This window comes from Aulostomus chinensis, chromosome 21 (assembly GCF_037954235.1).
Source record: "Aulostomus chinensis isolate RoL2024-O1b breed Wild chromosome 21, RoL_Achi_v1.0, whole genome shotgun sequence".
Classification (NCBI taxonomy): Eukaryota; Metazoa; Chordata; class Actinopteri; order Syngnathiformes; family Aulostomidae; genus Aulostomus; species Aulostomus chinensis.
Genome location: NC_141340.1, coordinates 22159538 through 22303716, shown reverse-complemented (window position 1 = coordinate 22303716; position 144179 = coordinate 22159538). Strand labels below are relative to the sequence as shown.

General features: G+C 43.1%; 2 protein-coding genes across 2 annotated transcripts; one reads left to right on the top strand and one right to left on the bottom strand.

Annotated features, from left to right (window-relative positions):
- The first annotated feature begins 24379 nt into the window (after positions 1-24379).
- Positions 24380-29640, top strand: LOC147242054 (uncharacterized). Its single transcript, XM_086191394.1, has 4 exons — positions 24380-25166; positions 27749-28033; positions 29150-29258; positions 29553-29640. Exons 1-4 carry the CDS (start codon positions 24383-24385, stop codon positions 29638-29640), a joined length of 1266 nt encoding a protein of 421 aa, XP_086047520.1. The 5' UTR covers positions 24380-24382.
- Positions 29641-35920: 6280 nt separating this feature from the next.
- On the bottom strand, positions 35921-120568 carry vstm2a (V-set and transmembrane domain containing 2A). Its single transcript, XM_086191997.1, has 5 exons — positions 119933-120568; positions 118795-118961; positions 63666-63716; positions 59806-60142; positions 35921-39101 (listed from the first exon to the last, which is right to left on the bottom strand). Exons 1-5 carry the CDS (start codon positions 120009-120011, stop codon positions 39025-39027), a joined length of 711 nt encoding a protein of 236 aa, XP_086048123.1. The 5' UTR covers positions 120012-120568; the 3' UTR covers positions 35921-39024.
- Positions 120569-144179: the final 23611 nt, after the last annotated feature.

Below are 144179 nucleotides of genomic sequence, written 5' to 3'. Positions count from 1 at the left end.
AAAACATTGACATTAATATACACATACATCAAGAACTCCAAGGGAGCCATTTTCCTATTTCACATGGGCAATTGTTTTGCCAATACTTTTACGGTTTTCAACTCAGTAAAAGAGATTCCATTGCAATTTGCACTCCTTCACCTGTTTGTATCAGGAACCTCCTTAACCTGGCATTCAAATAAATTGCTTTGGAATACATTTACATTTAATGCACATTTGTATTGTTTTTGCTCTTTCAAATAGGAAGTGCTGGACCACATAATAGCACCACCACAGCATCCTCATCAGTGACAAATAGTCTTAGTTTCTTACAGCTGCCATGTTTTCTGTGTGTGTGTGTGTGTGTGTGTGTGTGGGGGGGGGTCTCCTACTTGTACCATGAGTTGTTCATGTACATATCAAAAGGCAGGGCTAATATTTAAAGCCTCACTAAACCACAGCCGCTGATCTGGAAGGACGGCTAGTGAGTAAATTAGTTTTACTGTGTTTATGGCTGAACTGTTCATTTAATGATAATTACAGCAAATGAGGATTTTAGGATCGTACTGTGATACCCAGCAAGGGTGATGAAGAAGCATGCACTCCTACATACAGTACTCCGTGTTACGCCAACATCCAGTTTGTAGTCTCACTCCTGGAGCTGCTGACACTCCTGCCTGCTCTCATCCATCATCACTCAACATGTCAGACACACAGCAAAACATCTCAATGGTCCCATGTAGTTTCTATATAAACAGAAGGTGACCTAAAGCATTATTTCACCAATAAAGTCTAATTTGCATTTCAAGTACTCTCAGTTTGGAGTCTTGATCTCACAAAGACAACCACTGTTGACTTAATCTGATATAATTCAGTCTGAGGCAGCAGTGCAGGGGTACCTGAGAGCACCCTAATCTCTTCATTAATCTGGAGGGCTTCCTCGTTGCAGGTAGAAATTGCAGGTACTGCCCAGAGTCGAGGAACTAATGGCCAAATATGGGTCTTCTGTGTTCTTGAAGCTCGACCTTCCCCATGGATACCTGCCGTTCCTGCTGCACCCACACAGTTTGTGACTCACATCAGGGTTTTCTATCACATCCTCATCTCTGCCCCCTGCTGCTTCCAGGTGATATTGTCCAGGGTCTTAGCTGGTGTCTCCCTGGTGGTTATCTGTCTCGACAAAACAGAGGTGCATGGTGTGACACCGGGGGAAAAAAAGAAGCAATCAGGCTCCCATCCTGTATAAATATCATACAGGATGTGAGATTTACAAATGTAACCAAGGGGAAGCTGGTGAAATACCGCATACTGATCTAATAAAACATAAAGTAACAAATCACTTGAAAACAGGGCAGGCAGTAAACTGATGCAGACAGGTGAAACAAGACCGAGCCGACAAACACAAGCAGAACAGCGCCCAGAGCAGGAATGCAACCAAAACTCACAAAACAGGGTCAAGACAGGAAAATCTTTGGTTACTGATTCAAAAACAAATATGTGTCAGCAGTCCACACAGGAATGTCACAAACTGGGCAAAGGTGCAGGTGGACACAGCTATTCCAGGATTAGCCTTCACTCTAATCAGCTGATGGTGCTGCGGATCCTTATTTTAACACAGCTACACTTTTTTCCCCCTCTCTACTTGGCTGTATATCCCTTCAGGCATAAACTTGGCAAAAACGACATTGAGTGTGTAGAGGAAAGACCAATCTGTTTAAATGTGATTAAAACAAATCGCTCATGATACCAGAGGCAATGAGAGGCAGTGGCGCAACTTTGTTTTGCGTTTTTTTTTCTTTTCCATCAGACATTATAGAAATCCATCTGTATAAACAGTAAAACTCTAAAGAGACTGACTGGGTAGAGAAAGTTAAGTGGTAACAATGATAATAATCATTCAAAAGTCATTAATAAACACAAACAAGCAAAATATGTATATGAACATATACAAGCCTTCTAAAAATGAGTAGTTAATTTGCATACCCTAAAATTGAGGCAATTAATCACACAAGCTACCTTTCGCTGATTCCTCGCTGCTGCTGCTTCATGTCTACATGTGCAGTAACCTGATAAACATCACTCATTTTTGTCACTCTTTCTACTGTAAATTGTGTAGTTATGTCAGGTTGTTTAATATGTGTCTCAGTAATATTCACTTGTGGTTAAGTTTACGTTTAGGTAAAATTACTTACTTACTCTTAATGACAACTCAAAAATGCCTTAATAGTTTACAGTCAAAATATATGGTCTTAAAACACATTTAATGGGTTGACAAGGGTTTAAAGAAGCTGTGAAGGAATTATTGTGATGTTTTAGTATTAACGCAGTTTAAGAGTGAACATGTCTTCTTCCCCCACATGGAAGAGGGGAACTGAAAATGGCATAGAGCGGAGACACAAACACGTGAGTGGTGAAAATGTGTGTGTTAACTGGGTTTCCTCATGAGCTCCGGTATTAAAGTGAGTGATGATTTTGAGTTGAAACAAATCCAGAATCTGATTGTTTATGTGTTATTGTTCAGTGTATAAGTTAATAAGATAATTCAGTATATCTGTGTCCACATCCTTGGAAGAAACCATGTTAATTCCTGTTAGTCTGTTAACTAATTTAAGGTTAAAGGGTTTTAATACTTTACTCTCTGCCAGATAAAGTGTTTTCCTCTTATTGAGCCCATGGTGAAAGGGTTAAAATGTTTCCGCTCCTCACAAGTCTGAGGAGATTTGCACACCATGAGGTACGGCATAGAGCGGCTTGGTGGAGCAGTGATCATCCCTGTGGCCTCCCAGCAAGAAGGTTGTGGGTGGAGGGGTCTTTCTGTGTGGAGTCTCCATGTTCTCCCTGTTCCTGCGTGGGTTCTCTCCTGTACTCCAGCTTCCTCCCACAGTCCAAAGACATCAAGAGGGGACGAGGTTAATCCAGACTCTAAATTGACCGTAGGCATGGCTGTGAGATCCAGGGCTAACCCCGCCTCTCGCCTGAAGGCAGCTGGCTCCAGCCCCCCCCCCCCCCAACCCTTAATAGGATTAGCGGTAGAAAATGGATGGAGGTTCAGCCTCCTACAGTCAAAGTCTTCTAGGGCCTAGTTGTTGCAGCACGTCTGGAAGGCAGTGATTTCCAGTTGGGACTCCTTTTGTGAAGAGCAAGCAAAGTTGGATATTGTCTTCACCCTTCAGTAAAACTGAGTGTTCAACTCCGTCTTATCACTCCTGAAGGAGATTTGATCGGCAGCAAGCATCGAAACATCCAGATACAACAAGTTCACAATAGACAACATCAGAAACAGCGCATACTGAGGGAGGAGATCAAGCCCCATGGGAGGCGGGTGGTTAGCGGAGGATTTGTTGAACCTTCCAGGTAACAGGCTTATTATAAATATCCGGCAGCAGGGCTTGCTGCTCCCTGATCGTCTTACCTGCCACTTTACCAGCTTTGCTAGCTTGTTTATTCTGGACATTTGTGGGAAAATAAAACCAAACTATGAGGCAACATGTAAGGGCAGATGAAAGATTTAAAAATAAAGTCATGAAGTCGCAGTTGGATCATTTTACCACCAGCATCAGTGTTGGGAGTAGAACTTAGTGTATAACGGATGATGGTTGCCAAGTATTTCTAATGAGAGACAATCATGTCTTTAGTCTGAGGCACTTTTTTCAGTCAGTGAGAATCTTGACACCAAGCTGTGAAATCATCCACGACAGGACAGAGCTCCAGTGTGGCAAGATTTCAGAATCTTCTGATGACTTTATCGTTCACAAATTTCACAATCCACCCCGTGCGCTCCTTGGGTCATGAACGCATCAAGTAAAGAGCAACGGTGACAGGCTGCGGCCCTGCGGGGAACCTGAGGAAGAAAATCAACTGGAGAATGAGACAGAGTTTGCCCCTGATGCACTTTGACTTGTCTGTCAAGAAATCCGTTATCCAAACACAGCAGATGCAGAGTAGTGTGAGTCCTGGACCGAGCAGGGCTCCTCTCAGGCAGGCGGGTCCCTAAGGTGGACTGACCCCCCTGTTCTCTGCTTCTTCCCTGGAAACTGGAACGAACAATAGTTGCCATTATTGATACACACAGTGAGTTCAATTTAATCACAGTTGAACTTCATCAAATTAGAGTTAGTACTGGTATGGACCCTCAGGTGTTCTGGATGTTGCACATACAAACAGAAGGTTGGGGGTATTCGGAGCTATTCGCTGATCACACTCACCAACAGGGTTTGGATTGTGAAGGTATTCAACTCTATCTGCCTCTCTCTCACTAAGACTTGCAGTATTCCTATTTTTGTAGCGCTAGCAGCTGAGGTTGAGCATCAAAGAAGGAAATATTCTTGTTTTAATTGGTGATGCTGTGGAATTGACAGGAGAGCTGCACTGGAAACAACAGCAGCAAGACACGACATTAATATTAATACATTTAATGAAATGTTCACTTATTTTTATCCCTGATAACTCCAATATATTAGCCTGTGTCAACATTTCCCAAGAGAATCACCGATCTCTCCAGCACCTGACTATGCTGTTACATGAGCAGCTTTTATTGAACTTTTCTGCTCTGCCAACAATCACCATTCATCCAGTGTTGGTGCAGTTCTCAGTCAGATGGGGATGGTTGCTCACCAGAGCCTCGACTGCCCGGGACATCCGCTGGGTGCTAGGCTGTGCTCTATACCTATGAGCAATTGGAGGAGACGCTCTGGTGGAACCTCCAGGTCCTTCAATTTAACTAAACTGCATTTTCAAAATGCGGGTCTTTAAACTGAAGGCAAGAGTCGACAGCCCTGCCATGAATCCCTCCTCCATGTGGATTATAATGTTCCGTTTCAATTGAATCTGTTTTAGGGAGGGCATGATTTATTTTAGGCATCATTTTGAAGGCTGTACTCTGTCTTCCTGTCTTTGTCTGTTTCTCACCTTTTCCTCGCGCTCACCCATGTCTTGTCTGGCTATCAGTCTTTGTCAGGCTGTCTCTCATCTGTTTCCTGTTTTACGTGACTTGTTTGAGTTTGAATTTTGATTTGCTTCTCTGCTGTGTCATTGTTGTCACTAACCCTGAGTTCTCTTTGTACAGGTTTCAAGTGTTCTTTGAGCTGTGTTTGCTTTTATTAGTTTACTTTTTATGGTGGGAGGATGTCGTCTCTGCTTTTTGCAGATGATGTGGTTCTCTTAGCTCCATCAGGCCATGACCTCCAGCTCTTGCTGGGACAGTTCGCAGCCGAATGTGAACCGGCTGGGATGAGAATCAGCACCTCCAGGTCTGAGGCCGTGGTCCTCAGCTGGAAAAGGGTTATTTGCCCTCATCAGGTCAGGGGGAAGGTCCTGCCTCAGGTGGTGGAGTTTAAGTATCTCGGGGTCTTGTTCAAGAGTGAGGGTAGGATGGAGCGAGAGATTGACAGGCAGATTGCATCTACAGTGATGCAGGTGCTAAACCAGTCCGTTGTGGTGAAGAGGGATATGAGCCAAAAGGCGAGGCTCTCGCCAATCTACGTTCCAACCCTCACATATGGTCATGAGCTTTGGGTAATGACCGAAAGAACAAGATTGTGAATACAAGTGGCCGAAATGAGTTTCCTCCACAGGGTGGCTGGGCTCTCCCTTACAGACAGGGTTAGAAGCTCAGTTCAGGAGGGACTCAGAGTAGAGCCGCTGCTCCTCCATGTCGAGAGGAGTCAGTTGAGGTGGTTCGGGCATCTGGTGAGGACGCCTCCCTCGGGAGGTTTTCCAGGCATGTCCACCTGAGAGGAGGCCGACCCAGGACACACTGGAGGGATTATATCTCTATAGTAGATTATAGTAGTAGATCTCGGCTGGCCTGGGAACGCCTCAGGATTCCCGCGGAAGAGCTGGTGGAAGTGGCTGGGGAGAGGACAGTCTGGGCTTTCTTGCTGAGGCTGCTACCCGGACCAACCGGACAAGTGGAGGAGGACGACAACAAAGACGACAAATTAAACATGACTATTATTCAAAGGCCTGCCTGAATCTTCTGTGTGTGGTGATGATTGTCCACCATAACTGGGCCACTGAATTGATAGCTCATGCACATGTTCCTCCAGCCTGGTAACCTGTTTAAGGACGCACTTCCTGGCTAGAAAAAACAAAACTAAAATATAATTAGAATTTCAAAGTTTTAAACTTGGAAATCTGCAAGATAAAAAAAAAAAGTCAAATATTCTGAGTTTAAAACTCAAACACTTTACTGGTATTTTGTCATGTGCATGGTTGTGCAGGGCGCGCTCCTCTGGCATGACCACCACCCCTTTCTCTATTTACCCCATGCAGGGGGCGCGGCCCTCCAGTGCCTGATAGAGTGGCCATCTGTCCAGATTTAGGATACAGCCCAGTTTTAAAGCAGTGAGCAGGTCTTTACTGGTTACTGCTGATTAACTGCTGTCCAGTAAAGCACATTGACTGGTTTTAATGGTGACAGCAGTGGGCCAAAAGCTTTATGTTGTCAGTATGTTCCTATGTCCCATTATCTCTGAAGCAGTATCTCAGGAACACCTTGAGAACAGTTCTTCAAAGGCCTAAACAAGGTACACTGGTGTTCAGTGATGAATTGAAAACATCCTGGTGGTCAAAGGTCAAGGTCACGTTGCTGAGGCATACAAATGTCTGCTTTGAAAACATACAGGGGCAATTAGTAGTCCATACATGACTGTCTCTACCTTCCACTTCTCTCAGATGGCACCATGCACCTTAATTTAGTGTCTTGTCGATATGTGTGTAGGGGGAAGTGTCCACAGACGAGGGAGAAAGGAAGCAGTAAACACGACTGGAGATGCAACGCTTCAGTCCCTGCAACACACACCTCCTCAAGTGAGGCAGTCAGGGACCAGATGCCGACAGGCAATCAGTCTCACGGGCTCTATGTAATTAGTTAATTAGAAGTCCAAGCCCACCCACGCACCCTCGACCAGGACATTCATAGACCACAATATCATATTAATGTAGTTTAGAACAGTTACAATATAATTCAGGGTATCAAACAATATCTCCGTCATGACATGAATGACAGTTGACAGGTAAAAAGATGACATCACTTTATTCTCACAGTTATATTTAGCTGGGGATTATAGATTAACTTCATTCATCAATAATATTAACAGGAAAATATGTAATTTAGAAAATATAATAGTAGTAATGGTATAGTCTAATAGTATAACAGTATAATAGTGAGATAATGTCTAATATCAACTTCAATACAGTTTACACTCCACAGCTTGGAATAATAGATTTTCTTCTGTGTTTTTCCACAGACAGATGAGGAACAGTTGTTTTCAGCTGCAAATAGCAGTATCACTTCTTGCTCTGAGCCTAAGAGCAGGTTTTGCCCTCATGTGTGTCATGCCCCCATTAATACAAAACATAATATCAAGAAAACTATCATTCCTCCTCCTCATGCCTCCCAGAGAGTATCTCAGAAAGAGAGCATAGCAACTAGAGTGCTGGTGAATTCTGAAGATTTGTTCACCAGAGGAGGAGCCGTCTGCATCTGACATGAAGAATAATAGCAATATCTAATGAATTATAGGAGAACTGATGTCTGACTTGAAGGGCTCATTCAAAAACATCCTTCTGAATAGGAGCTAGCTCCAGGTACGGATAGCTTGATATTATTTCTATACAATTTACATACTTGCTAAGATAGTGGATCCACCAGGGTGACCTGTAGGGGCCTAGACCAGCTCCATACCCTCCTTAGGATCTATAGATTTCTACAAAATGTAGTTTGTATAGAGCTGGACATTTGGAAATAAATACAGGCTTTGATAAATAAGATGTCAAATCCTCCTACCAGATGATGCTGTCAATCAGGGTAATGCTGATGAACTGAAGAATGTAATTGTATGTGGGTGAATGTGTAATTGTGATTCATTGTGATTCATGGAAAGTCTACAAAAAATAAATCAAGGTTTTTCTTAGCTCATCCTTTGCTCCACTCCAAACCCCGGAACCTCAGTAATTTCCCTGTCAGAAACACGATGGAGGACTGTCTGTTCTCACAAGTCCTGGTGTAGTCCAACCATCCACGATTGCTCAAAATGACCTTCGCCTCCGATAGAAGCTACCACTGTCGAAATTGTGCAGTAAAATAATATCTCTAAGAATATACAGTTCTTTCATTTACACACACACACACACACACACACACACACACACACACACACACACACACACACACACACACACACACACACACACACAGGAAATATGATGCCTGTGTGTGTGATCATGCTCTCCTGCTCATGAGGGTTACATGTTGTGTTGTGTTTGTGGTTTATCATATTCGTAAAACTTACCAGGCAAATGTAGCCAAGCAGCAGGGAGCAGCAGACTGCCAGCACAAATGACCATAATTACCATTTTGCTGTTCGTTTTAAAAGACTCTTAAGCATGGAAATTTTGAGAACAGCACATCTACTTCAATTTAAGTAGCTTTAGTGGATTCCTGCTGCTCCTGTAGATGATCTGCAGGCTGTTAGTTCAGCAGCGACCCCTGTGCAGCATGTATGATTAGGCATCATGTGTATCTATGAGATACAGCAGCATTGTAACTCCACTGATGATGTCAGGCGTAGACAGGAATGGTGCGTTGGGACTTTTTGAGTTGGACCCGTGAGAAACAAGTTGTTTTCTCATGCCACCTAAGGAGCAGCATGCAGAGATGCAGGTGCAGGCGATCTTTATAGAGGGAGCAGGAGATTATGCTCTTTAAAACACTTCAATAGTGCCCATTGTCTCCAAAAGGTTTCATCGATGATTTGCTGCTAAATGTCAGTGCTGTGATTCTCAGCTTTCAGTGGGATCAGTGAAGATGTTGAGTCTGACTGCCATTATAATTCACCCAGGATGGAGGAATCTTCCTTGACAGTTCCGGGATGGAGGCCTCACCTCTCTGTTTCTTTTTATTTATTAAGAAACATTTCATAAATGAACATCTCATCTTTTTACATCCATGTGCAATAGTTACACCTGAGCTGCCCAAGGGCTCATTTACGCATATACACTGATCTACAGCCCCAGCTCATCCTTCCACTATACCCTTTTATTGTACTGTACTGTACTATACAATACTAAACTATGTTATCGTATACAATACAATTCAATACTGTAATATACTATTATAGACTAGGCTACACATACTTCATTTAAAAAACAGTCACATACATCATTATCGTGTTGTGACCATTGGGCTCCGTGATATTTTGGTTACAGGAGTATTTTTTTAATTGCTGCTGTCACAGACATGGGATAGAATACAATAGTAGAAAAGAATAGAAAGGCTTTATTGTCATTGTAACAATCACAATACAAATATAATTGGAGAGCTTCTTTTGATCAGTGCATAAAAAACAATGAATAACCAATAAAACAAAAAGCTAATAAATCATTAACGAGCTCTCTTTCATGCCTTGTTTACATGTACGCATCAGCAGCTATTGAGGCAACTGCACTTAAAAAGAACGTCCTTCTTCATACGTCGGGCAGTATTGCACTTTATTTAAGAGGTGAGAGTTCTGAAAACTCAGGGAAAAAAGCTGCTTTGGAGTCTGTTTGTTTTAGATTTCAGAAATCTGTACTGACAGCTGGATGGCAGGAGGTTAAACAGGTGCTGACCGGGGAGACGGGTCACTGGCGCTTCTCCATGGCCTGCTGAGACGCTGAGAGCTGCCGATGTCTTCGAGGGAGGGGATTTTTGGGGAGATTTAATTACCCACTGCAGGACTCTGTTTTCTTCCTCAGAGCAGCTGGCATACCGCGCTGTAATACATTACAATGATGGAGTCAAGGTGGAGAACTAGAAGGCCACCAGTAGCTGCTCTTCCAGATTGGGCATCTGTAGCTCTCTCAAAGTGTCTCTGGGGAGCCTCCCAGGAACCTGAAAGACACCTTCTGGACACGGTCCCCATGGATGAGGGGTGGGCGGGGGCCCTCTGCACCTCCTGAAGTCGGCAACCATCTCTTCTGTTTTACTGCTGATGAACAGAAGGTTCTGGATCTGCTTCCTGTATGCCGAGGGGCCTGCTCTGGTGATCAGACCAACCACAGTGGTATTATCGGTGAACTGGATGATGGTGTTGATGCAATGGATGGGAGCACAGTTGTGGTGACAGCACATACAGGGGAGGTCTCAGCATGCAGACGTCAGGATGGAGGAGATACAACACCCTCATCCACACACACAACCATGTGCACAAATACATCCACACTACACTGCACACAATTCACTGGAACAGAGAGATATGTAAACACATACCGAGGTGCTGACTGGGTGACTTACCATCTTACGTCGTCTACTTAGTATCATCTTGGCCTTGGTTGAATCCTGGCCGATGGCTCGCTGGAGTCTTATTCTTTTCTTGGGTGTACTGTTTCGCCGCTTGAAGCCTTGCCTGTCTGTCCTCCCTCACTTTTAGTTTAAGCAAAAACCACTGAAATTATGTCACAGATTCAACATGTTTCAGGGGGTTGAGTGACTGGAGGTTGCTGCTTTGGTCCTCAACCCCCCCCCCCCCCCCGACTGTGCTGAAGTGTCTGGAGCTGCTCCTTCTCTGGACGAGCTGCTCCTCCTCGGGACGAGCTGCTCCTCCTCGGGACGAGCTGCTCCTCCTCATCGGATCCAACAAGGACTTTGCACGTTCTGCTGCCCTTTGCTTCACTGAAACCTGGATCAGTGAAGCCGTACCTGACAGCGGATTACATCTACCGGGCTTCTCCCTTTATTGCGCGGACCGCGCAAAGGAGCTCTCGGGGAAAACAAAGGGCGGTGGAATATGCTTTTACATAAATGAAGGTTGGTGCACATCCATCACAGTCCTGTCTGAACATTGCAGCCCAAATCTGGAAGCTCTGATCATTAACTGTAAGCCATTTTATTTGCCGCGGGAGTTTTCCTCCTTCATCATGGTCGGAGTTTACATCCCCCCCCCCCCCCAAGCCAACGTGAGTGAAGCGCTGCAAACTCTCGCTGAACAATTAAACGGCTTTGAAACAATACACCTGGACTCGCTCTTTATTGTTATGGGGGACTTTAACAGAGCGAAACTTAACCAGGAACTTCCAAAGTACAAACAGCACATCAGCTGTCCCAGCAACACCCTGGACCACTGCTACACCGTCATGAAAGGAGCATACCACTCTGTTCCCCAGGCAGCTTTGGGACACTCTGATCACTGCCTGGTACATCTCATCCCCACTTACAGGCAGAAACTAAATCTGCAAAGCCTGTGGTGAAAACTGTGAGGAAATGGACCAATGAGGCAAAGCAGGAGCTGAAGGCCTGCTTTGACTGCACAGACTGGAGTGTTTTTGAAGCAGCCAATGACAACCTGGATGACCTGACAGAGACTGTGACAGCCTACATCAGTTTCTGATGAACCAAAACATTTCGGACTTTTAATAACTGCATGCCATGGTTCACCGCCAGACTGCGTCAGCTCCGACTGGCCAAGGAGGAGGGCTATAGGAGTGGGGACAGGGTCCTGTACAGGCAGGCCAGAAACACACTGAACAAGGAGATCAGAGTGGCTAAGAGGAGCTACTCCGAGAAGCTGAAAAACCAGTTTTCAGCAAACGACCCTGCTTCAGTGTGGAGGGGCCTGCGAGACATCACGAACTACAGGAGACCTTCCCCCCGCGTCGAGGTAAACAAAGACCTGGCAGACAACCTCAACACTTTTTACTGCAGATTTGAGAGGAACAACTTCGCACCTCTCACCCACTCCTGCCCAGAAACTGAGACTCAAGAAAGCACCAGGCCCAGACGGAGTGTCACCATCCTGTCTGAAAGCCTGTGCTGACCAGCTGGCTCCAGTCTTCACCAGGATCTTCAACAGCTCCCAGGAGAAGTGTGAAGTCCCTGCCATCTTCAAACACTCCACCATCATCCCGGTCCCAAAGAACCCCTCCATCACTGGACTGAACGACTACAGACCGGTGGCCCTGACGTCTGTGGTCATGAAGTCCTTTGAAAGACTGGTGTTGAGCCATCTAAGGACTGTTACAGGACCCCTGCTGGATCCCCTGCAGTTTGCCTACCGGGCAAACAGGTCGGTGGATGTTGCTGTCAATCTGGGACTGCACTACATCCTGCAGCATCTTGACAGCCCAGGGAGCTACGCAAGGATCCTGTTTGTGGACTTTTGCTCGGCATTCAACACGATCATCCCTGAACTCCTCTCCTCCAAACTCTCCCACCTCAACGTGCCTCCGTCCATCTGTCAGTGGATCACCAGCTTCCTGACAGACAGGAGTCAGCAGGTGAGGCTGGGAGATTTCACCTCAACAACCCGGACTGTCAGCACTGGTGCCCCCCAGGGGTGTGTCCTGTCCCCCCTGCTCTTCTCCCTCTATACTAACGACTGCACCTCCAAGCACCCAGCTGTGAAACTCTTGAAGTAAGCAGACATTACAATGGTCATCGGCCTGATCCAGGACGGAGACGAGTCTGCATACTGGCAGGAGGTTGAGCAGCTGGTGTTCTGGTGCAGTCAGAACAACTTGTAGCGGAACACGCTCAAGACTGTGGAGATGACAGTGGACTTCAGAAGACAGCCCTGGCCACTGCTCCCCCTCACCATCAGCAACAGCCCTGTGTCAGCCGTCGAGTCCTTCAAGTTCCTGAGAACTACAATCTCTCAGAACCTGAAGTTTGGCCTTGGTGTCTCGCAGTCTCTCTGTGTTTCCACAGATCCACCGGAGCTCCATCTCTCTCCTCCAACTGCCGCCTGCATCGCCCCCCCCACCCCCCCTTTCTTATCCCATCCAGTCATCCAGTCCCCCATCAAGCTGGCTTGCTCTCCCTGCCTCCCCTTCCAGAAGCTTCCTTCTTCAACTGTTATTAACATTTCCATGTTTCCCACATTTTGTATTATAAACTGTTTTCTTGTCTGTAACAACATCTACTGCGCGTCTGTCCACCCTGGGTGAGGGATCCCTCCTCTGTTGCTCACCTTGAGGTTTCTCAGATTTTCTATGGAGTTTTTCCTCAGTCGATGTGAGGGTCTAAGGGCAGAGGATGTTGTTATGATGCCATGTAAAGCCCTTTGAGACAAATTGTTTATGAAAATGGGCGATACAAATAAAATTGCCTTGCCTTGCCTTGCCTTGCCTTGCCTTGCCTGAAGTGGGAGACAAACATCCACTGCATCCTGAAGAAGGCTCAGCAGAGGATGTACTTCCTGCGACAGCTGAAGAGACACGGTCTGCCTCAGGAGCTCCAGTTCTACACCGTTGTCAGAGTCTGTCCTGTGCACCTCCATCACTGTGTGGTTCACAGGAGCCACACAGCAGGACAAGAACAGACAGCAGCGCACAGTTAAGATTGCCGAAAGACTCACTGAAGCCTCCCTGCCCTCCATTCAGGAACTGTACTCCTCCAGAGTCAGAAAGAGGGCAGGCTTCTCACCCTGGACACAAACTGTTCTCACTCGTCCCCTCTGGCAGGCGCTACAGAGCCCTGTGCACAAAAACCACAAGACTGAAAAACAGCTTCTTTCCCACTGCCATTACTCTCTTAAACAGTTGATCTGTTAACCTGCTGCACTGTTGAGTGGTCACACACTCATGTTCAACTGGATACCCACTTAAGTCTGCACTACATTGTGTACCTTGCACCAATTTTGTTTTTGCACTGGCCATATTTTGTACATATCTTCTTTATATAGGTGTATATACTATTATTTATGTTTATTTTATGTTTCTTCTGCAAATTTCATGAGTGACACCAACGGCCGGAGTCAAATTCCCTGTATGTTGTGAACACACTTGGCCAATAAAACTGATTCTGACTCTGATTGAGCATGATCCTGAGCCCCAAATGCTTCTAATGAGAAGGTCTGCACTTTGCATGGCAGCCTCCTCCATATTGTGAAGCGAATTTCTACTACAGAGGAAGAGAAAATCAAACTCTGATTCATTTTCTTAATCCAGATTGGAGCATTAAAGCTAGAGTGGCACATATTTTCTTAAAAGTCACGACATCCTTTAAATTCAAGCTCCTGTCAGATGGAGCTGGAAAGAATATTTGAATCTATCCATTTCCCGCTTATTCCTGTTAAGGGTCACAGGGGGGCTGGAGCCTATCGCAGCGACTTTCGGTCGAGAGGCGGGGTTCACCCTGGACAGGTCACCAGTCCATTGCAGGGTCAACACACATGGACAAACAACCATTCACACTCACAGTCATACCTACGGTCAATTTAGAGTATCAATCAGCCTAGTCCCCAATTAAATGTCTTTGAACGGTGGGAAGAAGCCGGAGTACCAGAGAGAACCCACGCATGCACAGGGAGAATATGCAAACTCCACACAGAAAGATCCCGTTTCCGAGCCGGGACTCAAGCCCAGAGAACCTTCTTACTGTGAGGCAATAGTTCTAACCACTGCACCTTTGAATATTCTTTTAATATATATATATATATATATATATATACAAAATTCTGTACACCTTTATATATCTCTCACACCAGTACCAGTACCTGTACCAGTACCAGTACCAGTACCGGTACCAGTACAGACCAAAACCTGAAGTACCTCCCACTGGGGCTTTCCCCAGACTGTCTGTGTCTTGCAGTGTTATGTAACACTCTTGCAGTCCGTTAAGTGCACTTGGCAGCTAGCCATCTTGCCGTGTGGTTTCTTCTTATCAGGATCAATGGCCATTGGCTGGCAAACATGCGTCATGGTGCATTAGCAGCTGGCAGCTGAGTGGCGGGTGAACATATGGCAGAAGTGTAATCTCGCGAGTGTAGCTGCAGTGCTACAGTGAGCCAGAAGCTTAAGGTCTGGCAATAACTTGTAAGATAGACTTTTTATTTTACTTTATATATTATATGATATTAATATATTCAAATTATTGTTACTATTTATATAAAAATATGGGCAATTCTTTGATAGCCTTGTTGCCATAGGAGTTCACACAATCCTCATTAAGCTCATTGTGATGAGTTCAGCACAGTCAATCATGTTAAGTCACACCCATCCACTCACACTAATTACAAGTTCAAATACTTGTCCATGTACTTGCTTTTATGCAACTGTGACTTTCATTATTCAACCAAAAAGTTCACATTTAGATTGCTGGTTATGTGGATGTGCAGTATTTCACAGCTTTTCGGAACATTAGCGGTCATGGTATGGATCAGGATAAATGGCCTGCCTGCAGCTCACACCGACAGGAGCTTGAGCGGTATTCTTTCATCCACAGGTTTCAGCCCATCCTCCATCCAGGCGTATGACTTTCATTACAATACTAGTCAATGGGAGTCACACAGCGACGATGAAAGGCTCTTGCAAAGTCACCTCTCCTGTCTTTGAAATGGTCAAAAAGGATGAAGAAAGGCAGCAGTGGCAGGCTGTACTCCAGGCGACATGCACGCGATCACCAAGTCAGAGGAAGCACTTCAAGTAGCCATTTACTGTGCTGTGCATAATGACAGCTCCAATTATATCTTAGCTGGCCATGTGTGCAGAGGCAGCTGAGCAAAACAGCGGAAAAATGAGCCCTGCTCCCGCTGATGTAATGAAGTAATACAAACAAATTAAGAGATCCTTCACTAGCCCTCATATGCATTTGCTAGATAAGTTCTTAAAAGGCTGCCTTTCATCTGTGCTGTATTTAATGGTGACTTAGCCCTCATTTCCACTTCATGTTGTTGTCTGTTCCAATCCACACTGCTCATAGGGGCTTTAAATGCTTTTAAGGGCAGGTGAGAATATAAGGGTGCCCAGAGCCACGCCCAGCTCCTGCCATTTCCACTGCCACTAAAATACTCAGTGCTGTAAGAGCTATTTTTTTGTAGCTTCAGCTCAATGAGATGTAAAAATAGGGATCACTGTTATGATGATAACTGTTAAGCATTCATGCTGTTGTCAAATCCCTGCAGAGTGGTCACAAGTATTCAGAAAATTATTTTCAAAATTATTATTTTTTTCAAAAGCAGCATTTAACTCTTTAACTCCTCCCTCTGAGTGATAAACACAGTGTATCTCATGTCATTACTTAACTGTGCAATACTCTTTGTCATAACTACTGTGCTTTGTAAATAGTTTATGCTTACTCTTACTCTTACACTTTATCTTATTTCTTAAAGTCTGCATTTTTCTAATTATTATAACTTGTAATTTCTTACTTTATAGTACTTCGAGAGCTTTAAAAACTGTAACAACAGAATTTCCCCCTGAGATTAATAAAGTATTCTGATTCAGTGACCGGTGATGTTTGATGATGATGTTTCAGTGTGTTTAGTTTGTTAAGCTTTTTCAATCCTGTCATGAATCACAGTGAATTTAGATCTAATTTCTAAAGGCTGATATAAATAGTTACAGCAGTTTAAGACTAATGAATCTGCAGTATCTCCAGTCTGGATCCAGGAGGACTGAGGGGGGCCTGAGAGGCTCCAGTGTGTGTTGTGTTCTCAGCAGTGAATCCCTGAGACCAGAACACTTCAGATGGAACCTGCTAGCAAACACCCAGAGCTGAAAGACAAATGAGCAGCAACATGTCCTCCACCAGGAGCTCACGAGCAGGTGGTCTGGCACGAGGGAATCTTATCACAACAGTAGTAATGATAGAACTGAAGTCCTCCTCACTGGTTCTCAATCTTCTCTCACCAGCACTCCCAGTTTTACCAGCCCCACTGATAACTCCTCCGTTTCCCCTACCTCTCAGGCTAAGTGCTTGGGTGTCGTTCTCCACAGCTCTCTATCATTCCAGACCACAGTAATAATGTTACCTGGTCAGGGTTTGGGTTAGGGTCCAACCATCCCTCTCTTCCAGCAGTGCTGCCATCCTAGTCCACACTCTTGTCACATCCTGCCTCAATGACTGTAACTTCCTCCTTGTCGGTCTCCCCCTCACGTCCATTCATAAATTGCGACTGGTCCAGAGCTCATAGTATTGTCTTCAGAACTCCATCAATCACACTCCTGTTCTTCAACAACTCCACTGGCTTCCTGTCAAATTTTGCATCGACTTTAAAATCCTGCTCCACGTCTTGAAGGCCATTCACCCCCCCCCCCCACACACACACACACACACACAGACACCTCTCTGACCTCCTCCACTCCCTCCCGGACACTCAGGTCAGCCTCCTCCATCAGCCTCACTGTGCTCTATCCCCGTCTGTCCACCATGGGATCCAGAGCCTTCAGCCGCTCTGCCCCCCGCCTCTGGAACTCCCTTCCCCCAACATCAGGAACATTAACTCATCATCCATCTTCAAATATCATCTAAAAACCCACCTTGTCAAACTTGCCTGCTCACTGTAATTTGCCATCTTCCATTTCTGATTTCTTATATTATTGCATCTATTTTTGTTGTGTCTTTTTAACCATTGTTTATGTGTATTGTGAGGTGACCTTGAGTGCCCTGAAAGGCATCTTAAATAAAATGTATTATTATTATTAAAAAATTGTGATGGAGGAAAAGATGATCCAGTTGGAGATCAGCGTGAAATAACCCTGGAAGAGATCATCATGAAGCTGGAAGTGGTGCTCCGCTGGAGCCGTGTTGCCCTTCACGGACCCATGCATCTTGTACATGGGTCAGGACTGAGTGTGTACTGAGTGTGTACTGTGTCAGTACTGAGTGTGTACTCAGACCTCAAGAGTTCACAAGACTGACACATACAATTGAAAACAAGTTTAGATTCATGCTCATATTCTAGCAGGTGTGTTTCATGTCTCCTTCTGATTGGCAGCTTGTTTGTTTTTTCTCCCTCCAAGTCACACATGTATTTGTATGGTCACCCGCTCCAGGCTGCACACGCCCCTGGAGTGACTCTGTCCCTCAGCGGACCTCCTGCTGATGACAAATTAGAGAAGAGTGGGTTTGTTAGGAGGAGATTTTAAAAAACCCACATACAACTGCTTGTGTCAAAGGATGAACTCATGACATGAAGCCAAGGGGGTAAAAGCCTGTTTGGAACGTGACCACCAAAACCAGCCACCTTCTCTTCTTGGTGCAGCAGGTATACAAGCATCTCTCAAGCATTTGTAAACCCAGAATGGCTAAAATCCTCCAAATGTTGAAAGCAGATCAGATGCATGTTATTCCTCTGCCCCTGATACTTCATCTCTCCTCGCCTTTGATCTAAACTCCTTATTGACACATTTTTATTTACCTTTGTCATCTTCGTTTTCCTCTCGTTTTCTTGTTTCTTTTTCCCTCCCTTCTTTCCCTACCGGTCCTACACCTGAGAATGTGGATGTTCATCCTGACAATCCAACCAGATGAACCCTATCAGCTCATTAATCCAGCTGCTGTTTGTTCTGTCTCGTCCGATCCTCTGTTCAGCTGGACCGGTCTAGCATGGTTCTGCCTGACTTCCTCCTCCACTCGGTTCCTGTGGTCCTGCTGTTGCTTTGGGCAGCAAAGATCCTGCCTGCCCTCCTCAAAACACTTTTCTTCTCCGTCTATTTTCCGTGACCCTATTGACAATATAACAAAAAAAACAAAACAAAACCTTGTCTGGTGATGATGCTGATAGTTCAGCCTTTTTAGCCCCTTTAGCTGAGACAGCGGACGTGCTCAGGCCCAATCTGGTGCACCTCTTACGGGAAGATGGGCTGATGGCACCTGCACAGGTGGTGGGGTGGCCGGGTAACGAATAACATTCAATCACATTACTGTGATTGAAGAGTTTCTTTGTACAATTGTACTTTTTAAAAGTACTTTCTACTAAAATCTGTTACTTTACTTTGACTTAATTAGGGTTTTTTTGTTTTGTTTTTTTTACGTATACTACTTTACCACATTTTAAATCACATCTTTTTGAGTACAAAAAAAAATAAAAGGTCAGTCTTGAAAAAAAAGGAAAAATGTCCCAGCTGAGAAACAACTGCAGTGAATTATGGGTAGGAGTACAAACGGGTGGTAAATCACATGACAGATGGAGACGGACAGTGGTGCAGACCCAGCTGAAGGCCAAACGTTGAATTCTGCTGAAGCCGAAGTGGAAGGAAATGAGGTGAAACCATATTTAAGGGAAAGGCAACAGCTTTATTATCTGTATTGTCAGCCGTGTTTGGTCAAACCAGCAGCTTCTAGCAGCTCCGCATCAGACCTGCTCCACCAGGTGGTGGTGGCTTAATGATACTTGTGCTGTTTGCATTTTCAAGCTCAAATTAGCCAAAAAAAAGGTTCCCTGCTGGTAAATTACAGTGTTGATCAGCTTTATGCCAATGCAACCTGATGGTGATCAGAAACAGACGGGATTGATCCCTTAACCCTGCATCTAATTACAATCAACCTTTATTGAGGATTGAATTGGTCTCTCTTGGTGAGTTGAAGCCTGAATTCACACATCAGCGGCTTCAACGCAGCATTGTTCCATCTCTGTGTTACAGTATCACACATTTTTAATATGCTCACAATATTTGGTCTTGTTTTATGCAGTTTGCTGTTCAGTAAAGAGAACATTGTCAACAACCAGTAAGTATGAATCTTTAGACGAGAAAAGAACAGGCGCCCCAGTACTACAGAAGTAACTGAGTAGCTTTTACTTTAAGTACATTCTAAACAAGCTTCTTTTTACTTTTACTTGAGTAAATGTTTACACTGGTAAATTTTCTTGTGAAGTTTAATCAAAGCAATAGTACTTTTACTTGAGTAGAATACTTACACGTACTCTTCCACCTCTGATGGATATGAGATACTTTAGCCATTGGTTGGCATCTCAGGTGTGGCGTGGCTCAGAGGTAGAGTGGCTGTCTTGCAACCAAAGTGTCGCTGGTTCAAACTCCCTCAATTTTGCGAAACGATTTATTTACCTTTCCTTCAGGGGCTTTTTTCTTGAAAAAACAAAAAAAGTGTCTATTTGCTCAACTGAAGATGGAAACTTCTTTGTCAAATAAGCTCTGGCTCAGCAAATCTTGAAGTCATATGAGTCACTGGCCCTCTCCACCCCTGCCATCTACACAGAAACACTCTCTTCATCCCATGCCACATGTCCAGTGCTTAATTTGTAAATCATAAGGTACCAGAATGCAAAGTACATATGACACCCCAGGGGTGACGAGATGGACACAGGTCCTGGAACGCACAGAAAAACAACATGTAAAACCATTGCTTACTTTGTAAATCATAAGGTGCCAGAACGCTAAGTACATATGACGGCTCAGGGGTGAGAGAGGGCCACAGGTCCCGGAAGGTATACAGAAAACAACATACAAATGCCCACTTGCCATGATGTGGGACTTACAAGCCTCCATTTCAAATAATATCCATAGTATCAATGTTATGACGATAATTCACAGTTATTTAGCCTCCTCTGCGCAGCACAGGTGAGTGCCCTCATCACTACAGGTGGGACTTAGAGTCTCCAGTCAGCAATTTGTTTCTCAACAGGTCTAACTTGTAAAACAAACAAAAAAGAGCTCACAATAAATCACACAAATCTTCCATTATTATTATGACGGTATTTAAAGATTGGCACGGCGGCCTATTAGACGGTATGCTCACCATTTAGTTGTCCAAGACACCCCACATCACGTTAGACCCGGCTTGACTAGCTGGAGGTGAACCAGGCTCGCTGTGGCGGCGCTAGCCTCCTGCTGCAGCCGGTTTTGATCGTCAACATGACCGCTGCAGCTGCCCTCGTCGCCGCTTGTGGAGGCTTTTCTGCCTCGTTTTAAGCGTCATGCCACTCTTCCTTCTTTTTGAAAAAACAGCAAATTTAACTGTCTTTTTGACATGTTGGCGTTGAAATAGTAACTGTTTATTTTCTCTCTGCTTGCTCCTCAGAGGCGGCGAATTTCGAAAGGTTATTTGTTTGTGTCAGGGGCGTGGGTTGTTGGCATCAGTGCATCAACAGATCTCCGACTCTTTCAAATGACGTTGAATCTTAATAAACAACATGAAATTCTAAGGATTTGGTCTGTAAATTTATCAATTGTGAGAAAATTAGCTTTTGATCATGTTCTGTTCATATGTCACCATTATATCAGGAGTTGATTATGTATAAGTACATGACGTGATTGTTTGTATTAAGTTGTGCAGGCTGCGAGTTGCCCCCGAACTGTCAAGGCTGAATGACGAAAACAACAGGACAAGACGACCTGACTGTTCAGGAGGCTGGAGTACTAATCAAGAAGTGTGATATGCATGAGTGTAAAATTACGTATGCAAAAAAGGTGTGGCTTCAAGCATATATTCACTGTTTGTCAATATCTTATTCAGACTCTCTGCTGCTCTCTCAAGGTGCATGTAGTGGGGTCTCCAGATATATCTGTGTCTGCTTTGTTGTGTGAAATAAAGTGTTGATTTGTCAAAAGCAGACGACTCCGGTTGATCTCTTCTCATCAACGGACCCGGTGAAGTCGGCTAACTTCAACAATTTGGGGGCTCGTCCGGGATGAGAGTGAGGTCTTATTTGGGCTGTTTTGACTGAGCACAAAGGACACCACGAACTCTGGTCGACCAACAGAAAACGGTAAGCAGAAACCTGTTACAACAAATTCTGCACATTTGAGAATTTTACCAAATTAAGAGTTAACAGTGTCCTAGTGTTAAGTTCCAAATTATGGAGTCTATGGTGAAGAATGAAAAGAGTGAATAAGAGTTGATATTGTCCTTGGTTTGGCAACCCCACTATTCTCTGACGAGGGAATAGGGCCTTGGGTCAGAGTCCTATAAGGTGCTGGGTTGGAGTCCCGGGGAATTCAGGACCCCCGAATTCTATATTGTGTGGTCACAGTGGACCAGAAAAAGTTTAAGTCTCTCCGAGGGAAAGAGTGATTTTAAGAGTTGATATTGTCCTTGGTTTGGCAACCCCACTATTCTCTGATGAGGGACTCGGGCCTTGGGTCAAAGTCCTATAAGGTGCTGGGTTGTAGTCCCGGGGAATTCAGGACCCCCGAATTCTATTACATATTCTATATTGTGTGGTCACAGTGGACCAGGAAATTTTAAGTCTCTCCGAGGGAAAGAGTGATTTGTGTGTCTCAAACATAACGTCTCTGTTTCACAGAAACCTTGCGGTGTTAACGAAGTGAACAGAACCTCACAAGACAATATTGTTTGACTGGGTCAGTTGCTCGGGTGAACTCCATACAAACTGACTGGCACATCTCACTGTTAGGCAGGGACAGATGGACGGAGAAGTTGATAGAGAGATTGTTGATGTTTGGGGCCCAAGGACTCAATGGAGGCCGCTGGGGCAGCAAATGAAAAAATATTTTGGTTGTAATTGGGAACGTGGGTTCAGATAAAGACAAAGAAAAGGCAAGAAGTGAGGCAAGGAGAAGGATAGAGGAAGTGTTGAAAGAAAACAGAGCAGGGAAAGAGGATCGGATGGCACTTGGTAAGTTATTGTGGGAAAAAGAGAGAGAGAACAGGGAAAAGAGAGATGAGGCTAAAAAGAAGGGTGATCAGGCAGGGCGATTGGAAAGGAAGAAGTGGAGGAAAGAAGAGAAAAGACATGAGGAAGAGAGAAGGGGTTGGTATGGTCTGGCTGTGTTTTGTCAGGGAGTGGAACATGCAAATCGAGAAACCCTCCCCACCAAAGAGGACCCGCAGCACCAGCAGGCCCCACCACCATATCAAAAAGGTGTCAACCAACTGCTCCACCTGCAGGACTATATCCTGCGTTACAGGTTACCTCTGGCAGGTTCATCGTGGAGACCGAGAAAACATCCACTGCCCCGTCCGCACCTAGAGCAGCAAGTACTCTGCTCCAAACCCGACCAACCCTGCCTGAAAAGGGAGAAGAGGACGCCAGAAGTGTAAGTTCTCGAGGCACAAATTCGGGTCACGCATAATATGGGCTTCTGTTCACAGAAGAAGGAGAAGCGAGTGAGGCGTTTGATGACCGAGTGCGGCGGGAGAAGATGAATGACCCACGAACGCCATTCTTCTGGACCCGTGAGGCGATGGCAAAACCCCCTGGGAAAGGAAAACGAGTTGAAGTAATGGGCTCACTCTCAGGATATTGGGAGAAGGAGGAAAATGGTGAGGAGAAGAAGGACTTCATAACACTCGACGAGATAGAGCTCAGGAGTGAGGCATCAGGACCCGCTATCATAAAATCCAAAACACGGCCACCACATAGTACATCTAACATGACACTGCGCAGCCACAAACAATACCCCTTGCTGCAAATGGGAGAGGGCAGAGGTGACAAATACAAACCTCTTGCGTTAGGTGATGTGCAATCAATCGTTGATAAAATGCCTCCACCAGCAGAGGGAGGCGGACTCTGGTTGACTAAATTAGATATGTTAACTGCCGGACAGAAACTAGCACTTGGTGATTTCAGAGCTGTAGCATCCCGCTGCATGTCCCGACATGACTTGAAAGACATTGAACTAGATGCTGACACTAATGAAGACCCTGATGACATACCACTAACAATAGTAATAGACCTCTTAGGGCAAGCTATTAGGAGTAAATTTCCGCTCCCAAACACAGCCGTCATTCCTAAACTAACCTGGACTTCGCCCCAGCATCCTTGAGAATATATAACTCAGTCCAAAGATGAGTGGACCAGACACACCGGGTGCCACCCCGGTAAGACTGGGGTTCAACAGGAATGGTTTCGCAAAGCTGTGTTGGATGGAGTGCCTGAATCGGTAAGAGAAAGCATGATGAGTAACCCTAATTTACCAGGAAGTGATTCTAACATATGGGAAAAGCATCTTGTACACCACCTGCAGAGAGCCAAAGATGAGATGAACAAAGAAGAAAATTAAGTAAGAGATCTTCAAACACAATTACTGAAGCTGCAGCTGGGAGAGGCGAGACAAAAGGTAAATGACAAAAAGAAAAAAGAAACTATGATGCATAAACAAATGATGTCTAGCAGTTTGCAGAAACTGGCTGGGGAACTGTGTCCCGGCTCCCCCCCTGAACCAGAGACACCAGATCACATCCCAGTACCCCTGTGGACCCCCCAACCGAGACCGCATGGTCCACCAAGGGGACCAGCTGCCCAATGGCGAGCTCAGAACTCGTGGGGAGGATACAGGGGAGGAGCTCCAGGTGGAAGGGGCTGGGCGAGAGGTGGAGGAGGCCGTGGGAGACTGCCTCGGGGACAGCAGGCGGGAGGTGAGTGCTACATGTGTGGACAACTTGGACACTGGGCAAGAGAATGTCACATGCAGGGACCTGCACCACGTGGGCATGGCGGACCACCCAGAGGAATGAGGACCCCAGATCCTCAGGCTGCACCAGTCCAGGATGGACAATATCCCCTGATAGGAGGGGACAAGTGGGAGGAGCCCGGCACCTATCAACAACAGTGACACACCCCACAGAGAAACCCAGATGACATAGGTAAGGCAGATCCTATGTTGTCTCTAAGGGTGTTGGATGACGACCTGTCATTTTTGGTTGACACGGGAGCCACACTCTCAACTCTAAACTCTGAACCACCACAAGAGACTATCTCCTCGAGAAACAGTGAACATCATGGGCTTCTCTGGGATTGGACAGAAACTGCCGGTCACAATACCACTGAAAATCCAATTCGGTAAACAGACTCTTTTGCATCCATTTGTTGTCTCTCCTGGTGTACCTGTTAACCTGTTGGGGCGAGATCTTCTCATCAAACTAGGAGCCTCCATCCTGTGCAGTCCGGATGGACTCACTGTGACTCTACCAGATGGAACATGCCTCCGATGTAATTCTAACACCCACGGAGCAGGACAGTACCTTCTTAAGCCACTGGAGGACGAGCTGGTGGACATCTATTGGGGTATGTTACAGCCTGAAACCCCCCTATGTAATAGCCTCCTGTCTGCCTACCTGCAGTGGAAACCCTGGATCTCCCTACTCAAGCCCTACGTCCCTCCGCCCGACCCACCTCATGTCACCCTCTTGTACGACCGAATGAGTAATGAGTGGTATCAGGAAGAATTTGAAGCACACCTGGAAGGTAAACAATGGCAAATCACATCACAAAATATTTATGTTGGTCCAGAGGGTGTAGCCGCGGCCACAGTCCTCTCCAAGGAACAGATGGTATGGTATCGTATGCAGGACGAAGCAGTTCCACATGTTTCCCTCGCACTACATCCTAACCATCAAGCTAAAGATCTTGGCCCGATGGTCAAAAGAGCCACAGCAGCCACCGATTGGATAACGATTCAGATACCTGCTGTCTCGTTCTCACCCACCTGCAAAACCTACTGCATTAACCTAAAAGTAACAGACACAGTTGCACTACAACATGATCACGTTCCCAGAAACCATGGTAGGGAAAAGATGGACCACCCCTTAGTGGAAGAGATGCTAACTACCCTCCCTGAGGAATTATGGTCCCAAGATTTCAGATTTCAGATAACTTTATTTATCCCCGAGGGGCAATTAAGATCACAACTCAAAGCCTGATACAACTATCACAAGCCGTCACAATTATTACAGATTGAAAGTAATAATGGTACACTTCAGAAACTTAAACAACAGCACATATACATTTGTTGTGTATGTACGCTAAACTTGAGCAGTCCGTTGACCCAATGGAGGCAAGTGAGAGTGAGGCGTCGCAGCAAGAGCCGCGCCAGCCAAGCCCGGGCGGGGCAGGCTGCAGCCAAAAGGCGCTGCCACCCCAAGGGAGGTGGAGAGGGCAGAGGCGGGGGTCAGGAACACACGGGGGAGGGGGGGGATAGTACGTGCCATTTGCGTCACCAAGGCAGAAGGAGTTCTCCTGGAGGATAAACAGTGGGCAGATGACCTTCAGTAGCCGATAAGGAAGCTGTGTTTGGGTTTGGGCAGAGGAGCACACATTCCAATCCGTCTTCTCTTTCAGTCCAATCCAAATTGTAAGTTAAAAATTTTCTGGTCTTCAACATCACTCTCCCCTTCGCAAAGCGGCCAACTGCTCCGAGATGGTTTCCATCCTGCGTTTCAGTTCAAGAGTCTGTTGTTTCAGTTCAAGAGTCTGTTGTTGCCCCGCTTTGCCAGCCTCAATAATTGCGTTGTAAATGACGGTCAGTTGTGGAGGTCCAGATCTGGTGGCAGCCGTCGTCTTGCCAATTTTGCGGTATGTGAGGGCACCTCCAAGTCCGAGGAGGAGAAGCCCCACAACCATGAACCCAAATAGGTAGAGATCCTCGATGTCCTCCACGGAGAGAGGCGTCAAGCACGCGGTACGCCATCTCCCCCAGGAATCGAGAACGTAGCCCGCAGGGTCAGTTCCATGCGGACAGGCAGGTTCCTCCGGTCCTGATTTCCTTGTCGAAAATATGGTGTCAATAGCGTTGAGAGACCAGCTGATCAATTCCATGATTAGTTTTTAGGTAGAGAGCTCACAGCTGCGTTGGATAGGAGTTGAGACAAAGAATGATAGTCAGACAGAAAAGAAGAGGAGGAGAGAAGAGGAGTGCGACTGCTCTCGCCGAGTCCCAACCTGGTCGGAGGGCCCACGGATGTCGGGCTCACTGATTGTCAACCTGTTACATTTTCTGTGGTAGACACCACTCCCTTACGGATCAGACAATATCCCCACAAACGAGAAGCAGAAGCAGGTATAGCTGACACAATTGCAGGTCTCATCAAATCCGGGGTATTAGAGTCATCCACCTCCGCGTGGAACACTCCCATACTCCCGGTCAAAAAACAAGAGACAGGTAAATATTGCATGGCACATGATCTAAGAGCTATAAATGTTATTCTGACCACAGCCACCATTCCTGTGCCCAACCCCTATGTGGCACTCACTAATTTGGGACCGCACCAACCTAGGTTCACATGCATTGATTTGGCTAACGCTTTTTTCTGCTTACCACTAGCAGATGAATGCAGAGACATTTTCTCCTTTACCTACAGAGGACAACAGTGGCGATACACCAGGGTACCACAAGGATTTGCGCTGTCACCAGGACTATTCAATCAGGTACTAAAACAAGCCCTGGATGGTTGTCCACTTCCTCCAGACACCACTCTAATCCAGTATGTAGATGATCTTCTCATTGCAGCACCGACACCAGCAGCGTGCCTGGCCGCAACAAAGGCTGTCCTCATCCGATTGGCTGGACGCGGTTTTAAGGTCAGTAAAAACAAACTCCAAGCGGTCAGGACGCAAGTTGCCTTTTGGGGCAGAGTACTCTCGCGAAAAGGAGCTGGCATGTCGCCTGCACATAGATCTACCTTACTGCATCACCCGAAGCCCATGACTGTAAAGGAAATGTTATCGTTTCTCGGTCTGACTGGGTACAGTCGCAATTACATTCCTGAATATACGGGCACGACACAGGCTCTCCGTAACTTGATTAAAGAGCATGGCATGCGTAACCTCAATGCTAAACTAAATTGGACCAAAGACACCAAGTCAGTCTTCATACAACTCAAACAGAAAACTAGCACAGGTTGCAGACCTGGCCCGACATGACTACCAGTCTCCATTTTTCCTAGACGTTTCTGAAACAGAAGGAGTGGTTAACGGTGTTCTGTTTCAGAAAAAAGGGGGAGAAAGGAGCATACTCATGTACATCAGCATAATGCTAGACTCGATGGAAAAACGACACCCAAAATGCACACAACATGCAGCAGGGGTAGCAAAACTGATTCAAAAAACAGCACACATAGTGATGTGGTACTCCCTAAGGGTACTCACATCACATAGCATGATAGCATATGTCAACTCCCAGACATTCACCCTGACATCACTAAGGCAAAAGAGACTCTGTAAAATACTGGAAGCACCAAACATCACATTCACCCATGAAGGAATCAACATGGCGGATTGGATGGGAACCGGACCACCGCATGAGTGTGAACACGAAGCACAAAAGGATGAAAAGGTATGACCAGATCGGAAAGCTCAACCATTAACAGATGCTGAAGAGATGTTCACAGACGGATGTTGCTACAAAGATGAAAAAGGTGGACTGAAAGCAGGATACGCGGTGGCGAAGAAGGAAGGACCCAACTGGGTGACAATAGAGGCCCGGCAACTAGAAGGACAGCAATCCGCACAAAAAGCAGAGGTAATGGCTCTCATTGCAGCTCTCAAACTAGGAGAAGGAAAACGAATAAACATCTATACGGACTCTGCCTATGCCGCCGGAGCAGCACATGTGGAACTGGGACAATGGATCAGAGCAGGATACCTCACGGCAGGTAACAAACCCATTAAACACGAGCGGGAAATGAGAGAATTAGCAGAAGCTCTGCAACTTCCCCAGGAGGTGGCTATCATAAAGTGCAAAGGTCATGACAATGCCATTACAGAAGTAGCAACAGGGAACCGAGAAGCAGATGCGGCAGCAAAAAGAGCGACAGGTTATCTGCCCCAACTACAAATGGTGAGTATGGAAGAAGAACTACAAATCTCTCCACAGGTCACACTGATTGACATAAGCCGATGTCAAAAGGGGGCCTCACCACAGGAAAAGACAACATGGAAACAGAGAGGAGGACTTGAAATGGTAGGGCTCTGGCGAGGGCCTGATGGACGGCTAATACTGCCCCCTGGAATCAGAGAGCGGGCACTGGAAGAACCACATGGAATCGGTCATGTGGGAGCGGCTCAGATGAGTCAAATTCTGAGAGAATGGTGGCATCCGTTTTTATTAGACATGATAAAGAATTGGGTAAAAAGCTGTTCCATATGTTCCCTGTACAACTCTAAGCCAACCATTAAATCCGAGACAGGTATGTTTCCTCTGGAGACATGGCCAGGCAGGGAGATTGTGATAGACTACACGGACATGGGGACGACAGTCAGTGGGTACAGGTATGTGTTGATGTGTGTGGATGTGTTTTCAGGATGGCCAGAGGCGTGGCCAACAAAGAAGGAGGATAGCAAGTCAGTGGTGAAGTTTTTGATTAATCAATACATTCCTCGGCACGGGTTCCCACAGAAAATTAGATCAGATAATGGGACACATTTCAAAAACCAACATCTACAACAGGTGGAAGCAATGTTGGGGTTGAAGCACGCGTTTGGCACCGTGTATCACCCTCAATCACAAGGTAAGGTGGAAAGAATGAATCAAACCATCAAACAAAGATTGGCTAAAATCTGTGCACAGACAAAATTAAATTGGTTGGATGCTCTACCGTTGGCTCTAATGACAGTTCGATGCTTTGTTAATCAGGGAACAGGTTTCACCCCATTTGAACTCTCCACAGGAAGGCACTTCCCAGGACCAGGAGCAGGCCTGCCACCAGTGGAGCTGAAATTCGAAAGAGGGCACAAAGCATATTTTACTGAACTCCAAGCTCTCATTTCAGATTTCTCCAAACAAGTCCAGGACAAAAGACAGGCGAAGGTCGAGGGCATCCTCCCCACTGCTGACTGGGTCCTGCTGAAGGTCATCAAGTGGAAGTGGGCTGAACCCAGGTGGACCGGTCCATTCCAGGTGACTGAGAGGACGTCCCATGCGGTGCGGCTCAGAGGGAAAGGAGACACGTGGTTTTTAAAACGTTTTCATATTTTCTTTTAATACAAGAGGTACCGGATCTGCCCAAATAATTACCGAGGTACCGGATCTGCCCAAAAAAGTACCAGAACACAGGGAGGCCAAAATTCAGAGGTGCCGGATCTTGTTCCGGCAGGATCCGGCTCAAATTAACCCCTGCACATGTCCAATGCCAACTTAAGAACAATAACAGCTTGTTAATTTTGTGCTGGCAGGCATTTCTTCTTCTTCTCTGTTTTCACAGACACGCCCATGCAGGACATCGCTCGTGCTGCCATCTTCTGTCAGTCTCATGCAGCCTAATTTGTTGGCTTCAGCCTGTTTGATGGAAACACCTGGCGAATATTTTCACATTATTTGACACATTCACAGTTCACTTCATACACTTGGGTAGTGGCTGGACAGCAGTCTGGGACGTACTCTCCTCTCTCCTACCCAGTGTCAGATGAAATTAGCTCCAGTTCCCTGCAGCCCTGCCCAGGAGGGGGTGAGCACTGAATGGGTTATACACTTTGGCCTCAGTGCAATGGAATGAAATAAGTTGCCTCATTAAAATTTGGATGAGGAAAATCAAAACTCAACAAAAACATCTGCTTTGGTTTTTGTGGAAACTTTTTTTATTGGCTGATATTTGCTGATGTGATGTTACCACTTCAGTACCTTTTTTTCTTGAGTGCTTTCCCCAGCAAACATCAGATTCAGATTCAGATGACTTTATTTATCCCCGAGGGGCAATTAAAATACGGTACAACTGAGCAGCATGACATTAAAAAACAAAACAAAGAAAAAAAAAAGAAAAAGAAAGAAAACATGGTTAATCAATTGTTTGTTTCAGGCTTCAGGTTCAGGTCTGAGTTTCTGTTCTATTTCTGTCTTTCAGACGATCAGTCGATAGACTGTGTTAACACAAGGAAGACAAATGAAAATAAGCTCAGGACTTGATCATGTTATTCCTGCAATGTGTCAGTGTGCTGCCACGAAACAAACCTGAGAATATTTCACACGGCACACATAAGGTTAGGATATCTTCTCAGCAGAATGTCTGTATTTCTTTGTATAAATAGTTTGAAATGTTCATTCACATTAATGTTAATGCATTACAGGCATGTAAATATGCAGATATCAATGATCAGTAGACTAAAGCCCAGTGTGAGTGAAGGTTCTGTCCTCCTCCTTCACATTTGTGAGAGATGTCAGTGCCAGAAGGCACCTGAAAGTCATCTGGCAGCTGCTGGTCCTCCCGGAAGTTGGCTTCTTTCATTCAGGCCTTGACTGTAACCTGTAAGAATCTGAAGGAGAAAAGAGGATTTTGCTACAAGGGTTTTCCATATTGCATGCCACTTAGTTCTGGAGCTGCAGCACAACATTGCTTCTGCATGCTGGATTCAAGGACTTGCTCTAATATACTGCAGACACCAACCCTCACACACACTCACAGACACACACGCACAAACACACACTTCTTCCAGGAGCAGCTATAATTAATAGCTGCTGAGTACTCGTGGAGTTAATGTAACTAACTACCTCCCCTGGAGCTCTACAGCTGGTGAGAGTCAGAGACAGTTGCACATGGCAGCGGAGGCCCAGAGCCTCTTGACCATTGTTCAGTGTACATGAAGGCATTAAAACTGACAGTTGCACCCTGTGCTCGTGTTCAAAATAATTTTATTTCATGAGGCTTAAAACTGCTACTCTCCCTAATAGATCAGGAATGTGAAATATGAAATGTGATTAGGCGGCACGGTGGTGCAGTGGTCAGCACTGTGGCCCCCCCAGCAAGAAGGCTGTGGGTGGAGCCCTGGCTGGAGCACAGGGTCTTTCTGGGTGAGTCTGCATGTTCTCCCTGTGCCTGCGTGGGTTCTCTCTGGTACTCCAGCTTCCTCCCACAGTCCAAAGACATCAAGAGGGACCAGGTTAATCCAGACTCTAAATTGACCGTAGGCGTGGCTGGAAGAGCCAATGGTTGTCTGTCTATATGTGTTGGCCCTGCCATGGACTGGTGACCTGTCCAGGGGGAAGGCTGCCTCCCACCTGAAGGTAGCTGGCATAGCCCCCCCCCCCCCCCCCCATGACCCTTAACAGGATAAGCAGTAGAAAATGGATGGATGGATGGAAATGGGATTAATAAATATTAGCGCTAGCTTGTCCAGATCAAATGCAGATAGCAGCTTTTAATGGAGGCTGTTTTGGACTCCTGCATGTATTGACCCATTCGGTTGGTACATTTGTGGGGATGATCTGCAGGATAATGTAGTTGTCTTTCAGCAGCTGTTATTCATTGTGAATTGGAACTAATTTATTTGTTTACATGCAAGCAAAGTGCTGGAGAGAACAGTTCTCGGCTGTCCCCGCTTCTATAGTTTAATGAGGCAGGCTTCATATTCTGTCAACACACATTCAACACTCAATTCTCTAGGGCTTTTTCTTTTTTTTAATCAACACACCCACTCGCTTATCGCAATGCAGTACATTTCCATAACTGCCTTCCCACGGCTCCTCTCACATGGGTTAACGCAGAGCTCCACACGCACTGATATGACGCGGCTCGTGTTGCTCTGCTCAGTCATCTTAAGGCTGCTGCACTATATTTTTGGCTGATATGCCAATATAATTTTCTCCAAAGCCTTTGAGATTCTTAAATCCAACAGTATTGAGGGATTCCTGCATCGACGCGTCCACTCGAGCATTTTCATTCCTTTGGGCATTTTGTGGAACAAAACAATCAAGCAGGGTTAGAAAGTCACCCAGTACATTACAGTGACGGATTTGTGAAAGGCCAATAAAGGCCCTTACATCAACGCCAGTTTCAATTGATTACTTTTAATGAGCACAAATAAATAATGCAGGTTCTCACACATACTCGGCTGCACACAAGCACACTGGCAACGCTGGAAACCTCAGGTTCAGTGTCCTTCCTCTGCTTTCCTTTTCTTAAAATATCTTTGAGCAGATTTGCTTGATCGCACATTTCCATCCACCAGATTCAAATACTACATATAATTCTTGATTTATTACTTTCAAGTGAGGCTTCGCCGTCAGCATTTGGACGCATGTGTTTGGATATACTGCAGTACTACACTGTGTTCTGAGTAGGTGAAATCTTGGTTCTTCTCAAGGAATGGTGCTATATAATCTTAAAAAAAAAACTAATTCTGTGGTCAACCCATCTGACTTCTTTTAATAATTATTCTTGGAATTTTCCATTTTGGATTGCATTCATTTCAGCTTTTCCTGTGTGATCCTTAGTTTGATGCTACTTTGCAGTCAGTTCCTTCATGATTCATTACCAAATCTTCTTCTCTGTGTGTATCTTCTTGTCGTCTGTCCTCTCTTCCTCCCTTTGTCTCCTGAGCCAGCGACCTCTTCACCTGCTATCTACATCTTTACGTCGTCTCTTTGTCTTCTGTTTGTTTCTAATGCCTTGGTTTCTTTTTGCCTTTGTCCTATGTTTGGTTCTGATAAATCTCCCTCAGTATATCCTGACGGATTAGTTTTTCATGTTTTCTGAGCTGTCCTGTTTTTTTGACTGAAATAAATCTCAGTTTGTTTGTTCTTGTTCCTGCCGACCTTCTGCTTAGCTCCAGTTCCAGCCGGCCTGCTATCAGACAGCACTGCCATATGTGAGACACACAGCGTAAAAGTGAATATCTTATCTTGTTGAGGTTGTTGTTTAGGTTCATCCAGTTGCTCCTGCTACATACACTACACGCTTGCACTATACAGATGTTGAATTGCAGTGGGGGGACCAGTGTGCAGAGTCAAGTGACCTGTTGCAGTGAATTATAGTCTGCGTCCTCCCTCCTTAACCCTCCCTCGCCTGCAGTATTTGTATGTCAAGATTTGGAACTTCAAACCTCTGACGAGACAAAATCGTTAGCTAACATCAGCAAACACTAAAGTCAAAATAGGAACAAGGAAGCTGTGCTGATCTCAGTGGAGATATTGTACAGTTGCTCAAACGCCATTAATGAACAGGAAGTTGCATACAGGGTAACCTGTATTTTGCTCAGGGCAAAAACCTCCACTGACTTGGCAGCTCTACATGCTGCCTGACACTGAAGGTGCATCAGCAGGCTAAACTGCTGAGGCCAGGGCTGATGCTTGCTGCGTGATGACCAGATGGGAGGGGCTGGAGGCAGATGCTCTGTGCGCTGGATAATAACATCTTTAATATGAAAAAAGTTGAAGATTCAGATGTTATCTTCATGGGTGGGTCACAAGTTACCCCCAAATAAAGGCTACATATGCGAAACTATGTGATAAAAAAGCTGCAAGTATGTCGCCCCATTTCTTTCCTGTGTGCCTTGAATGTCCTAAAATGGCTGATGGCAGTGACGGGTCCGAAGTACCTTCTTGTTGGTAGCCCCTCTGATTCCCCACCAGCTGGTCCATAGAGGCGAGATATCGCTCAGATCAGCTCTCTATCAGGCTCTGCTGTGTGGACCCTGCTCCATCAGCTGCTCCCTGCTGGCGCAACATTACACGCATGCAGTTGCTGCACATCCATGCAGCGACTCTATAAATATGAAAGGGTAAAAGAGCAGAACATTCCCTTCTAGCTTGTTGAGAGACACTGCAGCTTTAGTAAAACTGAAAGAGTAAAAAGTACATCGAGTATGAGAAAACAGACAGTGGAAGAGCCAAACACATAAACGTATTTAGTCCGTTCTGTTCATCTGGCTCAGAGGAAGAGGTTCCACTTCAGAAATATAAAGGCTCAGTCTAAGTTGATGAAAATATGATGTTTTTTGTGCCAGATGATGGATTTGATGACTTCTCAAGTTTTGCAAATAATCCGCTTCGAATTCGACACACTGGAAGTTTGAAGAATTTGGAAAGAAGAGTTACTCTGAAGTCAAATTCAGAATGAAGCAAACCTGAACAAGCTTGCTGCTATGAACAAGGGTTGTCATCCACATCACTGCCTCAAGGGTTAATTTATCAGGTGCTTCAGTGAGTGACAGCATTTCTTTTTTTTCTCCTTTCCTCTATTTTGCTGTGCGGCCCTCGTTTCCCCCCACCAGGCCTCTGCCTCCCCATCCAGGGGTTATGACTACATCATCCCTGTTATGCCATGGTAAATGTCATCCTGGAGGTGTGAGACAGACGGCGAGAGCATGTTGGAGAACATCAGGCAGCGTTACTGGTAAACTTCAGTTATCTAACGGTATTAATTTTTCCTAGATGGAGGAACATGAAACCGTTTCCTGGCCATCTGTGACTCATTTACTCTGCATCAACATGATATTTTGAATATTCATATTTGGGAAGATTTAGTCACTAATTCCACCTACTTCCTCTTTTTGTGTTGCAGTGGGAGTGATTAGAGTGCCAGTGGCGGCCTGGTGGTTTGTTTGCTCTTTGCCTCAACATCAATATTTGTGTCTTTCCTTGCAGAAGTAACAAATGTGGGATGAGGGTTAATTAAGGCCCCAGAACGAAGGAGCCGGGGCCAAAGGCTCGTGGCATTGAAGAAGGAGAGATTAGAAGAATCTGAGCAGCCATAAAAAACATAGCAACAAAAGTGCTGCAGTATATCACGCAGATTCTGGAAATCAAATGAATGAATCAAGTAATTTACTTATAACTGTTTATGGTCATAAATGGGACATTTTTGTAGCTTTGTTCTTGGGGTTGATGATCTCCTATGTAGACCAGGGTCCTTCACCCAGGGAGATGTTCTGTGATACAGACCTTTTCTGATTCTTCTAAAATTTTGGTTCAGCCTTTATTGTCACTCTGCTGTTGGATACATATTCATATAAAACCAAAAAACACCCATCATTTCAACTGATCGGCTCGTTTTAACCACTTCCACCTCCACCATCAAACTGTATGGATAACTGCTGCTCTGTACATTGTTGAATGTATTGATTTCTTTATCGATTTGTTATCTCTTGAACTTAGACGGGCAGTGCCCCTTAACAACTTTAACAACCTTAACAACCCCTGTGACTTTGCAGCTTTGAGGGGTTTAACAAAAAAGTGATCAATGGTTTTTGTGCTAATTTAACAGCAGTTAAAACAGACCGGTCAAAAATTTGACTGGGAACACAAAATGAAGGGCTGGGGGGTGAACACGACAAGAGGGTTAACCATGTGGTGGTGCTCCCGCCCTGCATTGAGGCCCCTGCAGCAACCTCAGTGTTTTGGTATCCATAGAAGACATGTAACATGTGAATGCAGGTATTAGGCTGCATGTGGACCTGCAGGAGCCTCCACTCTGCTTGCTTCACATTCTGAATTCACTGATGATAACCTGAGCAGTCACAGCTGTCATTCACTCCTTTTTTTCTCTCTATTTTGCTACTTTTTATATCTTGTTTTTCAAATAAATGAAAGGAGGATGAGATTTGGCAGGGCCTTCTTCAACAGCAGAGAGGAAGCTTCCTGTTTCTGTGCTTATGATAAAGGCTGACTGCCCACATCAAGAGACATGCAGGATGAACAATTTACAATCTCACCCCCACCCCAACCCCATCCACCCCCATTTATCTAAGCAGTATGTGTGTGTGTGTGTGTGTGTGTGTGTGTGTGTTTCTTGTGTGTGTTGAAAGTTGATTTTTATGAAGTCAGGTCAGTCACACTGGATTCTCAATGTATCGTGTTTTTTAATGAATTAATTTCTGCATAAAGTTTTTTTAAATCACAAATGTAAAAAACATAATAGGGTCTTCGCCTGAAGTACCTTCAGGCTCAGGCCCTAAAAGGAGCTTTATAAATAAATCCAGGATTACATGGATGAATCTTCGTATGTCTTACGTTCTTATGAAACATTTTGATTTGGCTGTTCTCACATGAAGAGCGATCAACCAATAACAAAGTAATATTCCCACGAGCCGAGACGGCGAGCCAGTCCTTTGACATCATCAGCACTCGGCAGCAAGCGTGTGAACCAAACAGATGGAATCTCTCAGTGTTTGAATTTCACCTGTGAAAATGGTTTATTTAAATATTATTCTGATATTGTCATTATAATACAAAATGTTGCAATGTTCCAGTACAGAAGCCCCACACAGTAGTAAATAAAACAGAATTAATTCATCAGAATTTTTTAACAGCTCAACAGACAGGACCGCATCAAGATGAAATACATTAGAAGAAACAAACACATCCAGGGAGGTGAGTGTCATGACATTTCAAACAGAACAGAAACATATAGCTGCTGTTGTTTTCCCTGGCTGAAGGAACTGCCTCTCCAGTCCTGATTAGGAACCCTTCTCATCTTTGGTAATGGAGACCTTTCACTTGAAAGCAATTTAGCCTCCATCTCTCGACTCTCATTTTGTTTGTGTTGTTTTTTACCAAGCATCCACTTTCCATCACTCCTTCACAATATCAAACCATTCACCGCATGATTCTCTCCTGCTTTTATTTAGTATGTTGGGAGGACTCACTGTCAGGCAAGTCCCTTAAGGGTGAAAGCTTTAAAAAGATGTTTCTAATATATAGAGATTTTTTTTATTAATTTTTTCAAATACATTTATACCCAAGTTCATTTTGAAGAGATGAAAACCCACTTTGGACTTGTTAACACTTGAATATGAGTACATAACACCATTGTTACATGTACAGAACATCACTGGCCTCTGCCTTTTCAAATGATGTGAAAAAAAATGTTAACATGCTTATTTAATTTACAAGTTGTACAGGTGTGTAACATTTTACAATCTAGTCAATATCCAAATCCCAATGTTCTGCAAACTACATCCGGAATCATATTACATTATATTTCTCATTTAAAAACAAAAGAAAAGAAAAAAACCTGCAAGCTCCGGTCACATGTTTAGAAGTCGACAGTGATGTTAGATTAACTGTCCACATAGAACCTGAAGCTATTTGGAATTCGAGGGATTAGACAGGGCCGCCCTAAGTTGCCCACACTTCACGTACTCCACGTACTATGAGTCGACGTCTCTGATGTTATCCCGAAGCACGACACGCTCAATCAGCCCTTGAATCACAGTGCTGCATCAACAATTTCATAAACCTCCGCAATTTTTTGGGGGAGCAGTTCAACTACACAGGAGACAGTCTGCCTGGAACGCACAGCTGAATAAAAGCTTGGAGGGAGGTCTTGCTTTTGCAAACACAGAGCGCGCATCTGCATGTTTGGACCACAGAAACATGAGGAACCACATGTTTCACTGAACTCATGAAAATTTTGGTGATCAAGTGAGCTAAAGAGAGCATGCGCCGTGGCATCGCTGTTTGACAAAACTACCGCGGCCTGGTAGTACTGAGCTCAGGGTGGATGTTCAGCTTCACAGAGCGTTTCATGAGCTTGAGACATGAATGACTGAAGTGGAACATCTGCTGTCTGATGCACGAGAGCAACGTTTGCTGTGACGGAATGAATGTGGAGGTTGTGGCGCGCTAAAGAGGGTCGTTCCACTAGAAAGCAGAAAACACCAACCGTATGTTTGTGTATTGTCAGATTGTCGAAGCGTTGAGTTCATAAATGCTCTGCGTGGATGAAAAACTCTCTGTTGCAAAATAAAGCACAACATATGAATGCACGATTTCAACGAAATGAACTCCCAAACATTTATGTGGCAATGACGATAAGCAAGCCTTCACTCTATCACCATTCAGCCGTGTGGACATCCGTCTGGAAACATGCAAATGTGTGTTGGCATCATCGTAATTCAAACTGTCCTGATCCACGACGAGTAAATAGTCCTTCCTCTGTTATCATGAGACTGAGCAGGGAGGAGCACAGCAGCTGGGGCGTGTCATTTAAACATGGTCACGGAATAAAGTCCAGGTCAATTAAAATTAATCATCCGATGGTTACATACGAGGATTTGAAATGAGTCATAACTTGTGACATCCATTTTATTCCTATTAAGGATGCAATACAAATTAAAATGACAAGGGACATTTTTTTTTTTACACCAAAGCTAGCACATTGAAATAAAGCTAAATTCAACATACTGTAACACTTAACTCCAAGTGCTGATGTATGCAGGTCAAATAGCATCGTATTGTCCTCTCCTTGTAAGCCTTCGGATCAGTAAGCATGCACATCTGTATATGTACCACAAACAGGATGGAAAATGATGCACACTAGATCATTTGGATGGAAAACACAGCTTAAAGGAAAATAAAAGTATTACCAGATGTCAAACGGCCTAAACTAAAATGTTGAATTTCTTTTGTCTCTTAAACTTTGAGAGAGCGTATTCACAATGAAGGTTGATGGCTGATACAGCAAGTGTCAGCTATGTATACAGGACATACAGTTACTCTAGGGTTTCAAATAAAACAGATATATATCTAGATTTATATATATATTTATATAACACAAATATAGATTCTCCTTTTTTCTTGTTTATTTTTGAACACATCAACTGGAACAGCAAAACCATAAGATAGTCTTGTGAGTTATCGAACAACAGAATCCGTTTTCATGTCGGATCATTGCACCTCATGTGGTGTCAAGTCGGCATCTGTACAAAAAGTAATCCAGCTGGTTTAAAGGTGACTGGTGTGTACAGTGGCTAATAACAATGCGCTGGGTGCAAGAGCAGTAGTGCTTGGGAAATGAGGGCAAACTGTGCTGTCCGCATGGTGGTGGGGTGGTGGTGGGGGTGGGAGGAAAAAGTAAAACAGGCAATTTTCTTGTTCGCTGAGAGCAAACAGAGGGAGAATGCGAAAGGGTGCAAGCCATGACAGTTCCTCAGATTATAACAAGGCAGCCTTCATCAAACCACAAGCCAGGAGGAGGACAGCCAGTCCATAGCTGGGCGATATTCTTGTACCTGTGGAGAGAGGAAACCAAGCATTACCCTATGAAATAACACCAGCACATTTGATTGTGATAGCCCAGATCGCTAAAAAAAAAGAAACAAGAAAAAAGTGACCGTCACTATTTGGCCACTTGGGAGCAGCACAACAAGCTGCAAATACAACATGAACACAACGCTGTAAAGGTGCACCACAGGCACAGAGCAACATTATCTTTGCATGTTTTAAGTGTCCTCATTTAAAGCTGTGTATCATCAAATGGACACAGAAAGGTTTGATTTGAGGTCTTGCCGGCGATCCCAGAGGATTCCCACCTGCACAGACATTTGACCAATGAAATCCCTCGGTTCCGACTGATGTAATACCTCCATGTCATAGCGAATAGGTTAAACAGTTAGCTTGCTGCAACAATGGGACAAAGTCTTTGTCTGGGAAATAAACACCTGACAAACTTGACTTTCACCTTTTCCCACCTTCAACATGTGACATAACATGGTGACATCAGATTTCGTCCAGTCACACGCAGCTCTCACAAACGCAGCTACAGAAACTGGACTCAGACCCACTCAGTTCCATTAGTCTGACCTCAGGGCTATTTCTGCATTTGACACATATTTTTAGTTTGATTTTTGATTCATTTTCAGCCTTTTTTTACACCATAATAATCCATTTTTCATGCAGTTATGCAATGTGTTAAAAAATTCACAATAAATAATATGAAATCCAGCCATGTTTAATATTATCTGACTGAAAAAGAAGGAATAAATCAAAGGATTGGCTAAGAATCATCACTTCACTTTCTGCCACTTTTTTGACCCAACCAGAAGTTTTAAAATCATCATTTATTGAGGGTATGTTTTCATTGTATTTGTTGTTGTTTTTGTTTTTAACCATGTAAAACATGCACATTTTTCAAAATGTGATTGTTGGAGTATTCAGATCAACTTTGACGTTCAAAAATTGAACTTCTGTTTATATAACTCTTCCGTGACTTTAACCACACCATATATTTAATTTTGAAATTGTGATTTTTTTTTACATTTTAAAAAATAACTGCTTTTGAGATGGATTTTCACAGGTTGCCACTGTGGCCACCTCTGAAAACTGCTCTGACAGTTTACTGAGCAGCTGATGTGACAAACAGCTGCACACTAGAAAACAGTTTCCACAGCAGATTTTGGGGACATCAAACATGAATACATGAGACCAAGGTAATAGGTGACACTACAACAATCCTATAAAGGTGAATGCCGTGGATAAAAAGAAAAATGTTTACTCTCAATCATCAAAACCTGAGGAAAAATAACACCTGAGAAGGAGCAGGAGTAGTATTAACTTGTAATCCTGTGAAACCAGGCAGGACTTTGGGAAACACAAAAGGACATACTCACTAAATCATATTGACATTTATTAGATTGCCGTGACAGACGAGGCGATGGTTGTAAGAGAGAAATCGTCCAGGGGATGCTTTGTTCCTGGAGCCTGACTCTGTTTAGTCTGGGCTGGGAGAGATTGTGGGATGAAGGAAATGTGTGTGTGTGGGTGGATGTGTTGGGGGGGGTGGGCAGAAATGGAAGGCTTTGACCCTTATTCCCCAGCACCACATCTCATTTGGCTCCAGGTGATCTAGAGAACGGGAGCGCCACAGAGGAGCAGCAATCACTCTGGGCCAAAACATCCTTCACACAGAGAATAATTAATCAGCCTCCAGCTAGGATTCGGCGCAGGACACAGATGTAGAGAGACAGTACAGGAAAATGTACAAGGAGAGCGAGCACTCATTCAGGGCTGGTGAGCATTTTACTGCACATTAAAGTACAATTCAGTGGCACACAATTAAGTGTCACAGTCTCTGGATGCTGGATGTGTCAGTCTGTTTTTGTGGATGGACCCCAGCAACACCATGTGGGCTTTCTTAAGGCTTCCAAGTCCCTGGCATAGCTGGTCGATCCCATTCCAAACATCTGTGCTGTTTCAGTAATGTATAGTCACTGAGTCAAAAATCGAATAGAAGCTTTGTCCTGGTATTCTAAATTAAATCTAGCATCTGCATGCGGAGCTAATCAGATGGATTCAAACTTGCTAACACCACAATACAGGTGACAACAGGAAACCCTCAACTGAGCTCTGGTTCTCTCCTCCAGCCATTTGCATTTTTCTAAATGGAGGTTGTCAAAAGTAAGCCTTATTCTTTTTGCGCTTTTCCCCAGTTTCCGTCCCAGTTATAAGCGCTAATTTCTCCCCAGCAAGCTCAGGCCTCTCTCCGCCCTCAATTCACCCTGGGGAGTGTGTGCTTCCTCAGTCTCATCTGGAGTCGATGGCAACATTTTTTCACCTGAGTGAAAATGAAATGTAGCCAAACTGAGGAGGTGCTCCTGCAGCAACCAAGGCACAGACCCCCATCAAGCTCCCCACCCCGGGACACAGCCAACAGTGTCTGAACCGACTCCCAGCCAAGCCGGAGGTAACACAGCAAACCAGACCTGCAGATGCCACATTGGAGGCAAGACACTAGACCGCTGCAGCCTGGGCGCTAAATTCCAGAAGCATCCCCGGATTACTTTGACACAGCAGAAAACCCTGAATATTATATGATTCAAGTTATGAAGTGTATTTTTATTAGAATAATGATGATTGTTCCAACTGACTGAATGGTTGTTGGTTGTATACCAGCAAAGTGCTGGTGCTCCTGGAACCAGTTCGGGTGGCACTCTGGCTAGTGACCTCAAGAAGAGGGTCAAGATCAGGTATTGACTCCAAACTGGCCCCCACTGTAAGGGCTGATGGTGGGCGCCGTTAGGTCAGGGAGGCTCTGACACTGGAACAATAATCATGACTCAGACAGACAGGGATTTCTCTTCTTTACTCCAAAATGGAGTAATTGACAAATTTGTCCTACACTGTGAGTTAATGCAGACGACACCTTTAACCAAACACATGACACTTTCTTTACTCTTACATCTGCCATCTTCAAGATAGAGTTTAAGTGCGTAACCTCGTACGATATGAGCTCCTGACATTACGGTCATCAGGGCACAGCAAACAGATACAGAAGTTATTCATCTATTATTGATTTGATGTTGAGGTGTTTTTATTGTTTCACTTGCTGTGTTCATTGTCATTTTTCACTTTGTCTGCATGCAGGAGAACATGGAAGACGAGTCCACATTAGTATGATTTTATCAGACTGGATATATGTCACTATGAGACATGCAAAAGTTCAGTGTGATCCAATTCAAAACGGGATCCCTTGAACTCACTACATTGTGCGATTGGGTGCCGTCTGGCTGAGCTCAATGGCATGCGGACAAAGTAAACTGGCAACATATTTTCAGTGAAGTAGATGTGAAAATGTACAATCATCCACAACCTTGAGTCTGTTAGAGCAGATGTTTGTTATTCATTTCAGGAGGAGTTGCATGGTTTTATCATTTTGTTTTTCCTCCATTTTGGCAATATTTGATCACATTATTTTTCATTATAATATTGTATTTATTTTACATGGAGGTGTAACAGTGCAGTAAACCTGAATCTTAAAACACTCAGAGCTAAGATGGGTAATGCAAAGATTGCACTTGCCTGATTCTTGGCGTAATGGCATAAGTGACACTGGGTGCTGCTAATATAGTTAAATCCATCAATAACAAATATTCTGGATGCAAAGTTTGGTTCAAGGCCCTCTGGCCGGCTGGTCTCTGAATCAGTTGTTTGTGTTGTGGGCTTAACATGAATGGAACCAAGCAGAGTGTCGGTAGGTCAGGTGAGCCTGGAGCTCAGTTTGAGTTTCGCGCTATCCTTTAAAAAACAACTTGTCTTCCGCTTGTCTGTCTTAAGACATAAACTCAGAGTTAAAGTCTTCCTCTGCTGGTGATTTTCCTCTCCACTCACGGCACCTCTGTCCTGTCCAGCTTAGAACTACATTTTGAATTTGTGCTGGTTACGGGCGCTACGATGTTTGTCACTGCAGCAGCATCTATAAAACATTGCATCAATAAACAGGGAAGAAAGGAAGCAGGAGTCACCTAAACTCTGAGGTGAAGCAGATGTGATGCTCACATGTTTGTGGTCTTTTTCATGTTTTCATGTTTTTTCATGTTACGAGCATGAGAGCAGCCAGCCACGCATACGTGTATCCATGTACTGTCTGAAGACTGCATCCTTCAAATAGCAGGAAAAACGCTGCAGCGCCGACATCAGACCTGCTCTGTGTTGGTCAATGTTACAAATGTTTCTGCCTTCATGATATGCAGGAATGTTGCAACAAATCGGTGAGTGCCCGGTGGTGCTGGTGCTGTTTCAACTGCCTGCACTGCTGGGCACCAGGCGTAAGATGGAGCCCTGAGTCTGGAAGGCTGTGTGCGTGCCAGCCTACTGTTAGCAGGATATCCCCCGAAACCACTGGAGGAATGTGGATGAAACTGGATGGCATGATAATACCAGTATTATTACAAGCAACACGCCGTTCACTTTTGGTGGAATCTGGATCAAACTGTAGCTCCTTGATGCTGATGACTTTTGAAGGCTTCATCATTGGCAGGGACAAAAGGGTATTTCCAGACAGGTCATGGAGAGGTGATCAGATTCCTCACTAGTGTTGGCACAAATTAGGATTCTGATATGATGCCAGCCAAAAATATTTCACCAATGCTAAAATTGTAAATATAATCGATTTGGACCAGTGCAGAAAACACAATGACAATTTGACTTGATAATGTTTGAGATTTTTAGGATTTGAATGTAAAATTTTGCTTGTGTGTCATTTAAAAAAAATGTTGAATTGAAGAAGGTAATTCCATCCATCCATCCATCCATCCATTTTCTATACCACTTAAGTGCTAAGGGTCGCGGGGGTCGGGGGGGTGGTGGACATTGGGCAAGAAGCAGGGTTTACCCTGGACGGGTCGCTACTCCGTCGCAGGGTGAAGAAGGTAGTTACATTAGTTATATTTATTTCAACTAAATAAAATATGTACCAAGTATAAATGGTGCCATTTTAAACATCCCTGCAGATGAATGCATCATTAATCTCTCTCTGTCTGTCTCTGTCTTGCTCTTTCTCTTTTACCTTCTCCCTCTCTCTCTCATTCTGATTTTTCATTAGTTTCTTTTTCTGTCAAATATTGATTGGCTGGTTTTCCATGAATATTTTCAAACAGCACCTTCAGGTATTTTCAAGTCATATTATCATAGGTAAAGAGTATTTTGATGTCATGGCATGAATGAATCAGTGTAATTAATAGAGCAGAGGTTTACTTTTTATCGTTTAAAACGTGCACCAGAAGTATTTTCTATTGCTTCTTGTCAGGTTTATTTGACTGATTCTATAAAAACATTGGCTTCTGTCCTGAGACATATTTCAAACACTATTTTGGTCCGACGCTGAACGCCTCTCTCCATCTTGATAAAAATTGGTGGGCTGTGAAAACACCAGGGAGACAAAAGAACTTATTCTACTGTTTTATAGATTCACATTTCATAGATGAAGCCAAACCAAAATAATTGCTGAGATGTGGGAACAACAAAGCAACTTAGTTGGAATGGTGTCTGACAGGGCGAGAAACGAAGGCACTCAAGCAATCAGACAGGCTGGAAACAAGCCAGGAGTTTAGCCTGATTATCCAAACCACTGGTTCCCAACCATTTCATATTCTTTCATTCCAATAAGCTTTTGACGCTAATGAGGTTTCACTCTCCAGCATTTCACAGGGAAAATGTTTCCCCTCTTCTTCTGCCTGACCTGATTAGTCATCTGACGTGTCCCTGGGATTTAATTTGTGACCTCCACTCACAGGTTGGGAAGTACTGATGATCTCAATGAGAACTAAAACCCAGTAGCAAAATAAATGTTCAGTATTTAGAGAGAAAGGAAGCACTTATATTCCTGGGATCACTCAAACCTCCATCACTCAAACCTCCATTACTGATGGAATTTTATTAAAAAAAAAACCTTTCATTTAATGGCTGTGAATCTTTTAATAATGCCGACATGTATTGAGTCTTGCCTCGCTACCAATTAGTGTGTGTCTGATGTCAGATTGTTTCCATTTGTTTGAGTCTATAGCTGCGAGTGAAAAGAACGTACAAGCCATCTGCATGCACTTGGAAACTCTATGCATGAAGTGGTTTTTTTTCTGTATATTTTTTTGTATTTGTGCAAGAGCTTTTTTCACTCCACAGCTTCCGTTGCCAGAAAGAATACCAAAGGTAAAGGTACCTTCTGTGTCCCTGTGCTACTTTGAGAAAACAACAAAGATAAAAAAAACATTTGTGAATTGATGTTTTTGAACACTGCAAAATTGCCGAGCAAAGAAAAAACAAATCGGGAAAATAATCCAACTTGAATGTACAAGGAATGAGTGGCATTTCCTCTGTGTACTCCCCTGGCTTTCATCCACAGTCTGATGGACGGAACAATTATCTGTAGGTAAAACAACAGCGTATCTGTCTGTCTGTGCAGGAGAAATGTTCAAGCTGTCTGCGCGATGGTGGAATAGGCTGCTGCTGAATACTCTCCATTTTGTCCTACTTAACCTAACACAACTCTGTATATTTTGCCAAAATGTTTTGGCTCAGTGAAATGGTGATGTTGAATATCAATTTCAGGCCAGGGAGGCAGTCAGGCTCAGCGAGGCGGGGAGGTGAATCACCACAGCACCTCCACGGGGAGCTCAGAGTGGCTTAGTGCCAGTTTGACCCGTTCATGCTGATCCCTGGCTGCCTGACGGGCTCGCTGACTGCCTCTTTGACTCTCATGCCTGGCGGCTGGGCTGAAGAAATTGCGGTCTTGTTTTTTCGATGGCAGATGCGCTCTCTGGTTGTCTGGCTACCTGAGCGCCGACTGAATGTTCTAGTCTGACCTCTTAGAATGCCATTAGCAGCAGCATTGACTTGTCAGGATTGTGGCTGAGGCTGAGAGTAATAATCTTCAGGGCTATAAAAAAGCTCCAAACCAGCAGCAATCTTTCAAGTTACAGCTCACATATCAAGATAAAACCGTAGTGATGTGAAGGCCCACCAAGGGTTCAAACTAAAACTCTGATTCTGTGAATGACTCAGCATTTGTCAACACTTATACACAACTTAGCTTTCAAAGTACGCTGATCTGATTTTAGCTGTCTGTGAACCTTAGATAAAACATTTATACATTGTCCTTGTCTGTAAGTTTTCACAGGCACGAGTGAGTCGGATTCAAAGCTCTTTGTCTGGCCAGATTGATCCCTACGTATATATTCTCAGTCATCCTTCTCATCGATTCCTTTGTGAGTCTGACTGTGTTTGGTCTAATCAAGTATTACAATCAAATTCAAAAAAACAAAAATGAGTTTGCAAGTCTCAGCGTTAAACATTATTTTTTTATAGTGTCTCCTTGATGTAAAGAAGTTTTGAAAGGAAAAAATGTCACTATTATAATATGGTAAATACCAATTTTATCTCAAAACAGTATATTGTGAAAACATCATTTGTATTATCTCATTAATTGAATCTCATTTCTATCTCTGAATGTGTTTTCACATTATTAACCTTTTTTTTACACCCCTTAATACCCCAATTATGGAGAGATTTTGTGTAACATTCCCAGATATATTTTTTCTTGTGCCCTCCCGATGTTTCACATTGTGGTGCTGAACCAAAGTCATTAATTTCAGGTGGTGGATATCCAATGATTTGAAGGGCTCACACACGAGTATGACAAGTATTTTCCACTTTCTTCATAGAGTCATGCCTGTACTACCTGTTTACCTTTGAGGATCCATTAGCTGCAGTTTCCCAGATACTTAAGACAAAATATTACTTAGTTATGACTTGGTAATTAAACGATTATCACCGCTTTATTGTCAAAATAATTCTAATGATGTTAAAAAAAGTTATTTTTATTCTTTGTTGTTTGTTTGATTATGACAACACCATATCACATTGAGAAACAAAGCAAAGCATCATAAAGAGTAAAATACAGAAACCTCAACTAGACCAGCAATCAAATTGCGCAGGCCAATAGAATACAATAGAAAACACAATATAATTTTAAAATGAATTAAAAATCATGATAAAAAAAAACTAAGCAAGGGGGGGGGGCATCTGACCAAAAGTGGAGGGCAGCTCTAAAGCTCCTCTGCAGATCTCCCCACTCGCTAGCCTACGTGGACCAGTTAAAACAAATGGATCTGCGTGGCCTCGAGACAGATTAGGGGCAGAGAATTTTTGAAATGTACAGGCGTGCCAGTTTGTGTACTGCTTGGAAAACAGCGGTGAATCCAGCATTTGTAGTGCAGAGATGGTAGCACTAGTTTAATGCTGTCTTCAGTCTCACCGAATCATCCTGCAGCAGCTGCAAGCGAGACAAAGAGCGCTGGCCAACACCCAGCTACGATGAGTGGAGCAGTAATCCAGCCTTGAGGAGATTAATGCAGTTGTAGCACTGCTCATATCATTACAAGAGAAGACGGGCATTAGTTTATCAATGTTCCTCAGTTGACTAGAGCAACATTTCACCTCTGTCTGCTTGTCTGAGTGAAGGATGACAAGAGATTCCTGGTTTGGGCAGGCGGCCTCCAGAGGCCGGCTCGGTTCCCTGAGGTCCTGGGGAGATCAAAAACCATCTCTCCTGCGTTGTTGTCATCCAGTAGCAGACATTTTTCACATCCAGTAGACAATTAAAAATGAATGTGGTGGAGTTGGAATCTGCTGGATTTAATGGATTATGGTTTATTTCAGTGACATCTTTGTAATTGTCAAAGGAGAGATTATGTTTGAGAAAGAAAGTGCCTGAAGGGAGCATATCAAGCAAATACATCAGTGGCTGCAAATAGAAGATATGCCTTGCCTTGGCGAAAGTGAGGAATAAGAAATACTTTGATTATCGTTTGGTGGATACTGCCCTGCAATTGTGAGTGTCCAACTTCACAGTTCACATGGTCATGATTGTTGCGCCATAGTAGTTTATGTGTGCTACTTATAAATTGCTGTAATTTAGCAGCAGCATCGAGGAGAGGAGCAGTTAGCAGCCAGGCTGTAGTCTTTGATCTTTAATCCTAAATCATCAGTCCTAGTCCTTCTTCAAAATCTGCGTGGTGACTAACACCTGTACATAGTAACATAAAGGATCGTGCAGGATAAGACACGCAAATCTTTAAAAATCCCTGTTAGGGCACTCGGTCAAGAAATAAGTATTTGGTGAGCAGCTCAATGTCTGATTTGGGATTGGAGCCTCAAATTTAAATAGAAACTGAGTTCATCACAATAAAATTCTTGCAGGATTAAACTAGTATTTAGTCGTATTTAGGGAGGAGTTAAAATGTGGCATCCCTGAGGGGGGGAATGGCCACAATAATATTATTTAATGTACTGATTTTTGTTTCATTTTTGGGCCATGTGCTTGTGGGTCGTTTCCAGGAATTTGTAGGTTTATTTTATTCAAAAGAGAAAAAATATATACACAATATATTTTAGTTTTTGGAAAAGCAGTGCGGTGAAATGTTTGCGTTCGCTCCGGGGGGATGCAGTAAAGAGGCTCACCCTTCGCCGATCCATCAGATGCATTTCAGAGCGAAACACAAACGCTGTGTGTCTTTACTTATACGTTCTTTGCCTGCTTTCACAGGTTAGTAAAATTGGTGTCAGCCGAAAAGGATTGTTTCATGTTGTTACCTGTTTTTTAACCTGAACGTGTGCACGAGAGTGATGACAGGACGGCCGAGTTACTTATCGGTTAAAACATGTTAGCGACGGGCGAAACTTCTTGCACGGCCGCCATGATGGGCGAAGTTCAAGGGAGTTGATGTTCATTAGCGAGAGTCAGGAATTCTCATAGAAGAGAGAGGTTTTTTTTTGCTGTTTTTCTTGTTGAGTGTATTTAAATAAAATGTGAGTTTCCAGTGCCGTCTGCCAGAGTCCTTGCAGCACCAGCATTTTTGTGTAATTCTGTGTTGGTCACAGACAGTTGTGAACTGTCCAATATGTTGGATTTTATTACTACACTGTGAATAGTGATTTCTGTCAGTGAGTGACTGAATGTGACAAATGTGTAATTTAGCAATTACTGATCTTCTTTATTGAATGTAATTGTGTAAAGACATATGATGATGATGATGATCTATGCCATCCTTCTCTCATAGGAGTAGACATGAGTGCTGCCTCTGTGGTCATCTTGATGCACCTCTCAACTGACTGTGTATGAGATGGCCATGCTGGGACTTCCATGGGCTGGTTCACAAACTTCTTGATAGCAGTAGATGTCAGCTGGCAGGTCAGTGGAGGCTCCCTGGTGTCAGAGTCCCAGGTGATGAGTTCCCACAGAGTGGATGTGGCTGGATTGGTGACTGGAGTCTTCCTAAGTCTCAAACTGTTGTCCCCAAGCTGTCTGCGTTAATCACCTTTGCCTCTGATCTCTAGAATCTTGCTAACTGCCTTCCTCCTCTCAGACTGATTTGGGCTACAGAGTATTGTCTGAAGTGCAGCCTTACTGTGTGCATACCAGGCTGATCTCCTCACTGTTGGCATGACAAGGTCTACCACCTCCTTCTTCTGGCTCTTGAGAAGTTGCAACTGGTACAAGAGATGTTTTGGTCCATCAATAGAGTTGATCTTGATGTTGAACCAGTTGGGTATGTACTGTAAACCTGTCTCCAGGTTTTTGAGCCCGTGCTTTGAAACCCAAATGCGACAGAACCTGAGAGCTGTAGTGAGCCATCTACTGTGACATACAGGCCCAATCTCCAGGAGAGCAAGGTCAGTGGGTAGAACACCCAATCTGATAGATGTATTGATTCTATAGGCGTAGGACTGGTCTGTGCTTAAGTCCCTGATGACATCTTGGCTGAGCTGAGGGAGTGGAGGACCAACAGTGATCATCTTGAAGCTTGGGTTGATGGGGAGCTTGATGGCACTGTCCAACATGTGCCCAAGTGGTCCAGACCATTTGTTGTGACTGAGAGTTTTACCATCAAGGGCTTGAACTAGGTGTCTGAGGCCAAGCTCACCAGTGCGTCAGACAATCCACACCGGCTTCCTGTTCAGATTCACCTCAACATAGTGCATCACACCACCTTCCCAGCCAGTGTTGACATTGGTACTGTCTCCTCCAATGGCCATCAGAGTCTGGTCACAACCTCTTTCTTTCAACCAGGTGACAAGGTGGTCTGCAATCACTTCTGCATGGCTCCTGTCCTCTGTGGCCTCTTCTGGGGTGAAGTGCCAAAGGTATTTTCCTCCAGGTTCACTGCAGACAGTGTAGTGCTCCTCCTTAATGAGACCAGGGAGGTTTCCCTGACTGCCTTCCACTTCCATCATCACCTTGGTGTCATCCTTCCTTCCATCAAAGAAGATACAGGTCAGCCCTGTCTCCTGGACTTCTGCCTCAAACTTACCCATCAGGTCTGCTGTTAGTTGCTCCTGTGCCCTTCTGACCTTGTTATGGTCTATCACCAGGGTAGGGTCATCCTCTGTGATGATACCTGCATCAATCCATGGCAATGTCTCAGACTGGCTAGGGCAATGTTGGTGATGTCTGCTGTGTTGTATTTTGTTCTCTTCGGATAGGGTGGTTCAGCAGTACAGCAGGATGGCACCGGCTCTTCTTGGATGGCACACTCTGGGCTGGCCAGGTCCTCATCACTGTCTACCTCCATGAGTTCCACAACTTCCTTCTGTCTCTCCTCTGTCCTGGTTCGTCTCTTCTCGGTGGCCTTCTTCTTCTGCTCTCTGTTTGTTACCAACCTTACCTGCCTCCTGGTTTCTGGATAGTCTGCAACGCTCATCTGGTGAGGTCCAATACTGCCAGTCTTCTCCTGCTGTCCTTTGATGAAGACCAAATCTGGACTGGTATTTTCTCTACCCGAGGACACCTGCAGTTGATGTGGGCTTTCTGTGGACACTCAGAACTGCAGTCAGGTTCAATGCAGGTTTTGATTGGACACTGTCAGGTGAGGATGTCCAGCAGCTTCTCCAGTTTACCAATGAACCTGTTCCTTTTTTCCAGTTTTGTCTTGCCTCTGGCTACTGCTGTTGCTTTGACTTTGGCCTGTATGCGGACTTCGCTGTTGACAACAGGCTCTATGAAGAGGCTGTTTGCCTTTGTCCACTGAGACAGAAGTGCAGGAACCACTTCCGTGTTGATGAATTGGGAGACAGGATAGTTCCTGCAGTCAGATTGGCTTGTCTCTCACCTCAGTAGGCCATACCTGAGGAGATCCCTGCCTGTGGGAAACTTTGCTGGGGGAAGCTCTTAACTGCTCCTACCAGATGACTCTGCTGGCAACTTGATGCACTCCTGGTTTTGTGTGATTTCCTACTCATTTTGTATGTATTGTAAGAGCTAGCACGCAATCAACATGCAGTTTATACACTCAATATCAACTACTGATAAGTCCTGAAAAGAACTGGTACCATCAGTTGTAATGAACCTCTATTTCAAAATTGCAGAACTCCCAGTGTTTTCAGCATGAGGCCATGTTCGTGTTTAGCACCTCAAAATACACTATTTGTTCACTAAGGCCCTTTCAATTTCTGATTTTTTCCAATTTTGATCAAAATTTGACATGCCCTAATGTATGAAAGTGTCAGGTAAAGTTGAGGATGCCAAGTGTTCACATAGCTTTGATTTTGTGGAAATAAATCAGACCGAGACACACGCTGGAGCGAAACACTTCTCCGTTCTTTGCCTGCTTTCACAGAAACCACTTTTGTTACCGTGGTCCCCAGCAACAGGACCCGTAACAAAAACAGATGCATGTAACAGTAAGATGCGTGTTGTGTTCATCGCTCTGGTTCATAAGTCAGCCGGCAGTGAGAGCTCGGCGCTGTCACCTGTTGCGTGTGTGAAGAGTTGAATTCCGACGTGTGAGGCTCCATCCTGGTGAGAGTGATTCCTCTCCTGAACTTTCTGCTCCGCTGTGATTGAATGTTGGAGTATTTTACCAGAGACACTCGCCATCAGTCACTAATCAAGAGTAGAACATTCCAGATCTGAACACAAAAATGACTACAGAAGTGAGATTAAAGAATCGGACGACTCAGATCAGAGCGTTCAGACAGTCAGGCTTTGAAGAATGCAATGACTGACAATGGTCTCGATTGCAATTTGACTGTGTGTGTGAAAGCCTCAGCCCTTGACTCATGACGTAAGCCCTCTGATAGGAGAAACCTCTCCAACCTGGTGACTGAAACCTTCACAGGTTCAACTGAACCAATTTTGTTTGCCAGACTGAGAAGTGAAACAAAAGCTCAGAATCATGCGTTCTGGAATGAAAGCACGGCTACACAGTCAATCAAAGGCAGAGCTGACGTTTCAATATTTCATTGATTGATGACGCTTTGCTTGTTAGTGTTAATGAGTGTTGGAGGAGACATCAGAAAATCAAATAGTGGGGAGGAACGATCCCCTGTGCTGCCTCATGCCTTCACGCAGACGTCTGGGATCCAGCTGTAGGTCAAATGATCATATGATTATTCTGAGTTACATTAAAATCAAAATTTAGATATTAACTGCGGGTGTTAAAATGAATATGAACATGAGCATTAGCACTATTAAGGACCTAAAAATGTTTCAGTCACAGCCTGAAAGAGGACTTAAGAGTTGTTTTGACAGACGTTTTGTTTGACAGACCACTGAAGAAGCAGTGATGAAGTACTGATAACACAGGAGCTAACACAGGACCTCTGAGTCTTTATTCTAGCAGAAACAAGCTAAAACGGCAAAGGATCAGGTGGAGTATTTAACAGTAGGGGGCGTGTTTTTTAGACTGATAAATGTTAAATAACATAATCATGAACCGACATGAAATGCCAGAGTGAATGTATTGTGTTTACAGCTGCTGTTGGCCGCTTCCTGTCTCCTTGAGTCCGATGTGGCATGAAGAGCTCTTCCTCATCCGCTGCCAGACTTCATTGGTGCTCAGATCTGGGTCTTTGTCCCTGCTGTGCACTCACAGACGTCAACCAGATTTAAATGAACACAATAGATGACGGAGTGAGTAAGAATGGACCCATGGAAGCATTCCCAGATAATTGAAATGACACATTGACACTGCGTGACTGCTTGAGAAATATGAGCAGCGGTCTTTCTGTTTTTAACCACCTACTGGAGGGATGACTCACTGGTGTTCTTTCCTTAGAGTGCAGTGTAAAAAAAAAACATGGTTCTTTAAAACAAGGTCAGTGATTTTTTTTTGTTTGGATGAATGCTTATGCAATCAAGCTGAGTCCATATTTGTTTTTCTTTCAAGCGGGAACCAGGCTGGCCTTTGGGGGGGGGGGGGGGGGGCAAGTCTGGCATATGGGACTTTTTTTTTTTTAACATTAAACTCCAGTCACCTTTGAGCATTGAGAGAACAACACTGCCAGGAACGATGGAGGCCAAGTTGTGATCTAACAACTGCTGACACACTGGTGGGGAGAAGCTGTGAACTAACCACTGTGCTGCTGCAGCCTCTCCACCAGCCACACACACACACACACACACACACACACACACACACACACACACACACACACACACACACACACACGCACACAGACCATCTCCAATTGTTTACAGATGCAGCAATGCAAAGAAAAGTAAAATAGCTGCTCTCTTTCTGGTTGGATGTCATTTTAACCCATTTAGTTATTCTTGCTCATCTGCCTTAAACCTGAGCAGGGCCATGATAGAACCGTGTCGCCCTCAATCATAACACCTCTCTGCAGCTCAGTGAGAGTGGCTAAGGCTGCCTGAGCAGCCACAGAAGAGCATTTATCAGTGTCAAACACACAGCACAGAGGACTCACTGCAACATAGTTGTCAGCATAATTTGGCTGCTTCATAATCTCCGACTCTGCAGCCCTGGGGATTATTCAACTTTTTACCTCTATTCAGTGGCAAGTAATATCTCTCTGTGTTTTGCTTCAGGGTGCAGAGGGCGATGCGAGCCCAGAGCAGGGCTGACTTTGTGTTTGAACTGTCTGGCCAGTGGGGAAATGATTGACATTTTTACTTTAGGGTGAATACCACAATTAAGCCATAGTCTGACAATCAGAAAAAAATAATGTGAATTTGCCACAAAGTACACATCAAAGTAGGGCTCCACCGACACATCCGTCAGCCGATATATCGACCACATCAATGTCTATGGTTGTCAATGTGCACTGATATCAGAAAACTATTTTTCTTTACAGAGAATGCAGAAATGATGTTCATTTCACTCTTCTATTTAAATAGTAATGTATGACACAGTTAAGTATCTCTTTATAAAGTCATTTATTTAAGAAATTAGCCTTCTGAGTACACAGTCACATTGGTAAATGGGTGCACACCGAACAAAGAAAGCCTCTGAAAGGCACCGCTTTCAGGAGTAACACTAGGCTGGTGACGGAGCTTCTGGCTACTGCCTACCCTCCTGATAACCAATCTCATCTGGAGCTTCAAACTATGAATGTTCTCTGTCAGTCACCAAAAGTCACACACCAAGAGTCACAGTGGGTCCATTTTACCCATGACAGCAATATTTTGTTGTCATAAAGTATCTTCAGCAATGCAGCATTTTGTTTCAATGCAATATTTATATTTAGTAAATTATTCTCAGACTACATATGTAAATTAGCTCAGCTGCAGGGAAACACACAAAAGAAAAGTGCTTTTTGTAGCTGAACTTTTAATAATTTTTTTGCTATTTTTAATTTTTGGTACCGAGCAGAGCTCTCTAATTCCTGTTAGCATTCTGCTAACTAGAATATGGATAAATAAACAAATTGTAAAGTTCTCATAGATTTCCCAAATGTTATCAGACCAAATTGGTTTTAATTCTGAGTGTGAAACATTATTTCATGGGTGTTTTGTGACTTTCAGAATAAATGATGAGTGATAGCAGAGGAAGCAGATGGCTACTTTGGTTAGCCTGCTGCTAGCTTGAATTTGAATAAATAACTTAATCATGCAGCTGTTACAACCTTCCAAATGACATCATATAAATCACGATCAACAGCCATCATTTTTACAGTTGAAACAGCAGCGACAGACTCACCTGCAGTGGAGCCTGTGATGTAATATCCTGCCCTGTAGCTTTAAGGTGGTAGACCTACTGTGAGTAAGACTGCCATGTAAACAGCATTTTCTAATGACCTGTATGATTATATGGTCCAAGTAAAAATACAATTAAGACATGTGGAGTATTACAATCAGTCACATTCCCCTCAATCATTTTCAATGAATTTTCTCAAATGAGGTGGTGGAGGCAGCAGCTCAAGCAGGGAGCCTAAGCCTTCCTGCCCCTGCACTGTAGACATGGATACACAGTTATACTATTATGTGTTGTTAAGAGTTTTCACAGTATTCTGCACCACACGTGTGATACATGGTCTAGCGCACAGCGAGCGATAAAAACTTAGCTCAAAATGATCAAAGTTGATACTTTCAGGTCAGTTTCTTCAAGGGAAATTCAAAATTATCAGATTATGATGGAACAGAAATATTCAAAAAGAAACTCATGTATAATGAAATATTTTGTTATTTAGATTATGCTCAATGTTCAGAATGTTTCGGTACATGTAGGCACACAGTTGCCACTGATAGTGCAGCAAATGTTAAACCTTCTCTTCTTCACAAAACCTGTGTGTTTCCTATGAGACGTTACCCTTGCCGGTGAGGTCAACCTGCACCGCAGCGAGCTACCTTTTTAGAATTTCTGCTGCATCTATTTTCCCAGCAAAAACCGAAGTAAGAATTCTGATGCAATATTAGAAAACATGGACTGCATTCTGGCTGTTTAAAACAGCAGTTGCAGATGATAAATATCCCCCTTCCCTTGTCCAAACATATTAAAGTGTTGAGGTCAATAAGGAAACTTGCTTTGAGTCATTGTCATTGCAGCTTTATTTGCTAATAATGCCATAATGGAATGTCATGTCAGCAATGCTCCGGTCGTGAAAACCTTCTGACTGAACCGTTACAGGCAATTTGCATAGAAAGTGTTTTTGGCATCTGGCACTTGCACGCCTCTCAGAACTGGTATGCCTCCATGTTGTCAAATGTATCAATCCACACACACACACACACACACACACACACACACACACACACACACACACACACACACACCTGTGAAACGCACGTTAACCAGATCACACACAGGTCCCCTCATGTTCTGGACTGATTAACAGACAATCGAGGTTGATGTCTGCTTCAGGTAGGACTATAAGTTATTGCAGTTTTACAATATAATCATGAGAGTCAAAACAAATAAATACAAGGTTGATTTGTTGCTGTGGGGCCATCGTGAAATCTGTTCAAGTGTTCAAATACTCAGCGGTTTGCTGTCCTTTCAGCTCAGCCACGGAGTTCTGTCCGCGTACCTCATACCTCATTAAACCACGTTCACATCATAAACTACCTTCAATTACACTGTTGTCCCCAGAATTTAATTACAGGCTGGGTATTAGAATGAACTGATTGACAGCTCAAGGAGGAACTCCCATGGTAGAGACACACTGCAGTAAATGTCATATTAGGTCAAGTTGAGGCTGCCTTGTTTAGTCTAAAGAATCGAACTCTGACGTGTTTCCCTTGGATGTAGCTGGGGGGGGGGGGGGTGCAGGTGTGGAACCATGATTGTTGTTTACTGGGGACTAAATAATCCCAGCCGAGGCCTTTTTAAAGCCGAGGTGGTCTGATAAATACCTTTTCAACCACATTATTTACCAATCCAACCATATACAGCATAAAGTGTAAAACCAGTGTTTACTTTTTTTGTCTTGAAGAGGCAAATATGAAGTGTGCTTCTGTCAGCTATAACAACCCATTTTAAGCAAGACGATTGGGACGTCCACCTGTTAATCTTCCTCAACTGTGAGTGGCATTTGGATTTCATTTTAGAACGTCACTGTTCCTCTGACATATTTAGCTGCTATCAGACAGTTAGCTTGGTTAGCTGAGTGGCTAATGTTAACGGTCCAGTTAGCTGACTCGACCCGGGGTACTAGGCGTCAAACATGGTGTACTCAAATGTTATTCCTCTTCAACATGCTGGCCTCCAATGGGCATTAGGCTTCACCTGAAGATGTGCTTCTAGGGACATGTCTGAGTGTGCGCGACGGCTGTCTCACGTGTCCTATGCTAGCCCTGTTTGGAGGATGGCTGTGCAAGTCCTCTCAAATTAATATACTCAGTTCTACCACGGCCCTGCTCAGATGGACATTAGGGTGTAGACAAATACAACAATGGTGGAAAGTTTTGAGGAGAAGTAAACAAACCAAGTCCACAACTACCCACATCTGTCTGATGTATCACTGCCACGGCATAGTGACAAAAACATCGCACACATAAATTGATGTGAAAACCTGCAGCTACGGAGACTATATGGGGACAAGTCCGGGACTGTTGCTTCTGAGCATAGCAGGGAAGTGTGCACGGCACTGATGATCATGCACATCTGATCTGGACCAAAGTGAACAATTTATATTGTAAGCGTGTAAACACACTCACTGTCTCTGATTTGTCTGTATGTTTTTAATAATTGGGCAAATAAGGAGCATTACTAAGAGGGGTGACTTTCAAACTAAACAAATCTCTAAAAATAATTTAGACAGATGCCAGACACCTGAGGCGGGCAGCTCTGGAGCTGAGGAGCATGTAGTGGCGGACCCTCTTTGATAAGGTGAGCTTGAAGAAGCACCCAAGGAGGCCCTGCCAGAGGATGGCTGCTCATGAGTAATGAACATTTCTAAAAATAAAGCTGGGAGCCTGAACGTGTAGCGCCTTAAACATTAACACAAGTCTTAAAAATGAATTTGGGTAGCCACTGAAGAGAGAATACAAAGACGAAAGTTTCATCAATTGACTCAGCAGCCAAGCAGCAACACTCTGCATTTGTCTGAGGCAAATACAGAAAAAAGCAACACCAATGAAATTTCTTCAATATCTGCTGGACAGATAAAAACCTGTTTCCTCCTGTGAGCCCCAGCTGAAGGAAACTAGGTTGCAGCAGTTTCATCAGCTGACTAGGGTTACATTATTAACCCGAGAAGACTAACGTCTGTGACGTTTGTTTCACCTATGCGATTCTTGCCATGTGATTTTCATGGGCGAGTTCCCAGCTCCACTATTAATTCTTGCTAATGATTACCTAGTTTTTCGATAATTTTGTAGCCTTTTTCTAAGCTCCTCCATGGTACCTTTTTTTCATTTTATGTGACATTGCATATTGTGAGATTGTAGAAGAGTACTTCAATTTGGCATACAGTGTTGTACTTTAATGTATTTTGATGAATACGATATTTTATCGGAATATTATATCTGGTCAAATATACCTGATGTTAGTGATGGTGTTACTGATTTGAACATTAGTGTTCAATGTAAAGGTATATAGTTCCTCTAAATAGCCAAATGAGTGAAGGTCCAGCTCAGACTGCACTGTAGGAGGAACCAGTGGAATACCAGAACTTGACCCTAATAACCAGTGCATCGACCAGCACAGCAAGTACACCGCTTTGAATCTTTGAATTAGTTCAAATTTGGCTGAAACAATTCAGTTTTGTTTTCGTTTGTCATCAGGCTGGAGCCAGTCTCGGGGACACCCCTGAGACGTCGCTTGTCAATCATCATTCACGCTTCCTCAACACATTCACACCTACTGGCAATTTAGAGCCAATTAACATGTGGCTTTTGGGTCTGTGGGAGGAAGGCTTATTCAAGATGACATCAGGCCCTTTGAGCGGGTCACGCTGGTCCCATTGGTGTGACGCATGTTGTGAACTGTAACCCCTGGATAGAGATAAAATGCTATGCAACTGCACACAGACTGAACTTGTACAGGGCAGGGTTGAACAGGGTTGAACAAGAAAGCAGAGGTGGACAGTCTCTCTTCAGTGCTCTCAATTGCTCAGGAAACAGCAAAATGCTACAAAGCTGTGTAGTAAACCCTGTTCTAATTACGATGTCAGTTGGTCCAATCTCCTAATTACGTGATTGGCTCCAGCAGCGTGTGATTGGGTCCCCTGTGATTGGGTCTGAATGTAGCCAAAGCACCCAGAGAGAACCTACTGCACCCAACGGCCTATTTACTGATGAATGTCAACTCATTCCTTATGTATGGAGTAGACGGCATTGCTATAGTTGCTTACACTTTGGGTCTCTGTCCCCATTAGAAAATCTCACCAACAGTTGTATGAGGAAATTCTCAAAAGTCAAGAAAACCAGGGCAGCAGAGCGAAGCAGGGAAAGAGCGATCACTCTCAGGTTCACTTAACACAAACTGATCCTGAATCCTTCCATTACAACGCTTTCAGAAGTAACACCATCTGCCCAAGGACACATCCTCTGAGAATCTTCAATGAACTCAACTAGCTGAGAAAAAATCCATCATCTCTCCAAAACCCATCCAAACTATTGACAAGGCAAGCAAATCCAGATCCACTGAATATTGGCAAAATAAAACAAAATCCATCGTCGGATTAGAATTCATCCCCTACCTGCGTATTAACAGACTCAAGCCTAAACTAGAGATCGAAACAGGTCGTTATCAGAAAGATTTGAATCCCAGAGAAGAGAGAATCTATAAACACCGCGCGTTAACTGGAATAGAGATGCACCTCTTCTGTCCACTGTAGCTGTCCACTGGAGCTGTCAGACGTAAGCAAACTGTGTTCATGCATTCTGTCATACAGTCAGAGGGCAAGTATGGACAGTTATGCTGTTTTTAGGCTTTTGGTTACCTTTTTTATGTTCTTATGTAACTCCCTCCCGCAGGGTCTTACCTGAGCTGGGGTTCTGTTTCGCTGTGTTGGAGGACGTGTGAGAAGTGGATGTGGAGTCCACCCTCTGGTCTGAGCTCATGTTGTCCTGGCCCAAAGGGGAGCTGGACTTTCTCGGCTTCTTGTCTGTCAGGTGCAGTGGGGAACTCTTTTTGGGAGGCGACAGTGGCCGTCGTGGTCTGGCAGTGGCGTTGACCTTCAGCCAGGCTTGGGCTTTATACTCCACAATCTCTCCATAGTTAGCTCTCGTCACCCGGCACTCGTATAGCCCTTCATCACTCTTGCTGACTCTGGAGATCTGTAGCTTATGGGAGATGTCATTGCCCTGAACCTTCACTGTCTGCAGGAGTAATCACAGGAGACCACAGTGTCATGACATTGGATACATGTCTGATATTACCTCATATTTAGGAGTACTACTTTTTTCATGCAATCTGGTGTTTTGCTCAATCATCTATGGTGGCCAGGAAAGCTGCAAACAGCACAACACAGACAAAAGGCTATGATGCCAATTAAAAAGGCGAAAAGCAAATAAAAAAGCCTCAAAGAAAATTAAGAAAAAGGCACAATGCAAATCTAAAAGATACAACACAAAGAAAAAAGCCACATTAGAAGCGGGCTTCTATAACAGTCCGGTTACTGGGGACGATTACTCCTGCTGGACAGGCGGAATAAGAGCTTTTGTAAAGCATAGCATTTTAGAAGTTTATGCAATCATATGCAATTAATGCAAAATGTATCCATTTATATTTATATCTTGTGTTTTCCACCAATTATAGTCCCTAGAGACCTGGACTAGTTATAGACTTGGACCACTCACTTTCATTTGTATTGATGTGCGCTTTCTCTGCACCCATCCACCCCAACTCCCTCCATGTCCGGGCGTAGTCATAATATGATGTCAACTGACTCCCCCTTTGCTTTGGTTACAATGTCAGTTACAGTGCATCTGCCACTTGAAAATAAATAATGATCTTTTTCATACAGTAGTTTTCATATAGCTAGTTTGACATTTTTCTTGGTTTAATAGAGCTGTTTCACAGCATCTGAAGAATTCGTTATAAAATGCACTCATCAAAGAGACCAAAAATGGCAGCAGATGTCAAGATCAGATCCGTCTGATATGATGACATTCCTTTAAGGGACACATGAAATAAAAATAGCTGCTAAATTTCCATCACATTTGACACATGGTTCTCTATTGCTTGGAGCAATTTCACTGTTGCTCTTTTATTGCAATTATTGAGCCTTCTGCTACCACCACCTGATTATTTCGGTGCACCACGCTGTTAATATTCACATAGCACTAATGAATGGAGATGATAATGCCTTCCCATTTCCTTTTTCAGATTTTTCTGGAAGTTCTGTTCAAATTTCTCTACATCAGGATTTTAGTGAGAGTTGCTATTCAGTGTTGTTGTTTAGCTAACTTAAGTTCTTTGTGTTGTTGTTATAACTGTCATTTATGCTACCCTCTGTTTTTTTTTAAACCCTGAATCGTGTTGAGAGATAATCTGACGACACCATTTACCACATTGAGAGTCATTGTTTTACATGCTCCTAATTGTCTTGCGTTGACTCAGGTCCTGCGTCAATGTCTGCATTGAAACAGGCACAAGTCACAAGTCTGAAAATGTTGGGTGTCTTGTCTAAAAGTCCAAATACATGTCAAATTTAATGCTATTTAAACCTGGAATGCCAGTGGAGTAACAGAATGCTGTATAAAAAGTGCTTTTTTCCTTTCTTTTCCTCGTTTAGCAGCAGCTTGTACTCATCTAGTCATCTTCTACGTGTAAGAGTGTAAGCCAGCATTGCACCGGCAGACTGCTAATTGTGCTCAGCTTCTGTATTCCAGGGCTAATTGAGTGCTTCTGCTGTGAAATAGCTTCTTAACATTAATAGTTACCTAACTTGACCACAGACAAAGATATGACTCATGTGTCACTGACACTGTTCAGTGGCCATTTGTTTGAATGCTTCGATTTTTGTATTTTTAACTAAATATGAGACGGTAGAAAAGGAGACTTTGTTTCATTTGTGGTTATTATTGTAATGCTGATGTTTCCTGAACTATGATCAGATGTTTTCTTGTTGTAAATGAATCAGACTGTTTAGTGTTGTCACGTCATCAGTCAGTGATACCAGAAACACTGCCATGCACACGGTTGACTATATTTAGGCTGCGGTGAGGTCATGATGGAGCTGACTGCCTGGTTCAGTGGGCAGTGGTGCTGAATAACCCTCTGGAAACAGGGTCCACATGCAGAGCAACAGTGGGAGAAAGAGCCCACGTGCAGCGGGGGCATGAGTGCAGGAAAGAAACAACTCTGACACAAATAATAGACTGCTGATTCTGCTGATTAGCTCCTTTGGTTGGAGGCATCAGGCAAATCAGCTGCCATTGTGTGTGGCTGGCAGAGGTGGATGGAGGGATTGAACATCTGTACATCAGGCAAAGTTCTAGTTTCCTGCTCACACAGTGATACTTTCTCATCAGAGAATAAACTTGAAGCAAACTTGTGAAGTAAAAATGCAATGTGCCTGTAACTTGCATCTCATTATTGTTATTTTTCATGTTTTTACATTGTACTCACTTGTTTGAGCACATAAAAGGTGAAAGTTAGTAATGGAATAAAATATCATGCATCATTTAGACCATTGGTTCTCAAACTTTTTTCAGTGATGTACCCCCTTTGAAATATATTTTATTCAAGTATCCCCTGACACGCGCAAAACATTTTTGGTTGAAAATAAAGAGATACAGTGCTGTGCCATCAGTGTCTGATTTATCAAAGTTAAACAACTAATAGCAATGATTTGCTAGCGTTGGCTAATTGCTCCCCGCAAAAAAAAACATAGTGCCTTGGGTGCCTACTTCCGGTACTTCGTCAGCTCTGGTTTCGCCTTCTTTTTCACTAGTTTCTCTGTATTTTCAGCTGCATTGCTGCTGCGCTGTAGTCACATCTCCATCGTTACAGTGCGTCGTCATGGCAACGATAGGTTATTGACAAGTGATGCTGGATCAATGGGTCAAACTCACTTGGTTTTGGGAGAGGTTTTAAGGATATTAAAATAGAATACTGAATATAAAATTCAGTGTATGAACATACATTGTATTTTATCAAACTTTTTCTAATATAATTATTTCTCAAGACTTAATTATTATTAGGATTACTGCTTTTTTAAAAATATATATATTTTTGTAAAGCTTCACGTATGCCCTGGAGTACCTCCACGTACCCCCAGGGGTACACGTACCCCCATTTGAGAACCAGTGATTTAGACAAAGGTTCTTCTGTTTTGAATAACAGTTGTTTAATCATTAGTTTAATAATCGCACCGCTCAATCAAAACACTGCCTGGACGGATGTGCATGACTCCATCTGTTGGAGAGACAACAATGCTACAACTATCATGACAAGTGCAAATCGATGGTGATAGCATGCCACTCACACACACACACACACGCTCTGTGCTGGTGAGGATCACTCAGTTTTTCATGGCTGCAACAACAGCACCACTCCACTTTGCCCTGCACCATGATGGGGCGTCGCTGGGCACAGAGTGTACATTCTGCACGCTGTTCAGAGGTCATTATACTTTGGATGCTGCCCAGAGCAGCGACCCTGGACTTCTGAATTGAAATTCTCTGTCATCAGTGAAAATTAAAAATTTTTTCCTCTACTGCTTTATTACCCCCCCCCCCCCCAAAAAAAATCATCCAAGTATCACAAGAAAACTCTGAAAAAATAAATCCAAAATGATTTATAGGGAAGAAAAATAAATCAAAATCTTGCCCACCATCACTGCTGCTTGGAATCAAACCCTCCCAGCATGTGTGTTGGGTAAGTTTGAGAACTTACACTTATTTTTGTCCCCTCGTCATCAGGATTAGGCTCTGGCGTCATCTCCATCTGAAACACAGAGCAAGAAAGAGAAAGCATTAGCAATCTGATAGCAGTGTGCTGAGTACTGCGTAGGTCCCCAAGACACTATCAAATATTTATTTTAAGCAAGGCTTATATTACCCTAACAACTGTGACAAAAATAATTGTCTATCCTCTAATAGCTGTCAATCTTTAACTCCAACATGGGCACAGTTTTTTGGACTGAGCTAATTCATCTGTGGCGTCACTCTTGCCTCTGTTTCCCCCCTCAGACTCTGAGAGTTGAGAAATCAAAGGCTGCTTCCACGCAAAGACATAATGGAGGGGAAAACCAGCACAAACCTCAATGCCTAATGCTTCCTGTAATTAGGCATCAGAATCCCTATCAGTAATATGAACCATTGCCATTCATGGTAAATAAGGTAATCTCAGAGGGCTTGGAGGTTTGCAGAAACAGCAAAAGGTCTGCGGCTCAAGAAATGCCTTCGTTTGAATCCAGGTGGCAGCAATTTACTGCAATCTTCCTCAGTGACTTGCCAGTGATTTTAGAGGCTATAATATATTCATCCCTCATCAAACGTCAATTGGACATGTGTCTATTTGGAAAAGGCTGAAGAGGAAAAAGAGTGGTGCAGCTGAAAAGGCTTGGGAGGAGGAGGACACGAGCACAAGCTATTGACTCCATGACAGAGACACAAGGGGGAGGACAGGAGAGGGATAACATGGCTACTTATGAGCATTTGCAGCCGAGAGCCTTCCTTCAAGTGCTGTAATTAGCACAGAGGAACCAGCGCTTTTCTCTGGAGGATCCTTTACAGACAGGTGATTAATGGGCAGAATTAGGAGCCTTAGCTTTCTTTGTCTGCACATACGCACAGCTCTTACATCTTGACTTTGCTGATGGACCTGCTCTCATCCTCTATTGTATGGAGGAGACGTCTGTAATGGCGAGGCAGGATTAATTGTCCCCCAGTCTTGGCATCAGACTGTTTCAAGTCATCAATTTCAACCCCCTCTTTTATAAACTTCACAGTGTTATATGGGTTGGCTGTGTAGTCCATATATGTCACCTGAGAAGGATGGAGGTAGAGCATTTCACTGGAGGACAGCTGCTCTACTCGTCTCCACAGACACTCGCTGCTGCAGGTTTGGAACGCATAGTCACAGTGACAAAGACAAAGAGGAGTGCGGAAAATGGGTGAATTGCCTCTTACAAATTTCATTATAGAAAATCCTATGGGTCTATTAAAATGGATTTTGCTCACAACACAGCTGAACTCGATTATCCCCCAGTTACAGTTATCAGCATATCTCATTCCTTAAACTTTAAGAGCAATCCAGAACAAGTACTTTTCACTCTTTTATTCTGTCCATCCCGATTGAGGCTCCCCTTTCATTATAACCTAGTTCAACAGCAGCACAAATAAGCCTTCAAAAGGAACAACAGAAAAATAAAAACCCTGAAATGGAACATTATAATCATGAAGGGATCATTTTTACAGGGGCGTTGTACGCTAATATAAACAAAAAGGCAGTTCTATCCATCTATTTTCTATTGCTTATCCTGTTAAGGGTGGCAGGGGGGGCAGCCTTCAGGTTAGAGGCGGGGTTCACCCTGGATGGGTCACCAGTCCATGGCAGGGCCAACACGTATAGACAGACAACCATTGGCTCATTGGCTTATTGTTTCATCCATTTACATCCTTTATATGTGTGACAGCACATTCACTAGCAGGGGATGCTCTCACTGGGTTTAGTGTCGCTCTGCATTTGTGAGTTAAAATACTGATGATGTAGATGAGCAGTAAAGTTGACTTTGGGGGGCGGAGGGGTACACACACAGAGATCCGCCTGCACATGCAGTTCACTCCGTTGTTAGTAAAGTCAACTGTCTTAATTTGAATCCATACATAACCTGAATTAATAGGCTCCGGTTCCCCTGCAACCCTACACTGGTTAAGCGGTTGGCAATGGAAGGATGGACAGATGGTTAGACAGACAGCAGATGGATGGATGGACGTGTAACGTTACTCTGGATTGCTGTTCTCTCATATATTCATTTCACCAAGCCTTTCAGACAAAATCCCTACCTACATTTAATCAAGGTTACTTTTAATTAACATGTTAAACTAGAAGTGGCAGTTGCTTGGATTGTAGTTATGATAGTTTGGTTGGGAACTGGAGGTCCACCACTAACACGCTCATGTGTTCTCCGCTGCCGAGACTGCTAAGAGGTGAAACTCATAACATGACAAGTCAGTGTACAGGACATTTATCATATAGTTATTAAAGGTAAAACCAAAACAAAACAATACAACATGTTTAAAAATAGGAACACAGTGAAATGATAACATTAAAAAAAAGAATCTTTCTGAAAGCATTGCACATGGACATTAAAACCTTCTACAGGGGGCAACATTACTTTTCCTCTAAGAGGAGAAGTCAGGATGACAAAACAAAAAATGCTGCAAATTTATTTCTCTTTTTTGCTGTTGAGTACGTTTATTGCATCTAGTTGAAAAAAAATGAAGGGAGAGAAACTCAGTTGTCCCATCAAATCTAGGTATATGTTTTAATCTCCTAAAGTTAACAACATGTTCTCTGCTCTTTAGAGTTTTTAATTTTGTTCTGAGTCATGTCATCATGGTGATGCCAGCTATTAATAGGAGCAGGCAACTGTGAGCCTCCCCACAGGGAGATGGTACTGTGAGGAGGCCATCTCTGGAGAGAGCAGAGCAGAGAAGCACGCAGGGCGGAAGCCTGTGTTTCCTGACAGCTTCCTGGGGATCGGGATCCTCTGTCAGTGATACATGCTGCATCGTCTCACAGCCCCTCCTGAAACGTTGCTATGTGATGCGCTCAGGCCATGATCAGACACTTTTCCTGTCTAGAGGAAACAGCCTAACAGTTCATAAATGCAAGTGTGTTTTGTGTTTTGTTGCAAATAATGTTGAGAGCTAAGACCAGGTCTCAAAGTCAAATCAGCAGTGCAAATATGACTTTCAAGATGTTGATGTAAACTGAACAGAAATCTAACAATGGAGCTGCAAGAAGCTGTAATTCTGCTGTGGATGTTAAATCATGAAACAACACAATCAGATTCAAGACTCTGGAGTATGATTTTGATTTCTTCTTGAATAATTATGAACTATTTTCGAGGGTTACTCAAATACAATATCTATTTTTTCTAATACGGTTTCATTCTAGTGGAGTCATCTTATGTGATAGAAATATTCTTTAGGTAAAAGCATTTGGCTGCAGTATGTCGACTATTATACTGCTGTGTGTCACTCCCCATACAATTACATCCAGTGTAGAAATATATTACACATAATGTTATTTTATTGATATTGCAGCAGATGTTATGTATCAATATTATCATTAGAGGCAACAATTGCAGCACACTGAACACATGGCAGGAACAGGAAGTAAAGGATACATTATCTTCGTTATAGCCTGTTTTAATCCCCCGACATGTTTGTATGAGGAGTGGATGATGGAGGGAAGCTCCAGGAAGAGTGCACCGCCCGACTGACCTCACATGGAAATACACATAAGCATATAAACCCATGTCATTCCCTCCCTCCTGCCCTGCAGTGACCTTTTTCCCATTTATTGCCTTAAATGTTCACTCCACAGACCCAAAAATTCGAGACCATCATTCCCTGCGTGGGTCCGGATCCCCACTTTCAAATAACAGACATGTTTGGTTGAGGCTGACTTGGGGTTTGGGCCTGCATTTGCCCTGCAGGTATTAACTTCTCAGCCACAGCATCCCAGCAACTGGCCAATATTTCTCAATAAACATTTGCTGGAACAAGTTTCAAGCTTGTAACAGCAATGTAAAACATTTCAACGAAGCTGTTGGGATAAATCTTAATTATTTTCCCATTTCATTTCCAGTGCATGAGTGGCTTCTTCACCAAAGCCACAGCTGCTTGGATGTATCTGGAATTCAATCGTTTGTCTCTTTATTGCAAAACCCTTCCACCATGACGTACTGCTATTCTTCATGAAGAATCTCAAATTGAGTTCTTGTAGAATGTGCTCTGCAATTATTGTGCTTCAGAAAGAATTCATTGAGTGCCTGAAATTAATGTCACATGGAGGAAAAATGGTCACTTAAACTGAAACAAAGACGAAACCATCTAGTTGCTATGACTGTCCTACAACTTTCATGTGAAAGAAGACTCGAGATGATTGACATGCACGGCTAAGGAAGAGTCTGCTGACAACATGCTAATCAGACTAAGGCCGTGTGCTTCCAGCAACACATCTGCCCTCTAATCTTTAAAACTTCTTCTATAATGTCAGATGCAGCCAGGCTGGAGAGGAGTGGGGGTGCAGGCACATGCTCTCCCACCCCCAGCACCCTGACTGCACCCACCTACAGCAGGCGCACAGTTGCTCCTGACAAAACTATCAGAATTTGAGGTACATTTTCTGAGAGTAATTAGAAACTATTGAAACACATGAGGGGGGTGGCATGGCTCGGAGGTACAGTGGATGTCCAGCAACCAAAGGGTTGCTGGTTCAATCCTCACTTCCCCTGGTGACCATGTCCAAGTGTCCTTAAGCAAGATACTGAATCCCTAAATGCTCCTGATGGCCCTGTGATGGACTGGTGACCCGTCCAGGGTGAACCTCACCTCTCACTCAATGTGAGCTGGGATAGACTACAGCACTATCCTGTGACCTTTAAGCGGTAAGATGGTTAAGCGGTATAGAAAATGAATGGATGGATGAATGGATGCATGGATGGATGGATGGATGGATGAAACATGTCTGCTGTTGCACTTATGTGTGACCTTAAACTGTGTAGCCACTTCTAAAGTGGTGTGGATGATGGTTGTCTTCATGAGTGTTAGGAGTGAGCTGCTGAATGAGGTGTGCCCTACTGCAGTGTTTCCCAACCAGGGTACGTGAGCACATTGCAGGGGGTACGTGGAAAAATTAAGAATTTATTTCCACGATAATAAAAAATATTCATTGTCATTTCATAAGTCCGTCAATAAAATGGTACGTGTGCGCTATGACTTGTTTCCCTGGGGAGACAATAACCTGTGGCACAGCCATACCAAAATCACACAGCGGGAACCTGTTTACCTGCAGGTAAACATGGATAAATGGCTGAAACGTCCAGTTGCTGTGGATCCAGGAGGGGGAAAAGAGCCCGCCGACAAAGGTAAGAAAGATTCCAAACCTAAACCTAGGCAGTATAGTGAAAACTATATTTTATATGGATTCACTTCAGCGTCTGCGGACCCACTGCAGCCTCAGTGCTACTTTTGCAGTGAAGTCCTGGCAAATAACTCCATGAATAATAACAATATAATAATAATATATTAGTATTAATAATACAGTATTAATAATACAAACGTTTACTATAATATTGTTTCTTATATTTATAATTTTTATTGCCTTGAAGGCTACATAATTTTATGTTTAATTTGAGTTAAATAAGAAGATAATGCCTGAATATTAAATGTTCAATATAAGAAGATTAAATAAAATGACTTGCGTTGAATATTCAGTTGTGTTATGTTCTACTTTTGGAGAATCATGAACACGTATGAGTGAAGGGGTACTCATGGTATGACAAAAAGGCTCAAGGGGTACACAAGACAAAAAAGGTTGGGAACCACTGCCCTACTGCCGTCACCTAACTGGGCACTGACCATGTTTCATTCATCATCATCGAAGGTTAACATCAGCACAGGTTTGATTTAACTGCTGCTGACAAGCTGTTTGATAGAAGTAAACTAAATCGCTCAGTTAACGTGACTATGTGTGTCTTCCTGTTGCTGTTTGGTAAAGTGAGGACAGTTTTTGCAGATCCTCTATCCATCCATCAAATATAATGCTGGGGCTCAAGGATGACCTGAAAACATTTGGTGGCCAAAGGTCAACTTGGTAAAGGCATGGTGATGGTACATTCAATGATCAAAAACGAGCCTCTGAGGATGAAGACTTCCAGATGTTCTCATTTCCGGGGTGATGTCTCAACCTGGCCGCAGCTATGAAGGATGATGTGCACCACCTCCACATGAATCTGTACCTGAGAATAATCTTCTTCGGCATCAGCCAGAGAGTGGAAGTTGGAAGGCAGCTGCTAATCCAGGGAAGATTGCCAGGGTTTGCAGCTTTGTAAATCACCCTGACATGAGGTTTGACGATCCCAGGCTATTTTTTCTTTCTACAGGGAGTTCATTTCACCATCAGGGAAAATTACATTTTTTACAGTTTCACTGAGTCCATTAAAGAAAACTTCAGGAACTGTGAAATATTAATGTCTGACAGCAAACTGTCAGAGCATCACATGCAGAGAGGTAGTTACGGGGTAAATTAACATTCAAATAATTTCTTAGTGACAAAAGGAGCCTTTTTTTTCATGAAATGACTCTGGGACAGCCTCTTCCCTAACTAGATCACACAGCAGACCTCTGATGAATGATGGCTCCTGGACTTTTTGCACCTTAAAAACCCACGGACTGTTGCACCACTAAGTAAAGGAAGATTTACTACCTTATAAGATGTCTCATTGGTAACAAATGAGCATTTACAGCTGCAGCAATTTGCTATATTTATATGGCAGCATACAAAATGGTAGTTATCCTCCCTCTTTTGACCTGTTTCATCTTTAGCATTGTAATACTTGACAAAACTGGGAGATCTGAAGTTGGCTTTTAATGACCTCATCGCCACATGTGTACTGATCATACTTCTTACTCACCAGTAAAACATGAAAGATGTCAATTTATAAAAAAAGTACAAATGAAATTAGATGCTAAAATGATAAACTGCAACAATGATGCACCAGTTAAATAATGATTAAAAAATAATAAAATAAAATAATTACCCAGCCCAGCAAAGCAGACTAGTGCAAGATGCAGCAGAAGAGGAATATTTTCAGATCTGCCTTTAGAACTGGTAGCATTGGAGCACACCTAGCATAACTGGGGAGGATGCTCCTGCAAGCATAAAGAACTACAAGCAGATGCAAATGTGCAACTCTTTTTAGTGACCCAGGGACGGCCAGTTCCAGACGACCTGAAAGATCTGACTGGGTCATAACTCACTAGATAGTAAGAAAGCTATGTGATGCCAGACCAAGAATGAGCTCAACACAAGAGTTAAAATTATAAAATCAATCTTAAAAGTTCCTAGAAGCTGATGTAATTACCTTGGGGGTGTTTTAGGGTGATGTTTCCATTTTTTTAGTTAAATCAGTGGTGGCTTTATTCTGGAATAGCTCCTTACTGTTTCCTGTAGAACTGGATGACTACATATATATATATATATATATATATATATATATATATATATATATATATATATATATATATATATATATATATATATTTTCTACTGCTTACTCTGTTAAGGGTGGCGGGGGAGTGGAGCCTATCCCAGCAACCTTCAGGTTCAGGTGAAAGGCAGGATTGAACAGGTCACCAGTCCATGGCAGGGCCAATACATATAGACAGACAACCATTGGCTCTCACAGCCATGCCTACGGTCAATTTAGAGCAGGGGTGGGCAATCATGTGCCATGGAGGGCCATGTGTATGCAAGTTGTCCTTCTAACCAAACACTTTAACAGGTGATTCCACTGATTAACATTCTTCTGTGGCTGAAGGTGTGCAGAGGCAGATTATTGGCCAGTAGAAGAACAGGATCACATGATTCTTGGGGTCCTAAAGCTATTTTCTTCTCCAGTAGTTCAACTAGAACTACTACTTTACTGTACATTGTTTAATTTCATCTTGTACAATGATAACTGAGTATTATGTGGGCGTTCAGACCTCATTACGTTTTGTTTTGTTCACCACACTTGTGGTGGCTGGCAAGATTTAGCAAAGGGCTGTGAGGAAGACGTTAATAAGCATTTTGATATTCCACACCTGTGAGAGGGATGGGTTATCTTGGCAAAGAAGAAATGTTGCTATAGTGATACACTGAATACACACACACACACACACACACACACACAGAACAAATATTGGCCTATTACTTGACAGCAAAAAATAAAAAGTTTCAGTCAGTGTATTAACATTCCAAGGATCTTAAGTGTTAGTGATGAAAAGTGAAAAGTTTGAAGAAACCATGGCAGCAAAACCCTCTGGACCACAGTCACAATCACAAAATGATGCCAGCAATGCTGATACATGACCTGTACTCAAGGCTCCCAGTAATGCAACCATCCTGAAGTACTGAGAGCGTTTCCTTTCAGTTGTAAGGTTTTTGTCTGAAGTCACGCACAAATTTTGGGTACCACAATAAAAAAGACCTTAATTGTAGTGGATGCTGTGCTTTAGTCACAGCCACAAATACGGTTTTCAGGGTCGCTGAATGTCACCCTGCTGTGGTTTACTGGGACACTTGAAGAGAACAGAGACAACACAGCTAATGTTGTTAAAAAAAAGCTGCTTTTTCAACTGAGACAAATCAAATTGTCTGCTGTAAAAAGGTCATCACCATGTCTCATTAATCACTGTCAGTGCCTGCAAGCTGGTGGCTTGCTTGTTAGCAAACACTGTGACAACAAGGATCCTTCAATTTTCTACATTACCACTTCATTTCAAGGAGTTGTGTTTTTATTTTCATTTCTATTTTTTTTGAGAGTGAGGAGGCAACAGGTGTGCAGCTAAAGAAGCCGAGCAACCCCAGGTGAGTCATATGCATGCCAAAATGAACAAATATATTTTACAAAAGCCCGACAAACACATTGTGCTTTGTAAAAAGAAAACACAGCTAAAAACCGTTGTATTTGGTTTTATATAAATTGTAGTTATTAAACAATATAAACATCATGATATTATGAATCACATCAACAAATACACATTTTAAAGTATAAATACACCCTTCAAACAATTCTGCTGTAAGACTGTCACCTTTGAATTCCCTATATGAAGTCAAATTATCTGTATAACGTTTAAGAATCACTTATTTTCCAAAGGGAGCCTCGACTAGACAAAATACACCAAACCTGTGGTGCAGGGGGGTCTGCAGGAGAACTGCACCGGTCACTTCCCCCTCAGATTCATTGCTCACTGATGGACTTTATCTTTTCAGTTCAATGGGAGAACTGACAAATATTATTTAAATCATTTGGAAATTTTCTCGATTTGATTTCAAATTCATTTGGCTACAGATAATGATACAACTGCAAGGCTAAACTGATATACAGTATATAGCACAGAATCAGAACACTGACCAGATTAAAAGGTTCCAAAACTTTGCTTTAGGACATTTTAATAGAGTAAAAAGGACTTGGTGAAAATACTGGAAATATCACAAATCAGTAAAACATAAATAACATAAATGCATCTCAATTAAAGCAACAGAGTTCACCACGTGGTGCAGCACTCCAAATGGAAATGGAGAACTATTTCACCTCAAGTCTTGATAATCTAATCTTGATCATCTAAAATTTCCATGCGAGACTTGAAACTGACATGGATATCTTTACATCTAGATGAAAATGTGAATCCAGTTTCTGTATGTAATCATTAATGGGCTGTTTTTCCTATGAATCCGGATCCAGTTTGTTTCGTGTCTCTCCAGTCATAAGATCCTCCCAGTGCGTAAATGCAGTGTAATATCAGGATATTTCCAGTGCAGTATCAGTGAGATTTGATAGCCGGAAATGTTTCTGAGATGCAAAACACCATTCTTGGTGTCGGCTTCTTAGAGCCGCCATTTGCTCAGATGTTCCACAATGATACAAGCAAAAACCCATCATGAAAAATGCCAAGATAACAGTTCCTCCACCCACAGCAGCGGAAAATAGACCAGCATCCCACGTAACAATATGATGACATGTTTTGCTGAAGACGAATATAATTCACAACTGAATGTTCCCACTTCAGAGCTCAACATACGTGCCTGCACCCACTTGATTGAAGGCAACAAGTTTGTGACCTTTCTCTGGGGAGGTTGACAGGGGACGCTGGACAATTTAGGCTGTAGTAGAAGTACTTGACGACGCATCCATGACAAATTGAAACAGTTATAGTGAGTGGGGGATGTTTTCTCTTCCTTCAGCTGGTGTTGATGCAGTGGAAATAGTGCATCTAAAAAAAACTGCATGGATGCTGGGAATGTTGAGTTTTAATTGGCTGAATATCAGACAGCTGCTACAACTCTGGATAAACAGAGAATAAATTATTCTTTTTATTATGCTTCTCTAGAGATGGCAACTAATAGAAGAGAAGCATTCTAAGCTAACTTTTTGAGTCAACTAGACAGAGAACAATTAAACCAGAGACAGATTCCCTGACTTCATCTGCGAACAAACGCAATCTCAAACTCAAATGGCCTGCATGAAAGCACAATTAATAAACTACGATATTCTCTACAATATTTAAACCCAGCAAGACATCAAATTTTACCTCTGACAGCAACATTACATAAAAAATAGCGACCAAACAGGCGGATAGGTCAATAAATGCAGGCATGTATCTTAAAGAGAAATAGGTCAATGCAGAATCTATAGGTTTGTCTGTATTGGTGTTTTTGTATCCAGTAATCAATATCTACTATGCATCTTTGGATCTATCTGAGTATTGTCTCTATTACCAATGAAAACATAAAACACTTCCCAAACATTCATAATCATGTGTGTATAATGAAAGGTAATACAGAGCGTGATGTGTGTATTTCAACTGTATTGTGTATTTTCCAGGCTGGACTGTCAGACTCTTGTGTCTGTTCTATTAAGTGCATTTTTTCATAACTCAGTATGCTAATATTTTGAACTTCAACAAGACATTCCACATGCCAAGAGATATTTGTCTGTTGAAGGAAGTGACTTGAAAAGCTATGTTTTGCTGTCGTCGTCCCCCCCCCCTCTTTAAAACCACAGCCCCATGCAAGGGCTGCAGGGCTCGCATACTTAATCCCAGAGCCAGAAATGGCTCAGTCACTTTGGGCTCTGTACAGCAGAACTCAGACCACCAACAAACAAAGCAGACATTCTCATTCCTGCTCTGAAATCTGCAAACTTTTAGTTTGTTGCATCTGATTTCTCGTTCTCTAAATGGCGGTTTTAGGTGATTTGTATCATTTTGTTCTTGTAATCTAACATTTGAATTTATAGCAGCTCTGACTTTGGTTTGATCTGTTTTTTATTTACAGTCGTTTACAGGTAAATATTATTTGACTGGTCTATGATTCATATTGGGGCAGCATGGCTCAGAGGTAGAGTGGCTGTCTGGCAAACGAAGGGTTGCTGGTTTGATCCCCACTTCCCCCGGTGATCATGTCCAAGTATCCCTGAGCAACACACTGAACCCCTATTTTCTCCTGATGGCCCTGTGACAGAATGGTGACCCGTTCAGGGTGAACCCCACCCCTCAGCTAGGAGAGGCTCCAGCCACCCCCCCCCCACCCTTAACAGAAAAATGGTAACGAAAATGGATGGATGATTCATATGCATGCATAATAAATATTTTCCCTATTAAATGTTTTACTGCAACATCTTGGAATCTGGGGTAAATTATGGGTTATCATAAGCAACTCTTGCCTTGAAATTACTGTGAACACAATCAATACACATTTACAGTAAAAAACAAAAACAAAATAAACCACAATATTGTAATTTACTCACAAGAATTAACTGCACAATGCTCTGCTGTAATTTGATTTAATTGATACAGCAAATGTAAAAAAGAACTTACCAGTTTTTATTTAAATTTTACAGGAAAGTCTGATGACCATGCCTGTTTTAGCTGATAGGTCAAACATGTAAACAACAATTTAATGTTTATGTAGAAAAAGCAATGTTTTGTTTGTCATAATTATATATAATGATGATAGGCAGGAATGTAAATCAGTAAATCAGATCCTAGTCCATCTGAGGCAGCGTGTGGATGCAGCCTTGTCTCATATGTGTGTGAATAATACCCCAGCTTGTTAAGTCAGTTTGTGCTATATTGCTATATATATTTTGCATATAATTTCTCTAGAGATTTATGTTTTGTATATTTCATGCTGAACTCTTACAGAGAAAGTAAATGAGATATCTGTTTTCCACCATATGACTGCTGACTAACGAGACAGGTCTCCTTTTTCTGCCATTTTCCAGCAACAAACCTGGTATATTTAGTGAGACATCAGGGTACTTTTCAGTTGTTTTAATCTTTTATTTTTTTTAGTTTAAATCAAACAATAATCTTTTCCTAAACCTAACAAAGTTTCTCTTTTTCCTGCCTAAATCTAATCAGACCTTAACAACAGTGCTGTCAAACTGATAATTAAAGATTGCATTTTCATTTGAGAAGGTTCCCTTGGTGTCTTGCTTGCCCCGGAGTTCTGCACACAGGCTCAGTCCTGCTCTAGTCTTGATCACAGAGATCTGAGAGATCACAGGTGGGTGACAGGTGGGCCGACAACCCTTACATACCTCATAGTACATCAAAACCTCAAACCAATCAACCTGACCAGCTCATGAGACTAGAGCGAAACAACCGAACTGCTCAAACATGAATGAAGATTCAGGTGCTCTGTTGCATATTTCTCACCTCACATGTCTTCACACACACATTTTAATGCTCTCTTTGGGTAGAAAAATGATGTCTTTGAGGTCCACGTTGTTATGTGGAAAACATTCAGCAACAACGGCATCATGCAGGCACATGACAGCCTCTCTCACAACAGAATTCTTTGGGATGTTGTGTGCACTCAAGATGTGCGAACTGTCTCATACTAGATCCCCTGAGATCATGTTGGTGAATGAGACAACAAAGGCGTGACTTTGGTGGACTTTTGGCATAATAGTCTACATCTGATTGGCCAAACACTGCAGCAGTAGACCCTCACCTGTGTGCTTATAAATGGATCCAAGTACTTTCATTTTTCATGTAGCCTAATCAAGACTTTTGTGCTTCAGTCTTAGCAGACATTAACCAAAGGAAATGACACAAAATAAAATCGTCTGTTTCAACACTAATTTGTGATGACAGCCCAGAGGGAACGTATGTATGTGTTTAGTCAGAGGCTTGGAAGAAACAATGTACAGTCTATGGTGGTTTGGGTTGGAGGAGGTACTGGAATCTTCCACAAAAAAAATTAAAAACAAAAAACATGGCTTCTCTCTTTAAATTCACATTCACACACTGATCCACCTCCAGTTAATTCACAAAATGTGAATTAATGTGAGATTATTCATCTGGGGAAATCCTCATCAACAAACCCTGAGGGCAGTGCAGCACAGAAGTACAAGCTGCCTGTTCTGCGCACCTGAGAACTCACACTGTATTGATACTCAGTGACAAATCTCCAATCATGATGGATGTTCCTGGTGTCCGGCACCAGTTCAATGTAATCATATCTCATAATGAGCTGTGAATGGTGCCTGCATTTCAAATGCGGCCTCTCATCCAGCTGAGGTCCTTGGCTGCATGGTGCTCCCTCTTAAAGTTAACAAAGGCAGGCAGCGATGGGTGTAAAGTTAGAGAAAATAGAGCACAGTAGTTCACCCTGTAAAGAGCTCCCTAATTACAATGCTCAATGACTCCTGCTTGAAGATGTTTTGGGTTTAAGCTTAGTTGTTAACCCTAATTACATCCCACAGCTGACAGGGGTTCCATTCACATGCAAACACTAATCCTCTTCACAGCCCATTGGTTTATGACAAGAGCTATGTTAATTACATGTAAAGCTCTCAATTGTGCATGTAAAAAAACATGTACTTGAATTGCATACAATTAATCCATTACTTTATCCATTGATGGGAAAGCGATCCTGTGACAAGCAAATGTTACAGGAAGTTAAGACCAAATGAAGGCTCCTATTAAACTGCAGAACTGTTTGAAAGAAGCTGTGAAGTAGGAGATCGTTATGTGAACTGACACTAAAATGCCATCCATGGTCTAAAGGGGCGTGCACTGCATCACCAGCATCATCCCTGCTTTATTCATGACACCCTCACACACTTTGGCAGCCACACCACTGTTGGAATGAGGACACATTAGTTGCGGTGCGTAACTCATGGGTCAAAAATCTCAGGTTCGTCCATATTTTTTTTTCTCTAGCTGACATTCTAGCAAAAAAGGCAGCGCAGACATTCTCAGACAAGCACTTGACCTTTTGCGTCACAGCATTGGAATCCCACCGTGTAAGCTTCCACCAGTTACAGTAAGTCTCCCTCACCAAAAGAGCTGCTGGAGCACATCCAAGCTCGTCTACATCTTGTCAAATTCTCCATACAGAAATATTGCTTTGCTTACACAAATGTGCCTCAAACATTCATGTGTAAACGCTTCTTTGAACGTGTGCGAACATTGTTAGTATGCGCACGACAAGACACTGACTGGATTGTTGTAATTGAAAAGTGTAATTATGGCCATTTTTGGATTTGTTTAATTAAAAAATGGAAATTGAGGGTCCTTGATGGATTCACTTACATTCCATTTAAGGAGGAAGGAAGTGAGTGTGCACAGAAGCTGCACAGCGGCCACTTGTAACAACGTCTGGTTACAGATACGGAATTCTTTATTCCATCTTCTTTCCAGTCAGGGAAAAAATTTAATAAATATATAAATAATCCAACAATGCATTGGAATGAAGCCCAGCTGGCAGCTCAGATTAGCAGACAGTCATAAAAGTGTCAAGTGTCGAGAGAGGGAAGGTCGTAAATCAGACGCAAGCGCCACACGGACACAACCACACACTAATGAAAAGTGCTCCCGCCTCAATGACACAGGACGGCGTTTGTCACTGTCTTTAGGGGTGGTGGGTGAATACAAGCAGCACATGGCTCACAAAATGACGCAACAGTAACCTGACAGAGTGGAGGATCCCCTCAGCTATTTGACCAAACAGATGAGATTATCTCCTCAGTCACTACAGTCACTTTAATGGCTGCAGGTCATCAGGTATCATCAGAAGTCACGGTAGCTCATCTTGAACAGCGACATCCAGGGATCTTTCCATCATGCATGTTGTGTCTCCATAGGAATGACCGAGGCAAAGAAGCAACTGATAATGAAAGCATGGAAAGCGACAAGCTTGGAAAAGGGCATGATGAACAAGCATGAAATGAGTCGGAACCACTGAAGAGCTCTAATGGATTTGGCAGTTTAATTTTTGTCCTGGCTGCCTAATCCATTTCCAGGGAGACAAAAAGGTGAAATGGCATGGCTGGAAATGAGGGGACGGAGACAAAAGCAGCCACACAAGAATACTGATTGAAATAAGAGACACTGAGTGAAATGTCAATTTAAGTCAATGGCTACCGGAATACCGAAAGTACTCACACCTTGCAATTGGAATGACTAATGAGGACAAAGAGGTGACATTTGAGGAGAATGCTGAATTGTGACAGCTTGAGTCTGTTTTAAAGCTCAACTAGGCCCCCTGGCACGTCCCACAAATGACTCATCTGAAAAAATCAGAACTGAAATGCCCAGAAACCCTCAAACAGTGACATCAGCCAGTGGTCTGTTCAGCAGGATCTGGTCGGTGCTCACTTCTGGGTAGGAGGGCCCTTCAGAAGTGTTCAGTTCTGACAAAACAGAGCAAAGCATCAGCCTGTGATTTATGCTAGTCACGTTTACACCAGTGTCTTTGCCTATTAAAGCTTAATATTCCAACATTCAAATGAACTCTGCCCTTTCTGTGGGAAAAGCCTTATCTTTTCCTCTCTTCATTAGAAACATAATAAAGACTATCAGCACTTTTGTTCAACAAAAATAACCACTTTATATTACAGACCCATTAAATGATGATCTTAGCACAATATGGTTCACATTTTAAATGAACAGGACAGATTCCCAATGACTTAAAAACAGTTTTGAAGTGGACGCCACAAGACGGCAGGACAAGAGCCTGCTTTCAAAGCACCACAGATGGCTGAGATCTGTGCACAATAGAGTGAGAGTGATGAAGAAGACCAGCAGGCTGCTAAAACAATGGAGCAGCACTCTAAAGAGGTCTTTGAAATAACAAGATTACACATGAAGCCGCACGAGCGACTTGCATGGTGTCACACTTGCTGTCAGGCTGCAGAAAGGAAGTGCAGAAGTTTGGCATTTCTTCGGGGAGGACTGCAGACCAGCAATGACATGATAACTAACCAAACAGGATTATTTCCTTGATCCCATATGGTTTTTATCCAGGGAACATCGTGCATCAACAGTGGTATCATTACCTAAACTGCAGGACAAATTTGGACTTTAACACTGTACACACTTTCAGGTTTAAGACCCTTCATTAATCTAAAGTGTATGGTTTAAAAGCGCATGAAAGTGCATTTGTTGCATGTCTAATCCATTCAAATGAGTTAAACCATGTATAGCCTGGGCACCAAGGCTGACGCAACGGGTTTGCAAAGACTTGGGGAAGTATCATCAGTGTGTTTATGGCGTAACATGAATTTAATTTAATATGTGGTTGTTTTCAAACATCCCAATCTCCATACTGATTTGTCCAGTTTCATGATGTGTTCTCATAAAATCTAAATCTGTAGCCCAGTATGTGTCTGACCAGTCAACCCCACCTCCTATATCCCACCATCCAAAGTGGTTTTTTTCAACCAAATTTGAATAAACTACAATTTCTGTCCAATGACTGCTAGATATTTTATTAAGGTTTAACCGTTTTTTTTCTTGTGAGATAGTAAATAGATAGATTTGAATTTAATATTTATTTGTATTTGTTTATCCTGGACTGAAACAAGTTGAACACAGTTCTGGACACTGGCGAGACACCAGAAAGTGTGTGAGCAGACCGTGAACAGTAGCAGCTGCAGTCCACCAAAGCTCCAGGAGGTGACACAGATGTATAATTTACACAATAATATTCCACTTTGGAATGTTCTAGATCAGATGCATGATTGTGTTGTTGCGCATCCCTTTATATTGCATCCTTGACATACTTTAGCTGGAAAAAGTGTTGTGGCACTGACTTTTTAATTGTTTTTTTTGTTGACATTTTTTTATAAGACCATCATGCAAATGGCTGCAAATATGGGTGCAATTACATTTGCTGTTTCCAGAGTGGGGGAGCAGGGTGAAGGAATGACAACTGTGTAGGTCCGAAGGGCCTACAGCACTCATGGCAAGTGGAGGTTAGCTGAATCACAGCTGTTCTTTCCTTCGGTGCTGGGAGGTGTCAGCATGTTGCACTGTTTAATATTCTTCTACCTACAGGTAGCAGTTTAGCAGTCAAGCATGTGGGGGGGGGGGGGCATATATGAGAGCTGATAACAGATAGCATCAAGCAAATGGGTTTGGAGTGAACAATCTCAGCGGTGAGGGAATACAGCTACAGTAAGCCGAGGGAGGGAAACACATGTAAGCCAGTCATCACCTGCACTACTCAAAGCTCAACGTTGTCACACAATACTCAAGTGGGGTTTATGTAGTTAGAACTTGTAATGCTTCTTTTTTGATCTCTAGCAGTTGCCGTGATGATATGTTGGAGCAGAGGCAAGAAAAGAAAGAGTCTTTTCCCGGCATCAGCGTTTCCCTTCCTGTTTGTTGTGTTCATCTGCGTCTGGTCAGAAGGGTCGGCCCTCGCCTGCCCTCATCGTCATGTCCCTCATATCTCATCGATTTTTAGGGTTGCAGGGTGTCTTTGTCATGTCTCAATGTTTGATGGTGCTGGTTCCTTGCACCACTGAGGTTCTGGGTCTGAACCCTCTGGCTGTCGTCGTGGAGACAACTAGAGCTGCAGAAAAGCAGGCTCCCACATTTCACACAAAAGGGTTAAAATTCTCAATTGGTCACTTCAATTGTGACACACACTGTTCATGTTTACTAAGCAGCGTGTCAGATGCTGCTTCATAACCAGATGATACCAGAGAAAGAGATGGTCGGTGATGTTAATGAGTCGATGACGTGACCTCAGATGGACTTGATCAGCTCTGATCACGTGATGTAGCCTCGAGTCAGCTCTGTAGCAAACGACAGATTCAGCATGACTTTGCTGAGCGTGATAATCTTTCGAAATTAACAACATTTTGATGACTTCAGAGGCGTGTCTGCTGCTGGTAGAGGCGATCATTATGCTAAGCGATCAGACACATGACCTCCACGTCACACAGCTGACTTTGCTCTTCTGCTCTTGCCCTGATGATGTTGTGCTGCCTAGCCACTTGATAGTAAAGGCAGATTTTTTAGATGCATAAACTTGTCAATTCAAGAGTTTTGTACTACTTACTGACTATGCTATACTATAAGGACTGGTTCAGGTAGCTCTGAACCATTTATAGCTATGCTGTTATAGGCTTAGACACATCAGGATACATGGAGCCCTCTCTTCTCCTCTCCCCCCCTCCTCTCCCCTCCTCTCCTCTCCTCTCCTCTCCTCTCCTCTCCTCTCTCCTCCCCGCACATTTTTGGAACTGTCATTACCATTACTTGTTGCACTTTGTAGTTTGGCCTTGGTGTCTTGCAGTCTCTTTGTGTTTCCACAAATCCACCGGAGCTCCATCTCTCTCCTCCAACCGCCGCCTGCATCACCCCCCCCCACCCCCCCTTTCTTATCCCATCCAGTCATCCAGTCCCCCATCAAGCTGGCTTGCTCTCCCTGCCTCCCCTTCCAGAAGCTTGCTTCTTCAACTGTTAACATTTCCATGTTTCCCACATTTTGCATTGTAAACTGTTTTCTTGTCTGTAACAACATCTACTGCACGTCTGTCCGTCCTGGGTGAGGGATCCCTCCTCTGTTGCTCACCCTGAGGTTTCTCAGATTCTTCCCTGTTAAAAGGGTTTTCTATGGAGTTTTTCCTCAGTCAATGTGAGGGTCTGAGGGCAGAGGATGTTGTTAAGATGCCATTTGAAGCCCTTTGAGACAAACTGTTGGTGAAAACGGGCTCGACAAATAAAATTGCCTTGCCTTGCCTATGCTTTATTCTATGAAATAAAAAGTCAGAATGTATTTAAATCAGTCATTTCAGGTTTTTAACTGAAAACCAATTAAGAATCCCACAGATCTGAGAGAAGGGAGGCATTCCACATGGCTGATATACTTCAGGTTATGGGACTCATTCCTGCGCCACCCGATTGCTTCCTGATGTTTTTGTCCCAGCAGAGACGCCGGTGTTCTTCCCCTCTGCTGTCTTCGGCTCCCTCGTGGCTCGTCCTCAGCTGTCTGCCTGTGCTGTTTCTAAACATCAACTCCAATCAACCTGCAGGACAGGAACCGTTTGCTTGCTTGTCCACTGCCCTCTGTGCTACAGTTGATCACAGCTGCTCTGCAGTCTTAAAGTCATTTGTTGCTTGTAGTTTTTGTCAGCTAAAACTAACCTGCTTGTCTGTGTTCAGGAGTTCCTGCCACCAGCTGTATTTCTCTGCTGTCTCACCTAACCATGCAGTCGCTCCGTCTCTCACGTTTACCTCCATTTGCAGGCAACTCACAAAGATTCAGTCGTCTCCTTCCAGCCATCCGTCAAACCATCACATTAAAAGGCTGTACAAAAATAGTGCCTTCAATTGTGGCCAAAGGGAAGAAATAGCAACTTCAGACTCACAATTTTGGATTAATAGCTTCCCCATCATACTGGAGATTAGAGAACTAAAAAGTTTTTAATGTGTTTTTTAGAGCCTTAAACTGCAGGACTGACTGACTCCAGTCAGATTACTAACATTTATTTTCTGTAGTTTTGGGGGAAATATGAGCCTCTCAAAAACTAATGCAAAGACACTAATTAAGTTTTGACTTTTGAGTTTTAAAAATGGCTACTAACCTTTTGAGAAGCTCAGTAATTTCTGTTGGACAAAACTGTACGTGTGTGTGTGTGTGTGTGTGTGTGTGTGTGTGTGTGTGTGTGTGTGTGTGTGTGTGTGTGTGTGTGTGTGTTTGAGTGTGAGTGTGTGTGTGTGTGTGTGTGGGGGGGGTCATTGGCTAGGGCATCCCAAACATCTCCTTAAACTCATTGACAAGCAAGATGACCCAGGATTATTTTCATCCTCAAAAATGTAGATTTCAATTGATGCTGTAAACAGATTTGTTTTATTTCTATCACAAAAAAGGATGACGTAGAGCACCTTTGTGGCCTGACGTGATCACTTCTGACCGATCAGTTTACTGATGTCAAACTAGCCTTTTACTACATGAAGGCATCAGCGCAAAGATGGTCAAATGCCAACAATGATGAGCGAGTGCTGCTGACGGCGAATAGCATTTTGATAACTCAAAATTTGCATTTTGTCAAAACTTCTTCAAAAATTGAAATCCAGTTCACCACAGTGTTATTTGCAAAGTTGCACAGCTATGAACTGATCTGAGCTCACTGAGTGCAGCTGCCATGGCGCACGTAGGTCATGGTATACTGATGCAATATTGATTCTAGGGGTGGGAATATCAGAACACAATTGGGGAAAAAAAATCACTTTATCTTGCCATATCGATTTTAGTGCACAGTGTGCTATACTGACAAATGTAATACAAATCTGCAGATTCTATCCATCCATCCATCCATCCATTTTCTTCTGCTTATTCCTGTTAAGGGTCACGAGGGGTGGAAACTATCCCAGAGGCTTTCGGGCGAGGTGCGCAGTTCACCCTAGACGGGTCACCAGTCCATGGCAGGGCCAACACATAGAGACAGACAACCATTGGCTCTCCCAGCCACGCCTACGGTCAATTTAGAGTCTGGATTAACCTGGTCCCTCTTGATGTCTTTGGACTGTGGAGGAAGCTGGAGTACCAGAGAGAACCCATGCAGGCACAGGGAGAACATGCAGACTCACACAGAAAGACTCCACGCTCCAGCCGGGGCTCGAACCTGGAACCTGGAACCTTCTTGCTGTGAGGCCACAGTGCTGACCACTGCTCCACCGTGCCACCTCGGCAGATTCTAATATAAAGTAATTTCATTTGTTTAAATATAAAATCTTTACAATTTTGAAAACAAAAAGATTCTTACCTTCAAACCTGCAAACATATTAAATCTTTTTTGGGGTAATGAGGTATTACGTTTGTGACAAATGTGTTATGTTTGTGTGATCATTAAAGTAAAAGCTGCAGGTGTTTTGTGGGAAATTATCGAGTTTGTGGGTGTTTCACACCTCCACTGCTATTAAATCATGATGAACTTCTTCATTAAAGTATGGCTGTCAAAAAATCATTATACAAAAACAGTCTGCACCAATGTTCATCTCTAAGAAAAGCTGATAAGTGGTTACTGTATGATTACGATGATGATAGGTTTTGATTGGCCTTGGAGGAGTGGTTAAATTGTAGCTAACTCTTGGGGTGCTAAGATAGCTCACAACTTCATCGAGTAATCATTAATATCTAGCCACTGTCTGGTTTGGCCACGTCACTTTGACAGCAAACAACCCACATCTTTAATGTCACAGGAGCAGCTGTGGGGGGCGTCTCATGGTTGCATCGTCAGTCATTTTCGTGCCTTGTGGCCATTAAAAAGTTCTGTTGAAGTCAGGGTGAAAAATTACTTTAATTATGTAATTGCTATTACTCATGTAGACTATAATAATAGTCGAAGATGAGATACTATTTGGTGGAAATTAATTGGCACATGAATGAGAAAATATCAGGAGTTCCCGTTTTGTCATTTTCATGTCAGGAGAAGAACAAATGTGGTGTTCTATCACTGGTGTAATTATAACTCCCAAAGACTGAGGAGAAGAGGTGACTCACACCTGAGGTGAGTCACTGAACACCTTCACAAGCTTAAACGTTGTATTTAAATAGCTGTCATCAAATGAACCACAATGATGGAATGAGACCAGTGGGGCTTTTGTTTAATGATCACATTTTCACTCTTCCACCAGCCAACATACCTGGGGAAAGTGTGTGTGTGCTGCATTATTGAGAGGCTCTCCAACATCTGCGCTTTGATCCTATAGATGTCTTAAGAAGACAGAATTTTTTGCGAGGGAGGAGACCACGGAGCTCCGATGAGCTCATCTCATCTCACCAAGGAGCCTCTGTGTTCAGATATCTGACTTCTTAAGGTAATTTATTAGTTGATTCAAGATTTCTCAGTCAGAAGGGGAGATGTGAAAGCATGGAAGAGGAGAAATTACACTTGGATGTCACTTTGAGTTAAAAAGATTGTGAATCTGAGCTTGATTTCTCATGCAGGATTTAAATCCCTGAACATATCAGGCTGACATTATATTACTCATTTGTCACACATGTTCTATAGATCAGAGTGGAATTTCCCTCAGGTCTGCTAACGCAGGGGATGAGCTTTGCAAGTTGAAACCTGTGCTCAGTCTACCTGTGCACTTTAATATCATCCTGCTCATGGGTAAACGGGCAGTGCTGGAGTCTTAGGCGCAACCTCAGACAACTCCTTCACTTAGCTCACCGGCAGGCATCAGTCTCTTAATCAGTTTTAAGAGGTAAACATTCGCAGCAGTCAGCAGACATGTCAGAGGTTCGGGCATCGGGGGAGCAGATGGAGGGAAATAAATTAGGACAGAAAATGAGCTGTATTGCAGATGTTTGCCGTTATGAGGGAAAGGTTTGACTTTAATGATGATAGTGAAAAGTAGGCTATTGAATAAGTGTATTACCCCAGTGCAGCAGCCTGAGTACCTCTCTCTGAATTTTAAATAAGAGATTTCTTATCTGAGCAGCAGCAGTCTGTCCCTGTGTCACTTTGGTTCAGAGCACCGTCTTCACAACTTCAGGCCAGATTGACATGGCATTTCCTGCTGATGTTAATTGTTCTATGGGGATGAATCATCAAATCATTGCAGCAACGGACTCTGATACTCTCTGTGGTGTGGCAGATATTCACTCTTGACAGTTTGATCAGTAGCAAGGTAACTCAAAACCACCCAGCTGGGAATCATAGAACTGGATTTGTTTGTTCATGGTCCTCAGAGGATAGATCCTGAAGCATTTGGAGAGCAGTAATCTCACCAGACGGCTCATAATCCCTCATTCTACTTTAGAAAAACTAGACCCAGAGGCCGACTGTCACTACATGTAAAGCACAAACGCATAGAGGATGAAATCTTTCCATTCTATAATCTCCCTTCACCTCTCGCAAAGAGCCAAGAATCACAGTCCAAACTAACCTGATGATCAGTTTCATTTCAATGCCACCAGTGCTTTACTTATGGTCCATCCAGATGTTACATTCCATCCATCCATCCATTTTCTACTGCTCATCCTGTTAAGGGTGGTGGGGGTGGAGCCTATCCCAGCAGCCTTCGGGCGAGGTGCGCAGTTCACACTGGACGGGTCACCAGTCCATGGCAGGGCCAACACATAGAGACAGACAACCATTGGCTCTCCCAGCCACACCTACGGTCAATTTAGAGTCTGGATTAACCTGGTCCCCTCTTGATGTCTTTGGACTGTGGGAGGAAGCCGGAGTACTGGAGAGAACCCACGCAGGAACAGGGAGAACATGGAGACTCACACAGAAAGACCCCGTGCTGCAGCCGGGGCTCCACCCACAACCTTCTTGCTGTGAGGCCACAGTGCTGACCACTGCTCCACCGTGTGTCCTCGGATGTTACACTGACATGGCAAAGTAAAAAATTAATGATCCAAGAACAACATACCCATAGATATGTGTTCTCCCTCAGTGATGTAGAGCTCTACGTTTGGACCAAAGCCTGCTAAAGCTACATCGTTGCCTAGTTCCTTCAAAACACTGAAGATGGCAGCAGTACTTTGTTCTAAAGTGGCATGTACAAGTGTGGGTGCCACAAGTATCACAAGCGCACCAAACCTGAGGCTGCAAGCTGTCACCGTCCATGTTAAGTCCGATTTAACAGTCCTGGTACCCAAAATATAGCGGCCTTTAAAAAGTAGATGCTTGTGACTCTTTTTAACCTTAAGACTTCAATTATCACCATGATTAAGCCAGTATCTGTTGGTGTGTTTGGTCATTTATCTAGCAAGCAACCTTTTGCATCTCACACTGTCTCTCTCTCTCTCTCTCTCTCTCTCTCTCTCTCTCTCTCTCACACACACACACACACACACACACACACACACACACACACACAAGATCAGCAGCAAAGGTCAAGTTCTGTTTGCATCGTCAGTCATTTTCGTGTCTTGTGGCCATTAAGAAGTTCTGTTAAACTCAGGGTGAATAATTGCTTTAATTATGTCATTGCTATTACTCATGCAGACTATAATAATAGCGTAAGATAATATCATATTTGGTGGAAATTAATTGGCACATGAATGAGAAAATATCAGGAGTTCCCTTTTTGTCATTTTCATGTCAGGAGAAAAATAAATGTGGTGTTCTATCACTGGTGTAATTATAACTCCAAACAGAATTAATTCTATCAGATTAAGAAGATGGAGAGAGTTGCTTATGAATATTACAAGGTTCAAAGATGAGCTTATCTAAAAACTGTAAAATAAAGTTTTCAAAAGTAATATTATTTCACAATAGTTCTTAGGACTATTTTACAACTAAAATATGTTATATTAATTTCCCAATACAGCTCACAAAATTATCAGCCCATTGTGTTGCTTAAAATCAATAGATTAACCAGCCTGTTCAGGAAATGACAAGGAAGATGGATCCCTTTTGACGTTTATTGGAGGAGGGGATTTTCAACCCTTAGTGCTCAATGACACCTACATTGATCCTTGGACTGCTAAATAGTGTAAAAGGTCTCCAGATTGATGTTGGGTGATCTTAAGAAACACAAACTGGCCAGAACTCCTCCTCTGATTTTACATGTATAATTACTTTTCTTGTGAAGCTTTCAATTCCCAGTCATCTTATTAATATAAGTATTATAATTGGCTGTTGGGTCTATAGAATTTCACATATCACCAAGAAAATGTCTTTTAACGATGGATGGTCATACATGGTGTGTGTGAGAGAGTGAGGTCAGCGTCACGCTGCCTGACTGAATCCTCCACAGCAGCTGTGACCATCATTTACTTTCACATTACTGAGCGCTGTGTTGATTTACTACGAATAAATAGACACTGTATGCAAGTGACATTTTTAATACATCTGATCCCAGAGTCACCCAGGACTCAGTACTGTTAACAGCACTATTACGATCACATATCTGTTCCAAATACTCTCCCTTGCAGTGATCCAGAACAGCAGCTCATACATCAGGTTTTGAATACAAGCCAACAAGTTCCTCTACTCAAGCAATCAGAGTTGGAGACTTTTTTTCGACCCCTTGATGTGACACGGAACCGTGTTCCCCATTTGACACATCAGCACGTTCACCTTGTTTCTGTGTTACAAAGGACTGATGAAGCATAATGCATCTTGTGGGGTTGGCAAAATAACACAGTTCAATAAAAGAATCATAGAAAAAGCACAAGTTAAAAGCAGACACCTCTCCCCCTCCCCCTTGACTCCAATACATGGATATGGACTTAGATTGTAAATGGAGAACTGCAAGTAACCAGCAGAGGGCAGTAAGATGCCTCGGCTACGTCTCGTATGCCAGAATTAAAAAAAAAAAACTGTCACTGAACGTACTCCTACTACGAAACTTATTAACGTACCCTGCCCTCTTAATGCTGTTTGGCTCATATTTGTGATAATTGTGAGTGAAAAATGTTATGAATGATGGAAATTAAAAAAAGATTTCAGCCTCTGAATTATTTTATCTTGTCATTGATTCTCACAAAAGCTAATTGAAACATTTTAAATGTTTGTCACGGTCAAAATTGATATATATGATTAATTTAAATCCATTAATAATGGAACGTCTAATCATTTTCATCTGATGTTTTTATTCACTGACGCTGGATGCTGGATTAGAGTCTCAGACGGGAACATGGGCTTGGTTAGGAAGGATCACAATTTGGGTTCAAATAAGCAGTTTAGATTTTGATTCATGGATGAAAACAGGAAATGAGCAGCAGTCTCTCACTGCAGCCACCATTTATGATCCATCTGACAATTATCTTGAAGGACTGTCTTGCGTAACTGCAGTACAGAGAGTGCAGTCAATCTGATTCATAGTTTCTGCCTGCATGCCATAATCTGCAGTAACTTGTCTTTAATTCCCGCTACTCTAGTGTCGGCGTCTCACCAGTAGGGACCCTCCTGTTGCCCTCTGTGACTGACGCCTCCCTTCTAAATCCAATGTCCACGGTTCTCATTCGCTGACAGTTTGAAAATGACTTCCTTTACGCAGCCACAGTTCTGACTGCTTCAGCCTGAGTGTACTGAGTCAATCCAGCCCCCCAACCCTCAGAAAAATACCCTTGCGTCTTTATTACATTCACTCCAAGTGTTTGCCAAGTGATAGAAACCTGTCAACAGACCATCTGCAGCACTGGTAACATGCTTGTATGAGGTGTCTTTGAGTTTTCTTCACCCTACTGGCTGATGCCAGTTGATTTCCACCCTTGTGATTCTTGTCATGTCATTTTCTAGGCCCCCCATCATGGTACCTTCTTCTCATTTTATGTGACTTTGCATTGGAAATTAAAGAAGAGTACTTCAATTTGGCATGCAGTGTTGTACTTTAATATATTTTGATAAACTATACTTTATCAGGGATATTCTTTCTGGTAAAATATACCTGACATCAGTGATGGTGAAACTGATTTAAACGTTTGTGTTCTAGGGTTAGAAGATGCTGAGTCAATGCCATGTTGTTGACACGTCTTCAGCTGTCACATGTCAGTGACGTGGCATCTCAGCGGCGTCATGGCGGGGCCTCATGCACTCCTCCTGCTCATTTGGTTCCCGTCTCTGACATTCTACATGACAACACCTGATACCAGCTGGCTTTACCCACAATGACCTCAGGTGTATAAAGGGAGGAGATACAGCGACTCCGCCCTGCTGCCATCCAGATGTGCAGTCTTGGAAGCTTCCTAAAGGATGCCTGGGATTATTCCCACTTGGTCTACATTTGTATTGTGGATATGGATGAAGGCTTTCGACCGGGATCCTTGGAGGTGCAGGTGCTGCATCCAAATCCACGTCTCAGCAGTAAGGAGGACTCCGCTAGGGTTGTGCCTTGTCTGCTACCCTGTTACTGATTTCCATGGACAGGATTTTGAGGTGTAGTCATGGTTGTGGGGGTGTTCGCATTGGTGGGATAAGGATTGCGCTATGCTTCTCTAGGGATGATGCCGTCCTGATTGCATCACTCGTCTGTGACCTTCAGCTCTCACTGAATGGTTTGAAGCTGCTGGAATGAGGATCAGCACTTCATTCCACTTCAAGTGGGGAATCAGGCTCCTTAGAGAGAAGGTGAGAAGTTTGGTTGTCTTGCATCGAAGAAGCCACTTGAGGTGGTTTGGGATTCTGGCCAGGTGGAGGGATCCCCTGTCAGAGCTGGTCTGTGCTGTGCCCTCCATCTCCCCACCCCCACACCTGTCAACTTGTGAAGGAGGGTGTGGCTTCCTGGCTGTGGCTGAAGCAGATGAGGCCCACCTGCTGTTCATCAGGGTCATCACCACGACAGTAAAAGCCTGGTCACCTCTTCAGTCCAGTACCAGGTTGTTCAGTCCCCTCAGCACACAAACCACGCCCATTTCTAAATACCCGGCACTTCCTTTGAATATGGATCCCAATCAGCTCAGTCCTTAGTCCTGCGTCACACCTCCATCACACCATCCTGTTCATTATAATCCACTTTAAATCTGTTGTAGCCTCTCAGCCTCTGAGTCCAACGAATAACAGCTTAAAGACTTAACTAACAATAATAATAATAATTGTAAGTAATAATAATTGTGAGCTTTGCTGGGAGAGCAATTGCAGGTCCTGAATACAAAAATTGCCGTTTCATCATCTCAAGTGGAAAATTGCCAAATGTTAATCTGACGGTTGCACAAGCTTGTGACAGCCCCTCTACCAGCTCCACAGCCTCAGGACCAACAGCACTTATTGTTCCAGACAGGGGAAAATACAAAATAAAATAAAATAAAAAAACATGATAAAAGGTATTGGAGAAGGAAAAAAAGACACATCGAGATTGGTAGTCTGAATAAAGTGAAGGAATAAAACTAATAGCTGATGAAAAACAGGGTTGTGTGTCACGCTCTGTGGTTGAGGTGGCCATTTAAGGTTTTTATTGTTATTTTTTCCTGATCACATGACTCTGTGGTATGACACGGCAGCTACCAGTTCGAAACCACTGGGAAATATCTGCCAACTGCAGCATATGCAGGTTTTACCGAGTTTAATTGAATTGTTCTTTCCAGACTGTCTGCAAGGTTGCACACATAAATTCTGAAGGAATGTGGCACAGCGTGTAATGGGGAGTTTTTCTGTTTTTCTGTGTCTGAAGGCGTAGACTTCTCTGAAAATGAAATGTTAACTGCTCTGTGAGATCTCCATACACCTCCTACCAGGACTATGATTAATAAACATAAATGTGTGAAAAGTGATTAAACTGGCATTATCATAGAGCTGCTTTCATCATGTTCATTCAAAGACAGGACAGTGTTTGAAAACAAACCGCTCCGAAGAATTATACACAGATGATGATGTTACCCTTCATCAAGATGTGAAATTAAAAGCAGCAGACTTAATTATAAGCATAACATGATTCATGAGAACAATCAATATTTAGTCATGTTTCAGCAGGGAGGAATTTCTATATACATACTGAATACGATGTACATCACGGCCATCACAAGACAGGTTTGTACTGAGTATAAAACAACAGCCCTGCCATGATTCCCCCGCCATGAGGATATCAGAGTTTATTGAATCTGTTTGAGAAAGTCGTTTGCATTTATTTATTTTGCAGCTTGATTATTCACAGCTGCATTTGGCAAAGATGTGGACACTACTCCTGGAAGCTGAAAACATCCCAGTTGACAACTGGCCTTCACCCTTGCCACATGTTTGAATCAATGAATGTGACATTCCATTTCCCACTAATATTCAGCAACCTGACACCACCATTGATGAGGAGTGGATGGACCGCCATTGATGAGAAGAGAAGAAAATGGACCGCCATCGAAGGGGAGTGGACGGAACACCATCGAAGAGAAGTGGATGGACCACCATTAAAGGGGAGTGGACGGACCGCCATCAAAGAGGAGTGGACGGGCCGTCATCAAAGAGGAGTGGATGGACTGCCATCAAAGGGGAATGGACGGACCGCCATCGAAGAGGACTGGATAGACCACAATTGATGAGAAAAGGACGGACTGCCAAGAGCAGTGGACAGACATTCTGCTTGCTGCAGTCGCCCACCTGATGAACTCAATGTGAAGGAGATGTGTCACAATGCAAGAAGCAGACCCCTGTTCCTCTGCTGCAACTCACGGCGTTAGAGTGTAAACCATGGCCTAACATGCACGCACACACACACACACACACACACACACCGTCTTCTAGTGCAGGAGAACAGTCATTCCATTTTGAATGAAGTTTACGACTGTGGCTGCAGCAGACCAGATTTTTGAAAAATGGAGCGTTCTCCTGTTCAAATGGGACGTGTTGGTCGGTGTGTGTCCTCATTTCTGGCTCGCTGCCTTCGTCCTGGGAGTCACATGTTTTCACATCCCCTGTCATTCTCAAACACAATAACTCCTGCTTGCCCTCCAAAGGAATGTAACACTAGATCAATCGGCTGTACCTCACAAACTCTTTCCAACAGTGGGCTTTGGAAAGAGCACAGGGGAGGACCTGCTCCTTCAAGCTTTCTCTAACAGAAGCCGGCCCACCACACACTGCAAGTCACACCACATCTACAGCCACTGGGTTTTATTCAGTAAAAATGACCCCTGTCAGGTGGGAGGCATTCATTGTGATGATGGCACTGTTAATGAAGCCCATAAGGTGTGATATCGACGAGCCATGTGGCATTTCCCCAGGGGATCTTTAAAAATTGCCACAATAATAATGACAAAAATAAAACCCAAATAAACAGATGGTTCAGCTGCCTGTGCCTCAACCTGATTTGGCACAGGTTTGGTGAATGAAGATGCAATTCTCAGTGTGAGTGCATGAAGAAATTGAAGGGGACAATGTGCACATCCATACTTGCTGCTTTGTTTTGCATCAGTACATAAATCTCTTTATATTTTTTTTCCAGATAACTCCCTTTCATGCATATTCTTGAGTATCTACTGATCTCGGGTAGCTCTGGCTGGAGTGTGTGAATGCGTCTCAAATCAGACCATGACACATCTGATGGTGACTGCTGCACAAAGGCACACTAGCACGGTGGGATGGCTCAATCCTCCACCTCAATCCCACCTCCCAACCGTAGACCTATGGCTGAGGAGCTGCATTAATTCTTGAGGTACCTGGAAAATCAGGTTTTTCCAAACAGTCGAGATGGCCAAAGCGTGAGACTTCCCTCTACGAAACGGTGTAGATGGTCGTCGTGTCATTGTTGGGCTGTGGAGGGAGGCTTGGATCACATCCTTGTGTTCACTTATCTCCAGACAACAGTAGATTATAGTATGCTTCCGGCTGCTCTTTATGCTGTTACTTTTTCATCTTGCCATGAGGTATGGAGAAAGGGAAGATGTTCCACACCAGCTAAAGGAGCCCGATGATAGAAATGTGTCTTGTGATCCCCGTCAGTGGGATTTACCTCTGGTGCTGCATGCTCCAGCCGAGGAGTTCATGTCCCCTTCAATGTTCTTTCAACACAGCAGTCCTTACATCAGCTGTGTGGGGTCTCTGTGCATTGTTAATTTCAACGTTCTGTCTCTGCTACTGAAGAACGGAATGTATGACCGTCTGAATCCCTCATTTGCATTGCAACTTTCTTCAGTCAATGTATTTTTTCCCTTCAGGGATGTTTTGCTCACCACACAGATGCAGAGGAAGCTCATTATTGGCATCATTTGTGCACTGCATCAGTCAGGAACGTCATTCTTCAATGCATTAGGGGTGGCATTCAAAGGGTAAGGCACTGTTACACACATGTATTCAGTGCAGGACGATATCTGATGCTTTGCATGCTGAAATCATCAGGCCGTCACACACGTCAGTGCGTGAGTGAAGCCGCTCAGTGTCCCTGGTGGAAGGCTTCTCTTCATCCAAAGCTCTCCTCAGGGGAATGGCAGTGACGGGCATATGCACATTGGCATCCCGAGCATCACCCATGCCCTGTCATCCATCTCTCTCTGTGTGATGTGTTTGAGTCCTCCCTGACTCACTCAGTCGTACGCGTGGTAAATGACAGATGACGTGTTGGGCAGGCCTCATAGTTGATCCACATGCCAAACGCCGGTAATCCCATCTCTCCGTTTTAGGAAATGCAGGAAGATTGTGCCTGACTTCCATCTCCCGTACTTCACACCACAAAGACCGTATTAAGGAGTGTGTCATTACTTGGCCCGTCTTTCTGTCTCTCTGGGCTGCTCCACTATTACATTGTGTTGTGGGGTGTGTATTTTAACTACCTCTGCATGTTGCATCGGCCATTGCATCTAAGAGACTAACCCAACAATGCCTATCCAATCAGAGGTTCAGAACTAATGACTTATGTGGTTGTTTGTTAGCATATTAACAGCCTTACCTCATCGCGCTGCTTCAGTTCAGTGGCTAAAGTGACAAAATTGTAATGTTTAAGTCTTGTATTAACATGTTAATATGAGCAAATAGACATACAATTATCTTACTGGAGGGATTTACATCAGTTCCATTACATCTTTGTTTAAAGAAATTCACACATAGGCTCCCCCTGTTGGCTGTGTAGGGGGGAAACCAGGGTCACATGGATCAATTGTCACATTGCTAATATTTTCACCATGAGAGGGCGCGACTTAAAAAAGTTAAATACTAGTTTTGGGCCTCTACTCGTTAATATCATGGTGAAGTTCTAGTACCAAATCATTGCAAATATATATTTTTTTCACATTTGAAAATGAAACAAAAAGACCAAACAAACAAAAAATGGCATTACTTGTTACAAAATCCAACATGACAACTATCCTGCAACATGTCGCCACTCACTATTTTAATGTTTATAATATAGAGCTAAAATAAGTTAAATGAAATGAATGCAAAATACATGCCTGAGACTTTGTTCTTTCATTTGGTGTGCAGTTTTAGACAGGCAGGGTGTGGAAAGTGTCTCTCCTCCACCGTTGTCAGTCAGTGTTAATTCTGGGTGATTTTGGGCTGCTTTGTTCCCATTGTGATTGCAGTGGTCAGATATACCCAAAGGAAGCAACCTTAGGAAGGAAACGCTCAGCGACTTTGAAAAAGAACTACTTGTGCATCATCATCAGGTGTGAATACACCCCAAAATATCCATGCTGGATGGACCCAGAACACTGCACCGTCTGATTTATGCTGCTAAACAATTGTAGTAATTGTTCAGGGGCGGCCCCAATCGATCAAAGGATTATTGGCACTTGCAGCACATGAGTACATATCAGTGTGTGATCAGTGTCATAACTGTTCTAGTGCAACAATACATTACATTTAATATCCTTGGACTGCTATCCAGCCAGCGGGGCCTGAAGCAATTAAAGGCAGAATCAATGCCCTGAGTCAAAACGCTGTGACAGCTCTATTATCCCCAGATATAGGAGGCCTAGTGGAGTCCCATTTCTCTGTCTCTCTCACTCTCTTCCTGTTCACTCTCACACACACATACACACACACACACACACACACACACACACACACACACACACACACATTTAACTATCCATACTAGAGAACATACACCATCACTATAACACGCATAATACCACTGACCTCTCACATTTTTAGCCATTTACTTTTTAAATTCTCTCCATCTTTCAGTCAGAAAGGATCACGTCTCGTGTTTTCTTACGTTTTGCCTTCATTTTGTACCTCTCGCTGCTCTGTTTCCCCATCTGTCAGCTTCAGTGGTTTGCTGCTGAAATCCAGCCCATCACTGTCAGCCTCACATCAGCACTGACGGCGCTTTCATCTAATCACGCTCTGGAATGTGTTCTGGCTCTTATCATCCGCCAGAGAACCACAGGTGAAAATGAGTCGTGCCTGCATTTGTTCGTTTTGACACTTAATATTTTGCTTCATTGATCACTGCAGCTAAGGTCTCACAATGACCTAAAATGAATCCTGTGCGAGTTCATATTTTCATATTGTGTTTTTGTTGTGTACTGCAGCGTGACCAAGGCTTCGAATCAGCACTTCCAGCGTCAGCTTGGGACCACAGAAGCATGGCTTTCCTTTACCAGTCACAATGTTCGTGTTATTTTCTGGGATATTTCTTGGGAAGATCCGTCTAATGGGATGGGTGGATTATGACCTTGGTATTTCCATACTAAGTCAGCTGGAACTGACTTAGACAATTTGTCATCACATAAAAAGAGGTAGGATAAATTAATGAATGCGCGCTCCAAAACAGCCCCAATTCAAATTTAAATGACAGTCCCCTCCTTCCAAACACTGTTGAATCAGACGATAGCGAGGGAGGACCAGCAGCCATAAGACTTGGATTCCTCACACACCAAATCAGCAGACTTGCAGCTGCTGAAACTGATTTTGAGTGTGAAATCATGTTTTTCCACGTCAATCTTGCCAAAGGATTGTAAACCAGTTGAGATCATCGTAACTTCTGTGTTTGTGTTTCCAACTCATGATTGATTCGCATGTTTAAACCCACAGATTTGGTTGACCAACTTCAAAGCTTTTAATGTTGAGGCAAAACTACACTGTAGAACTTGAACCAATACACATCTGTGAAAACTAAGCTATCATTTTATATATCTCCTTGTTTTTGCTGCTCTCATCGATTTAAGTTTTATAGTTTTATTCTTCTGTATTTCTTTATGCATTCCTGCTCATTTATTTGCTGATTTTAATGTCAGTATCAAAATGGTGTATCATGCATTTAATTTCCCAAAAAGCCTCATCAGAGCCAAAGCCTGCAAATTAATCATGGCCAGATTTCCCATATACTTCGCATCATTTGCATTTTAATTTGCTGTAACGATGCTTCAATGTATTGTCTCCATCAAATAAACTGATAAGTACATACAGAGGAAAAAGAAGAGTAGGACAGGAGGCTGTAACGCCGACAGCAAGAATGACGAACGTCACCAGCAGGTGAGCATCGGATGAATAGTAGTTTTAGATGTTCTGTCGTTGTCTTTCACCGTGCAATATACTTTATATCTGTCAAAAAGTTGAAAATATTTGCTGTATTCATGTTCTATATTTGTTCTGTTTCTCTGTATTCAATATATCACTCAGTACTTTGTCCTGTATGTACTTTTTTGAGTTGAATTTCTCTCTCAATTGAAACATTTACTTTTTGCATAACCTAACTCGAGTGTTGCCGTCGCGTCACGTCAGGCAACGCTACTCTAGCTAAGATCAGAACAGGCAAACCGCCTAACAGTCACCAAGTTATTCTGAGGACGTGCTGAACAATGATCCAGCAATGCCTCACCTGGGGCCTCCACGCTGTATTCCATATCACTACAGAGCTGTTCAGTGACAGTTATTACATGCTTATATGCTTAAATACTAAGTATATAAAATCCTCCTGCATGTCCATTAATTTGAGCTATATATCACCGCTCAACCATTATGCTCTTCTAAGATGTTTTAGGGTCTCTCTCAGTCATGGGGCCGTAGAAACACCCTGATCGCAGGCAGACGGCGCTGAATGATGAGGATGTTGCCTGAGGACGCTGCACTTCATGCAGTTTGCCTACATGTTCCTCGTCACTTGGCTGTAGAGCTTGTCTTAATGAACTGTGGCAGTTCCTGAAGCCTGCTGGCATCACAGGAATATGTAAGCTTTGTTACTTGAAAAGCATATCTAAGGAAGCCAGCACTTTATCATCCAGGGACAGGAATCTAAGCCGCCTGATATTTATAACATTCCACACAGTCACCATGGCAAAATAATGGCCAGCAAAGTTGTCTTTGAGTGTTGATGCATCCTCTAATGACCAATTTGTTTTATTCCTTTTACTGTCATCGTTTGGGAGACAATGACACAGCAGAGTTTAATGAACTCCTGGGAACTACGAGTCATCTCCAGGCTGATAAACACTGCAGATTTTCTGATAGTAAAAAACAAGAACTAATTAAAGGCTTACTGAAATTTTAATTTTTGGATCATTTATAACAAAATGACATTCCACGCATAATTCTGATTTGGGTTTTAATAAGACATTTTTATTCTGTTAAAGCTTTATTTTAGATTTATTATGGAATAAAAAGATTACTGTCAGTTTTTGCACCCTTCATAATTTTCAACAACCTCTATCTTACAAGCGCTCTTACTCTTGCAGGCTTCCTCTGTGTTAAGTGTAAAATACGCAAAATAATTGGCTGGATCATTGGCATGTGTGTTCTGTTGTCTGCAAAGTCATTTCTTGTGAGGCCTTATTTATCAGGTAGAGGTGGAAAGCAATGCGCAAGAAACTCTGTATGAAGAAAATGAGGCATATTTTAGAATGGCTATGAAAATCACCAGCCGTGCAAACAGCGAACTGGCTCAGGAATTTCATGGAGTTTTTTCAGCTATTTCATTAAATAAATTGATAAAGTATTACAATTGCTGTCACTAATAATAAAAAAAAGAAAGTCACTAATTCCACCTTTAAATAAAATATACATATTAAGAAACAATTTTCAATAAAAACATAAAACATTATCAGTAGAGGGGAACTACGGGCTCACTAAATGTAGGCAAGTCAGAAATAGATCTTATGATCAACTTCTCTTTTTTCAAGGATAGATTAACATTTTTAAGTCATAGAATGTTAATAACAAAGGCATATTTCTCCACTTGAGTGCATTAATACGGTCCTGCCACTGCACATGATTAATAATTACTTTTAGGAGAGCCACCTGGACAGAATCTATTATATTCCAGGGATTAAATAGAGTATACTTGTTATGCATAGTTCTAATACTACAAATGTTATTGGTGTTCTGACAAAGCTTCAAATACTTAGACTGACATTATTTTAGTCTGGGAGTTTTGGAGAGCTCTACTGTGAAGCCTGTGTTCACTCAGCAGTCCCAGTCATGGATGGAGTGGAAAGCTTTCAGGTAATTCTACAGGTTAAGTCTGGAACACGCTGGAAACAACTCCGATATGACGGTGGCTCCATCATTATCCTTCTCAGGGAAGATAAGTGAGCATAGGGAGGCCGCAGGTCATTAGAAAAATTAATCACGGAAGCCAATAAAGGTCCACTACATTAGATCTAACCTCCTCCGGGAAAGCATTATGGGCCATGACTCTTGTAAGCAGAAACAAATCATCCTCCAGCTCTCTCCAGGCAATATCCCAGCGCCATTAAGATTGCTGCCGCCATCTTACCTTGAGACTCCTACATTCATGCCCGCTTGATCATAATTATCACATTTTCAGCTCTGACTTTTACACTTTATACTTACTTATCACTCATACTACAAAAAATAAATAGAACCAACAACAAGATTTTGGATGAACCATTTGAACCTCAAGCAGTTTCTGCAACAGTGACATTTATGTCTCTTTGGAGATTAATCCATCAGGAACAACACCAAGTCTGTGTGACTCGTCTGTACCTTCGTCTTTGAATGAACTGATTCAGAAACTCTAAAGACGAACACCTCTGTAATTTAGTCTAGATGTTCATCGTGATTAATTACACGACTCAAGCAGGTCTCAAGTGTTTGTGCTGTTTGTGACCTTTAGAAATTTGTTTTTGAAGTCAATCAATATCCAAAGTGATATTTTTGTCTAAAAATGTCAGTGTATAATGTCAGAGACGTCACTTGAGTGGAGCTACAGAGAATTAGTGACTTCAGCTCAGTCTTCAGCTGTCTGCCTGCAATTCCACCCTCAGAGTCTCACTGTATTAGAAAAACTCATTCTACAGCGCCTGCTCAGCACAAAACAACAAACAGGCAGTTAGCAACAAACTGGAGCATAGTGGAGCATTAAGCAGCTCAGATGCCAGATTTCCCTCAGGAGTTAATCGAGAGCAAAAACAAAGCCAAAAACAGAGAGAATATTGGACTTTCATTTGCCAGGTGGACAGAAACACAACCCCAAGCACAAAAGTAAGTGTTTAGTTCACTGTTGTTTTCCTCCACTGCACCAAAGTATCCGAATCAATCAGTGTACAAGGATAACTGATTATAATCATATTACAAGTATGGAATCATCATTGCTGTATAGATAATACCCTTCACACCGGAGTAAAGCCAGGAACATCTGGCTGTGTTGCTAGCGTGAAGGTACCCGCCATGACTCTGGAGCTGTCACGGATGTTAATCAGCTCCACCTCCGATGGAAGCGTGACACCCAGGTGGACACGCCAATGTTCATCTCTTTCCAACATGATGGCGGCACACAAACACCAGAAACACACCTGTCGCCTGCCCAGCATGGTGCCGCTGAACCACAAATACTGCAGAGTGAGTTGATTTCATCCCATGGAGGGTTAGACTCAGCAGGGCAGCGGAAGGGAGTCCTGACCAGAATTCGCCAGTCTCACCTAAACACCAACACAACACACAACTAGGTGTTCTCATGAAACCTTGGTAGGATTTGCATGCATGGTATGATTTCTTTATGAAAAGTTATGTTCAGTTCATTTGTGTATATTCCTATGAATTGGTGATGTCCAACGTAGCTGTGTGGTGCTGTGGATGCTTCCAACATGGCACCCATAACACTTTACAACCATCTTGACAAAGCTGTGATTAAGGTATGTTTAGGTTTGGATTAAAATTAAATTCTTCATGATTAACAGCTGGAAGTGTCCTGCCACCACACCCAGTACACCCAGTGTTTTCAGCAGAAACTAGGGGAAAAAGTCCAATCATTCGGCTTGAAACATCTTTAAAAAATCCAGACTGTTCACTAAAACCGACTGTTTTTTCACCTGAAACACAGCTGCAAATGTGTTGCTTCTTTCTCCTCCTGCCTCATATAAATTATGCATCACCTTTCGCAGGAATAACTATGAATTTATTATGAGAATGACTTCAATAAACAGACAATAAGTCAATGAAATACTGCAACAGTCAGTTTTTAACTTATTTAGCCTCATTTAAGAAAAAAAAACAGAACTGTGTTTTCATTCTAATGGTGGATGTTAAGCTTTGGCATTGTTCTTATCAAATTGACATAGTGTGACGAAGAGGGGTGGGGGAGGCGGTGGCGGTGGGGTCCTGACAACTGTAATCTAACTGTTTAATCAACTAAGCATTGCAGCTGCAGTGACAGATTATGGGAAGGGCTGCAATTTGCCCGCGTCTGTGATTGTAGAGGAGTATTCCAGCCCAGTAGACATCAAGGTCATCTCAAGAAGCTTCAAATTCAGTTTGAAAATCACTTGTCTGCGTGACAACTGAGTGGATTCACTTTCCTTTTTGTTGACAGTATAACAGAAGGGTCAGGACTAACTGTGACAGCAAAGGATCCGTTGATTGAATTATCTCCACTGTTAGAAAAAGGCAGAAATGAGATCAGAGCCTCCTCATCTCGCTGGATTGGCTGTCGGCTGGTTACCAGAGCCCACATCACAGGCGATGAGGGGACTTTACTGTGTTTACGAGGGTGGATTCTCCACCTCTCCTGTCAGATGAACAAATATAATGCCTCGCCTTGGCTTGAAACAAGTCTGTGTCCAATTTGCAACAATAGGAGTGTGTATGCATACGTGTGTGTGTGTGTGTGTGTGTGTGTGTGTGTGTGTGTGTGTGTGTGTGTGTGTGTGTGTGTGTGTGTGTGTGTGTGCAGCTCAGTTCAAGCAGGATAGTTTTTTTTAAATATATATTTTGCGGTTATTGAAAGAAAGGGCGGTTCACAGATGGCTTTTGAGCCTGGGTGGAGGTTTAAACACCAAGTGAAGGAATGATCTTCTGAATGAATACGAGCATCAGATCAGGCGACAGCGGCTTGTATATCTTTGTAATCCCTGCTGCAGTATCATCAGTATAAGATAGAAAAACAGAGGCCATGCATTCACATCAACTCGAGGAAAATAGCCGGTGTATATAAGCTGATTTCCATGGTGTTAAAGCCAGAGCCAACTTAAACACCTCCACCACCACACACGTTATCCAGCGGCAAGAATAAAACATCTCCCTATAATCCATGTTTAGGTTCCTGTCCCACTGTGATATATAAACCATCTTTTATGCCGCCACTGCTGCTGATTATAGCACCAAAATGAATATGGTGGATTATGGGGAAGCTGATGGTAAATACTTCAATTTGGCTGCAGTGAATGTAGATGTGTGAGCAGCACTGATGTGTATTTTTATTGATTTTGCAATATTATTCTGGATCATGTGTGCAGGAGCTCTTTGAAGCATTGTAGAGGGTTCATTTGTAATTTAGGTTATAATTTGTTATTTTCTCCAAACTAACACTGTTGCTTCTTATTGTCGCTGGCTGATACATAAAACCTTGTTTTATACCTGACATTTTAAACTGCCGTCTGGCATGCTTTCCCCACAGCAAATATAATAATTCATATTTATTTTTTACTTTGTGTGAAGGAAAAAAGTTATTAGAGTTACAAGCCTGAAGGGGTAGTGGCCTACTGGTTTATTATGAACATTCTTCAAACCTTTGTGAGCTACAATGAGCTTCACACACGGCTCAGTAACTGGACAGATACAAACGCTGCAGTTACAGATTACTGCAACTGGCCAGATGGTGGCACTATAACTCACATTCTGAACGCTGACAGGCACCTATGCGGCGAGTCTGATGAAGCTGGAAACTGACACGTATGAACGTGTCCGACAGCAACAATACCACTCGGATCAAACTCTTCATTCCTAGCAGACGGATGGAACGAGAGCAGAGAAAAAGGCTACTTTCATAAACACAGATTTTCAGAAAAATATGCAACTGAATGCAATTGATGCAAAATATATGCATTCATATTATTGCAATTGGGAATAATAGTCCCCAGTAACCCAAAGCAATTACAAACATAGATGCTCGCTTATGCTGTGTTACACACACACACACACATATATACTCCTTGTACATATATATCCCTGTACTTGTCAGCCTTCTCGTGTTCCTTCTTCCTGATGTTGGCATCAGCTGGTATCATCACATCTATCACCACTGCCCTCTTTTGCTGTTTGTCCACCACTACTATGTCCAGTTGGTTCACCAGTAGCTGTTTGTCAGTCTGAAAGATGAAGTCCCACAGCACCTTAGCCCTGTTGTTCTCAACCACATTTCCCACAGGGATTAGGGTACTTCTAGTCCATACTCTCCATGTACGCACTTGTGGCTAGCGTCTTGCACCCCGCTACTGTGTGTTGGACGGTCTCAGGAGCATCCTAACACAGCCAGCACTTTGGATCTGACTTGGCCTCTATGGCTCTGCTTAGGACCTGCTCTTTTGTTGCCATGATGAGTGCCTCTGTACTGTCTTTCAGTCCAGCATGTTCCAGCCATTGAGAGGTCTTCTTCATATCAGCCACTTCCTCAATCTGGCAGTTGTGCCTGCGTGTAGGAGCTTGTCTTTCCATGGCTGCTCCTCTCCCTCCTCACTCCCATCTGGTTCCAGCTGTCTGAGGCATTCACTGAGCAGCTTATCCTGAGGAGCCATCTTCTTCATTTTCAATGTTTCATCCTGAACAGTGGCTCTGATGCTCACTAGTCCTTGTCCTCCCTCTTTCCTCTTAGAGTAAACCCCCCGGATGCTGGACTTAGGGTGAAACCCTCTGTGCATGGTAAAGCGCTTTCTGGTCTTGACGTCTGTGGCTTCTATTTCCTCCTTTGGCCAGTTTATAATCCCAGCAGGTACCTGATGACCGGCAGTACGTACATGTTGATGGCTCGGACCTTGTTCTTACAGTTCAGCTGACTTCTCAGTACTCATCTTACTCTCTGGAGGTATTTGCTAGTGGTTGACTTCCTTCCTGCCTCCTCATGGTTGCCATTAGCCTGTGGGATCCCAAGGTAATGTAGCTGCTCTGGAAGTCACCAATATTACTTTCTAGTTGGTCAACCCCTTCAGTTCTGATCATCTTGCCCCTCCTTGATACTGTCCGACCACATTTGTCAAATCTGAATGGCATCCCTGGCATTGCTGTTGATCCTGGTGGTGTGGATCAGTGTAATCTGTGCTCTATTACTTGTCCTAACAGACTGGAAGTCTGTCTCCGCGAACTGAGGCTGAATCGTGCATGGGTTCTCTCTGGTACTCCAGCTTCCTCCCACAGAATGTGTAAGTATACAGAGATCCTAACGTTCTAAATTATGACACTCAAATCTAGCTTTTAATGCAATGATGCTAGGACGCTGGTTGGAATTTCAATAAAAACCCTTCTAATTCAGTTCCTCCTGACACATTTTTCAGGCCCCTACGATAAACTCATTTTCTCAACAGAACTAACTCACTTCTCTTCAGATAACAAGCTTTGCTCTGTTGTGAGATGTTTCTTCTCATCATGAGATAATAACCATTGTAGCAGCTAGCAAGGATCCATAAATAGACTGAACTGGATTGATTTTACTATCAATCTCACATGCGTAACAGATCAGAAAATCTCTTTTGTTGAAGTAACAAGTATACACATTGTTTCAGGGTTAAAAAAAGATATATTTTGTAGTTTAATTCAAATTTTATTTTAGTGAGATTGACATAAAAATTATGGATGTAAAGTAGTCAGAATATTGTTTATTAACACAATGAAAAATGTCCAGCAACATTTAGTCATTAAAAATACCATCCATCCATTTTCTTCCACTGATCATCCTGTTAAGGCTCGTGGGGGGGGGGGCTGGAGCCTATCCCAGCAGCCTTCAGGCGAGAGGCGGGGTCACCCTGGACAGGTCACCAGTCCATGGCAGGGCCAACACAAAGAGACAGACAACCATTCACACTCACAGTCATATCTACGGTCAATTTAGAGTATCAGTCAGCCTAGTCCCCAACGAATGTCTTTGGACGGTGGGAGGAAGCTGGAGTACCAGAGAGGACCCGCGCAGGAACAGGGAGAACATGCAGACTCCACACAGAAAGACCCTGTGCCCGAGCCGGGACTTGAACCCACAACCTTCTTGCTGTGAGGCAACAGCGCTAACCACTGCACCACTGGCATTAAAATTGCCAAGAGATAAAATGAATACATCGAAATTAACCCTCACAACTGTAGTGGGTAATAGATCATTGCAAGTTCTTACAATACAAGAAATTTTAAAGCAATAAGACTACAGGAAGTATTTAAATTAAGTGCATCTGCAAATGGTTCACCAGTGACGATATGTTTTTTTTGTCTGTTGAATTTTCAGGTGAACATTAAAGGAAAAATCCCTTTATTGGTTGAATATTAAAAGAAAAAATGCTAAATTAGCACAGGATTCTCCCCACATTACTCAATAAAGTATAAAATAATCCTGCAACTACGTGAGCATTCCACAGTATAAAGAGTATTTGGCTACTCTAATGGGCCTACACTGAGAATGTGTGTGTGTGTGGGGTGGGGGGGTTCAGGCCCTGCAGGTTTGAGTTAATATCAAGATATTGGAAGTGCATTGAATCTGTTGAAATCATCTACTTGTTTTCATGATGATCAGTCATGAATAGTCCTTCAGACACTTTAGTTCACAGTGAAAAGCCAAGACTGAAAACAGAAACAGACAGGAAGCACTAAATGAATTATTTAAACAGATGCCTCACTGAAACATACCATATATGCGTTAGTGCAGCTGTGCACTTTATGTGACTGGATGAATGATGAGCTAATTGCCAAATGCTTTTTTCCAAGATCTTCCTGGAGCAGTTTAAGCACCATCTTAATATAGATTCTGCAGCTGTGTATACTGTAGCTCCTTTGTATTACATCAGATGCTTTAACATTTGAGTGCATGTAATTTAGTTTCCTTTCCAACATTAACGCATGACGTAAGTAGCTTGCACCCAGACGGCGTAGACCTCCACCGTGGCCAACAGCCCCTCATCTATGATATGCAAATCCAAAACTAAAACCATCATGTCTGGAAACGTTTCCACTTATTTGAATATGCCTGAGAGTTTTTCTTTGGAGCTCCATCTTATAGTACATTCCCTCAGAAAAAATTACCAGAAAATCTATATGGGTCCCTTTTCTTCTCTTTCTGTGCTCATGAATTAGATTTTAATACCATCAACTCCCCGTGAAGTAATTCTCAGGTACGTGGTTTCTATTTCTCCTGTACGACAATGGACACACACTCCAGTAACGATGCAGACGTCTTGTCCTCCCTGCTGCCCTGCACTGCTGACGGAATCACCACACACATAACTGAACAATGTGACTTGTATGTATTTTCATGTAATGTAATCAGTCCAAGACAATGTTAGAAATACAGAACATCTTAACGTGCTGCAGCTGGTCTGCATGGTTCGGCACCAGCCCTGACGCAGCGCGAGGTGAGCCTGTTCTCCTTCTTCAGCGGATGTAGACTACATCACCTGTGTGAACTTGCTGGGGTTTTTTCAAAAGTTGTAGGATCTGACAGTGTTGTTAGAAACAGCTGCATGTGCTATGACAGCTTTTAAAGTGAGGCCCCCACAGGGAATTCAACTCAGATCAGCGAGTCTTTGCTTCACTCTGCTGACAGACAGACCTCCTCCAAAGCTACAGGAGCAGGGCTGAACTGAGTCCTTCCTGCTGCACCGTCTACTCCGCGGTGACCATCTGCCCAGCTGGTATTTTACAACCATGCTAATAGTAGCAGAATAACGGATGGGTGTTTTCTGTTCGCGTGTCGTTTGGCATCGGGACACAGCTGAATGTCTGCTGACCCAGATCCAACTTTATTCACACATAGAAAAACCAAAACAACAAAAAAGCATGTACAAAAGCAGTGAAAGATCCTAGTTGCAACTGTTTCCTCGTGCTAATGGGACACTATCTCATATTCATGAGCTCAGGTATGTTGAGCAAACAGTGCAGTCCAGGTGTTAGTGTGGAGATCAATAAACGAAGTCCCATAAATACAGAAGACGTGTAAACAGCAGTGACGGTGTATTGTGTCGTTAAAATCATGCACTCGCTCCACTGTTGCCTCTCCTTCTCTCCTCCGTCATTGTGGCCAAGAAGCATCAACAGCTTGCTGGAATGAAACAGTCACTGTTTTGTGAGTCTACTGTGTTCATGTCATCGTCTGACCAATATCGTCTGGCGCAGGAGATCCACATGGGACAGTAAATGAGAATTTGTTTTGCACGCATGTATGAATCTCTTCCGGATATTTCCCCAGAGGCTTCCTGTACCCTTATTGCATCACACCTCCCATATGTTTTTTCCATCTGCCTTCACCCCCCCCCCCATCCTATTCCTCCACGGCAGATGAATAGAATTGACATGGGTAAAGCAGCCTGAGCTCCAACAACAGAGCCATTTAAAGTCCCACATCAGGCTTCCCCTGTCATGTTGGAAATAAAAAATTCAAGAGGAGAGCAATGTGCAAATGCAGGCTTATTTATCAAGCCCGTTCTCTACCTCATAAAAAGTACGACCTATTTAAAATAATTGAAAAATACTTCTCCGGTGCGTACTGTTCAAAGCCTGATAAATCCCATGCGGTCCATTGTTGTCTGGAAATGATCAAGTTAAATTTTTTTTAAAAAATCACAAAGAAACAAATATGATTCCAGATGCGCTCTTTCCTCTCCTTGTGTGATTTTTTTAAAGACACGCTGTGTTTACGAAGCGACGCATTTCAGATACGTGTGAGGACAAATATCACCGTCTTTACTTCTGACTGCATGCTGTGATGACAGCAGTGAGATCGCTGGCCGCTGCAGAGCAGAAAAGGAAAACAGGCAAAGATGTTAAAGATCGTGACTCATGATGACTTGTGACAGAAGTATTGCTATTAATAGAACCCAACATAAATCAGAACACAAAATTTTCTGACATCAATTAGTAATAAAATGCCAGAAGATCTGAGAAAATCAAGATTTACCTTTTTTACAGTTGCTTTTCAGTATATTTATCTCGTTTGCTGATTCTTGCCTCATTCTTCATTGTGTTTTATTAGTTTTAAGTTTTTTTAGTGTTTCTGTTTGTTTTCTTTCTACTTTCTGTTGCTTGTTTGTTGCATCAGTTGTGATTATTTTTGGGATCTTTTTTTAAAATGACCAATGCTTGATAGTTATTCCAGACGAATGCATGATAAGGCAGCAAGCACATTAAATCAGAATACTGTGTCCACTTATTATTGTCTAAAATTACCTGAACACATTTGCTGCAATATTCTTTACCATGTTGGACAAGGAGCAGGACAGCAGTTGGATATCTGTGCATTGAATTTTACACCACGAAGGCTATTAGTCAGCGTGTGGAAACAGTTTTATAATGTCTTCTCCGCCTGCAGAGCAGCTTATAAAATAGGAGATAATGTCACACTATCTCAGTTGAGGTTTGGAGATGAACACACTTCTGATGCAGGCCTCACTTTACAGTCTGCTTGAATCACAGCAGCTCTACTCAGAATCATTATATGGCCAACTAGATTTACTTGTACTTTTTTTGGTGATATTATCCACTATTTAGCACCTTAAAACATTTCCAAATGGACTGCTGAATTCACTACTTTTTGCTACTTTTTGCTAATAATCCCTCAATACAAAGTATCACATTTCTTAGATGTAAAAGATGCAATTGTGCCACTCTACAGCTGACAGAAAAGACGAAACGTAATGATAAGTAATTGACCAAAATGTCAATAAACTGCTCCACTATCCAGCCGGGAGTAGAGGACGAATGAACCGGGATGGATTGTTGCTCCAAACTATGAACGTTTAGCAGACAGTGAGGGAACATCTTTACCTCTGCTGCTTTAGTTTTGACCCAAACATGTCAGCACTCAAATATCTCTGGAACCTGTTTGATTTCCTTGTAAACTGTCTCACGTTTTTAGAGTTTGAAATGTGTCTAATGCGTGGACTGAGAGATCTCAATGAGTGTGCTGGTGTTTTTAATTGTCCAACAACTTTTCAGTGAGGGAATTTTAGGGATGTGAAGATTCACAGATGAATGATCGATCGACTCAGCTCTCAGTGTCATTACACCTCAACATGATACACGTACATTTAATTTTTGCATCCAAAAACTGCTGTTGTTACTTTACCTCGTTTTCTTTCCTCTGGCACTGCTGACTCCCTGTGACGCCCACCCTCACCCCCCCACTCAAACTACCCCCCCCCCCCCGCCCACTCTCATTTCTGCTGCTTCGTTCCCTCAAACTTGGTGGAAAGTGAAGGCTTGACATCACGCCACCAAACACTCATAAAGCGCGGAATAAGTTCAGGTTTTATAAGAAAGATGGAAGACGTGGTGAGCAGCAGTGAAATGGAGTCACAGATCTCCCGACCTCATCCCCGTCACAACACCTGCAGCTTCAAGCGTTTAAGGTAGAATTAACATCTCCCTCTGCACCACCAGAACCACAACTCCAAGTAACACGTCGTCACGTGGAAAAACGTTACACGATTACTACAGTAACTGATTTAACTCATTTAACTCATTCAAATTTCTTCTTACAAATAAAAGAGGAGACAAATACATTAATGCTGCAGTATTTTATATTGGTAAAATGCTTTATTGTTAAATCATTCCAGAAAAACATGATTATGTGATCGCATCATCAGCCATAAGTCAGGACATAAGTCCATAAACTTATGCAGGGGCTGCATTTTTTTAAAAGACGCCACACTTTCACTGCATAAATCGTAGATTTCCATGCAAAATCCTTGAAATATGCGGGGCTTGCATTATTTCATAATCCCTGCATTGTCATTGCAAAAATGTCTCACACATCTTCACAGAAAGTTGAAAAATGTTGTGTTTACTACACACAAGAGCAGCCATTTTCCTCCTGTTGCCTTGGGAATGTTGTGAAGTGACATTATCGGAAAGCTGCAAACCTGGCGAAGAAGACATGATGAAGTCTGCAAATCAGTCTCATTTGCCAGCAAAAATAAGCTGGAACTTGTTTGGCTCATCAAGGTTTTTAAGTTTGAGCCGTGTGTTTATTGAGGTCTGAAGTAAACAAGATGAACCCCTTGCTTATCACAGGAAGTCATTAGAAATGACTTCACATTAACGTCGTAGCCCAGTGAGAACAGTGTTGGGGGAATCACCTTTTTGCAAATGCCCATAATTTCATTGCATAAATTGCATAAATATCCTGCATATTCCATTGTTTTTTTTTCAGAAAACATGCCGTATAATCAGGGATTTTTGCCTGCAACAATCACAAAAAACTCTGCATTTTTCTGGGAGGACTGATTGTTGTGTTGATTCTCAGATGTTTCACTCTGTTGTGTTGCATCATGTTCAATTGTTGGTTATGTGAAATGTAAAAAGATGAATGATGATATGTACATTTAATCAGCCTCAGTGGACAATGAAGACCTTTAGGAAATCCATCTCATTGACAGTAGAAATAAGACTCCTGCAGAATACTAATAAATTACATATGGAGGTGAAGTGGCGTGTTAGCGGATGTGGTTGCTGTCCTTTTGTAGCCTTCTGGGTATTTTTTTTTAATTATCATAAAACTATAAGTAGGAAAAAAAGTCAAGGCACATTGCTTGGAAATATAATGACTGCACAGATTATGTACATGCATATTTGTGCATGTAATATCCCGAGGACGGGAATGTCTAGATTTTGATGTTATTATATGTATATTATAACTTATTTAAACTTTTATCCATTACATCACTGATACCATTGCTATTCCTCCTTAATTGAAGAAGAAAAGAAAACTCTGGTGCAATGCAACACAATGCAGTGATGCAGCAGTTTGCATTGATTGTAAAGGAAGCATTCGCTGCATGACTGATGACGACGGCAGAGGCTGACAGCGTGGCCCATAGTCGACTAGTTTCAAATGAAAGCAGCAGGCGATGTGTGCGTGCGCGTGCAGTCACAAACAGCAGCGTCCCTGTGGAGACACAAACAGCTGCTTTCCTGTGGAGAATTTCTATTCACTGCAAGCCATTTGGAAACTATTACAATCGTTACAGACGTGTGTGGGCAACGAGGCTGATGAGAGTAGTTACCGGGACAACGCGTAGTGCATCAAATTGACTCCAGGTGGGTTTATCTCAGCGAACGTGTCGGAGGAAGGTGCACATGCTGCAGTCAGAAGTGATGGAGGGGCGGAGAGGCAGACAGTAAGGTCACTCAGAGATCATGGCAGCCGATGGATTTTATGCTTCCTTGCTGTTTCAAGCAGTGGATTTATAAACTCACTTGTTAAGAGAGGTAAAGCTGACTGGTGTGAGTGCATCTCGGTCAAAGGGGGCTCTTGGATGATATATTTAATCATTATTTGTATTCTGACCGCAAGCCACATCTGATCCCTGATTTAGCTGCGGGGCAGACTGCATTATGTCCTCTCACCTTTTTTTAAAATTTATCTCACTTTTATGGAAACATCTCAGAGCCTTTAAACAAATCCAAGGTCAGGCAAATCCTGCTTGGAATCCGGCAGCGGCTCTCCAGGCTGTATTTGAGGAATGAAACGCACTATGAAATGAATAGCAATTTAATATGAAAACAGCACATATTCACACCCTGGCATCCTCTCTGATTCTGTGTGCCTTTGCCAAACATTCTTCCAACCTAAATTTGTTCCTACTCTCTGATGCAACACATAAGCAAATTTCCTAAATTAGTGCCCCTAGTGGTGGCAGGAGATATGCCAGATATTGTGCTTTCCAAAAATGACTGCTGGAAAATGATGGTATGATGAAGTTCAGATGCTTGGGATCTACGCAGCCTTTTCTTGGGAGGACAGTCTGAGGTTTGTTTCATCCAGAAGTGAAATCCATAAAATTAATATGGAGTCTTTATCCTAGCCTCCAAGAAATGGCTGAAGGATCAGGATAGCTACCTTGACAGATACAACTCAGTTTTTCTTCTTTCTCCTAATATCCAAACATAATCCCTCACCAAATAGAATTACCAGTGGACAGCCAACAGAGGCTGGATTAGTTGGATGGAAAAAAGAAAGAAAGATCAAACTGAGAAGAATCAAATCCAAATCTTCAGAATAAAAGGGAGTTAGGGTTTAAACCAAAGGGAGATTCAGTAATGTGTTTTTAATTTGAAATACATGGAAATGCGGCTCCTTGTCCCCTCACTGTGACACAAGCCAGGAGGCTGCGTTCTTTCTAGGCCTCCTGATTTTCTGATGCCTGTTAAAGCAGCGAATCCAACTCTCACAGCCTCGGGACATAATTATTTAGTGTTGGTATATTTATTACCTCCACCAGTGAAAGCATGTTATGTTCTCACCCCCGCATTCACTGTGACTTTTCTCTCATCTTAGCTCTTTCCTGGAGAAATACCACAGCAGGAGTAGGATATCAATTTGATCTGAGAAAGATGTTGGACAGATTTTTGATGAAAATGTAAATTAGTCTGATTTCAAATCCACTTGTTGTCTCTGATGCCAAACTCCAAAGTTGGACTGAAAACCAACAACATATCAATGTGAAGAGGTTTTCAAATCTGTATTCTATGTCAGGCTGATGTTGGCATTAGCTGGAGGCCAGCTGGGAGTTTTCCTTTTCACATCTTTTCCTGTCATTGAAGAGATTTTCTTCCATTTATGACACAATTCTTCGCTGCCACTGACAAGATCAAATCAATGCTTTCACAAAATAGGTCACCCAAAGTAAAAAAGGACCACCTACATCAATATTCTGCTTTGAAACGGCCATGCACTCATCTCCTGCTCCCTGTAATCAATATAGGTGGATACAGCCTTCACCTGCAAACAGATGCCACTGATCATGATCCAACCAGCAGTCATCAGACAGCCTTCTGTCGTGTTTAGTTAGCGATGAAACAAATAAGGGGAGAATGGGGCCACCGTTTGCATGCAGTTGTTCCACATGATAGCCACTATTCATGCCAGACATACATGTTATGGCTCAGCTTGCCCCCAAATCACAGCTTCACACAACTCAGACCAACAATTTTACTAATTTCCTAATCTTGTTTTATAGCTTTCATGACTTAAACTAACATGCACTCATGTCTAAATTTATATGATTTACTACACAGAAGCGATAACATAGAAACATTCATTTACTCTGCAATCCGTGTGCTTCAGTCCAACAGGAATGGAGTAAGGTGAATGTTTTCCCTGAATTTGTGGTCACATTTGTTTGTGGTTACTTTGATTTGGGAGTAAAGGTCGCTCTACCGTCTGGCTTCACCTGCCCTCTTCTCCCCTATAGATTTGTTGTGACATTTTAATAAAATATGCAGCAAGCATATACATGGCTAGCTTGACACATTATTCCCTGGTAGCAGATTTTCCAAAAACCCTCTCGATTAAACTGCTTCCCCTCAGCAACACTCAATGACAGAGCCAGGAAATAATTGGTCAAAAAATATATTTAAAATAAAAACAACAGCAGTATATAACTCCGTTTGCTGAACAGTTGGAAGACACGTGACAGGATAAATACATATGATTTAGCCGGTGGTTAACAGTGCCGTCACAATGGTGCAGGAAGAGTGATGACCCAGCACTTCCACAGCAATCTGCTCCTTCTGTAACAGCAAATGTTTGGCTCACTCCTCTGCTCCAGCCCGGCTCTCCTCTCTGTGTGTCTTTACTCTTTGACTTGAATCAACATTATGGCAAGTGTGGCAAATCCTGTCAGCAGCGTGACTCTGTTTTTGTTGTTGAGGTGTGAATATTCTGCTTCTGCTGGTCTGTGTTTGTGATAATTAGGAACTGCCAGGGTGTCATTTATAATCTGAGAGGGGAATCATTTCCCACTTGTGGTGGAAGCTGAGGCCAAACACCAACCACCTCGACTGACATGCTTCTTTTTTCACTTCTTTAAACCAGGCAGTCTCACAATTAATGAATATTATTGAGGCAATGCTCACACAGCCCTAAACATAATCTGATTTTGAAAAAAAAGATGTTTTGTTTGCTTCAGTAAGTAGATGGATACGACAATCAGCCACAATGTTAAAACCGCTAGCAGGTGTGTGATACAACAGTTGTGCAGTAAATTATTTTTTTCATGATTGCTCAGTTTTTCTGAATCAAAAGTGTCCCGATGTGTCGGCATAATTTACTGATGTAGTTTAAAAAGTCCTTGGCTGTTCTTGGGATGGCTCATAGTTTCTGAGTGTATCAGGAGGATGGCCAGTTGACTACATCAACAACGCTCTCAAGCACCGTGAATTAACACCAAAAATAATGACAACATTTATATGGACTACAACAATCCAGTATAATCCAATATTAGCCAAACTAATCATAACAACACCCAGAACGCAATCAGCATTTCCCTTCACCTTCACCGGAGGAAGGTCAAAGAAAGCAGTGATCAAACCAAGACACATGGCCTTATTCAGTCTAAGTTATTGTTGTTTATTAGTTATTATGCATTATTACAGTGTGTTTTATGGAAAATATCAATCTCAATATCATGAGATAACAAGCTTCTTATCTTCTTCTAACCTCGAACTTTTCAGCATGAGATAACGCCTCATTTCTCAAGATAACAAGATAATTATCTATTCGTAAAAAATGATTTATATCACATTGTAACAAGACATCAGAGATACAATAATTGCAGTGCAGCCTTTCCTGGCTTCCAGACAGTGTAGACATGCAGCATATTCACCTAACCTCATTATGAAGTCCTGTTATACTGAAACACACAGCAATCAATCACAGGCGCTGGTGTCCAGCGAGGGCTGTTAACTGGACTCGGGTGTTCAGCATAATTAGCAAAGAAACACTCAAAATATACCACAGTGGCATGAAAACCCCAAACCTTAATCAGATTACTGTCTCAGTGAGAGTAATGGGGATAATTACGTCCATGTAAACATACAGATTTGAGATTAGCGAGAGGCGGCTTCTGCTGATGAATATTTGTGTTCCTTTTTTAAGTTTCCCTTCCATCATGACCTCACTGACTTACTGTCACATGGTTAAACTACGAAAGCAAATGATGACTGAATTATAAAAACCACTGTTGTAGTTATAGTTACAGTGACACTGTGTACTTTCTGTATTTTGAAGGCACCTGACACATTTTCAGAAAGCCTTTCATTTTCCCTATGTTGTTAAAAAAAAGATTCAGTGCATTTTCATTCTCGTGGCAATGTGAAAAGTCTGCGATGACAAAGTGGAAACACAATTTTGAGTGTAAAACCATTGAAAATAAAAGAATGAAACATCAGAGGTACATTCTTATTTCGACCCTCCACTATTTGGCTGCAGTGACAGCCTGAGAAAGGCTTGGAAATGATCCTTGCGCTTTGGCATCCATATCCTTCTTGGGGGTTGGATGCAGAGTATTGATGTGCAGCCATTTTAAGAACCTCCAGAGACGCTCTGCTGGGTTCAGGTCCACTCATGGTGATGAGTTGTGGGTCACTCTCATTCAAATGGTCGTCCATCCTCCCGGCCCGATATCCTGAGATCATGAGCTGTCTGAAAAAGGTTTCCAGGGTTTTCTTGGGATTTTCATGCCTCAGTCTCTCCTTCTACTTGAGCTGGTGTCACAAAACCAGCTGCTGTGCTACTGAAGAGGTAATAATCAGCGTCTGGTTCCCTCCGCACGCCATCAGGATTTGAGGGAGGTTGTTCAACATTCATAGTCATCATTTTGCTTCTCGGGGTCTGAGAGTCATCCCTGGTAACCACACACACACACACACACACACACACACACACACACACTCAGACACACACACACACACACACACACACACACACACACACACATACACTCACTCACACACACACACCCATCATCTCCTGGTTACCCATCTGACCAAGGCGTGAACTTGTTGGAGTTTCCAAGCATCTTCCACTTGAGCAGGATGGAAGCTGATGTTCTCTTGGGAACGTTGAGTGCTGCAGTAACTGTTCTGCATCCGTCCCCATGTCCACTGTCCCAGAGTGCAACCCAGAGAACCTCTGTGAGACTGACCATCATCTGTGAGCCAGGTGTAAACCCTTCCTAGTTACTCATTCACCTCAAACCAAGCAGTCAGAGCGTCTGAAGAACCTCAGAAAAGAATCAGATGCGGAGACGGAAATCAATCGATGTGAGAACAGCATCAATACCCTCACACACCTGCTGTTAGCGACTTCACGTGTTGGAATTTAACCACGTTTGTGACCAAGTAACCTGGCGTCTTTATCGTTGCTGAAACTTGTTCAAGCGACTACAAGTTATTACTGATTCAATGTTCCACCAACCGTCCGTCCTCCCATGTCTGACACTTGCATCATAACCATTTGTGTGTATTTTTTATAATTATTAACACAATTGTCTTATTTGAAGTTTATGTTTTGAATGTAGTTGCTAACTTTGTCATTTATGATCCATGCTTCTGCTGCCTCGTGTCGTTCCTGTGCAGCTGTTCACTGATTTGAGAGCTGATTTTGATATTTTGATTTTTGATTTTTAGATTTTCCCCTTGACAATGTTCTAACATGCTCCCAGCTTCAACCCACTGTACAGGCCTAGCAACATCCTGCATTTTTGAAAAATGATCTCAGATCTATTCAGATTTGACATTCGTTTCAGCTCCGATCAGCAACAAATCTTGACTGTGTTGAAAAATGGCAGACCCTGCAACACCTTCATGTGCTGTAAGCAGGACTACAAAAGTCTACAAATGACCAAAAAAGAAGGTAGCATTCACTCCTGCTGCAACTGAGGAAATGATGAAACCCTTCTTGAGTGGTTGCATTATTAATGTTTAACCACGAATCTTCAGCAGCTGTGATTTGCTATCACGTCTATACGGACCTTGCGAATGTGACACTGACGCGGCTCAGACAGACGAGAGGCTCCAGCCGGCTGCTAACAGAGTGACGAGCTGCTGAGGGTACATTTGATTCTGTCACATGATGGGAATATGGCGGTGATCTGTATTCAAAGCAGCCAAAAGAGAAAATCAAATGAGTTGCAGGCAGAAAGATCCAACTGCTTTTACTCCCCTTATGTTTCAAGCTTATAGTTTCATTCATATTTACATGTAAACAAATTGCTCTCATTCTGCTCCTGTCGCTGAGGACCAGCAGCGTCTCTCACAGCCTCGACTCTGTTCCTATTCATCCTGCAGGACAAACACCGAGAGGCTTTCATTTCAAACAGCCTTCCACGATAAGAAATGGATAACAATGTGATGCTGCATCAATAGGCCACTTCAGCCCAACATCCAAGAGTCGTGTGGGATCAAACCCACATCAAAGCCTGGCCAACGCTGCTATAAGAGCCCAGCAACAATGGAACAATAATTAAAGCCTCATGGATATCCAACCACCCTGCTCTCTCTCTCTCTCTCTCTCTCACACACACACACACACACACACACACACACACACACACACACACACACACACACACACTGTATATTTCCCTCTTTGTCACAAAAATAGAAGGTGCTCAGTTTGATGTTTGTCATGACAACACAGCAACCCTTCCAAATCTTGACATGCAGCTACCTGCCATACAATATGTAAGCAGCCGTCTCCATGCATCTGAATGCAGTAAACACATTTAAACCCTCTCATCCACTAAGCAGTGGATCATTGGCTCAAAATCAAGCTGTCACAACCGCAGTAATGCAACAACAGCAACCAAATAAACACAAAAGTGGCTTCAAGTGCACAATTTAATGAGGCAACATGAATATGCTTTGCATTATTGACGTGGGCACTTCGGGCATGCACTCATGAATAGTCGGGCTCATTTACTTCATTTATCATGTAATTAATATCCAAGATGAGTTGCCCCCCCCCCCCACACACACACACACACACAGTTGGTTAATGACTTTCTTCTTTTCCCCTTGATGGGTTTAACTGCTGCTCCCTGCTCAGAGTCTAGATGGATTCATTCAGCTGTTGGGCTGAAAAATCACATTCAAGCCAAAAGATCAAATCTCGTGTTGATAGAAGTGATGAGGATTAAAAGTCAAGTTGATACAGAAACGCTAGGCGAAGGAAAACTGCCTTACTGCTAAAAAATGGAGTGATGAGCAACATAACTCAGCTCTAACTTTCTAATCACTTCAGTGCAGCGGCTCAAGTCGTTTGAAGGTCATAACACGTCGTTCCTTGGAAGAAAGAAACGGCTTATAAAGAGAGAAGTTATACAAGTAGCCCGACATTTCTGATAGAAGGCGCTTGTGCGTAACAGCGCAGATCCATGTTGGATGCTCTCATAAATGAGTGGGTGTGCTTCAGACATCACCGCACAGCCTCCATCAGGAAGGAAAAAAGCTCCCTTGTACCTCTTCATTATCGACATCCTCCTCGGTGTCACCGGGTTCCGGTGCTTTCACGAACCACCATTGGATCTCCAAATACACAGACGCGGTTCCGCTCTGGAACGCACACGCCATTTCAATGTTTTGTCCCTCTTTAACCGTCATGTTGGAGGGCAGATCCGTGAAGCGACCTGCAACAAAAGAGAGAGAGAGAGAGAGAGAGAGAGAGAGAGAGAGAGAGAGAGAGGGGGGAGAGAATTGGGGCAGTTGTGTGATTTCAGGAGGCTAAGAAATACCCCCTCCTACACACTCACACACACACACACACGCGCACACACACACACACACACACACACACACACACACACACACACTTCAAGTCAGACACTGATTCCATTACATATCTTGCAGGTCATTATGGGACCGCTGTCACAGCCATGAGCATAAACTTGATAATACCGAAATGAGGAAAAGCACAAGAAATCTTAGAGGAGAAAAAAGAAGTGGTGTGTCTGAAACGAGAATATTCCCTCAGAGGGATGAAGAGTGAGGATATTCAATATCCCTGCAAACTTCGGAGCAGATTAGAACCGGCCGCTTTGCTTTTGCGCATTTGCAGACCCAGTTTGAAGGAGGGAATGCTGAAGCAGGGCAGGGAGGCTGCAGCCCGGCGCTCCAGGACCGGGGCCAGTCGCAGGCAGCAGCTGTCCGCGGTGCTGGAGTCTCGGCTGGGCGCTCACCTCGCACACAAAGCGCCTTTATTTGATTACCAGCTCATTTTAGGACGTAAAGAGAAACATGCGTGAGGGGAAATCAGCCGCTCTGACTCATTCACCTGATGGGAGACGACTTGATTCCAACAATCACCAGTTGCATTTTTTATATCATCTCCAGAAAAGAATCCTGCTTCACCCTGATGAGGCTTCAACGTCTCCGGAGCGTTTGTACAAATCCCCTCACTCAAACATCGTGAATCCCACTAAGAGTCGCCTTTTCGGTGTTTCACAAAGGCTGCGCACTTTTAACACTTTCTCTGACCGCGCAGCTTCCACTATGCAGGTCAGCTGCAAGCCCAACACGCACACGCACACGCACGCACACACACACAAACACACACACACGGAAAGAGACGAGTAAGGAAACAAGCGATGGGAATCTTTACCTTCTAGGGAGAATCCAAACTGCACACAAAAACCAGCTAAGAAAACAAATCCAGCAGTATCATGAGAGGTCCACATCATTACAGTTTACCAGGAGAGTTTCTTCTTTTGGTTGTTACATCAGCCGGAGGTGAGAAAAGGCGAATCTTTGCACACCCAAAAAAGAAGAAAATAGAAGCACCAGCGCGAATCAAACAGTTGCCGAGCTGCTGTGCTGAGACGGAGCCTGCCGAGGATGGAGCATGCTGCTGAAGTACAGCCCGTCGCTGATGAAGTTCCTATCCTTGTGTCTCTCTGCGGGAGAGACTGTCGACCGCTCGGCTGCACTGAAGTCTGTAGAATAACCGGGCTGCGGTCTCCGTCTGCGCTGCCGGAGACACGTCAGTCTAGTGAATCACTGTGGCATCCGCGCGCTCTGCACCTCTAGTCTTCATCCGGCCCCTCGCTCTCACCTTGACCGTTTGGTTTAAAAATGCGCATTTCAGCGTTGATCGCAAATAGCTGCGCGCGACGGTTTCACGAGGCGCATTTTATTTTGAAATTATTTGGAGAACGAGCGCCACGTTCAGCTGAGTTCGCTGTTTTTAACTTGACAGATGTTTCACAGGCCTTCCGCTACTTATAAATTACTAAAAAATGGAGCGGAATGGAAGGAACCCCCGCGCAAAAGCCAACAGATAATCAGGAATATTCTATGATATTAAGAAGCGTGCGTTATTGTGGGCGTGGCCAATCCTGCTCGGTGCTTATGCAGTCACGAGATATGCCGACAGCCAGTCTAAGAGCACATAAAACAATAGATAGGAGCAAAGAGGGAAGGGGATGGACGAACCCGCTCAGAGCCAGCAGCCACAGACCTGAGTTATTAGCCGGAAGAGCTCCTACTGGAATATGAGGAGTCTCATGGTTGCAATATGCATAAATTGTGCCACTCCTTGTATTTGCTCCTAATTGATTCTTGGATCATCCCTGTGGGACAGTAACTGTCTGTAGTCCTGAAATCACAGACCTGCAGTAACGCTGATTGGTGACTGAGGCAGGAAGTGGCAGCTGTTTAAGCAGTGCATGAAAAGCATTTGTGTCATTCTGATCAGACAAACTCATGCTGTTGTGACGTTACAGATTCAGACAGGATTTCCTGAGTTTGAACCTGCTTTTACAGAAACACTGTGGCAGGGAACTTCCCAATGTGTTTTGCTGCAGTTTGTCTGTCAGGTAGTAAAATTGTTCCGAAACTGATGCTGCTTGAGGGTTGAACACGGGCCATGGAGGAGTCGGGGATAGGAGGGCAGAAACACCACCAAGGTTTCTCGTTCATTTGCATTTATTTATTTATTATTATCAGTGCTAATTTAAATAAATAAATAAACATGCTGCAGGTTTGGATGTTTAAAGATAAGGAAATATTAGATGGTCTAGTTAAATGAAATCACTTATTTGAATTCAGAATTCAAACCATTTACGCTGTGACCTGGTAACCAGGAGCAGTTCTGTGAGCTCAAGATACAAACAGCTTAGAACCCACAATATGAATGCATGCACAGACTGACACTGTCAAAATTTTACTTTTATTATTTCTCCAATCTTACTGATTATTTAATTATCCATCCATTTTCTGCCTGACGAGCCCCGGCTGGAGCACAGGGTCTTTCTGTGTGAGTCTCCATGTTCTCCCTGTTCCTGCTGGGTTCTCTCTGGTACTCCAGCTTCCTCCACAGTCCAAAGACATCAAGAGGGACCAGGTTAATCCAGACTCTAAATTGACCGTAGGCGTGGCTGGGAGAGCCAATGGTTGTCTGTCTCTATGTGTTGGCCCTGCCATGGACTGGTGACCTGTCCAGGGTGAATCCCCCTCTCGCCCTGGATGGATGGCTGCTGAGATAGGCTCCACCCACAGGATAAGCGGTAGAAAATGGATGGATGGATGTTATATTGCATCTAAACACAATTACTAAACAACACATGTTCAAATAAGTAAAAGTAGTGAGTGGTGACATGAGAATAAGCACTTGAGGATATAACAAGGTCCAGAATAAGTCAGTGAATAAGACATGAAAAGAAAGAACGTGTGTAATTATCCTACATGCTTCTGACACATCTATGTTACGTGGTTATATGACCAAAAGTGTTTCTGTGTTGCTGTGTGACAACAACATAAATTTGCAACCTCCATGAAGAATGCTGCAATCACAGTGATGCAAATCAATTCCTCCTTGAGGGTTGGTAAACTCAGAGAAAGAAGATGGCGGCTGTAGCCTTGTTTAGTATAAAATTACTAAATAAATCAGTGGTGTTGATTATTGGGCCACGTACATACACAGACAATAGTCTGTGTATGGATTCAGCCACCCGGCGAGGAGACGAGTGCACTTGGACGAACAGACAGTGATTCCTTCTTTGATGAGACAACATGACTGGTGGTTCATATCGGGAAAGACTGTCTGCACCAAAAACAAGCGAGCACTGATTTGAAGAGACACTCAGAAATTATGCCTAATGAAACCTTACATGGGTGTTACGGTGGTGCAGTGGTCAGCACTGTCGCCTCATAGCAAGAAGGTTCCGGATTTGAGTCCCGGCTCGGGCACGGGATTTTTCTGTGTGGAGTCTGCATGTTCTCCCTGTGCCTGCGTGGGTTCTCTCCAGGTACTCCAGCTTCGTCCCACCGTCCAAAGACATGCAATTGGGGACTAGGCTAATTGGATAGTCTAAATTGAGCATAGGTGTGGCTGTGAGTGATTATATCTGTCTATATGTGTTGGCCCTGCGATGGACTGGCAACCCATCCAGGGTGAACCCCCGCCTCATGCCCGAAAGCTGCTGGGATAGGCTCCAGCCCCTCCCACGAAATGTGACAAAGGTGTGAAATTAGGTTGTTTAACACCCAGGTTCAATTTGGATGGCGAGGCACAGAAGGAAACACAGCACTGCTTAAACCACACTTTAATGCACCATGAGGAAGATGGTGTTGGATACGTCACCCTTCCTCAGAGCCATCCTCACTCAGATCGATCCCACCAGCTCACGAAGGGAAACCTGATGGCTTCATGTTTGTCATGGAGTCCTCTCCTGTTCAAAGGTTTAAGAGCATCATCTCAGGGCGATGCCCAAATGCATCCCACACTCACAGCTTCATGCCACTTAAGAAATGGGGGAGTATTACCTGGGTAACATGCTGAAAATGATCATTGAAGAGGTGAGATAATTTATCCTCTCATCCTTTTTGTCAAATTACTCTCTAGCCTCTCAGGCGAGTCTATCCGCCCTCCTGTCCTGGATCGATATGAACCACAGTGAACAGACGACTGGGCGGGTAGGAACAGTCCCAGACCAGGCCGATGACAGGCCACTGATATGGGACCTGCCTCAGATTAAACTGGCTCCCAACATGGAGCCATGATCTGGTCACTATAAATGAAAAAAAAAAAAAGTAATGACTGTATTCATGCTGTATGTATTTTCATGTGTGAATATAAATACAAATTGTTCGAATAGCAATGTACTGTAGGTATAACAGTAATACACAGTATTAATATATGTTTTTGTTGATTTATTTTTTGTCTTAATCTTACTATTTTGATGTAATCCAAGCATATTCATAGAATTTCTTAATTCAAAGATTGACCTTTTATTCATTAAAAAAAACCTCAGAAAATCGTTTTCATTTACTAAAAACCCAGAGCCCTGCTGCAAGTGAAACAGCCTCCTCTACTTTAGTGCAGGTGAAGCAGGTGAAGCAGTTTTTGCATCCCACTCTGCTACAGATCGTACATATTTGATTAAAGGATTGACTCAGTGTTGCATTGGAGCTAAACAAAGAATGACACAGTACGAGTGCTTTAGATCAAGCATCTGATGCGGTCACAGTTCTAGATTCCTGCCTCCTCCAACCCCTCTTTTTCTGCCCCTTTTTTGTTAGACTGTCATCCCATGAAAAATAACAAGCGACATCCAGCTGTTGTATGATTTATGACTTTAGTTTGTCAGTCTTTGAATAACCTGTTAGGAGGGTCCAAGGGCACTGGAGGAAAAATGGGCCGCTATTACCGCCCTCCTCGTTGTTGTAGGAGGGAGTTTCCCTTGAAAATTGTTCAGCTGAGATGGTGAACTACCACATCACACGTTTATTGATTTGGTCAGTTGATGACCTTAACATCACACACAAAACTTCTTTTCTACCCATCCAGCTAATTATACAAACTTGTCACTATATAGTTCTCATGTCTCAGTCACTACTGTGTGTCCTAAAGAGCTACAGTGGAACCTCCAGTGTCAGACAGTGTCTATTATATCATGGTGGTTTCCTACCATTTCATGAGCACAATAGTTCTCCCTTTTTATTAACTGATGAACAAAGAAAAAAAATTGGAAAATTCAAACATACATGGTCATTATAATCATCTCTGCAACATTTGTAATGTCCAGCAGCATCGGCCATCATTCTTGGAAACATTCACACGGCAGAAACAAAACATGCTCATTCTCTTGTATATGAATTCACTGACAAATATTCATCTCAATGACATGACAATACATCCAGAAGGAAAATAGATTTGTCAGTACTACAGGGTATTATAAACATTTCTTTTCTGAAAAAACAACAAAACATTTTCGAAGTCAGCATGTTCTGTCACGGTGTAAGTGGGGAAACAGGACCCAAATGCAGATGGCGGGAGCTCAACAAAAAGTATTTTAATGTAAAAAAGGCAAAGTAACAACACAGGAGGGTTCACAGTACAAACGGAAGAAAAAGTATCAAACTAAAGGGTTCAACAGGGCTAAGTCCTAAAACAAGAAAAAGTACATCAAAAAGGAGTGAAAAAACAAGAATTGAAAACTAAACTTCCTAGAAAACACAGAGGAGCTGGGAACACAAGGGAGGAAACACAGAGCATGAAGGACAGAGACAAAACCAGTGACTAAATCAAGCACAATGATCCACCCAGAGATCATGGCAGTCACAGAGGTTAAACACACGGGGGGAACGAGACACAGGTGGTGCAATAGTCACACGTGAGATACATGAGGTAATCGCAGGAGGAAGCACAGGAAGACAGGACATTCACTCCAAAATAAACAGGAACATGAGACAAGGATGATATGTTCATCTCTTTGTATCAATAGCTTGTGTGACGCATCCTCAACCATTAAGGTAACCCTGTCTCTGCATTCAGGTCTAACGTGGCTCCTCCAGTTCCTAGTGATAACCCTCGCAGCTGAGTGCTGCAGCAAATGCTGGCTTGGGAAACATGACATTTCCCCCAGAGGGCAAAGTTGAAGTCATTACTGACCTGCGCCTTGGCCTTTGATTCCGCACGTGTCTCATCCTGAAGTGTGCATGCGTCAGACTGATAGTCACACCCAAAATTATATGATCAGTGCTACACATTTGGCTTCGAAAAGATTTATATGAATGCAGAAGTGTCACAGTTTGTAGAGAATTTAAGGGGAGATGATATTATCATCTAATACAAAAGGCAACACCACCAGCTTGGCCACTGCTGGGCTGCAGGTACAGTCTTCCAGTTGCAGCTGCCTGATGCACCACAGCACTAATGTACCAGACTGGAGATAGGTCTGGAGGTCTTGTCATTGTCCGGGTCTGTCCCAGACTTTTCCAGGAGGGGGCTGCTGGCAGCATGATTTGTACTACAGGCTTTCTTCAAGGTCCAGTTGTCAGCTGAGTGTTTCCGTCCAAATCTCCAGCACTTGTTATTCGCTCTCATCCACATAGCAACACCACTAGTTTGGCAAATTCCATTTACCCACTGAGATGGTGGATCCTCTCCCCTCACAGAACTGACAGTATGGCCTGAGCTGCTGTAACCTGTAGTTGTGGTGACGTATTTGGGAGCTGTACCCTGAGCACGTTGTTGTCCTATAGTTTTATTTAGCTCATAATAGATTGCAGGTTTCTGGTGGTCTTGGGTCATTTTGATCAGAGCTTGTCCATGTCTGTGCACCACACTTGATCAAATGTGTGGCTTCAATTCCAGTCCGTGTGATCCCAGAACGCGGCAAAGAGTGCCGTCTGTCCCTGCATCTCCCTCCACGGTGGTTTCCCCACCAGACCAGCAGCAGACCAGCAGCAGCCAAGTCTTCAAAGTCGTGCACATCTTCTGGTTTTAAGGGAGGAACTTTGCTGTGTTCTAGCTGTCTCCTCCTGAAATTCTAACATCTAACCCTGACTTTCAGTCCAATATTGGAGTTTGGTTGATTTTCATTTGTGTCCGAAATTTAACATCTATCCTGTGTTACAATCCAATGTTTTCTGACAATAAATTACGTATCTGGTGCCAGTTGAAATGCTTAAAAAAAACAGACCATTCGCTGAGAGTGACTCAGAGACAATGGGAATATTCTCCATTACATGGTAACCCATACAAAATTGAGAATATGTCACAGTTAACAAGGAAAACAAAGGAAAAAAACACAGATCCATGGATTTTCTTGAAGCAATACACAGCAAGTAAATCAACTCCACCCAGAAAATAAAAGATTTGGGGGAATGAAGCTGTGTCACCTCTGCTGCTGCATCTCTCGTGTGAAGACACACCATCTGGCCTGCCAGTACAATAGCCATTAGACAGTGAAACCACTGTTCAGCTGGTTCCCTGCCAGCATCCATTTTGTCAGCCTGAGCACACTCCACGAGACTCGCTGAGTGCAACAGAGTGCATCAAAAAATAATTAAACATTTTTTTTCCAGGATGATGATGCAAGCAGTAATTAATTGCCTTTGCATTCAGCAATGTTCATTAATGTGACTGCCACAATAATAATGCTTTCTGCCAACTGTCTCATCTTTCCTTATCTTGCCTCCCAAGGTTTCATGCTTATAATGTTACGTTGCAGAAAAACAATTCCCATGTCAATAAGATATCAAGTGTAGCAGCACAGAGGGAAATGTCTCTCTCTGGATCCAGGCAACTCAAGGAACCGATGGCTATTTTACAGTTTTTACAGTGTTACAGAAAAATGTTCTGTTTGGTTTGAAGTCTTGAAGCTTTGAATGGACCTACTTGAGACAAGCACCTTACGCTAACATTTATTGTTTTCCTCATCAGACAATCTGTTGTCAATTGTCAAAGGTAGGAATGAAAATAATGTTACATTGTGTTTATTTGATTTCCTCCATATGAAATATTTGCATCTATATTCATAACTTGGATATTAAAGAGTCCACAATAACCTATCACTTGATTGTTCTTCTGTTTATGAGATACAACCTACTTCTTTGAGCCGAATTCCTAAATGCTTAAGAATGACAAAAGCCGGTGTTCAGGCCCTTTTCTGTATGTTCCATAAACCGAATGTTGGACAGACCTGTTGTTAGTCCCACAACATTTCAGGTAGCATCTGGCTTTCAAATACATGCAGGGGTCTTTCAAGTAGCTCTTGCCCAGTCTGACTCGTCTGTTTTATTAACTGAGCCTAACAATTCACCCCACTGATCATCGGGGTTCTCAACGAGTCAGGTCTGAGCACAAATGGAAAGAGAATGTCTCATGAGAGAAGATTCTTACATCGGGCAATTGACCTAGTTCAATCAGATGCCATCAAATTAACTTCAGCAAGCCAGCAGATAGCGAGGCTGACAAGGTCAGTGGTGGTGATGAGCAATTTAGGACAAATGATCAGGAAAACAGCTGCTGTGAAACTCATGAACATGAAATAGAAAGGAGAACATCCCTGAGCAAACACTCGCCTCCGACTGTGACCTTCTAGTGCATATGTCTTACACAGGGGATTTAAATATGTCTCTATCACCATCAGAGATCAAGGGCTTGGGATTGATTCTGACACTTGTGGCAACTTAAACCTATGCGGGGGGGTATTTTGCATTTATGTTGACCAAAATTCCTCCTCATCTAGAGCAGACTAAACAAACAAATGATTGGGAGAAATACAATTCAGAGACTGGCATGGAGCTCCGGTTTTTAATCTGTTAATCTTGATGCGCTCTATCAAATAATAAAAGAATACTGTCACTGTTTATGGCTAAAATGTAATAGTTTATAGGTGTTTTGAAATGATCTTTTAAGCAGGACAATTGAGCACAACAAGGGCTGAAATTCTGTATGCAAGAGAGGAAGGAGAGGACTCGTGGAACGCCATTTGATGTGAGCCTAAAAGGCGCGGGAACATGGGAGTTTATGCGTACTCTGCTCATGACAGTTACAGCACACTGGACCTCTCTAACCTGTTGAGGAGATCCCACAGGAGGTTGCTGCTCCACATCCACTCAATCCTGCCGCCTTCCCCTTTAGTGTTGGTCTGGCTCCACCTCCCTCCATGTGATTGGTGTGTTGGACCACTGGTCTTGACCAGCTAATTCTCTTCTGTATGGTCACAACACTTCATCCTTGGATTCAAAATCTGACTGGAGGTCAGTTTTTGCTACTTTCAGTACTACCAAATGTAAAATTAATGGACCAGACACAGAGGACGGCAGTGATAATGGCAGGGCCATGTCCCTGCCATCCACACCCAATCCTGCGCCATTGCCAGAGACGATGTAAAATGGAAATGTATCTTCACCGTGTGTTAAAGAAAGGACAAACTCCAGGATATCGATAATAATAAAAGTCTCCCGCCTTCAAGTGTGAGTAGATATTTGTACCACAGAAAGTTATTTGATCCAATTTCATGAAACAAACACGAAGTGTATTGATCCAAAACAATCCTGAATGTAGAAACATGAACAAAACAGAAGAATTTTGTAGCGTTCCTACTTCGTTGCAGATGTGGTCATCGGTGACAGTGCGCTGACTGTCTGCACACTGGCTGTGATTCAGGAGGACGTCAGGCTGACATCCTGAAGGCACAGCACGCTGACATCATCACCTAACAACAAACGGATAAAACGAATGACTCAAGCATTTGTTTTCAGCAGCAAAGATAATTTGCGCTCTTATTATTGTGTTTTTTTTCCCTTTTCAATCAATGTAGACAACAATGGTCCAACAACAGCCAGCAGGTCACTGCAACACTTGAGGTGAGGAGTGAGAGTCAATGCAATTTTCATTTAGAGAGTAAATTATTATGATAAAAAAACCACCTATGGACCACATAAAGGTTGACAGGTCTGTTGCGGACATACGAGAAATTAAAAGTGTCTCTTGAAAATGTACCTCAGCTGCTAAACTGTTTCAAGTTTGACACGTCTCTGTTATTCTTATCTTCAAATTGCCAGCGATCTGAGTCATTCTTCCTGAAGCAGCCTGATGCTAGAAAGATGCAGCTGTGTGCAGTTTTGCGGGGTGAGTTCGATGAGTCGATGTCTTCTTACCTTTGATGTGAAGAGTGTTATTTAGGAAAAACAGGGAGAGCAGAGATAAAAGGAAATTAACTTTGAAAGCACTGTTGTAATTTATTGGTCCCTGTGGGGAAATATTGTTTGTTGTCTTGCCTTGTTCTGGGTCGGAGGCTGTGGTGAACAAGTAAAACTGGGGTTGGTTTTATTTAGTCCAGCAGTCTTCGTCCCGTCTGGACGCAGGTTCTGATGTTACACTCTTCACCGTTGTATGACGATACTTTTAAAAGCAACTTCTGCCATTAAAAATCACTTGTTACATCACCTGCTGAAAAAGAAATAGAGGAGATTTGTGTTAAAGGTGTTATTTGTGTTACAGTTCTGAGGACCCGTAGCTAAAAGCAGATGCAATATCACCTTTACAGCTCGAGACGAATGATAGTTTGAAAACATAGGATAAATATTAACATGAAATCAAGAGGGCAGCAGGCACCTCATCTCTCAGAGCAGCACTACCTCAGGTGACGGAGCGAGCAGCTCCTCCACCGCCTGAGCAGCCTCAAGCTTCTTCACTTCTCCTTGAGGAGACGTGCGTGATGAGTTCCGTCAGCAGTCTGAGAGTTTAATCAGCTACACTGGCACCATTTGTTCCGGCCGTAGACAAATATATGTGTCTATGGTTCTGGTTGCCTCACAGCACAAACACAGCTATTTCTGTGGAGTTTTTGTCATTTTAAGTAACTGGAGGCATCAGGGAGAGAAAATGGACCTGTGTCGAAAATAAGATGCATTGGCAGAGTGACATTCATGTCTGGCACGGTGGACGTAGCTGCTCCAGGTGATAACAGTGACTGTAGCCTGCAGCGATAGGCGCTGAGCTGGAATCACACTGCACAGACAGACCTGGTGTGTTTCAGTCTTGAGTGACAACTTTGGCCAAATTAAGAGATAACGTCATTATTTCTGACCCATAGAAACAAAGCAGGTTATGGCTTCATTCTCACATTTGTATTTCCCTGTGTTCTTGTCCCTCTCCCCCACAAGTTCAAAATAATGTGAGTACCGCCACATAAACTCAGTCCTCAGACTGCCATCTCGCTATCAGCAGAGCTACCACGACTTGCTCCTGACTTCGGTGCTGGAGAACAGAAGCAGAGCAAACCCCCCAAAGTCTTCCAACACAATCACAGATTCCTTATTCAGAATACTAATGAAATAAATAATTACTGTAATCTCAAATTTGAGTACTCCCACAACCTGAGATGTATTCTTTTTGAATGTTGTCTAGTGTGTGTGCACGTGTGTGTGTGTGTGTGTGTGTGTGTGTGAGAGAGAGAGAAAGAGAGAGAGAGAGAGAGAGAGAGAGGAACAGAGCAAATGAAAGAAGTGATGGATGACTTTTCTCTCTTTAACATCATACAGTAAATGTGTCTTATTCTTTAGCCATGCCCCCTGCTAGCTCAAAACCAAGACACAGAACTAAAGGAACCCAGTAGAACCATTTCTGGATTATGTTTCCAGTAAACAGGACTTTGTGTGTAGGGGTCACTAAACCGCTGATATTACTACGACTTCCCAGCAGGCCTCCTTTTCCTCCAGACGTTCAGCACCAGCCTCCATCAGCACTGCTTTTACTGCAACCAATCAGCAACTGTTTCCATTTCCTTTCTTGTGTGTCGTTAGTAAAGTTGCATTTTAATGCCATGATCAGATCCTCTGTTCACATGTGCATGTTGAGCAGTCAGCTGGGTTTGCTGAGGTGAGTTCCACCCCTCCCTCACATCCCGTTTGACACCTTGCCATTACTGTAGTTTAATTAGGAATGATCCCTCAGGATTCTGGCTGACTGCAGCTGTGTCATGCACTTGAGGCCACATGTCAACACAATCGTCCATAGTTTTTTACAGCACATCACTTTTTGAAGCATACATACAGTACAAGTTTCTAGGAGGAGGAAAATCCAAATTTGCAAAGGGAGAGTACCTTGCTCACACCTGTCTGTCAAGCAGGGCAGATACATTATAGAAAATGTCATTTAAAGCAGAACCCCAATGATTTAGCACTGCACTCCTATGTCTGTTTGACTCACAATAGAGAGTTTTTAAAGAAAGTTTCAGAATCAATGTAGCAGAACTGAACCTTTATTTTATTATATGCGTTCCATCTTGTCAAAGCCTGACACCTTTACACCGACCAGTATAAGTGCAGGTTGACAGGTGAACATTTCCAGCTGACTACTTATAGTCACGTAACCACCACCTTTGAAAACTTGGCCAATAGGAGAGCAAACAGCTCACTCCGGTCCCGGGTGTCCTGTGTGAGCCGAATAGCACACACAAGCCTGAAACCACTTCATTTAGTGTTTTCCTGGTTTATAATTACAGTTTGTTTGTTGTTGAGACTTCTGTGAATAATTCAGTCCCCAAAACACTAAATGATCATTGATCTAAAAATACGCTAAGCACTTCTGATTCTGCGTGATTGCTAAACGACCCAACGCGCTGAGCCAGTTGCCTGTGCAACCACCCCCCCCGACTGAATGATTAACTTTATTATATGTCAAAGAATTAACAAAACTACTAAGTAATTAGGGCGGCACGGTGGTGCAGTGGTCAGCATTGTCGCCTCACAACAAGAAGGTTGTGGGTGGAGCCCCGGCTGGAGCATGGGGTCTTTCTGTGTGGAGTCTCCATGTTCTCCCTGTTCCTGCGTGGGTTCTCTCCGGTACTCCAGCTTCCTCCCACAGTCCAAAGACATCAAGAGGGGAGGAGGTTAATCCAGACTCTAAATTGACCGTAGGTGTGGCTGGGAGAGCCAATGGTTGTCTGTCTATATGTGTTGGCCCTGTGATGGACTGGTGACCCATCCAGGGTGAACCCCACCTCTCGCCCGAAAGCTGCTGGGATAGGCTCCACCCCACCGTGACCCTTAACAGGATAAGCGGAAGAAAATGGATGGATGTCTGGACTAACTAATTACTTGAACTTGCCTAAAACTATTGACAGAGGCTCTCAATGCACCCTCACCTGTGACTCCAGTCACTTTCCTTATCTGCAATGTAACAGCAACACATCACCAACGTTGCAGAAATTGACCTCCTAATGAATTACACATGCACATGTACAGAGATAAAACAGGAGGTTTAGGCTATTCCTCAGGAGATCTGATGTCACTGCTGTCAGTGCTGTCTGGGTAAACTGAAACATGCCGAATCAAATTGGAATAAATCAAAATCAAGTGTGACGCAGTTTTGCAAATCTCAGGAAGAATTTCTTCATCCCTGTTGATGCATTTTTTTTCATCATAATTGGATCTGAACTGGCTGTAATGTTTCACTCTTGTCGGTTGTACACTTCATCCTTGTTACACTTTTTAATGCTGATCTGTATTCTTAGCATGCTTTCAATGTATGTATTTATTCATTTCATGCATTCTGTTTATGCATTTCATTTACATATATTTACGAAGTGTTCACTCCTCACTCTCATATGATTTTCTATAATCTGTATTTGTATTTTTATCCCAACATTAATGACAAGTGAGGCTGTGAACTGTGAATTCATCTACCACTGCTGACCTTTGATAAATGAGATGTATGTGTGTCTCAGTCTAATGTGAAATGTGCTCTCCGCCAGTCCTTGATCTTATCAACGGTGATTGAAGCAAACAGTCATTGATGAGAGGAACCTGTAAGCTTCTCCATGGCTGTAATACAAAGCCAGTCACACATCAATGAAAACATCTCATCAAACATGTATGCTATTAGCGCCACGACAAATCCATTTGAATGTGTCGAGCGCCAGCTATAATTACACCCTGAGATGATAAACAGCCTCTTCAGCAAAGTTAGAGGGGAGCATTATAGCATTGTGTTTCTCCCAACTAAGGAATATGATGAGAGATTTAATAGCAGCATTAAAATCATGACACAGTTAGTTAATGCTAATTACCTGCCTCACTGTGGTGGATTGCAGCAAGCCCACTATATTTTTGTCATTTTGCTGCTGTAATCCCAAGGCGTCAGCTCTGTGTGTGGTAAATGAAATAATAAGGAGCAATAAAAAAGGAGAGAGCAGGAAGACTTCAGCAGACAGATGATCATGTTACGGGAGTGAGGGAGGTGAGTTTGAACAACAAAGTTTTATTAGTTTTATGATGTGTTCAGACAAACGTGAAGCCAGTACCCTCGCAGGATTACTTGTGTCTATTCACATTACTCATACAAGTAAGTTACTGCTGGAGACACATTTCAAACACAACCCTTGGTTCAGCAGAATGATCCCCCTGAAATCCCATGTACTTACAGTATATACGTATACTGCAACCAATGAGAAAGTGACGTGATCCTGGTGTTGCTTTGTCTGTCTTCCAAAAATTGTGGAAGCATTTTCATGAAATTCATTATGATAAAACTTAGGTGGCAGAACAATCCATTACATTTTTGGAACTAATCCAGATCTGAATCTGAGGATGTCATATTGCTGTGGGCATGTGCAATCCAAGTGCTTTCGAGTTTTGATATTTTAATTACATAAGAGGCAGTCAAAATTAAACGTAACTTAACTCTTTCCCCGCAAGCGCTTTAAAAAAAAGCTGTCACTCTCAGTAGTTTTGAATATTTTCACTCATCTGTCAGGACCCCCGAAATATTTGTGCTATGATGGTGAAAACAATGTACCTATTAATATAAATAGCCAAGCTTCTAATTTCATTTTTTTTAAAGTTTATCCAATTTTTTTTTAAATCAACATTTGTGTGAGGGTTGGTTTAATTAAAAAACTGGCATTTTTGGACCAAAAAAAAGCTGAGAAAAAAAGCCTTGTTGCTTGAGGAAGATGATGTGTCGTGCACTCAGAGGTTTTGGAGCAACTTGGCGCCAGGCCGACTGGTATTGTGATGCAATCAGCCTGCGTTCCTGATGTAAGCTGCTTTTCCATTTGCCGCGGCATATCAACATTCCCTGCTTTGCATAAAATCAAACTGATTCAAGCTCTTCCACTCTAAATTGACCCAAGTCTTCGGTTTGATATTTTGTGAACATTCTTGGATTGATTTGTCATTTGACAGCAATCAAATGAGTAATAATAGATCAGATCTGACCTCAAAACATAATTTCCACTGTCTGTACAAACAACATCATTAACTAACCGTCTCCTCCTGGTAGCCAAACACATCTAACACTGATGAAAATCTGAGTGCCTGACCCCCACCCCCTGTGGTCAGAATCAGGGTTTAGTGTAGAGAGCAAAGTCCCCAGTAACAGACATTACGTCATCATCTTTGGGAAGAATAAAGAGGCTTGTGACCAGGGGCCATTGTGCATGATCCTTGGGCCAAGATATAGATATCATCAGGTCCCCACCTCGAGCCCTACTGTATGCTGAGATCCAGAGTTCTAATATAATCCCTGACAGCCCACTGGAGGATCCACCTTAATCTGATTTTTAACCGCAGTTTTTTTTTTACTTCAACAGTTGGATAGTTTCTACCCACCTGCTCTAATCAAGTAGGGTTTTAAACCCTCTGACATCTGGATCATCAGATGGTTGTGTTTTGCTTAAAATACCTCTCCATCCAGCTGAAGACGGAACATCTGGAGGAAGAATATTTTGAGCTGAGCAGGGAAGCTGAGCTGTGCATTGGTGCCATGGTGGCTCTGCCCACCTTCCTGTTGCTAGTGCTCCTGCTCAAGTCACTGCTTCAGACTACTCCTGGATGAGGTCCGGGACTAAGAGCAAGGCCTCGGTCTGCTCCACACCACCGCCACCCTGGGAGTCCTGCTCAGAGCCAAAGGAGGAGGTGCTTATTTCCTGCACCTCCATATTACAAAATCGGGCTGGAAAACAAATTCAACATCCTCAGTGTGTGTGAGACTCGTTCTCTGGATGCAGTATCCTAGCATCCTCTTCCTTTGCCTTCCTGCCCCCAGTCTGCATCAGCCATACCTGTCCATCTCCTGTACCATCACCATCACTATGAGAAATGTTGGCTCCACGGTCCATTCCTACCCATTACCACTGCTTCCCACTGATTCCAAGTTGGGGTTCCAGTGGCCAGAGTGGTAACGACACTGATAATTAGGAACTTCATGATCAGGACCGCCTGTTTCTGAAGTGGAGTAACACATCGTTGCCCTGGGGCCACAGGCCCCAACATCCTGGTTTCCTGGTTCCTGTATCTTCTTCACATTCTGCTGTTCTCTATTGGGAGAATGATAGTTACTGTATTTTGGAATAAATGACACAGCCCTTAAACCTGTTTGAGCCAAAGCCTGCTTTTATCCTGGTCCAAGTGTAACACTTGGCCGGCATGTGAACATTTCAGTCGAGGGCTTACAGCTTGGGGTTCATCGACAGTGTTACCATTTTTTAGGAACCTTCCCTTTTTTGGTCTGATTGGGTAGCAGCATGTTTCCAATCCTGTCCACTTGACTGTTTTCTCTCCATCGTCAGCACTGTCCTCTTCTTCTTCTGTCCCACCACATAGATGATGCTTTCCCTGAGAGGCCCCCCCATAGAGGCATGAAACCCCTGCAAACTCTCCCCCCTTGCTCAGTCCTCTCCACACGCAGTAACTGATCACCCTGGTTTTCTATGAATCAAGCGTAGACACAGAAGTCAATCTTAATTTATCACCCTGCGCGGTTGGTCTCCACGCATCTGGACCTTGAAACTTCTCAGGACTCTAAAACATACCACGGCGGGTCTGGGAATGTACTCATCAATTGGTTTCAAGGGGGTGAAGAAAGAATGAATTATTCCACACCAAAGGATAATAAACAGAAGTCATTGTGATATGTAAAACTCACATACTGTGGAAATTACTTCTGCCTTTGACAGCAGTTCTTGTCTCAAAATTGGTTTCATTAATATGAAATCAATGAAATATTTGTGACAGAATACTCAAACATGATTGGAGCATTGTTGGACTGTGAAAAACCAGGGTAACTCACAAGAATGCACTGCCTTTGGTTGAAGCATCACCACCTAATTTTCTTTGGTCCCCTTCTTCTTGGTGGTATTGCTTTAATCTATGGCTCAATTTACTCTTTCCACCCCAGAAATGACTTCCACTGCTCATCATTGAGGTGCTCTTAATGTCCCTCTCTCTGCCCTCTCATAATTCAAGCCTCCCATCTTTCTGCACTGCTGTCTTATACCATGCGCCTGGAGCCTACTCACTCACTGTTGATACCGTCAAACCCAAGCTGAAGGCATCAATTCACCATCTGGGAGCCCAACTCACTACTGTTCTCCTCATGTGTCAAACCTTAATTACATTGTTTTGTTTTTTTATTTCTTTAACTCTGCATGTTGATTTCATTTGTGTGTGTGTGTGTGTGTGTGTGTGTGTGTGTGTGTGTGTGTGTGTGTGTGTGTGTGTGTGTGTGTGTGGGTGTGTGTGGGTGTCTGTTTGCTCTTGGTTGTGACACTTCAAACAGCAATAAACATCATGTGGAACCTCATGGACATAGAACTACATTTCTCATCCTTTTTCCATAAAAGTGCATAAATAGAAACATTTACTCTTTCCATCACTTTCTATGTTGCTTATCCTGTTAAGGGGTTGGGGGGGGGGCAGCGCTGGAGCCCATCCCAGTTGTCACTGGGCGAGATGCGAGGTACACCCTGGAAACAGGTCACCAGTTTAGGAGACAGAGAAATCTTCACACCTGGGCACCCTCCCCAGGTGTAAATTAGCGTGGGTTCTCTCTGGTACTCCAGCTTCCTCCCACAGTCCAAAGACATCAAGAGGGGAGGAGGTTAATCCAGACTCTAAATTGACCGTCGGCGTGGCTGGGAGAGCCAATGGTTGTCTGTCTATATGTGTTGGCCCTGCCTTGGACTGGTGACCTGTCCAGGGGGAAGGCTGCTGGGTTAGGCTCCACCCCCCATGACCCTTAAGGGATGGATGGATGGATGGAGCCTATCTGGTCATTAAATGTAGAACTGTTTTGGAACATGTGAGGAACCTGTATTACTGTTTTATTTTTTGTTTTTTTGTGAAAAATGGTAACATGGGTTACTCATTGTGATGAGCTATAAAAATAATTTTTACAAAATAGAAGGCAGCATCATTTTTTTGGACTGATTTAGCTCATGTCCAATCACGTCACTATTATCATTCATGATTCAAACACTTTCTGAAAATATACATTTGTCATATACTCTAAGAGTCGATGTCCAGCATTTACGCGGATCGCAGCAACCTGCCCAGGTCAGAGGACAGACGTGGTTGGACTGATCGTCTGAGAGCAACAGAACATTTACACTGTTACGCGTCAGCTCTCCTGTCCTCCTGTCTGCCATCAGACACTGTGAACAACAAATGAGCAAGATAACACCGCTCTGCTAATAGTGGGATGCAGATCAAATCACTTACACCTGCATTCATTTGTAATTAAATGAACAAAATGACAAATGACCATCTGCTTATTAGATCTTAAGCTACAAATACAAATAAATGTGTCCTTTTTAAAATGTCATTCTTAATTTGTTTTCCATAATACCATAATATAGCTGTCAAATCAGTCAGCCAACAAGCCAGCATCTTTAAACTTGGTTCTTTTCAGGTTACGTGTTTCAGTAGCTACTGGTGAGCTGGTCTGATGCATGTTGGATCAGGAGGTCTGGCGGTTCTGTTAGAGGGCAACATTAAACAGTCAGACAACAAAACAAACAACACAACACAACAGTCACAGATCAGATGGGAGACATCGCATCCTGCTGGACATTTTCACCGATACATGATACTGAATACCTCTGAAAATGGAGGAGGAAGATCATCTCTGGTTGAATCACCGCATCTGTCATATCCACATGAGGAAAAGGGAGGTGGTCTTTAGAGCATAAGGTGGTTTCACCAGACAACACGCACTGCTCTCACACCATTAGCTTGAATATTTTCATCAGGGGTCACAGCGGGAGTCCCAGTGGCTTTGATGCAGATACATTGGGTCCATCCATATATAAAATACACAAGTCTCTGTCAGTGTGCTTCTCTGATCTACTGACCTTAAACAGCCTTCACACCCACAGCCTGCTGCACTGTGCTGGCAATTTGGCTGTATATGTTATCTCCTAGCGCGATCTGAAAGCAGTCGTCCTGTGGTAACTTCAGTCGTGATGCTGATTGGAAGAGTCCAGTGAGCGCCCACGGACATTCGACCAGCTGACCATCTGACTCTTGGAGATGGAGGGCACATCAAACTTAACGTCACTTCAAAGATAATATAAATGAATGTCCCCATCTATTTGCAAAGACAGTTCTGTCCTTTCACATGCAAACACATGCCTTTACCAGTTCCTCCATCTTCTGTTTGTTTTACTATCCTTTACATCTGCTCGCTCAGCTGATGTCAAATCAGCAACCACTGACTGCTCAGCCATCATTAGGGATGTAAGGAGACTGCTTGCGGGACAAAGTCCAGGTTCCAGGCCATGAATTTGAAAATAAAGTACTGAAGTACTAAACATACTGTACAGTTTACAAGAAGTTTAAACAAACTCCTCGTTTAATTTTGCCAGTTCAGCAACAGACTTAGTGCATTCAAAGTAAATTCAACAGGAACAGAGAGCACTCGAGCATCCTCTTCTCTCAAAGTGTGCCTACCCCTGAGACTCAGGAACATCTCTTTCTCTTGCACAAACATATTCAGTCTTAGAACACACACTTGTTTGAGAGGGAGCAAGGGGTTTGTCATACCTTGGAAGGCCGGTGTGCTTTGGCCCGACCATGGAGCGCCACTCAGCACAGCTCTACACATCTAAACAACGTAGCAGTGAACACAGCTTCTTGTGAGGTCCAGCAGACAGGGATGCCTGACCTCTAATATCATGTCTAGCTCCCTGCTCAATTTGCCTGGAACATGCAGTTCCTGGATGCATGTGCACCTTGCACAGCTCTCCTCAGAAGATACACCAAACACACATTTTTTTATCACAGTCACATGGCCGTCCTTGTGGCTCAGCATGCATGACAAGAGCAGAGGGACGAAATCCTGATGAACCTTCTACACAGGGCTGTTTCAAGGAATTTGGGGGCCCCAAGCAAAATGGACTGAACATTGTAGATTTAAACATTCTGCTGTCTGAGAATAAGACAGACACACCTGACACTTTTAAAACAGTGAAGAGCAGGGGCCTCATGTATCAATGCAGTTTACACAAGAAAAACTTGCGTACGCCAGGATCGACGCTCACGTTCAGATGTATCAATGCGAAAAGTCGGTAGCATGGCTGACGGATCAATTTCTATTAAAAATATTGGTTTATTTAAATGGCTGATTCTGTGTATTTGTTGCCTTGACATCTGTGGCAAGGCATGTGGAAATGTTGCGTAACAAATGGAGTTGCCACTTACCCCCCAGGCTCTCGGAGTCAGGGTGGGTGGCGGCGCTCAATTCCACGCTGATTGGGATGTATCAAGGAAATGTGAGTGGATTCCGGCGCTCGCACATATTGATACGTCCGGATTTTTTTTGTGCGTACGCAACTTTAGCAATTCTTGCAAACGCAGTTCTTTAGTATGAGATCCACGCAAGTATTGATACATGAGGCCCCAGATCTGCATTTTCCCTCTCCTGTTAATTTAACATGTTACAGTGTGTAGCCATATTATCAGCCGTTCAAAAAAAAAAGAGTTGCACTACCTGTTCTAGTTTGTTACTATGATTAACCACCAGGCAGGTAGCAAACATAAATATTACCTGTATTTTGTTGCTAGCCTATCTGCTCCTAAATTACACTGTTTGTCAAAGATATGTAATGAAGGACGAATTTTTCTTCTTTTCTTCCTCTTCCTTTCATTTCTTTCTTTTCTGGCTTCCTCGCTGGAGAGAGATTGTGCCTTCTCACTCTGAACTTTCATTCATGTTTGTGCCTTGAAGTCCAGTTGGTGTGTGATCACACCGTGTCCCGTGGTCCACTGTCAGCCCCAGCACGGAAGGAAGAGTTAGCGCTGGGAATGTTACACTTATACAAGCATCCCCTTGCAATGTGAGCAAAAAAACTGAAAAAACAACCAAATATTTCAGTGCTGTAACTGAGTGTCAAGTCCAGCTTTGTCACAAAGGTTCTGTTTTTTGACATGTCTTCATTCCTCATGTGTCTTACCTCATGTTTTTATTTCTGTTCTCACACGTCTCAGTTCAGATCCCCCACTTTCTTCCTCCTGTTACTCACTGGTCTGGGATTCCCTGGCTCCTCCCTCAGTGTGTCAGTAAGATCTTCCCTTCATCTTGTCCTTAGTGTGAGTGTTCCAGCCTTATTTTTCCACTGAGAATGAATCTGCCAATTTTTGACAATTGCCTGCTGATGGATTGACCCAGGACTGAATAAACCTGGAGGTTTTAATATTTGTGTGTCTGAGTCTGCATCAAAGTCCTCATGCATCACACCTGTGTGATAGTTGGCAATATTTTATGTGGTGCTTGTTAAACAAAGTAGCCTAGAAGAACTTCATTTTGGGGTGCAAACTTGTCACCTTTGGTTCAGTGTGTAACGACATGTACAGTGGAGCTGACATGGGGGAGGAATTCCACCTACGTTCCGTCCTGTGGAATTACTCCTGTCTTATCTTGTTCCTCTGATGACATCTTAATTCTGATCCATGGGATTCCCCAACAGCAGGGTGGGGATGGGTCCAAACCATCTACTGATGTTCTGAGTCTCCTCTGCATCAGCCAGCTTGCCCATGAGGTTGTTAGACCACTGGACAGCAGTCAGCATGGATGAGCTGCCAGGTGAATTACTTAAGAGCTGTTGGTGGTCAGTGTTAGCTTGCCTGGCCTGCTAGCTTGACTTCCATTCATCCATCATTCAGTTCATCCATCTCACACAGTTCCGTTGTATAAAGACACAAAAGGTCTTAATGGCATATCAAACCCAGGCTCTGGGTACTGAAGCAGCTCTGTGGCCCTCCACCATCATGAGTAGCCGTCTACTGGTCAAACAGCAACGTGATATTTGGCTGCGAGCCATCACCAGATGCAGCCAGACGCTTGTTCCTAAAATGATCCAACAATGTGCAAGCACAACTACAGGTACTCAGCTGACAGATGTGACTTTGCTGCCTTTCTGGATGAAATGGTCTCACACTGAGCTTCGCTGAGTGCGTTTCATTTTTGACCTCAGGCTGTTGCTGGTGAAGCTGTTGCCTGAGTGTGTATGCAAGATAACCTACGAGGAGACGTGGAACTGGGGAAAAATAATCCTGGTGGTGAACCTAGTTGACATCCTCAGGACAAATCTGAGCTGGCATGCTGGACCGCAAGTGAATGTTGTCCCCTTCAGTCCTACTGGCCCTACTGTGCAGCATGTCTCCTGCTTCAATGTAATTATTTAAACTATGGGGATTTGCTTTGTCCTCCAGTTATAAGCAAGTCCCCACAATGTGAGTGTGTAAACACATTTGTTCTCAGAACAAAAGTAAAGCATGGCAAAAACACACACACACAAACACACACACACACACTCACACACACACACACACAAATGTGAAACTGTGAATGTATTGCTGTGTCTTGTCAGCCATCCAGCACCCAACATCTGCTGTTGTTTACATTACTCACATGTGTCCTCCATGACACATTAGCCTGAGTGAAATAGGGGACAGCTTTTACATAATGTGTCATCTCACCTCAGCACTAAGACTGTCATCAGCGCTCTGGCAATCTGCACTTTATGAGCCCCCCCTCCCTCCTCCAGTTACAGCAGCACAACGGTGAGGGAGCTAATACTGTACAATGCAATTTTCCCCCAGTGAGAACAGTAGGTATCAGCTTCAGATTTAATGTTCTCAATCGGAGCAATTACTGTGGCTAAATGACAAAGTCTGCAGTTAGACGAGGAGCTTTGTCTCCTGTACTTCTAAAAGTTCCAAGAGAAGATTTGAGCAGCAATGTCAGTGGGTTTGTGAGAGAACATTGCTGAATGAGTCAGTGAGCTGCAGCTCTGCAATAAAAAAGATATTATGTTTGTTTTAAGTTGTTGAAAAGTTTCAAACATCCATCCATCCATCCATCCATTGTCTACCTCTTATCCTGTTAAGGGTCGCGGGGGGTGGGGGGTGGAGCCAATCCTAGCAGCTTTTGGGCGAGAAGCGGGGTTCACCCTGGACAGGTCACCAGTCCATCGAATGGCTAACGCACATAGACCATTAATAAGTCATACCTACGGTCAGTTTGGAGTATCAATCAGCCTAGTTCCCATTTGCATGTCTTTGGACTGTGAGAGGAAGCTGGAGTACCGGAGAGAACCCTCGCAGGCACAGGGAGAACATGCAGATTCCACACAGAAAGATCCTTCGCCTGAGCCAGGACTCGACTCGAACTCGGAACCTTCTTGCTGTGAGGCAACAGTGCTGACCACTGCACCACCGTGCTGCTCAAGTTTCAAACAAATATGGAAAATTTTAAAAATAAACCAATATTTGAATTAAGAACAGAGAAACAAAAGAGATTACAGAAGTGTGGTATGAACAATGCATGTGACCACCATTACCAAGAATATGTGACTAATGTTGGGTCGAAACAGTCTGGTCGCACGGAATATCTTATGGTTGGAGGGTCGTGACATTGGAACTGTTTTCCTGTCAAGTCACTGTTACTGTTCAGTCAAAACCATTGCAGCTGCACCATGTCTCAGGATCCTCTCCCCCCTCAACAGGGCTTGTCACACTTTTTTAACCAAGTATCACTTCAGAAAAATCAAGTAACTACAGTAGTGTGGTGACTCTACTCAGCTCCAGCAGGGGACACACCATGTTTCCTCAGAGTCGAGGAGGGAGGGGCCACACATCAGCCAATCAAAAGGAGACATGAAACACACCTGCTGGAATATGTTGATGAATCTGAATTTGTTCTCATCTGTATGTGTCAGTTTGGTGAACTCAGCCAATTATGGATATACTGTATATATATATATATATATATATATATATATATATATATATATATATATATATATATATATATATTGATGTATTGTTTACTGAGGATTCACACTGAATTATGCAATAAATATGTCAAAATATGTAACTGGGCACAGTCTTTGATATCAATGCTCTCATCCAGTATGATGGAGAATTATGTAGGTCTGGTGTCCAGCAGACAGCGGCAATGAAGATGGAATCATCTTTAATAGCTGTACACATTCAGTACATATTCAGTACACACTCATGTTGTGCGCTAAAGAGCGAATTGGTCAAAATTAATGATAATCGATAATTATGGATATAATTATCAATTATTAAATAAATTACTAATTAATATTAAATATTAATTATTCGGGGCACCACCCTAATGAGTTCAGGGAAACTAAAATACGACCAAACTTGTAACAGTTATCAGTCTCGAACAGAGTTTATCTACTAAACAGTCAATATTTTGTAACATTAACTACCTAGGGACAGCTCTGATGTTGGAAGGATGAGATCCGAGCACTGGCTATTGCTTAGACACGTGACCACATGTTCGTACACAAAAGACACAACGATTTCTCTCTTATAAAAATAAAAATGTATTTATTAACACAATGCATCAATCAATCAGCAACACGTTGGTAAAACGGTTTATCTCACTAAAAGATACAAAGTGATAATGTGTGTGTGTGTGTGTGTGTGTGTGTGTGTGTGTGTGTGTGTGTGTGTGTGTGTGGAAGAGAGAATGAGGAGGGGAGGGGGAGCCTGGTTGCCTAGTAACCAGTTAGCGTCGCAGCGGGGCTAACAGCTAAGCTAGCAGCTAAGCTAGCAGCTAGGCTAGTTAGCTGAGGCTAGTTAGCTGAGGCTTGTTAGCTGAGGCTAGCTAGCCGCTAGTTAGTACCGTGGAGTTATAAAATGTGGAGTGTTAATTACTAAGCTGAGCGCGTAGCGGAAGGGAGAGAGAGAGAGATAGAGAGAGGAAAGGACAGAGGTGAACCCAAAAATGTGTGTGTTAACACACTTGTGCAGAATTCATAACAGGTAACACCTTGAAATGTTACGGTTATAAATAA

What these genes read in the sequence shown, in the direction of transcription:
- LOC147242054 (XM_086191394.1), top strand. Translation starts at nt 24,383, where the DNA reads ATGGGCTTCTCTGGGATTGGACAGAAACTGCCGGTCACAATACCACTG. An exon ending in AGCAGGATACCTCACGGCAG is followed by an intron (nt 28,034 to 29,149) that starts GTAACAAACCCA and finishes CTCTCATTTCAG; the next exon opens with ATTTCTCCAAACAAGTCCAG. An exon ending in TGGAAGTGGGCTGAACCCAG is followed by an intron (nt 29,259 to 29,552) that starts GTGGACCGGTCC and finishes TTGTGCTGGCAG; the next exon opens with GCATTTCTTCTTCTTCTCTG.
- vstm2a (XM_086191997.1), bottom strand. Translation starts at nt 120,011, where the DNA reads ATGATGTGGACCTCTCATGATACTGCTGGATTTGTTTTCTTAGCTGGT. An exon ending in ACGAGGGGACAAAAATAAGT is followed by an intron (nt 60,143 to 63,665) that starts GTAAGTTCTCAA and finishes TTACTCCTGCAG; the next exon opens with ACAGTGAAGGTTCAGGGCAA. An exon ending in GAAACAGAACCCCAGCTCAG is followed by an intron (nt 39,102 to 59,805) that starts GTAAGACCCTGC and finishes CTCTCTCCACAG; the next exon opens with GTACAAGAATATCGCCCAGC.